The sequence below is a fragment of the Python bivittatus genome, unplaced genomic scaffold (assembly GCF_059951505.1).
Source record: "Python bivittatus isolate LINGU-HERP-01145 unplaced genomic scaffold, Pbiv_v1 ctg000980_np1212, whole genome shotgun sequence".
In the NCBI taxonomy this organism is placed as follows: domain Eukaryota; kingdom Metazoa; phylum Chordata; class Lepidosauria; order Squamata; family Pythonidae; genus Python; species Python bivittatus.
In genome coordinates, this window is record NW_028277125.1 from 29112467 (window position 1) to 29235497 (window position 123031).

The following is a 123031-nucleotide window of genomic DNA, read 5'->3' on the forward strand; positions in this document are numbered from 1 at the left end:
CTACTGTATTTTGGAGTAGGATGGGCAGCTAAGGTACTATTTACTCCTAGTTTCTGAACTGAAAATATCATTTATTTATGATATTGGATGAGGAAAAATAACAGTTATTGTATATTTCTGTAGATTTCTATAGTGGAAAATGGCTTAAGTAATCATTCTAGTAAATTGCCATTTTTATTTGACTGGTTTTAACTATTCTACTTTGTCAGCTTTCAGAATTTAGGAAAAAAACCCAAAATTCCTGAAACTATATGGGAGAGCAGATGCATTCTCCAAAGACAATGATCAATCCTTTCCGGAATTTTTTTTATAATGCAAGATCCCCAACGGCTATAATCTTGCTTCTCCTTGGAAATTCTTCAGAGCATACACAAGCATGAGGCATCTTGTTTTTTTCCATAGCATTGATATTTATAGTTTTATGAAGTTTGTATTCAAGGGGGCTTTGGACTTGTTGTTCTCAAAATGCCATTTTCCTATGCAGTAGGGCAAACTGATTTGTAACCAACAAGCTGTGACATGCTATCTCTGCAAGTTAATGCAGACCATGTTAAGTATTAGTTAAGTATTGAAGGCCCCTTTACAGTCATAGTGGCCTTCAAGTAGTTGGCCTGTAACTTTAAGGCTGTCATGGTAAAAGAAGTCACACACTGAGGATCTGGGCCACAATGAGCTAACTGAGGACAGAGCTTCAATGTGGGGTTGAAGAACTTTTGCGCTACAGGATTTGATGATGTCTGCTGTACATGGAATAGTTAAAAATCTTAGTTGTGTACAAAGTCTAATATAAGCTACATGATGCTAAACAGGTACTTGGTTCTCTGATGGTCTGCTTTTGGCCAACTGTAGCATAAAGCCAATTTAGAGTCTGTAAAATAATGTACATTTTTATTCCCACTCCCCAGGTTGATTTAACGTGGGTGTATCTATAGATTGGAGATAGCTATATAAAGAAAATGACAACAATCCAGCTGGGCCTATGCAATTTCTTGGCAATGCTTAAGGAGGTTTTTGGCTTATAGTTTATGTTGCAATACAGGGAATTCTTAATGATGCTATTACTCTGAAGAACTCATCCTTTTCACATCCTCTTTTTGTCTGTTTGCCAACAGATGTTGTACTTTTGGTTTTCAGTGGTGAGAAAAGAAATTATCCCACAAAGAATGCGTAATGATTTCATGGTGTATTTCTGGTGTACTATAGCCAATCTAGTCCTCTTTGCAAAGGAATTTTGAAAGGTGGCACTTAAGCTCACTTTTCTTTCATACTGGATAAAATCTTTGAAGAATCCTGGAGGTAATGTGAAGTACAAAACCACAGCTAAACGTGATTAAACTTCTCTCATTTGCCTTTCACTTCCCAAGACAGAATGTTTCTATCTATACTCACAGGTGAACCTCTAAATAGTATTTAATATTGTGAGGTGATTTTTGACCCACAACAGGAATATGATAAGATCAAGAAGACAGATCCCATGATATGGTACATAAAACTACAATCTTCAACCATATATATGAACTAAGGCACATATGTTCCACGTCTACCTAAACAAATAGTAGATGAATTTGTGAATAGCTGCAGCAGGGTTTAATGTTTTACCCTTCCTCTCAAGCTTTATTCCTAATCTACACTTTCAGATATGTGAATTGAGAAGTGGGGGGAGAAGGGAAAATATCTATATTTGAGCAAAAAAAGGAAACTGGGGAAGAATAGATATTACAAAGCAAAATTGTTTTCCACAATGCATGTTGAGGTAGTTCTGGGTCTCAAAGGCTTGAAGCTTAATGATCTGCATCTTTCTGTTGTTCGTTTTGCCTTGGTACCTTGGAGACCTAAATTCAGAGTGCTGTATCATTTAATGGAAGCAGGCCTGTAGCTCAAGTGACAATGATGAATGATGCTAGGAGTGAAATAAGAACCCAGGGGAAGAACACAAATAGATTATTCTGAACTGTGCAGATAAACTTTTTTTCTCATTGAGAACTGAATTGCCTAAGAGTTGTTTGTTGGGGGCTACATGGTGGCAGGGGCTGAAGCATGCATGGGGACACAGAGCCAAAAATGGATGGGGCTACACCTTATTATGGAAATGTCTCCAACTTGCATAGAATAAAGCAAAATTTTAATCTAAAATTGTAGAGAACATCCTGGATAGTCAGAAGGAACAAAAGGAGCAGCTCTACCAATTTACCTGGGGGTAAATGGTGTTTGTGACTGGCCATCTTCTCCATGGAATGCATTATGTGAAAGTGTACATGCCCTGTTCTAAAAATCTGTAGCCCCCAAAGGTTGAGAACTCCTAACTTAAAGAAATAGTGATGCTGGAGAAGGTGGAAAAGCAAATATAGAACTATTTACTGATATCAGCGGAGAATGCTTAGAAACTAGGATTTAGACAGTCAAAGCCTCCCTATCCAACCCAGTGTTAATTTCTAACATTGTTAAGCACAAGGCAAATATATGGGACCTCAGACCTGTCTGCTCCCCCATGTATTCAAATATTCAATTTTCAAATAATCAATTTAAAATAGCATATTCTATTATCAGAGAGTGCAGTATGTAACAACAGTGCAAAGGTGACTGATTAAAAGTCCTAATAAGCATATTGGAAGATTAAAATGAAAACCTCTCCAAAATGGATTGTTTCTCTGTATTTTAAAGGGGAGGTGGGGAACAGCTTACCAACTTGCACAAGCATAAGCTGTAAAATAATAATTCTAAAAGTAGCTAATAGCTCTTTCACCTGGTTTCCAGAGTAAAGTTTGTTTTAATAACTAGCAACAGAAAATGCTTAAACTGAAGTATTATTTTTATTTGACATTTAAAATCTGAAAGGTCTGAAACTGGATGTTACATTTGTGGGGATAATAAGATCAGTGGTGTACCAGCCTAATTAATAAGAAAAAAGCAATTAAAATTCAAAACTCAGTGGGAGGTAATAGGTGAGGATGACAAGCAAGGAATGAGGAATATCAAATGCTTGGAGAACTTTTCAGTCCAATTTTACACTTATCTAATCAGAAATAAATCTTATTGTTCAATTGTTCAATCCACGAGAAAGAAATTAAGGATTCCAATCCTAATGTATTATACTTGATTCCATTTACCAACTACCCAGTTTTTTCCTCATAATACTTCGGTGACAAAAGTACTACACATTCTGGATATATGTCTTATTAAGACATATCATATATCTCCTATTAACTAAAGGTTTACTTGGCTGGATTTTAATATCACAAAGATGTAATATTGTACTCACAACTGACATATTTCTAAAGTTATAGAAGCATAGATTATAACAACATACCAAATTAGTTTAGCATTTGCATTCTGAATGTATTGATAGCCTGCCTGTATCTTCTGGTTGATATGAGCAAGAATATATTGACTATAACACGGTCTCTGGATTAGAGAGCCAAGCTTGCATAGAATACATGAGCATACCTGGGGGTAATACTAGACAGCGGTTGTGTTTGTAGCATATTAGTCAAAATGTAATAAGACTGTTATTAAATGTATTGTTCTTAATGCTAGCAAGGAATAATGCATGTGGCACATATAAGATTAGGCATTAAGTTCTCTTCTTCAGAAATTCCTATCTATTCTTGTCCATTTCTTTTCTCTAGTGGAAAGAAATATGAAGCAGCTGCAGCTGAAAAAGACAATGTCTAAATTTTTTGAGGGGGTGTGCATCTGATGGTGGCTTTGCAGTACTGGAAAGCAATTCCAAACGCATGAGATGGGACATGTGATTTTTACCAATTCCTCTCCTTAACCACAGCCCTTCATGCTAAGAAAAACCCCTCATACTGGCTGTTTTGGAGATCCAGGGGAAGAGAAAGCAACAAAAGCCATAGCCCTTCACTATGGGACAAACTAAATAGAAACATTTGGTTTACATACTTAGCACATATCTGTTCTGCAAGAAGTTAGAGAGTCACAGCCATCCAATAAATAGTCATCTGGATCTTTACACCATAGATCTAGTAGCCCCACTTAACAACTAAGTTGTCCCATTGCACTTAATAGAACAGAGAATTTAAGTTTTTCTAAATTGAACCAAGTGTTCCTAAATCATACTCTTACCAAAACTTTAGAAGAGATGACTACGGGGGGGGGGGGGGTTGGGAGGAGGGCATTACCTAGAGTGGTACATATTCTATACACAACTGTTTTGAAATGTGGCTTTTAAACTGAGTTATAAGGGGACAAAATAAAATGAAAATGGTTGGTTTTAAATTTGGTAGTTTAGCAACGGGATTACCTTTTTAAACTTTCCACTTCATTATTAGTCCTATGCTGTTTGCTTCAGTCTTTTTAAAATTCCACTGCATTGTTATCCCAACTGCCCCTTTTCCTATAATCAGGCTGGAAATAGCGGAAGGAAGGCAAATTTGTTGATTAATTAATGGGAATCAATTTCTCCAACAGGAGCTGCTTAGAATTGAAAAGAAGAGGAACTGTGGGAGTAAGATAACCTGGGGAGAGAAAGATTACTTTTCTTTAGAGCTAGAAAAACAGTGGCAAATGAATTGGAAGAACTGGGCATTTGGTATGAATTTAGGTATAAAAACACAACTGAGAAGAACAGGTGGCAACCCTGGGAGCACATTAGTGCGCTTGGTTTGAAAAATAAGTACAATTTTACTAGATAAATCAAACAGAAGGACTCCTTAATCCAGTAAAAACATATTTTCAGTAAGATCCTAAGATAATATGTGTTCCAGTTAGCTTTGACCAATATTTACAACACTAGCCAAATTCAATCTGGAAAATATTCAGTCAAAGTTATGGCCACTAGAGTTGGACTACAGATAGTCCTCACTTAGCGACCACAATTGGGACTGGCAACTCCTTCGCTAAGTGCCACAGTCACTAAGGAGAAAATCACATGACCACAGCAGGGTTACAACATCACTTCCCATTCAGTGGTTAAGCAAATCACTGTGGTCATTAAGCAAGAGATCATATGACTGCAACTTGTGATTTTACTTCAGTGTTCTGCATTATTTCTGCTTGGCAGGAGCCGGTTGTGAAGTATGCAAATGGAAATCATGTGACTGTGGGAGATGCCATGGTCGTAAATGCCCACCAGTTGCGAAACACCTGAATGGCGATCATGTGATCATGGGATGCTGAGATGGTCATAAATGTGAGGATTGGTTGCAAAGCTATTTTGTTTATACTGTCATAACTTCAAATGGTCACTAAATGAGGCAGTCGGTATGTGAGGACTACCTGTACAAAAACCTGGAGAGCAGCAAAGTGTTAGAGGTTTCTGTATCTCTCCTGTCACCTAGTGGTTGTCTGGGTTTTTGGAGCCTGGATATGGTAGCCATAGTCAGCTTTCATGCATTGTTATGTATATATTGTAAGTTATTTTGTGAATGTGCCTCCACCTAATATAGCTGTGTTTCTCATGACTATTGCTGAGAATTCTACAAGTTTAAGCCCATATATCTGGAGGCCACTCAGGTTGGAAAGGCTGATGTGAATAAATTTGAGTTGGTCTTGAGTTGGACAGTTGATGCCATGAGAAGATATGAATCTGCTGGATCGGAGGTTTTCTTGATTCCTGACATGATCTCAAAATAGTTTTCAAGGGAGATAATTTGTTTAAATACTAGTTGAAAAGGGAATCCCTCACTACCACCACGCTGAAAGGAACCTAATAAGGTTTTTGATACAGTAGTTTATTTACCTCATTTTAAATTATTGCGGTAGGTAGAATTGCTTGGTTAAGGAAAGAATGAGGCTCAATGACATAGCACATGTTTGCCATGTGGAAGATCCTAAGTTCAACCACAATTGTATCTAGATGGAGATAAGAAGTACCACCATCTGAAAATCAGGAGACCCTCTGCTAGTCAGAACATTAAATAAGGGGAAGACAAACTACAATGTTTTTTCACAGCCCTTGGCTATTATTTAAAAAGAAAAAAGAAAGATGGAAACCTGCAGTTAGTTGTGAGAAAGTAGAGTTCTTTTATGATACAGTACAGTGTAGTAGATTTCCCCAGCAGAAATCTTTTTGAACTGCACTTGATTTTATTGCCTGCCATGACCCTAATATTAGGGTCACATGCTTGTAAAAAAGAGTCATATATTACCACAGGGTATTTTTTATTTATACATATTTAAATCATTTCCTTTAAATATTAGCCATAGATGAAACTAGAGAAACGGTTAGATTTAGTTTCCGTAATTATTTTCTCACTGTATAGTTTTTCAACAATTTTGATTGGCACTGTGACAGTACATCTCACAGATTGCAAAAAGGAACAAAAGAGCTGTGAAACTGAACCTGTGAAAAGGAAGGAATTTATTAGATCTAACAGATCTGGATTATAGAAATACAACTGATCATAAGATGACAGTGAAGAGATAGTAAACAATCTAGTGGTTGTCTTTGCACTCTGGATCTTGTTCTTTAAATTTAAGGCATATATAACCTTTTTAAAAAAATGATGAAAACTTATTTTTCACTCAGAAGTTATGTAATAAGGATTCACAAATCTATAGTGCTAATTAAAATAACGGAAGAAATAGTTGGGTTTGATGTTGCTTTGTACAAGTAGTCCTCATTTAGTGACTGCAATTGGTTCTGATGACTTGGTTGTTAAGTAAAATAGTCACTAAGTGATCATATGACAGAGAGAGATGCTGCACAGATCACTGGTTGCTGCTGTCTCATTCAGATAAAGTTCTCTCCTACACTGTCCTATGTCTGACCTGTTTTCCCCCCCCTTTTTTTTTGCCACCTTACAGGGCAGACAGATTGCTTAAACAAACTATCTCTTCCTGAGCTGCTTTTCTTCCCAGAGCAGCACTTCCTTAAAGAGTACTAACCACAAGTTAACAAGCTGGGCTCTGTTAATCATAATTAGATGATTAGAACCTTTTGGCCTACACCTGGCTGCTGCATGAAACTGACCAGACCTTAATCAGTTTCACACTGAAGACTTTTGTTGTGGTAAATGCATGCATTGGTTGGAAAATGATTTTTTTATTACTGTTTATTACCATCTTATTTGCAAACGGTCACTATCTGAAGCAGTTGCTAAATGAGGACTACATTTACTGACTTTGAATGGAGAACTGGCTTTTAAGATCCAGAAATCTTCCAACCTTCTTCTTCATCCCTGTGCATAAAGTTGCAGATAAATGTAACTGTAAACACTTGAATACCAATAATCATCATGGTTTACATTGCTGCCCATTAACCATCTTTACTTGAGGCTTACAAAATTAAATAAACATACTGTTATATTAAATGCAAAATAATAATTAAAACCCTTAAAATCTAATACCACTTGACATTGCCTCGTTTGGCTCCAGCCAAGTTCCCTGCCCCATCAGACTTCAAATTTTATTTAAAGATCCCTTCAATTAAAAAACAAGATGAATGCTAGTATAATTAAAGTATAGCCTCAAACCTCATATTTATTTATAATTATATTTATACACTTCTCATAGGCCCAGTTAGCTTAGAAAGTAAAAATAGTAGGTGACTATAACTCAGTACCTGGTTTGAAAGTCTGTCATTTTGCCCCCCACCCTCTCCCCAAGCCATGCCAAGAATTAGTCATAGAAAGCATCCTAGTTAGGACTCAGCTTGGAAAATTAACAAGTAGATGAACCTGTCAGTGGAGGTCTTGGTAAAGGAAGGTACCTGAGTGACGCTGAGGTTTTGCAGAACCTGACCCCAGAAAGTTAAGCTTGTTCAACTTCTGCTGTATCTGACTAGGGAGTAGAGTAATACTTAAAATCTACTTAAGAAAAGGGTTTAGGGCTAGAATGATGTATTTTTGGGGGGTAACAGACCTTAGTATTATTCTGAACTTGTGTGAATGCCTGTCCTTCATACCTCATACCCTTGCCACATGACTGCTCTATTTGGACTGCTGGTTGAATTGACTCTGAATACTCCTACTGCCTGGTCCATTGCAATTCCAACACAAAGACTAAATCCTAAAATAAAATTATATACCAGCTGAAATAACAGTTTACACAAAATACCACATCCTTCTTAAAGGCCTAGGAAGGTGGGGTTTGTGGGGTGATATGAGCATTTCAGTGACAAAATCACCAGAAACATTGACTTGCTGCAGTATACAAAGATCATGTTTTCCATGTAGTTGCAATCTTGCATGGTTTTAAGAATTGAATGGAGGAGTTTTAGAACATAAAGGTTTGTACTTTCTTTGTAGTATCAGATACCAACTACAGTGCAATGAGATCGGGTAGGTTTTATTATACATTAGTAATATCACTGTTGTAGTAGAGTACTGAATGCCAGCATCTGCATATACACAGATCTAGAGCTACTTACACAGGCCTTCCTATCAGGGACTCAAAGAATAAAAGATACATAATAAAGTAGTAAGCCTGTAATATCCCAGAATTCCTTTGAAGATTTCAGAAAGATGTAATACAGGCCGTACAAATAATGCCGTTGAAACTATCAATTTTAATTTACTTTCATATAATTTTACCAGTTCTGCTTAAAACATTTTTAATATCAGCTACATCCCCATCAATCCTGGTGACATCCCAGAGATAAACATTGCAATGTTCAGATTCTTAAATGCTGCATGTGGTTTTTCTTTCTGTGTCTGTCATTTCTGTTATCCATTAATAGCGTAGATAGCAAGGGAGAGAGACTATTGTGGGATATGGACAGAAAAAAGGGGGGGGGACATAATAATGTAAGCACTTTTTTTCTGAACTATGAAAATTAAACTAATTTCAGACTTTCTTTCTGTGTCCCAGAAAATGACATCATTTATTTAACTAATGTTCAGTTTTCAAGGCTTGGAGTTAGCATGTCTGATTATAAAACTGTAGAGTAATGCAGTCACACTGAGATGCAAAATATGATGACCGAAGAAACTTCAGTTATGAGCAAATCTATCTGTTTTGTTATTTCAAGTTTTCTTTTTCCAGATATTTTTCAGATATAGCGGTTGATGCTAAAATACGCCACAAGCTGGATAAAACATTATAAATACCTAAACTATCGTGTTACTGCCCAGTCACTTTTGGTTTATTTACTTGGAACAACTAAAAATTGGTTTCAGCTGCACCTTTTCAGGGCTGGATGGTTGAGTAGGCTATAGGAAACAATCTATTAAGTCAGAGTTCAAAAGCAAACATGCTGCCCTGATAACTAGCGAGGAACAGAGGAAGTCCAACTGTCCTTATTCATCTGGATCTCTGAGTGGCTGCTGCTAAACTGAACATGAAATCATTCTACATCCCTGAAATGTATGAGAATCATTCTGCTGGACTGTGTCTCTGTTAACTATAGGATGTAGTTAGCTAAGAGCTAAGCTTTACCTATCCCCTATTTCCTGTAAATAAATCTCTTTTCTGTTAAAACTGTAAAACCTTTTTCACTAATGATTGAGCAGGTCTGATTCCACTTCTCATGAATGCTCCGATGCACACCCAGAGTGCTTCAACCTCCAACTGCAACCAGCCAAATTAAGCACAGCCCAGTAGCCGTGTATAATGTTGTGTTATATAGATTAACCTCTTGACTTCCTTCCCTGAGAATCCAATTTTTTAGAAAGGGCAAATCCATAGATGGTGAATTACCAATAAAATGGCTTCCAGCTGAAATTAAACAATTTATACATAAAGTAATAGAATAAGAGGAATCATTGGTGGTTTCATAACACTAGCTCAGCCTTCCCTGGCTGCTCCTCTTCAGAAGTTATAGTCTACAGTTCCAGGCATTCTCAGCTAGTGTAGCCATTGGTATTATAGAAAAAGCTACTAACATATAGTCAAAAAGCCATCACACTTGAAGCTCAAACTTAGAGAGTAAATGTTTATTTAACCCAGTAAATCAGTATTGATTTTCACTCAACAAAGGCTTTAAGTCTGAATCTTTACTGAGAAAAAATTAAGAATTGAAGGGCACTGTGAAGCTAGGCATAATATTATTTCAGAGAGGGAAGATTCACTTTTATTATTCAACTAAGCAGTTTACTATGTTGCTAGATTTTCCAATGACAAAATGTATCCACACTGAAAATGAGGATAATAGTAATTTTTGATTGCACTGTTTGCTCCCTTTTAATACCAGCTTGAAAGTTACCCAGAGATCTTCACAGTCTTCCTGTCAATCAAGCAAGAAGTTGATTGTTGTGACCACAGGTTGAAACAACATTATATAACAGTTGGAATCAAATCTGCAAGGAGGTAGTTCAGTTGTTCAGTGTCTGATTTTTAAGTTTTTTTATCATCAGAATTTTTGCTCTAATTCAGGGGTCCCCAAAATCTCCAGCTCAATGACCCCTTTATGAAGTTTCAGACTATTCTTCAACTCGCAAACATTGATTATATGAAAATAATAACTACTACATTAACTAGTACTACTAATAATAACAGGGGGAAAATAGTGAAAACTGAAGGAATCAAGATGCCCAATGGAAATAACATCAAGAGTCTGTATGAAGAAGATCACTACAAATACCTGGGCATCCTTCAGGCTGATAACATCAAGCACACTGAAGTCAAGAAGAGGGTTAGTAGTGAATACATCAGAAGAGTGAAGATTTTGAAGTCCAAACTCAATGATGGAAATACCATCAAGGCAATTAACACTTCGGCAATTCCAATCATTAGATATACATCCGGAATAGTAGACAGGACTCAAGCTGAACTAAAAGCCCTGGATAGGAAGACCAGAAAAATAATGACAATGAATCATGCCCTTCATCCACACAGTGATGTTGACAGACTCTACTTACCAAGGAGCATAGGTGGGTGTGGAATGTTACAAGTACACCAGACAGTTGAAGGAGAAAAAAGGGCATTGGAAGAATGTCTGAAGGACAGTGAAGAAGATGCACTGAAGCTAGTACACCATGAAGGCTTATTGAATACCAAAGAAACCAAATTGGCCTATAAGAAAGACCAAATGAAGAATAGAAAAGAGACATGGCAAGGCAAAGTATTACATGGTCAGTACACACACACACACACACACACACACAAACTAGCAGGCAAAGCAGATAGCAACAAGACCTGGCAATAGCTAAAAGCAGGAAAGTTGAAGAAAGAGACAGAGGGGCTAATTCTGGCTGCACAAGGCCAAGCTTTAAAAACAAATGCATACAAAGCCAGAATCAAGAAGTCAGGAACAGACAGCAAATGCTGCCTCTGCAAAGAAGCTGAAGAAACAGTGAACAGTGAATAGTTAGCTCCTGCAAGAAGATTGCAGACTGTCTACAAACAATGGCATGACAAAATAGCAACAATGGTGCATTGGAATATCTCCAAGAAATATAATTTGCCTGCCAGCAAGAACTGGTAGGACCACAAAACAGACAAAGTAATAGAAAATGAAGACGCTAAAGTGCTCTGGGACTTTAGAATTCAAACAGACAAGCACCTGCAACACAACGCCCCAGACTTAACAATTGTTGATAAGAAAGACAAAAAAGTCTGGATAGTGGACATTGCAATACCTGAAGACAGCTGAATAGAAGAGAAAGAACTGGAGAAAATCACAAAATATAAAGACCTGCAAATAGAAAGAGAATGCCTACAGCAAAAGAAAGTAAAGATAGTACCAATAATTATAGGCGCTTTAGGTGCAATCCCAAAACATCTGGAGCACCAGTGGAAGACCATGGGCATTGCCAAAATCACCATCAGTCAATTCCAAAAGGCAGCTTTACTTGGAACAGCTTACATCCTGCGACGATACCTTTAACACCATCAAACAACCACATCTGCCTATCCCAGGTCCTTGGGAAGGACTCAATAGGTGGATAAAAATGCCAATTCCAGTCTAAATATCTGGCTGACTGGGCGACCAACCATAATAATAATAATAAATCATAGGCACAATCCAACCACAAGCAAATCTATCTGGGTGTCCTTGAATTTAAAGGAAGAGCCTTATCCTTAAACTGGGGGGGGAAATGCTATGAAAGTTTTTTTTTTTAAAGGATTAAAAAAGTACAATCCAGCAGAAATCCTGCCTATCCTAGCTAGCTGATTCAGAGATAAATTAACTGGCCTCATCCCAAAATGAGGATAAATTTCTCCCACTAAAATAAAGGAGACTCAAAACAGCTTAATTTGTGATGTAAAGCTCTTTCTAAGTGCCTGTTTATCCTGAGTTGCAGGGAATAAGGACCCATCACTAGATTTTTCATCACTACTTAAAACTTCAATGATTTACACATTTACTTGTATAAGTCCCACTAAATTCAGTGTAATCTACTGTACTTTGATAGAGACATATTTAACTTCTATTAAGCTCTTTGCTGAAGAAATGGATCAAAGTGCTTGATTGTGGCTGGATCATAGAATCATGGAATCAAGGGTTGGAAAGGACTTTGGAGATCACGTAGTTCAGCCTCCTGCCCAGGCAGGAATCCATGCAATCTGATCCAGTAAATATGTCCTTCTGCTGAATGACATGGAATATACCTCTAAGTGTGCAGCTTTTCTATTTTCAGATTGTGAAGCAAACAAAATTATTTTGTGTTTGATCCAGGCCATTAGTCTCCTTGAAATGCATGTGACTTAAGCTAGTCACATCTAACATGACTAACGAAAATATAGATGTGTTGTGCTGAAGAATAACGGCATAAAATAAATATACCTAATATCAATTAATATTACCACTTCATGCATCTTGCAAAAGAAGAAGACACTAGGAGAAAGTGGACCTATATCCATTAGGCAAAATTTTGGCAAAATGTACTTTAGAAAAAAGTAGCCTTTTCAAGGCTTTTTTCAAGAATAAATACATATATAAAAGTCACTATTTGGACCATAGCGTCAATATTCCAGACATGAAAGAAAGAAGAATCACAGAAGCAAATTAGAATATGAAGGGAGCAAATACAAATATATATGTTAAAGTACGTATGTATCAATGTATGTTTAAAAATCTCAGCAGGTGGTGGCACCTGGCTGACTTTGTAGGAACTCATAAACTAAGCAGGTCAGACCTTGTTAATACTTGGATGGCATTTCTCCAGGGAATAGCAGGTCTATAGGCTATACTGGGAAACTACCTTTTTCTGAGCTGTTTCATCAGTGGTAAATCACTTCCATATTGTTGCCTGAAAACTATCCGGATATGTCTATGTAGTCATTAGGATCCAGCTCAACTTGAGTGCAATTTTAACTTTTATGCTTAATTACTAAAAGAGTATATGAAATATGGAAGACTATTGGAGGAATACACACACACACATATACTGTACATAGACACACACACACACACACAAACATATATGGAAGAGACTGCATTTTCTGATTAGAAACTAAATTACTTAGGTTATCATATATATTGTCATTTCCTGTAATTGTACAGAGTGCTACCTGCATAGTAATGTACTGCTGAAGTAAAGGAATTCTTCCATTTTTTATTTATTTGTTTGTTTGTTTGTTTTTAATCCTTCCATCCTTGGTAATAGATCCAGGGTAATACATAACAGACTGGAGAGTAATGTAACCTAGAGAGTTTCAAGCTATCATTCCAAATCTTCATTCCCTTTTAATTAAATCAGTTTATGCAGAGTCAGCCATGCAGAATTAAGGTCTCTGGAGAAGTCTGTCAGCAGATGGTGCTCTAATCGAGAATGTGTTGATTTTAAAAATGGGAGTGAGATCAAGAAGATAACCAAGAAGAACTCTACTTTGGGGTGAGCAGAAACAAACTGTGAATTGATGTTTTCAAGGACACAACTTGTGATAAATTTTGCACAAACAAGAACTAAAGCAAGAAAATGTTCTTGGGGAATAAGTGACTGCTAAATTATTATAAAATGTTTGTACTCCATGTCTGACTGGTGAGACATTTCAGAGATTTCTGTGAATATTCAGGACTCAGTTACCTTAGCAATAGGTCACTGGAGATATACATATAGCAGCTAGGTGATAAAAGGTTTATTAATACAGAGAGAGAGAGAATTATTTCATTATTTATTTAATTTATTCACTGGCGGCTCAGTGCAGCTAACAGCATTTAAAACACCAACTTACCAAAATGTCATAAAATAAATCATAAATTGTGAAGTTGTGGAATTAGAAGAGACCATAAGGATTTTAAAACATTTATTTAAAATATTAAAAATACAATATTGTTACAATAGCTTTTCTGAAGACAGAGAAAGTAGGAGTCAAATATAACTTCTGAGGGAGTATAACTTCAAAAGGCAGGTTCTTCAGATCTTGATGTCTAGATAGTTCATTAATTAGAAAGACAGTTTTTCAACCAGACTTTACATTTTAGTGTTTTAGAAGTTAACATCAACATTTTAAATTGAGTTCAGGAAACCAGTGCATATATTTCAATAGGCAGCATATGATCCAGGTATTGTGCACCAGGAAATTTCAAGAATAGTCCCATATAAAGTACATTGCACTGTCAGATGTAATACAGCCTATATTCTTGATCCTCATTGGTGGAACCCATAGTGCTGCAGGTTTCCCTATAGAGAGTTAGTTTGGCTCAGTCCTTTATTTTCAGGCCCAGTTATACCACATGGTATTCCTGATATGCAAATAGGGAAGGAAGGAAGGAAGGAAGGAAGGAAGGAAGGAAGGAAGGAAGGAAGGAAGGAAGGAAGGAAGGAAGGAAGGAAGGAGCATGATCTCTGTCAATCCTCATTTTGGGATATCTTCACTCTTATTGGAATTCCTCCCTGGAAGATTATGGCTACTAATGCAGGGCACACACGCATATTAATAATTCTGTTTACAAATAGTCAACAATTGCAGAGATGGATGGAACCTTGTGGTGAAACCTAAAAGAAGATATTCCTAGGACCAAATTATTTGTTTAAAACTTTAGCATAATGACAGTCAAGATGCATGAGTTGTCACAACCCCCTATGGATTTTTTAAAAGCTAAACATGAGCTGTCAGGTGAAGGTGGGATTTAATCTTTTCCCAATATTTTTTTCCCATTCCAACACCCACACTGTGAGCATTTCACACTAACAATTTATGAGGTCACTCAGTTGCATCTGTAGCAAGCAACCTTTTCATGGGTAATTTCTACAGTATCACGAAGAAGTGATAAACTATTTTCTTCCTCAGTGCTCTTTCTTCAGTCAAATGTGCAGGCTTATTTCAGCCCCTGGACCAAAACCAAGGCCACTGCCTCTTAAAACTGAAAGCTATACATACTTACTTGGGAATAAATCCCATTGAAGACAATACAGAACTACATTATTAATTTTTAGTATTTTGAACTCACTGTGAGGGAATTCTTAAAGTTGGTGAAAGAAAAGAGAAATTTTCAAAACATTGCAGACAAGAAACAGATGCACATTTCATATTTACCTCTTAAGCAAGGTGCCTGTCCATCCACTGGAGAATCTGTGAGAAATAAGCTTTATGGCTACACACACACACACATACATACATACATACATACATTAAAGTAAAACCAAGAAAAGCTGGCCTTATTTTTCCCAAAGGCAACATTGTACAAATGCATATATGTTTAAATGGGGGGGGGGGAGGGGGAGGAAAAGAAAAACTATCATTTTTTAAAAAAACAACTCACTTTACATCTTTTTCAAATTACATTGTTATGTCTTTCACTTGGTTTCCATTGTTTCCATTGTTCACTTGTTTCCATTCCATAAATGGATATCTTGAACCTACAGACTTTACAGTGGTAAGTTGCACATCAGTAACATGTTGAGCTATTTGCCAGAAATGAAATAGTAATAAAGAAATGCTTTTCCATTCAGAGAGAATAATTTCACATCTAAGTTTGGGAAAAACAGTTGAGTCCCATTAAATAGCTGGTGGATTTTATTCAAAGAGTGTTTGGTAGAGTTTGCAATTCTCAAAGGTGAATTTAAAGCAAATTATCTTGGAATATCACCATTAACAAACTGAAAAATATCTCACAAATGTGCACTTTTTTGTCCCATTATGTTAAGCAATATTCTGCTTCATTCAGGATTTGAGGAGCTGTTTGAACCTCCTGACACTTTTGTATCTTAGCAGCAATGTCCTTGATTCACCATACAATACTTCCTTAGGGAACAGTTGCAGAATTTCACAGTCATGGAAATGGTGATTTTCTTGATGAATGAGTTTTTATCTAAGGGTATTTGTCAACATGTTTCACATCTTTCTATTAGTTGCTGCTTATAAAATATATGATATGTACATGTGCTGAAAACTACCACAAATGAGCTTCTTTGTAACAAAACATAAGATTTTTGCTTCAGGATAAAAGATTAATTAAGACTACAAACCTATCCACACAAACCATGGTGCCAACATAAATCTGTCTGAAATACAAGGGCTGCCCCATATTTGCAGCCAGGTACTATTGGTGCAAAAAGGGGGGCTTGATTAAAACTTAGCTGGCAACTTTCATGGTTAGCAGAACTTTTCTTGGATCTTTGGATTCTCTTCTCCTTCTCTGGGCATCTGCTCTGGGTAGACTGATGCCATGCTGTGTCACCTTCCCCCCTGCATAGCAACCTTTATGCTGACACCTCTTCAGTGATCTTGAATCACCCTAGAATCTATGTTTCCGTAGCAGCCTGAAACTGCCTAATCCCATTTTTGCTTGCTAGCCATTTCTCCCTTCTTCTCCTGCTCTGTCCAAGAACAACCCTCTTCTGGTCAGCTCCTTAGCATATTTCAGCTTCCTCTCCCCTCTGGTGAGAAATTATTGTGAGGGGGGGAACTGATCTGTTTTCTCCCTCCTCTTTCCCATCCCCAGGTTATTAGTTGCAAGTACAGTTTGTTTGTCTGGCAGATCACATGACAGGATGGCAGATGGTGTCTACCTGCTCTATTCTGTCACAGTATATATATCAGATTTGCATGATTTGTTTCCTTTTTTACTGGATTTTCATTCCAAGGGGCTAAAAACAAAGCAAAAAGCAACCATGTACCCTGCATTGCCTAGTCATACATCTAAGTTAGCTGCTCCAGATTGCCATTGTGCTGCAAACATTTCAATAGCTATTCCATGGGTACAAAATGATACTTTAGCCATCAGACAAATTACGCCTGACATGAATAACCATGTGAATTTAGCCCAGGGATAATAGTCCCATAAATGCTTTGGAGCTCAGAGATTGTGTCTCTGAGCACTTTTTATTTTTGTACCGTGTAGCATTTGGAAGAAAATGGAGGTAGGAGGGGAAGAATCAGCAACTATTGTAGTGCGAAAGAAAGCTGCCAACTGTTTTATTGTGCACATTAAGAGTATAGTGTTTATACATACTTTTGTCCTATTAGCAAAGAAGAGTTTCTTATATATGCCATGCGGAGAGTTTGGTGCAACACTTCACTCGGTGTATATATGCTTAGAGTCTTTTCTTGTCTCCTGACCTAAAGGTTTTTTTTAAAAAGAAACTTCCATTGAAAAGGTCCTGTTCAAGAACTCCTGCTGAGTGATCCCCCTACAGCGCTGAAGATAAAGTTACTAAAATAAAACTGTGTTCAACCCATAAGATTCAAATACTAAACTTGGGAGTCTGGTTTTACAGAAAACAGTATGATTAAAAATAAATTCACTAAATAAAATGAATGGCAAATTATCATAGTGGCAATAATAGGCCACTTTGTGGAGATATTACCTTTCAAACGACTCATATTGGTCATTCCAGAGCATACTTTTTCTAGGATTTTACAGCTCTACACTACTAGCAAGGTTCGGTTCATATTTATTGCAATGATTGTGCAAGTGACATAGTTCAGTGTATGAATTGTTAGGCTATCGAACAAGCACTGAGTATGGTGTGCAAGAAGTGTGCACTAGATTGCAGCAATAACTTTCCCATAGCTTCAAGATAATCAGCAAACGCAAACATGACAGTTGCCTGGCACATAGCATTCTTTTTGGTGTTAGAACATGGTAATTGGAGCAAAGTGGAGCCAGCGAGTGATGGCATAAGAGAATAGAGGACTCAGATATAAACCATCTTAAAGGGTGATGTCATGTTGATGACCTCAGGAGGGTGAGCTTTGTGCAAAGTGGTTTTGTTCTGACGTAAGAAAAATCAATAGCTTGCTTCCCGCTTACAGCTCTGAAAAGGCCTGAGCCTTTCCAAAGTTGGCACCCTCCAGATATATTGAACTACAATTTGGTCTTTATCCAGGTCAGCTGTGCTGGCTGGGAATGATGGAAATTGTAGTCCAATACATCTAGAGGGTACTGGTTGGGTACCAGTGGAATGAACAGTAAAAAAAAAAAAATTATGCAGCATCCTGAAGGACAACAGATGGTTTTTTTTTTCTCCCCCCATTGAATGTTTCTGGTCTGATTTTAGTTATAATTCTTATTCTTCATTTTTATTATTATTTGTTGTGATAGTTATAGATTTGGCAAAAAAAAAAAAAAAAACACCCCACAGTAAATTATTAATTTGAAAATAAAAAAGGATTAATATGGATTTAAAACAGCAGCCTTTCAGCAGTCAGTGTAAGATTGCTCAGCTTTAATTAGAATTCTGTTGTTTGCTGTCAAATCAAGCTACACAGCAGGATGGACTCATTCTGTGAAGAAGTAGAAGCTCTAGTATTATTAAGATAAAAAAATGAATCTTTCCCTGAATGCACACCCCATTGTCCTATGGAGCATAAAATCTCTATCCTCTTAATTCTCCTTTTTTCTGAAGAACTTTTTGACATCTGAACATTTTAGGTTACTCTCATAGAAGGAAAGGTTATGTTTTTATAAAGCTACTTAGCAGGATTCAACTCTCTCTCTCAGTGCAGCAAGTATCCAATAATAGGTTTTTCTGTTTAGAAAGTAGATGTGTAAATCCAGTTAGAGCTTTTGTTTTTGTTTTTAAGAGTAACATTCTAGTCATGTATGTGTTGAGAAATCTTGCAGGCAACTCACAAGTTCATCCACTTAATACTTACATATAAATCTTTTCTCAAGCGTACTGGGGATGCTGGGAAGATGAGGAGAGATTTAGGCAGTTAGTCATCAGCAGTGATAGGAGAGTTATAAGGAGAAGCATATCAGTCATACACTGAATGTCTCAGAGCAGAAACACAACTTCTGCCCCAGGGCCGAAGGTGGATCTTGGGTATGATTGACAGGGTTAAAGTTGCTGCTGAACTGTAATTTTTAATGCGACACAAAGGGTGAATGATTAAATTCATGGGGAGTCATCACATTTAACTGAATTTAATTTAATGTCATTTAGATTGAATTAAATAAATCAATTTTAATTTTTGTCTTTTGCAAAGCAATATAATACAAGAAGAAATCTCAGTCTGTGAATGCAAAATGATACAAATAAACTGTTCTAGGATTTGTCTGAGACCAACATCCATAACAACACTACCTGTAACTATAATTTACATTCAGCTTCAAAAAGTAAGAAATCCATAGGATGAAAATGATCAGGTATCCTATTTTTTTTTCCTAAGTCTGAATTGTTATTTGTAGGTCTTTGAAGAAAGTCTGAATTATATATTACAGTATCCTGCTGTTGCAAAAATATTAGGTAGAACATGGTCCTGCCTTCCTTAGGCAACAAAATAATTAGTGGAATAAATCTTTACTGTCATCAGTGCCACTGAAACAATACTTCAAGTCATAAACTATTTTCCAAAATTTGCCCTCTCTGCGATGAAAGATGGCATGACCTGAAATTTAAGTTATGAAAACACTATTTAAGAAGTTTCTTTTAGATATTATGCTCATATGTGAAAAGGAGAGTGGGTTTGTGTGTGCGTGTGTGTGCGCGCACGTGCATGCCTTCATCTCAGTGTTGACTCCTGGTGAATGCCTAGACAAGTCCCTGCGGTTTCCTTGGCAAGATTCTGAAGTGATTGACCATTGCCTATTTCCTAGGGGTGAGGCAGCATGGCTGGCCCAAGGTCATCTAACTGGCTTTGTGCCTAAGATGGGACTAGAACTCACATTCTCCCTATTTCCAGCTACAAGGAATAACTTTGACTAAAACTTAAGGAAGCTCCATTGAATTTCATTGAATTTCATTTTTCTTTTTTCTTTTGCCTTTGAGTCAGTGTTGGCTCCTAGTGACTGCCTGGACTAGTCCCTGTAATGTTCTTGGCAAGATTTTCAGAAGTACTATTGCCTTCTTCCTAGGCACTTCTATTTTTAAATTCAAGCCTGGCAGCCAAGCACCTGGACCCTAATTTCCATAACTGTTTCCATACTGAAACATACCAATAGAAGAGAATATACTGCATGTATCTCAGGGTTAAACTGTGGAGTCCTTGGGGTTCTCTGAGCTTGGTTTCAAATATTGAAACATTTTTATCTCCAGCGAGACTTCCTCAGCCCAGCGGTTCACAACTGGGGATTGCCTTACAGTATTTATAGTCTGGGTGCACACAGTCCCTCCTTCTGAATCACTGCACTGAGAAAGCCTCATTGGGACACAAGGTGAAATGTCTGCCAAAAACATGATCTCTACTTCAGTGTTGATGTCCCTAACCCAGAGAACCCCAACTATAAAGCCAACTACCTCAATAAATCCTTAAAGACAATAATTTTCATTCTGGCATAAATAATGATCAATACAGAATTCAAATTGGAATAATAATCAACAGGGATAAATAAAAATTTGACACCTTAGAGTCTGTCTTCTAAAGTGGACTATTAAACAGGGTGAACTTATATTGGGTCTGCTAATTTTTAGAATTTACCTAGAAGAGGGGCATTTTAACTTATAGCACTCTGCCTTTGAATTTTTTCCTCTAGGAATTTTTACTGGAAAATTTGAAGGGGAAATTTTATTTTGGGAATAAAAACAGCTACTGGGGAGTAGCAACTGTTAAGGATTACTTTTCATCCATCACGTTCCAATGCACCTCAGTCTCCTTTGCACACTGCAGTGCTCACCATAGCAAATGCTCGTGTACACCCCTGTTATGTAATGAGCAAGTTGATTGTAAGCCCTTATCTCCCTGCTGTGCTAAACAAAGAGCAGGTGCAACTATCCTCTCTAAATGTACACATACCTATCTTCACCAACTGTCCTTTTTTTTTTCTTCAGCTTAAAGCTAAGCTGATTTTGTTCATGTATAAATTACAGAAGGAAGATCACAGAGCACTACTTCAGTTAAGATTTTAAATAAGGTAAATGCTCTGACTAAGCTTTCCAGCAGTTACCAATTTTGCTCTGAGGTTTTCCTGAATCAGCAGATTTTGTGTATTTATTCATTTGTGATTCAGTAAATGAGTATAGTTGGATTTGAAATATAAAGAAAATTCAGGAAGAAAGTTACTCATTTGGGCCTGGCACTGGTTCAATCTGTCTTTGACATCAAAATCTTAGCGCATACAAATATGTTGAGTGCTGCTATCAAGGAAAGATAATTATTTTGAAATAACATTCCAACTAATCAAATGAACAGCATAGATGATTACAGAATACAATACAGAGAAGAGGTTTGGTAAAATGGCTTTTTCTTCTGTCTTAAACTTCTCTTGCAAAGCATAATAAGGACCACTAAGAGAAAAGTTGTCCTTCCGTTTAACAATATAATCATATTTCAATATAACTCATCTTTCTTTCTTCTGTATTGAATTTATGACTGTATGACACATTAGGTCATTATCAGAGATCAATGTAAACAAGCAAAATCATGGGATCAGTTTGTTGTTACAGCTATTACTGCTGCTGTTTCTGTTACTTTTATTATATTTGCATGTTGATCCCATCTGTCTTCTTAGGAGCAAAGGGTAGTGTACCTGATTCTCTTCTTTTATCTTCCTAACAGTCTCTTAGCAGATTGATCTAAGTGCGTGTGACTGGCCCACAGTCACCTTGTATGCTTCATAGTTGACTGGAGATTTGAGTCTGGATCTCTCAGGTCTTCATCAGACATTCTGAAGGAATGGGGGGAAAAGAGGTGGCATCTAAAACTCCTGCAATATATCTTATCCTTAGCTTTCCCTCATTGCTGTTACCATTATCTCTTTGATAACATGGATAAGGGGTGGGTGAATATAATTTCACAGTAATACTGAATTTATGCTAGGTTGTGTTTACTGAACTGTCGATTCTGACATTTTTTTAAAGTTTTGTTTTTCAGATATAGAATTGCATTCAGCATGTTTGGTATTTGTTGTCAGCCATTTTGAGCATGTGGCACAAAGGCATAAAACTAAAAACCAAAACAAACAAAAAACCATACCCTTAACTAAATGAATGAAATGAATCAGGTAAAAAATCTAGTAGTTTCCCAAACTGTTTCTAGAAAAAAAATGCATTGTTAAGAGCTGAGGTTGGTCAACATGATTCCAGTTCTCTTCCAACTGTGTCATTCTTAGCTGTTCTTTCAGAAATCTAAAAGTCATCAGTGTCAGGCCCAATGAAGCATCTCTTAAAAGATACTTGATCTCATAATGTGTTGCAGTGGGAACTAGGATGAATTTATAAGGTAGATCTTTGTTCTCTTCCCTTGCTCAGCTTGTGTCTTAGTTATGTACATATGAGCTATGATCTAACTGGAAGCAATGTTTCATTTTTTTTTTAAATAAAAAGCAAGATGCCCCACTTTTAACACTTTGGTTCACCGTGGTGCCCTTCCCAGCCTAGGGTCTTCCATATGTGTTGTATGATTTCAGAATCCCCCTGCCTGCATGGTCATTGCTAAGAATTCTAGGAATTCATCCACACATCTGGAGGATGCCAAAGTTGGGGAAGGCTGTCCTAAGGAAGGTGTAATATTGAAACGTCTCAGTAGTCACAAAAGAGTGTGTATGATTTTTTATTATGGCATCATTCAAAGCCATATTAGTGCATCGCTCCATAAAATAATCACTCGAGGGGAAGAATTTCATGACACCAATTACTAAGGCAAAAGCATATAGCTGTATAAAAGTTTTACTCATGTTAACAACTGATATAGTTTTATACATACTTCATACTAAATAATTTGGTCCTATTCAACTTATGATCAACCCAGAGACCAGGTTTTTTTTCTTTTTTCTTTTCTTTTTTCTTTTCATCCTAGTGTTTTTCCCACATGTACAGGGTCAGGTTTTTTTTGTTTTTGTTTTTTCCCGGATCAACTGACTGATCCACTGGTTACGACAGGAATTGGCCAACCAGCTTGTCCCCTGAGCCTGACAGGGGGGCCTGAGAGAGAGTGACTGGCCCAAAGTCACCCAGCCAGCTTTCATGCCTAAGGCGGGATAGAACTCACAGTCTCCTGGTTTCTAGCCTGGAGCCTTAACCACTAGACAAAACTGGCTCTCTTAACCCAAAGACCAGACTGAGTCTATCAAACAGAATGTACCTATTATCCACATAATTTAGTGCGGAAAGTCTGCTTTTTATGTACACGATCCTATTCCAGAACTTGGCAATACATCAACCTTAAAGGGAAAAAGCTGTGTTAAACATACATTCTCCCGCACTTGTTTCTACCAGGTCTACTTTATAAGGTCTACCTTATAAATATTTTCAAAGGAATAAATCTCTCATGAGTGGAGGTTGATATTCTTGCATTTTCTTTAATTATGTAGTAGCACTGCATCTCTTTGAAAAAATATCTCTCCAATCTTCTGTAACATGACTAGTTTCCTACACTTCAGTTAGATTTCAAGGGATGACATCAAATAGGAGTAAAGATCCATGGAACTCATAAAGGAATAATGCTTCCATGAGGCATTTTCACCACTAAGATCAGTGCAGCCCTTGAGAAAGAGCTGGAGAAACTTCCTCTACCTATGAATTTGATGGCAATGTTGAAAAGCTGTGGACATATTTTAAAACGTGGGAAACAATCTAGAAATGGGTAAACTATTGCCCTCGGGGCAGTAGGCAATATGGTGTTCATGGGATGTAGGAGGCAATTCATCTAGATCAACATCACACACATGCATACGTACACAAAAGGAAGAACTTGTGACGCCGCTTTCATCCTTTGCCCCCTTTCCACCCCCCTCCCCCAGGATGGACACTGCTGGTGTTGCATATATGCCAAAACAGCTCTTGTCATGTAGAGAAATGCTGAAGCTGCGATTCCCCACTGATTAAAACTGGGGCATCACAATATTTCACAAAAGCACTTTGAATTTCATTTAGACTTTTAATGAAGTAAAATGTGTACCACTTTAACAGGCAGCACCTGATTTTAATCTCAAACCCCCCATTTAGAAGATCAGATGTTTGTTAATACAGTTCAATGAAGCATTCATTAAAATTTGAACTTGTAACCTGAGTTTGATAAAAGAAAGAATATGGAAAGTTATTTATAATTTTCCCAAAATTTACAGCTCAGTTCTGTGGCTACCAAGGAAAGACAATATATTATAACATAGAGTACTGGATTCTTTACTCCAGAGGTGCACAACCTTTTGAGACCAAAAGGCTGTATTTAGGTTCTGAGTGTTGTGCAGTTCATTGACGCAGAAGTAAGCAAGGCAAGGCCAAGGCCAAAATTAATTAAATTTCTTTCAGTTCAAAATTCCAATTCAGCAGCATCACCCATATTTCAGGGAGGGGCACATATGGTCCTGGACCTGCAGGTGGTGAATCCCTTCACTGTTCCACACACAATATTCCATTTAGCAGCCTAATGAGGAATATCCCCATGGGAATGCAAAGAATCATTAAAATGCCTATCCAGATTACATTTCCTAGTTATAGCTGTGGAGCAGATGTGAAGAGACAAAAAAGGGTAGCATTTAATTCTAAAATTATGGGTATTAATTAAATGGATTCAGTTGGCTAAATTGCATGAGTCAACTGGAGCTGTTACTCTATAATAACCTTATCAGTGTCCCTGCTCTCAACACAATGTCTGGCCAATTATGAAAGATGGAGGGAGATTCCATATCTTGAGCTATGATGCTGATCCATCTAGGCCAGTCATGTATTGCAACTATCAGCAGCTTTGCAAGATTGTAACAGAGACATTTCCAGTGTTGTTCTTAGAGTAAGTAGAAAGGATTCTGGAGAATCACATTATTTTTATTCATTTGCTTTATTTAATCATTTTTAGCTGCTTTTCAATACCATAATGTCCCCACTATTATGATTTATAGTATTAAAATAAAACAAATGTATTAATAAAATTATAATATATATAATCAATTTAAATGAAGTCAATTGCAATAAGACACGTTCAAAATGTCCATCAGCAGTGAATGCCATGACCTTTTTCAAGTAAAACCCATGGAGAACGAAAAAGCTTTTAACAAATATTTTTTAAAACAACCTGAGATGGAACCTTCACAGAAAAAATCAACTTTCTTTACTGATTGTTAAAGTTATTGATCTAGGTGGCAGGTCAATGAATAATACCCCTGAGGTGTATCTTAAAACTTGAATAGGTGAATGCAGGTGGTTCTTCAGGCATCCTGGACCCAAATATATGTGGTAAAAGCAAACACCTTGAATTACAATAAATATAGCTTCTTTGGGATTGATATGATTTGGTCTGATCATAAGCCCTAATTAAGAAGTCAGGTGGACATGTATTCTATACTACAGGTAGTCCTCATTTAGTGACTGCCTCATTTAGAGATCATTCACAATTATGACAGTGATGAAAAAGTAACTTTGCAACCAGTCCTTGCACTTACAACTTCACAGGTCTATACAGCAAAGGAAAGCTGAGGTAAAATCGTAAGCACAGTCGAGGTTTCACTTAGCAACTGCTTCCCTTAATAATCAACTTGCCAGTCCCAATTGTGGTAGCTAAACAAGAACTACCTGTAGCTGGAGTTGTCCTGAGGCCAGTTTATATCAAATTAAGCCGTCTGCTATGCTTAGCAATGTAAAACTGGGATACATTTTTTCTAGCTGGTGTCAAAACTGATTTACCAAGTAAGATTGATAATAGGCTGCAAGATATTGCCACAGTTTCTCCACTTCAGACAGTAACAAGTGCAGAACAACACCCAACCTATGAATTTGATTCTTAAAGGAGAATACCGCAAACTAGTACAATATGAGCTGAATCCCACTATCACACCTTCTCCTACATGAGTCCCTCCAGAGGTGTTGGAGATCCAATTAAAAACTTCCAACATATCATGTTGTTTGGATTTTAATATCTTAAAATTATCTTCTCCAATTCTTGTGTCCTTTAGATGAACTGGATTTCAAGTCATGGGAGCTTATATCTCTTTGGGAAAGTTGTTTAATAGAGATCCCCAGATTTCAATAACCAAAGTGTTTTCTTTCTGTCTAAATTAAGGTTCAGCTTTTATCCTTATCCATCCCAAAACTATTTAATCATTATTTAAGTTGTTGGGATTGCTGGGGGATTGGGAGAGGGAAATATGTGCCCTCCTTTTACTGGTGATGCTGCAACCCAAATCACCCTGGTATATTCACTTATATGATAAACAGCAAGATTAACAAGGTGGCACATGATGGAACCTTATAGAAACCTATAGGCCATACATCGCAGAGTACAGCACATCCACCCAGTATTACATTTTGAAACTGAAACTGTGAGATAAGATTGGAAGTACCATTATGCTGTTAATCTCATAATAATAATTCCCAGCCAGCCAATCCAGGTTAATGGAATCAAACAAAGGCCACTGAAACATCCAGGACATCATTTTACAATCCATTCTTAAATACAAAATTCTCCATGCTTAAACAAGATTTCACTAAACAAGCCTAACATAACCCTCCTTTAGAGAGCCAGTTTGGTGTAGTGGTTAAGGCACCAGGCTAGAAAGTGAGACTGTGAGTTCTAGTCCTGCCTTAGGCACAAAGCCAGCTGGGTGATCTTGGATCAGTCACTCTCTCTCAGCCCTAGGAAGGCGGCAATGGCAAACCACTTCCAAAAACTTTGCCAGGAAAACTGCAGGAACTTGACCATGAAGTCACCAGGAGTCAACAGTGATCTGAAGGCATCAAAAACAAACAAACAAACAAAAACAACCCCCCCCCCTTTAAAAAAAAAAAGATGGGCAGGGTGCCACTGTAATTTAGAGCAGGTGGAAGAGAATAAATAAAAAAGTAAGTGGATGAATGAATGACTGAATGAAGTCTTTATTCCTATTTAAAGCAACATTTCCCAAATAAATACCTACAGTTGTAATTCTGTACTTACCAGTAGGGGCTAAGTGCTTTAGTTCCATGGGCAGCCTTCTGTTAATAAAGGATTGCTTGATCCAACCAAATAGGGGTTGGGGTGGGTTGCAAGGCAAGTCAAGTCCCATGGAGGTAGGGCTACCCAAACTGAGCTGCAAAAGTCTGAACAATCACTCAGTTGCAGTAAAGAGCAACTTTCTATATCTCATTACTGCCATAGTTGCCCATCAAGCCCCAAAAAGTTGATTAATTACATATTACAATAATATTTAGCTTGCCCAATCCAAAAATTTGCAGAGTGCATGAACAATACAAAAATTTCTTCTGTTTCTTCTTCCCCTTCTGAAAAATAAAATCATCAGCAGAGATGAGAAATCTGTTGGATCTCCCATTCCTAGTTAGTTTTCCAGCAGATACCAAGTTAGTTGAAATTTGCCATTACTGTATAGCTTGCCCTCTTGAATTGATTGATAAATAATACTGTTCCCATCCTCTGCTGGGATAGGATGGCCTGTACCTACAGTGGCAAATGACTTTGTTTCTTACTCCTTTTTAATCTTACTTTAATCTTATTTTCAACAGGCTTTCCATATTTAGGGACATGAATTTCTTCACAGGAATTTATTTACAAAGCAACTCTGCCTCCCTTTCTGTTGGGTCTATTTATTGTACATATTTCCAAAGAAATTTAAATTTAAACACATTTATTTGAAAATGTTCACAATTGCTACTATGATTTAGTGATGGCTTCCTGCTGACCGATCCAGCAGTGATTGCATCATCAATACACAGAATGAAGCAATTTTTGCTAACCCCCGCCCTTTCCTGTACCTATAGTTTCTCCAATTCAAAGTCCAAGATTCTCTCTACTGTCTGGAACAAACTGGAGTGGAGGGAGGCTTGCAGGATGCTGCAGAGGAAGAGGGGATCAGTAAAAAATGCAGTTTCATTCTGCTGACAGATCTCTGTTGGATCAAATGTCTGTCCTAGAAGATAATTTCTGCCTTCTTTACATCTCGTTTTTGTCTAGTTATATTTTGTCAATGGAAAGAAATAAAGGCAGTTGGAGTGGAAAAATACTTCTATCGGCACCTGATAGAAGTCTAGATAAACCAAGTCACAGTGGCCAAAGAGAGAACAACAGCCATATTCCACTTGTTGTTTCCAGCAACTTGAAAGTAATATACAACGATGACTGGTGGCTATTGATAGTGTTATCATCCATGGATTTATCTAAAGCCATTAAAGTTGTTCCATTTAGTGGCTATCATCAAATCCTATGCAGAGTACCTCCTTTTGCCTCTCTTGAATCTCCTGCTAGTTACTGAATTATCCCAGATTCTATTATTAGACAAGAAGGAAAACTTCTTCCTATCCATATTCACCACAATATGCATGGTTTTATATCTCACTCATCCTTTTATATGCCTTTCACTAAAAAAAATAGTTCTAAATATTGCAATTTCTCTTCAAGTAACAGCTCCAATTTTCTGATCATCTTGATTGCCCTTTTCCTGCTCTACATGTTTTCTAAATTGTCACAACTGTACATAAGAGTGCAAGTGTGGTGTGGTTTGTACAAGGGCAAAATACTTTTATTTTTCAATCCCTTTTCATCATGAATCAGTAGAAAAAGAACTAAACTTTTTTGCAGCTGCCACTCAATAATAGAATTCTCTTTGAGCTACTACAGAATCTTTCCCTTCAATTTGTATGTGAAGTTGGCTTCTTGTTTCTCCCCATCCATCACTTTGTACTGCATGTGCTATTTTAATGTCCATTGGCCTCATTTGAAATATATTTTTCATGGCTTTCACAATTTTTTCTTTTTTCCAGTCTGAATAATTTAGTGCTGTCTGCAGACCTGGCCACCCCAACTAATATAATTTATAAACAAATTTAAAAGCACCAACCCCCTTGCAGAAATTCCAAGCATAGCTTCTCAAAATAAAAAAATTCTGATTTTAAGGGCAGATCAAGTCTACAAACAAATCGTCAAGGCTATCCTCAACCCTGGGAATTAGAGCAAAGTAAAGCTACAAGACAGTTCTGTATTGGAAACATCCTTCCAATTCATTCTCATAGAATTGTTAAATTCATTCAGATCTGTATTTTGCATTTGTTTTTTAGATTCTTTCATTTTATGTACCTCCTAAATATTTAATGATTCTTCACAGTAGACCCAGGAAATACTGCAGAAGTACTTTATTTGATCTGATTAAAATGGGTTAAAATTAGCCTCTAGTATATTTTATGCTATGATCAATTATTTTTCTATGATTTATACACTAGGCTTTCAAGCTTAAACAGGTCTTCTGTACAATTTGCACCTCATAGAAATCAGAGGATACTTCTAGCTAAAGAAGCAATGATTGCTAATTTTCTGTGGGGTTTCTAGGAGTCTTAAAGGGCAGCCAAATAAAATCAATATTTCAGCAAGCCAAGCTGTAAGTGACAAAAACATGAATTTTGGCACAACCTTAATGAATAAAAATACTCTTAACAGTGGTCGTTTTCCACATCTCCCTCTTTATTTTTCTAGCTTTATTTCAAAAGAAATCATCTAAAGCAGAAGCCCTGATAATCTGAACCAACTTTTCTATTCCTGAGCTAGCTGAAAGTAGACTGAACGGTTATGGCTGAGTGGTTGTCATTTTTGCTACCAAAAACAATTCCTGCAGTGGGTATACTTGCACACACTATAGCATGACAATGATGTCAATCTGAAGAAAAATTATATTTATACATGAGGTTTAAAGAAGTTCTTGCTTCCATGAAGTCTTTTGCTCAGCCATCCTTTACTCATCCATCTGCAGGAAAGTATCAAGTGGATACCCTACAACCAGCTGGCTCTATCCTCAGCCCAGCGGTATTCATCTTCCTTATAAGTAACCGAGGAGGTAGAGTGGAAGAGATATTTATCAAATTTAGAAATGACACCAATCTTATAACTAGCACCTCAAAGCAGAGATTCTCAAATTTTGTGATACTATCACCTCCTAAAATGATAAAATGAAACTGGGCAACAGCAATCACCCCCAAATAAAAATATTTCATTGGCAAGTAATATGGGCAAGTAATGAATTAATTAATTTTAATAATTAAATCTCTCTCTCCCTCTCTACATTGAAAAAAAAACATTGGAAATAACCACACATACCAAAACAAAACCCAATAAATTTTAACTCATATTTTTAATGAGAAAGATGAGCTGGCTCCCATTTGCATAATTCTGAAATCTGGGTTTCATTTTGAAGACTGCTGCTTTTATTCACCAAAGTCGGAGGGAAAAAGACAAGGTGTTTCTTTGTCTTAAATCAGCTTCTCTTAAACTGCTGTTAAATTTCTGCCCCTTGCAGGCTTTAGTTGCTTTTGGCACTCACTCTTCACTCTTTCTCTCCCTCAGCATAGGCACACTGAGATAACGATAACAGCTTATTCTCCTTCCCTGCCATTTGCTTGCAGTTTTCTTCTTCCCCTGAGTTGTAATTCTCTCTCAAGAGTGAGGGACAGCTTTACATAGAAACTGTGAGGTTTTCAAGCATGGTAACTTCATATTTGAAAGGCAAGCAGGGTGTTTGCCTTTAAAAAAGCAAAATAAGAGCCAAGCTTTATACAGGGCTCTGGCACCATCTCTTTGCTTGGCATTCAGCATATTTTTGTATCAACCTGGTAAATCTGCTTAGAAAGGACGTATAAGGAAGGCACTCTGGGGACCCTAATTTTCTGTGATCCAACGGTAGTTGAGATCCACAATTTGATAAACCCCATGTTAAAGGACAAATTGAAATTACCTTAAAGGTAATATTGAATATTGGACCAAATACAACACAATGTTCAGCTGTGACAAGTATAAGGTCTTGAATCTTGATAAGAAGTATCCTATGCATTGGTACAGAGTTGGACAGGTTTGATTTGTAAGAAGAATCTAGGAGTACTAGTAGACCACCACTGAATTTTCTTATAGTAAATACTGTTAAGTACTTACATAGTCTATGTTGAACATTGTGGACTCTCCCTCACTGGAGATTTTTAAACAGAGGTCAGATGGCCTTTTACTGGCTATAGTCATGGAAGTTCCTGTATTAAGACCAGGAATGGGACTAAATGACTTACATTGTCCCCTTCAATTCATATACTCTATGATTCTATTCTTTTTAATATTATGTTGATATGATATCAAATCAAATCAAATCTGTTTGGGTTCATTGCAATAGCTTTCTTGTTGATTTTATAGCAAAAAATTATACATTATTCTTTAAAAATGAAAAAAAAATTATACCTTTAAACTGTCCAGTTACTGGAGCGCTTTGGGTGAAAACATGGAAAGATCACAGTAAAATAATAGGCTTGTGCAAAGTAAAGCAAATTGCCTTGCTTTATGTTGCCCCAACAACTTTCTTGAGCATTCTCAATAGCTGAAAGAGGCTTTTGCACACCACAGTGCAATAACTGTGCAGAGGCCTTTTCTGGTTACTTGACAAGCTGGAAAAGACTATTGAAGTGATATGAATTACTCAATGAGATGAATTTAATCACTGCTATACTTCAACAAGGTGAACCGTATTGTCTTTGTGGTGCCTCTGTCTCACTGAGGTGAATTGCAATCACCTCATACATGTCAATAAAACCAGTAATTTAGATTGGAAGATAAAGCTAACGTAAACACATAATAAAACCAACAATAAACCTGGCAACAGAGAAAGGACAGTGTGGGGAAGAAAGCAATAAAAACAGTTTCAGAAATGCTGAGAAAAATAAAAAGGTCTCAGCTAACACCAAAAAGACCAGAAAATTCTTCATAGCTGAAATAAGCTGCACTGTTGAAAAGGCTTTCTTCTTGGTAGCCAAGAAATGTCCAGATATGTAATAAGAGAGGAGATCCAATCCACTTAGACCTTTAAAGATTATACCAGATGTTGGTATTGGGCCTGGAAGTGGATTGGAACTTGTGTGGATGGCAAAGCACTAAAATAATTTGATTCTTTTAGCAATCCCTATTAACAATTAGCTGCTATGTTTTGGACTAGCTGATGTTTGAAGGCTGTTCCCACAGACAGACCTCTTCTTCATCCCCCCAAAAATAGGGGAAAAAAATGGGTCATTAGGAAACTCTATTTAAGAAGCATTTAAGAGCCTACTAATTACAAAGCATCAAAACACAATCAAAAGACAAGGCCTTTAAACAGGAAACTAAATTAACATTGGAAATTATCCTTGCTGGTTTGGGATTTATTGAAAGTACTGTAAGCTCTGCCCATAATGAAGGGCATTACTGGATAATAAAGCACTAAATGAACTGTTGTATCAAAACTCAGAATAATTGCCCTTCCAGCCAATCTTGGATAAACAATCTGTCAGCAGTGTAAAAGAATACAGTGTAGAAGTGATCTTGGTTTATAATATAATTACTGTATAAAATCTACATTGAACAAAGTGAAACATGGCTTTGTCTCTACCTAATGTATGAAATGGGTTTGATATTAACTTTTTAAATTAGTTCTGACAAAATAGGCATTGAGGAAGTCAAATTGAGCCATAGCATTTATCATTATGGATAGTAGTGACAATAATACTAGCCTCCTTGCCAGATTGAAAAATAAGCCAGCAATTGTTCGGCCATCTAAAGTTCTTGCCCTCTCTCTTTGGATTATTGGTTATTGATGTTTCCATATATACTTCTTTCAATTCAGTGAGGAAGTCAGGTTAAATCTAAACTTATGGAATCTCATTAGCCAGAGAGTTCTGGTTCAATTATTTAAGTGGGTGCAAGCACATCAAAATCTATTTACTTTTTAGAACATTTGTATTGCTAGATTTTGGGAGAGGAGAAGAATCAGACACAGGAGAAACAAAATATTGAAGTATGGATAATGCAACAAAGAATTCTGAACTTGTATTACCATATTACTTTGTTATATCTTGTTTTCTCAAGCATGCTAATGACCAAGAATTATGTAAACAACATTCACACTCTCAGTCAAAATCAACAAATCAGAGCCGCAGACTAGAAAAGCAGACTGTATATTATATAATCTGATCCTATACAGGTTTACTTAGAAACAACTGATTTCAGTGAAACATATTGCCAGGTATATGTGCATAAAAACTAGAACTCAGCTATTCAGACAACACTTTTTTTCTCCACTGCAGACAATGGACCTTACAAGTCCTAAAGCTGGCATGAGACAAAAATGTATGGCCTTATGTCAGGAATAAGGGTAAATCTCAATTATAGCATCAACATCAAGGACAAGCACAGATGTAACATTTTTGATCTCTAATCAACCTCTGGGATTATGTGAACCTGAAACCAAGAACACAAATCAGCATTTCACTATGGAATGCAACCCTGGTTTGGAGGTCTTATGTAAATCATAAAATTCCAGTTGAAAAGTAATAGCAAATCACAGCTAATGAAGCCAGGAAGCTATAAAACTAAGAAGGTCAAGCAAGGAGAGAAAAGAAAACAGGGCTGTAAGTTAATTCCCAGTCCTCCAAACAGATGTTACTAGCATGATACCACCTGTTTTAGTCCTCATAGTCCAGTGTAGAATAAGGAGGCAGGCCTTATATAGCAGGGATAGACAACTATTTTCACCTTGGAGATATACTTTTCCCCATTATTTTTAATCTTCAGCATAGAGCATGGTATTGTAAAATGGATGACACCAGAGTTTGTAGCCCTGAAATTTAGGGGTATATGTGTCTGTCTGTCTATCTAACTCAATAAATAAGTCTTTTAAGCCTCCTAGTAACTTAATGTTTTACAGATGAAAAATTGGCCCTTTTTTTACAGATTAAATTACAAAAAAAAAAGCACCTCCGAAAATCATCACTTTGCCACTACATGTGCAATCTAGAAGGCTTTGGGGGCTGCAAAATGGGCCTAGGGGCCATATATAGGGACCAATGACACTGAAGTCCTAGGATGCATTTCTTCTTTAATTGGGAGGCCAATAAAATGTGATCAAGAGCCATCTATACAACCACTTCATTTCCCTGCGTGAGAGGTCAGACCATATGTTTGTAAGAAAGAGTGGATGCCCAGAACCACTTAGGACTGATACAGTCTGTTGTAACTGTTGAGTTGCTTACTATGATTTGGTTCACCCAACATGTTAAGCCGTGGTTTGTTAAACACTGTTTACTGAATAATCCACATTTGCTGAGTTTGAACATCATAATCTCTAAACCATGGTTTGAAAACCACAAAGCTGGGTTTGACAACCTACTGCATCAAGAGCAAACAAATCACAATGTGACATATGATGATCTGTGAAGCCAGCCTTTGTGCCACTCCTTTGTATATTCATAACACATCAAAGACATGTGTGGATCCTAATAAAAGCAAATAAACTACACAAGCCTGAAGGCATTCCATTCTAATTTTAAGGAATTGCCCTGAACATAATTATCAAGTATTAATACAAGATAATACAAAACAGAATTATGAAGTAGGAGCTAAATATTATAATTCATTAGACTGTCTTCCTGGCAGAAAAGCAAAGATCAAGTTTTCACATTTCAAGCAGTTCCACTCCAGATAAAAATAACCCAGAGTGTGAGCTGGTCCAGCAAAATAGATCATCTGTTCCTCACCTGCTTTAAGTATCACTCTTTTCAGGCATATTTAAGTAATGACACTCTGAAGGAAATGATGATATAGAATGCTGGACAAAAACCAAGAGATATCAAAAGTATTAGCTTGCTGTGGAAATAGATCAGAGGAGTGGCAGGTGATTGATTGGGAAGAAGAGGTTTATTTTTTAAACAAGGGAAGCAAAGGAGTTGCAACCTTTTAACCTGAATGTTTAGGAAACCAAGCAATTTTCTCAACTCAACAGGTAAAAATGAATCAATGGCTTTGCTGGATGAGAACAAAGGTTTTTCCGTAGTCCTGTTTTATTAGTGGTTATAATCAGATTCCTCTCAGAAACTACAAGGGGTTTTTGAAAGAAGCATTTCTTCACAGGGCATCTAGATGAAGTCTGGAACTCTCAGCCACAAAATATAATGATGGCTACCACCTGAGGACTTAAGAAAGTTTTAAAAGATTTGTGGATTTTATTGATACTGTTAGTCATGAAGGTTGATATAAATTATCAGAGGAACATGCTTCTTAATATCAACATGGACAAAGTAATCAGAAGGGTCCTGTTGCCCTCATGTTCTGCTTGGAGGTTTCCCATAGGCTATGGCTCCAATCTTTTAAAGCAAGGGGCACATTTGGAATCTTGACAGGAAGATATGAGTGCTCTTAGAAAATATTAGTTTGCAAAACCAGTGATGCTCTCTACAGCCTTGGTTTACCTGTGGCTTTTTCTTCTCTAGCAGGCTGTAGCCACCTCTCCCTGTATAAGAAAAGCGGTGGCATTTGTGTGGAAATCTGGTTGATGCTTGTGACTGGCATTTTACTTTGTAGAATATCAATATCCCATTTAATTATTTTAAAATTAACATTCATTTTTAAGAAAGATATTTAAAATAATAAAACATGGTACATTGGGAAGGGTTTTGAGAAATAATGGTATCTGTAGATAGTTGGGATCCTAACCTGTATAATTCTGGAAGAGATCAATTTTATTGGTATGATTAAGCTCAATTCTTATTTTCTTATGGACAGGTGTTGCTGCCCAACCACACTGGGGGACTACCTCTAAACGTAGAGCTATCAAAACCAATAGCTAGAGATATAGCTATTTTGCAGTTAGTGACATATAGAGTCTAAATGTAATCGTGGATATTGAGTCACATTTAATAATTCATGCTGGAGCTGGAAAACAGGTTTTCAAGAGCTAATAATCACTCTATATCAATATGTAACAACTTGGCTATTGGCAAGGAAAGCCCTTTCTCAAGGTATTGAGTTTATTGATGTAGGAAGCAGGATCCTGGAACACAGGGACCTTGGCAGGAATTCATCTTTATCTAGGCTAGACACATCTAGTACTGCAGCTGTGTTTAATGTCCCAGAATTCCCAGCCAGTATGGGAAAAGTTTGGGGGAGGCTGTGCTACATTGCCACTAAGTCCTTCATAGTTTAAAAGATGGCACCCCATCCTTTAAACTATAACTGCCTGATTATCAACATTGTGCTTTATGCAAGAAGTAAAATACTTGGTTTGCTTCTCTCCCCCAAACTGTAAATCTGCAATGCCTGGGGAAGAGAGACAGTAACTGCTATGCATTGTTTCTGTGAGGCTTATTGATTCTGAGTTTTTCTGAGAAATAACTCAGAATAAAAAAGAAAACAGTGGACACTGTCCATAATACATTTCTGTTTCCTGTGGACTTGTCAGCCTACATATGAGCAATCTATAACACTGTTGGATGGAATCATGTGAAGCAGGCTAAAAATGTGGAAAGTGTATCAGCAGTATTACAGATGGTGATAACAGGTTTCATGACAGCAGGAGGTAAAGAAATACTGTGTGAACTAAAGAAAAGACAGAAATGAGACGAGAGCATGATCCACTGAAACTGTGAGCTGCCAAGAAACCAGTGTTATGGGGTGACTATACAAAGTAAATAAATAGAATTAAGTGCAAGTTTAATAATCCTATTAATATCAGTGGGACTTTAACCGTGCTTATGCTTGGAGCTTATATAATGTAGACTAAAACATACCTCTTGCATGTGAAAAGTTCATCAACTGGTACGTGTGACATTCGAACACTTACAATTTTATGTATATAAACCTAGAACACAAAATTGATTCCTGGGACCAATCTCTATGAGCATTTTATCTGGTCACTCACAAAGATTATGGATTCGTTTTGCAAGCTATTCTCCTAATGCTATTTCTCCAACATTCTGTTTTGTCCCTTTGGTGTGATTGCATCTTCCAATTTAAGTAACCTATGTTTAAATCTAGTGATATTATAGCTCTTATTGGTGGGAATAATGGTAAAGCCTGGTTGTGTGAGTGTGAGAACCAGAATCAGCTGCCCCCCTGCTTTCTTATTGTGAGGTCAAGGAAGCCACGCATCTTTTCAATGCCAATAAAGAGCAGGTTGCTACAGAAAGGGGAACACAATAAAAACAGAAGGGAGAAAAGCTTCACTCATTTAGCACTACTGGAACCAGCAAAGGTTAACGTCTTAAAAAAATAAGTGAACAAGTTACATGCTGTTCCCCAAACTTTCCTAAGAGAAAGAGACATGTAGGAAGGAATTTGGCTTTTTAAAGTCTATTTTCAAAATGGATATATAAACAGCTGTAATTACATAATTATTTATGGATTTCATTCCTTAACAAATTTGCATGTTCACATTCAATTGGCATACTTAAAACAAACACAGCAACAGTTGGAGCCACATACTGACTGACTATCGCTGGTAAATCTGTTGACTTTTCTCTTACTTCTTCCACACTTACAAATCTATGCACTGGTGTGTCATGTGCTTAATTTTAAATACGGCAACTCCTGCATTGTATTGATTAGCTTAGATGCATTAAGCTCATCCGTGTCTCCGTGTCTCATATACAAAAGGCTCCACAGAAGATTCATTTTATGGTCCCGACTTCCACAGGCCTGGCTTTTAAGTCCATGCGCTTTATTAAAGGTTGTATCCATGCATGGATATCTTTTGATGTTGGAGGTAGAACAAGTGCATTGTGTTGACGAGAAGGAAATGTTATTCTATGATCTAGCTCACAGTTATTACCGGAAACGCTGCTTTATAAAACATATAGCAGGTCTTCCTTGCTAAATGTAGAAAACCTATGTTCATCCATGAACGTATTGCAGAGTGTCTTTACAATCTTACATTACATATACATATACACATACATATACATATACATATACATACAATACATTACATATATTGCAGATGTGTCTTTACAATCTTACATCTGTTCTATAAGTTGTTGGTTTCAGTCACAGTGAACTGATGATGGATTTGAGTCTAAAACTGCTTTTCTTAATAGTTCTGTCACGATCTGAATTTTCAGGCTTTCAGAAACATCCACTGCTGTTGAGAAACTAGTAATTAAGTGGCAAGAATGGGAATACAGCTGCAGTATGGCTTTTGGAAGAAAACAAGTTTCAAAATATTGGCAGTTCTCCACAGGGCATTAAAAAACCTACACTTTCAAATGAGAACATATTAAATATATCCTGTTTTGGAAGATGCAATCATGTCTTGACCCCATCAAAAGCTATAGAAAAAAAATCCTATTGATTTCATGGAGTCAAGGGGCATCTACAGCAAGATGCTTTTGTCAAAATGATGAAATGTATTTTGTGATGTCACGACGCAAGCTCAGCCCCTTACACTTACATGTGGCATCTCTATGCAAGTAGAAAAGGGATGGAATTTGCATCAAGACTGGCCTTTTTGTCATTTGTTCTCCCCACAGACACCCATGAAGGGTTCCTCACAGTAATGATACCTCTTTTTGTACTATGGTTAGGCAGCATCCACATTGCTGCAAAAGAAATAGAATATACTATATTTAGTAGATTTATGAAGGAAGAATTATACATTCAGACAATGGTATTACTCTATAATAACTGAACATTTTTTTCTTTCTTTATGCTAATGTGAATGGCAATCATTTGACCTTTTACTTGATCTTTGGGTCATCCTGTTCGTTCTCTCTCTCTCTCTCTCTCTCTCTCTCTCTCTCTCTCATGCCTTTGAGTCAGTGTTGACCCCTGGCCACTGCCTGGACAAGTCCCTGCAGTTTTCTTGCCATGTTTTTGAAAGTGGTTTGCCATTGCCTCCTTCTTAGGGCTGAGAGAGAGACTGGCCCAAAGTCCCCCAGCTGGCTTCTTGCCTAAGGCAGGACTAGAGCTCACACTCTCCTGGTTTCTAGCCTGATGCTTCAACCACTTCACCAAACTGGCTCTCTCCTTTATAAAACACAAAATTTTGCCTACTGTAAATGAAAGCTTACTTAGCTTGGCCCTGTGCATATCTATTTGGAAATAAAAGCTGTTAGATCACAGAGGCTTTTTCCCCCCCAATCTAAGCATAGGTTCAACTTCCAATCCTACCTAGACACACTTACTAGGACAGAAAATCCAATGTCTATGTTTACAACCCTTTTGGAAGGAATCCCCCAAAGGACCACTGTAAAACCAATTGAATGCAGTGAAATCAAATACACTTAGGCTTGCTGTGGGTAAGAAGAGCAAGGGCAGCTCTAGAAAACCATATTTGGAGAGACTGAAACTTTGCCAAGAAGCTATGGAAAAAGGCCATGTTTTGTGGGGAATGCTTGAGACTTTTCCAGAGAAAGACCCAAAACGGAAAGTTGTGGCCTTGCACCCGCATCTGTTTTTGTTGATTACATTTATGTCCAGTTTTCTCCCAAGAAGGTGATGGGGGTAACCCAAGAGTTCTTTTTCCCTTTCATTTCCTCCGCACAATAACAATCTGGCGATTGGTGCTATGGGGCCCAATAAGCTTTACCGAACGGGTTTTGAACTTTGCTGTCCCAGATCTCCAAGTCAGACAACTAGACTCGCCTTGGGTTCGTTTCTCTTGCCCTCATCAGCAGTGGCGGCAGTGCCATCACCTCCCCCCCCCCTCCACCGCCGGCTTCCCCCCCCCCCCCCCCATGGCGCCAGCAATGAAAGACTCTCGAAAGGTTCCTCCTCCTCCTCCTCCAGGTTGGGGCGGGCGGTACTGAGAGGAGGAGGGAGGAGGAGGAGGAAAAGGGAAGGCGGCGAAGGGCAGGGCTGGAGAGAGGAGGTGTACTAAAGCTGTGCGAAGGTGGGATGCCAAGAGACTTCGCGGCGCCCCGGCTCGCCGCTCTTTCCTTTCCCTTCCCTTCTTCCTTCCTTCCTCCTTCCCTCACCCGTCGCAGAAGATGATGATGGCCGCGGGTTCGAGCCTCACGGTGCCTCCGAGGTAAGGTCTGGGGCTTTGCCTGCTTTTCTCCCCGGTCCCGTCCCTCGTTTTTCTTCGCGGGGATTCTTCTTTACCCCGACCGCGGGACTGGGCGTTCCGAAGGCGCCCGTGGACGGGGCGCCGGGCTCCGAGGCAGCTGACAGCTCCTGCCGGCAAGCGGCTTGGAAGCAGCATTTGTTTAAAAAGCCACCGTACCTGAAGGACTCGAGAGCTTTGCGCGCCCCGTCCTTTCATTAAAAGAGGCGGTTTGCCCCGAGGCGGCTGAATATTAGTAGAGAAGAAGGCTACTTCTTACGGGACGGTCGCAGGAGTTGTGAGTGCCTCGTCTATATAGCTGTAGTAAGCTTAAGTTCGATGGGGGGGGGGGGTGGAGGATCGACCATCTTCTTGATTTAAAACTACCGCTTACCGAACTCCACATTTTTTCCTTCGTTCCTCATCCCAGTAAATTGAGGTCGGCGCTTACAGGAGGTTAAACCGTAGAATCAGATTCTCTCCCTCCCTCCCGAGAAACCAGCGCCAAACGCGTCTTCCCACGCGACACCCGATGAACTGGCTCCCTTCATAAGCTCTGTCCATTAATAACCGACCGCGTTGGCTAGAAGGAAAGGGAGGAAAAAAAGAAACGAAGGAAGGAAGCTGGGCTTTTCACGGGACTGGAGGAAACGTGACTCTTGACTGTAGGGCACGTGGGAATTGAGAAGTGTGGGTCAGCTGAGGAAAGCAAAGCTACAGGAGGGTGGCTACATGTAGCGGACGGTGTAGGCAGGTAGCAGCACCAAACGTTAAAAATGGCAGTTTGAAAAAAGATACTTGCTTTCCCAAAGACCCATCAGATTATTCTAGTAATGGCTTTGTGGCAAAAAATCTTCCAGCAAAGTTGTATCGGGGAATGGGGTCGTCTTTCCCCTGGATCGTATAATTTCAGAATATTCTAATGAGAGCGAATGCTGTGCCATAGAAGAGAGAATGCCGAGACTCAGTAAATATGCATCAACTGTAAATTTAAGCAGGCAGGAGGGAGAATCTGTTTCTTTTCTCTCTCTTTTACATGGCTTATCAGGTTTTCTTGTGGCTTGCAAGTCTAACATAAAATACATGCCAGTTGAAAATTCAATACTTGGAATTTCCAGCATGTAGTCTCTTTATCATGATCAGTGTTTTCATCATGTATATGTGTGTGAGAGAGATACATTGCCTTTGTTTTAATATAAATCATCACATTTGTTTAAATTCAGTTGCATTAAGTTTGTAGTAACAGAAGCCACTGCAGAAGTATGTTTTCCCCAGTGCCCAAAGATCATTTGGAGTTCCATATGGCACATGAAAAACGAAGGAAGTGGATTAAATGCTTAAAGTCAACATTACAGAAAATATTATAAAAAAAGAAATCGTGACTCGTGATGCTCTTTGTGTTTCATGTATTCATTACCATATGCTTTTTTTGCATGCTACAGGCATGTATATTTTATGGCCGCCCTACATCCGTTGCTCTCTGACCTAAATAACATAGATTGCTCCAAGAAGCAATAAGTTTATGATCTATCCCTTTAGCTAATGAGCTTTCACTTTACTCCCTTGAGCTGAGGCAGTTCATCAAGTAAATATTAAAAAATCATTATAGAGGGTTAATGGTATCTTAGTGGAGTGGTTAAAAATAAACAACCAGACATCTTCAAGACAGTTCAGTCATTCTTAATGGATGGCATCTGTCTCATTCATACATCTCATAAGCCAGTGAACAGAGTGCAAGTGTAGCCATCTTTAACCACCTATGTGCCACAGAAAACGCTGCATGTTTGAACAATAGAGGGTGCAGAATTGAGTCTTTTTCTCTTACTGGAAGAAACTAATTAGGGAAAACACTGAATGTGTTTATTATAGACTTTTCAATGTGATTTACTTTTCGATTTTGATTAAAAAAAAAAAAAGCCCAACAGAGAAATTAACATGTATTCCAGACTGTAGTAATGCATACTCATTCAGATTTCTTTTTAATACTTAAATACAATTCATTAAAGAAGATTAAAATTAGCTTTATTGTAAGTGGTCATAAAGAGAAAGAATTGATAAATCACGAAATGCCTGGGAGAACCATAGAGAGGCTGTGTTTCCTGATTTGAGAGATGCTATTAATTTCCTTTTTGGTTGTATGATAAATTCTTATTCCAGTCTGAAGTACTGGGCAGAGGCAGACAAACTGGTGCCCTCCAGATGTTTGGAACTTCAACTACCATCAATCCCAGCCACTATGGAGCTTTGCCATCTGCATTTGCCTATTCTATTCCTATATGTACTTATTTTAATGCATAAATCTATCTTGTTACTCATAGTTTTAGCATGTGCACTGTGCATAAAAACAAAATGAGATGTAACATTTTAGTACTTTCTTAATAATGATGCTTAAGATTGTTTTCTTAAACATGCCAATTAATGATCAAGTCCCCATAAATATCACCTTTCTTAATACACTAAGTAATTGCAAACATGAAAAGATGCTGAGAACATTTTCTGATTCTCCCTCCACTCCAACTTCCCTGTGTTAACAGGGGACAGATGAAGACAACATAACTGTTCTTATTTGAATGTAACTACAGTAATTCATTGTATAGAAACTTTAATTGTTTGTGGTTTCCAATAGCATACAGTAGTATAACCATGTTGAACAAAGTTCTGTTTCTCTTAATTCTTCTTCCATCCACACAGGAAGGTTAGGGATGGAACTGGCAAAGCTGAGTCCTGTTCATGCTTAGAATTACTGGATGCCTGAACTGTGCTTTAGAAGATATGTTTATCAAGATCTTTAGGACTGCACTGCAAGATGTGCTTCCTGAAAATAAGAACATTTTACATGGCCATGTGTCTCAATTTCTATGAAGGAATTGGAGATTAGTGAGCTAGTGCATTTCAAGACACCAATAGCTTGACTAGTGGATTTTAATAAGCAATGACATAATAAAAATAATGTGGATCAGGCTTCTGATTTTTTTCAGTTTCAGAGGTATAGTTTCTGATTACAGTATTTTCATTTCCTAGGTTGATCCAAATTCAACTGAGCCACACTTACATTTATTTCTACCATAAAAGAAGGGCTGCCTACTCCTCCTCTTCCTCCTCTCTTGGCAAATATGTCATTACAACATAAGCCATAAAAAAGGAAATGATGCATTTTGTTTAAAGACATTTGTGAAAATCTGTGCCCTTCTAGTTACTCAGTATAACGTAAGAGTCTGACCCATATATTAGTAAGAATTGTTATATAAGTCAATAAATACTTACTGCTTCTCTGAATAATGCTACAACTGGGCTGTTTTTAAACTGCTACACAGATGTTTTAATAGTGGTGCAAGTAGAAATGTGTGCCTATTTAGTGTAATCCATAATGAAGTGCTGTGGCTACTGATTTCAGGTGTACTTTTAAGGAGGTAAATAGACTCATCTACATGTACGTTAAGAGGTAGAATTTACTGCAGAGATGAGCAAATATGATAAGCTGTCAAATTTCAATAGTATAATTGATTATAACCTTCACACCAGGCACAGCAACGTACCTTCTTTTCAGACACTTAACTCCTTATTCAAGACCTGGCTTACTTGGCAGAAGGCTCTCAGATGTAACTGAACTATTTTTGCAGACAAGAATAAAGCCATATTCACACAGAAGATTAAACAGAAGTCAAAGTCTGTGCTCCAGGATTTAAGCTTTTCTTCCCCTCTTTTCAGTTCAATGGATACTTGGGTTTCTCTTGATGGCCTTGGAAGGCAACTGATTTCTGTTGTCATAACAGTCCTCTTTAGCCTGGGAATGGGTGATTCCTGTCTTGCCAGCTTATTCCAGTTGCTGAAAATTGGCAACTACTATGGACCCTGAAACTAATCATGTAAAATCCTAAAGTAAATTTAACACAATTAAACTCCCCCAAAGATTGCCCAGTCCAGCAATCAATGCATCCCCTAGTGAAAAAAGTAGAAAGTTGTTAGAATCTGTAAAAATCTTTGCATTAGAACAGTGTCACAGTTGCACTGGTACAGTGAAATTAGTGGAATCTTTCATATATGTAGTAACTCAGGATAACATACTGTAGATGCAGTAGTACATTTTCTCTGATATTGCTGAACTGTGCGCAGATATTGTTAGAATTTGATGTGGGCAGAGACAAGATTGGGAAATATAAAATAATACAATTACAATCATGTTCATTCTTAGCGTAAGTAAAATGTAAAGACCAAATATTAAATGTCATGATCAGTTAAAACACTGGATGTTAACTTCTTTGCACAAAGGAAATCCATTAACAGGGCCAATGGGTTTTTTATTCACAGTACACAGATGTTGTTCTTAAGTGCCTCTTGAGGGACACTTAACAGATTTATAACTACCCAGCATGATACCAAGAGCTAGCATTTCCCTATTAGGTTAACTGTAATTGAAAAGCAAATATTCAATTGTTAAAGAATTATTACTAAAATGTCATTTAATCATGACCTCATGTTGCTAGTTTGGGTAAATGGTTCTTTCTTTGCAAAATACCTAATACATATAATTATGTTGTACTGCTAATCCCTTTGCCACAACATGAACTATGAGAAGAAGCCCTTCTGGATTAATTATTGGTCAAGGATAGACCTATGGAAATTCATAACCTGAACCTGAGTGCAATATAAGACTTAAGAAATTAGTCTCCAGGCAGCTACTCAGAATGCTCATTGAATTGGAGTTTGGAAGAATTGCTGTATGGGGGGAAGAATTATAAAATATAACAGAACTTTGAGCATCCCTTTCTTACTATTTTTCATAATTGACATGACTCCAGAATCCCTGAGCATGTCCACTGAGGCTAAGAAATCAATAGCTTTAATAGAAAAGGCATTGGGTAGGAACATCCGTACACATCTGGAGATATTAGAGGCTTGGAGAATCTTGCCCATTTCACTGAGCTTGGCCTCAGCATTATACCCTACTCCAAGAGTTCTACAACCTATGAACCCAGTAAGGGACTTTGGTCTCAGGTCTGATCTGAGCATGTTGCTGACTTGGAGCTGTCCTTGGTGGTTCAATAGTAGCTATACTAAAGCAGGGTTTCTCAACCTTAGCAACTTTAAGATATGTGGACTTCAACTCCCAGAATTCCCCAGCCAGCAATGGCTGGGGAATTCTGGGAGGTGAAGCCCACGCATCTTAAAGTTGCTGAGGTTGAGAAACCCTATACTAGAGCACTCTTTAATATACTAATATTATAATAAAGTGAACTGAGTGGCTTGGAATTCTGAGAGTTCTAGCCCCAGCATTTGTGTGGGTTCTAGAATATGACAAGCTGGATAACATATTTTTGCTTAATTTCTTTTGCCCATATATATTTGTCTTATAAATAGTGTCTTCCCTTTAGAACTGGAAAAGCAACACAAAAGCAACTGAAGGCAACTCTGATTTTTCTTTCTTCTTGAGTCTCTTATGATCTCTAGAGACTCAGAACAAACTGATAATTAGATTTAGACGAGTTTTACTGAAAAGTTAGTTGAGATTTCCTTCCAAAGTCCCACTTTGGTTTCCTTCTGGTCATTCCTGTAGGTATGATTCCCATTTCTCTCAAACGGGGGGTAAAACTCTTCCACTGAATTCAATCTCTATAAACTTCTCCTACATGTATTGTTTTCCTCCTCCTCTTAGTTTCCCTGTTTTTCAAAGATTCACACATTTTCCCAAACTCACAGAACCACAGTGCCTTTCTATTTGACTAAATCTGCTCCTGGAATGACTACATTCAGTCAATTATCAATCAGTAAGACTTTAGCAATTATTGACTGAGCAATACTTGATATGGCAGAATCCCTGCTAATGAGTTATAACTTCTTCCAGAATCAACTATTATTGTGCCAACATAATAATGAAGACAGAGTTTATATTTTCAGTAATAGCCAGATGATGAGGGAAAACACTTTAAATCACCAATGAAGAAATGACATATATCAGCTTCTTCACTAGGTACAAGTATAAGCCTGATTTTTGGCACAACTACAATTAATATTCCTTTCTAATCCCCCTTTTGCCTTCTGTACCAAATGATAATGGCTGGTGGGGTGATGGGGTTGATTCCCCCCCCCAGCATCTTGAAGGTTTTAGGGCTAAAAATTACAGGGGGGGGTTAGGATATTTTTAAGGTATGTTTCTATTTTAATTATTTATGGATTTTAGCCATTGTTGGAGGGATTGGTGTTTTTTCCTTTTTGTTATTGTGAGCCGCCCAGAGTCACCCATTGGGGGAGATGGGTGGCATACGAGTTTAACAATAAATAAATAAAATAAATAAATAAATAATGGAAGTAGTTTAATTGCCCTTATTCAGTTCTTTACATGTGTTCATCATTCTTGTGTGTGTGTATGTGTGTATTTAATAAATGCATGAATTTATTAAATGTGACTTACTGGCATTTGATTTACTGGTTAAATTTGCCAAGATGATTGGTTGCCAAGATCATTCACATGTGTATATCACGATGTAACCTTCCTGCTGTGGCACCCATGCTGTGGAATCTTCTTCCCCCTGAGGTGATTTTGGCCTCATCACTGTTGAGCTTTCAGAGGTCCATCAAGACCTGGATATGCCAGCAGGCCTGGGGATCCCAAGGGATGGGTGAGCTAATGAGGTGGCTTCATTATTCTTAACATCCCTTTGTCTGCTATTTTTTTTAATTTGGTTTTTATATCTTTTAATGTATTCAATGATTGATTTTTAACCTTGTTGTACACCACCTAGAGTCGCTTGAATCAAGAAATAGGTGGCTAATAAATTGAGTAAATAAATAAATAAACCTGCATTTGAATTGTTAGGCTGGAGGTAGTGTGAAAGCATAATATAGTTCAATAATTTTGGATTTTTTTAAAAATGCATTTTTCAACTCAGTGATAGACATCAGTTTCAGAAAGTATATATTTTATTGCATTTTTCATTTCTCCAAAGTTTCTGAAATTTTTAAGGAGATAGATATTGAGAAGTAGACAAAGTTATACTAATCTATATAAAATAAACTCTCTCCATTTTCTTTTCTTAATCATCTTAGTTTATAAGTTATCTTTTCAGTAAATGCTAGTGTCCAAAATGAAACCCTTTTGATATACCAGTGTAGAGCTATAACTTGTATTGTTGCTATTAATAAAAAAGGAAAGTTTTGTTTCTTATATTTTTCTTCTTTATAGTAAAACTATTTACAATTCTGAGCTGTGTTGTTAATCTGATACATTATTTTGTTATCAATCCTATTTCTTTTTTAAAAAGGGTAAAGGATTCAAAAGTTTTGATTCATTATAAATATTTTCCATTTGCACCCATTGTTTCACAGGTTTTTGCTGTGTCAAAGACATCATGCACATTTCTGCTGCTTAATAATTTTCAAAGAAGGTATTCCCCACCAATATTGGTGTGAAGGTAAATAGGAATTGTGCAAATTTTGTTTATTCATGATACTTAATTGACTTTTACATATAGTTCTTATTAACAGTGCTTGGCTACAATGCAATCAATAACTAAATAATGCCTATTAGACTTTGTGGACACCTATTTAACATAATTCATCAAGTTCATGCTTCAACCATTGATGCAGAAGAAGAGGAGGTTGATGAGTTTTAGGCCAAGTTCAGTTTGAAATTGACAGAACATGCAAGCAAGATATGCTGCTTGTCATTGGAGACTAGAATGCCAAACTTGGAAATAATGAGGAAAATGGAGCTGGCCTAGGAAACAGAAATGTGTAATGATTTATCAGCTTCTATCTACCATATTATTTCTTTATTGTTAACCCAATCTTCAAATAAACTAAATGACATCTATATAAATGGACATCCCCAAATGTAATACACAGAAATCAAATTGACTATGTTATGGGAACAGGGAATTTAAAGAGCTCAGTTATAACAGCAAAGATGTAACCAGGACAATGGAACAGATCATGAACTGCTCATGTGTAAGTTCCAAGTCAAGCAGAAGAAAGCCATTTCCATGATATGTTCCTCAGATCTTACCTACCATTTTCAAGGAAAACATCAGGAATCACTTTGAGGTCCTGAATCTCAGTGATAGGGAACCAGAGGAACTGTTGTTAAGGATGAACACAAAAAGAGAATCCAAAAGACAAGGAAACAGAAGAAAGCAATCTGGATGTTAGAACAGATGGTGGAAATTTCCAGGAAGAGAAGAGAAGCCAAAGCCAAGAAAGACAAAGAACTCAGGTAAGAACTTAAAGAATTTCAGAGAGTTGGTTAGAAGCGACCAGAAGTAGTAGTATAAAGACATCTGCAAAGACATCAGAGCTGGAAATAAGACATGAAAAAACAAGGAAAGTTATCCAAAAGTTCTCAGAACTTAGAAGGAATTTCTTATCTTCAGTTGGTATGGTAAAACACACCAGCATACATAGTAACCAATTCAATGAAGATCAAACAAAGATGGATGAAGGATACTGAAATTATGTGCAGTATGGATGTCAACATAAAAGATATTCCATACAGTATTTACAAGAGATGCTTGTAGTAGAAGATAAAGTTAGATCAGCATTCTGGTCACTGCCAAATTAGAAGGCTACAGGAATTGAGGGAATATCTTTAGAAATATGGCAAGCAACCTAAGAAGAATCAGTAAAAATTCTATCTAAATTATGCCAGCAAATCTGGGGAACTACACAGGGACCCACAGATTGGAAGAGGTCAGTCTACATTCCAATACCCAAAAAAGGAGACTTAGTAGAATATAGTGAAAACTAATTTCACATGCTAGCAAATCATGCTTGGGATCATCCAATGCACATTAGAACCCTACTTGGAGATACCAGATCTTCAAAATGGTTTTAGAAAAGATTGAGAAACAAGAAACATTATTGCTGATGCATGCTGATAACTGAGAAAGCCAAAGATTACCAAACATAAATTAGCATGTGCTTCATTAATTATAGAAAGGCCTTTGATTATGTCAACCATGTCAAGCTGTGGAATGTTCTTAGGAAAATGAGAATCCCAGAACATCTCATTGTCCTCAGGCCAAATCTTTACACAGGACAGGAAACCACAGTCTGGATGAAACATGGCAAAACAGACTGGCTCAGATTGGCAAAAGAGCGAAACAAGGCTGCATACTCTCTAATTATTTGTTCAACTCATATGCTGAATATATAGTCACAGTGGCTGGATTAGAAGAAGATGAGCATAGTTTTAAAATTTGAGGAAAAAATATAAATAACCTGCACCATGCTGATGACATTAAGCTCATAGCTGAAAATGTATTTTCATTCTAGTAATGAATGTCTAGAAGCACAGTGAAGAACTGGGTCTAAAATGAAATATAAAGAAGACCAAATGCATGGCAGTAGGTACAGCAATGAGCCTTAGAACTGACAATGAAGATGTTGTGTGGTGGATAGACTGAAGCACAGTTCCCCATGCTTCACTTGAAGCATAATCCTTTAAAAGGTTTAACATTTAGTTATATTTTACCCTCTGCTTTTTTCTTTTATTTACCTCTTTTGAGTCTATAAGCCTTGCATTAATATTATAAATCTCCCCATTGTAAGATTTTGTAAGTCATTTTTTTTCCTTAAGATTTTCTGCAAGAGCTCTACTTCTTCTTGATGAGTGAACAAACTGATACAAAGATGTACACTTTCTCACTTTCAAACCTCATACAAAAATTTATTCTCTCTTTCTTTTTTGATTTTTTCACAATTTAAAAGAATAGCAAAAGCTCTTGATTTGTTTGCCTCTAGAGCAAAGGTTACCAAAAAAATTTTTCAACTTTTAAGGCTGCTATTTATTTATTTGCTGGATTAATAAGGCCACCCAATCTAAACATGTGACAACAGAAAACCATCAATAAACCAAAAAAGAACCATGTAATGTTAAAACATACACAATGTATTCCATCCAACTAATAAGTTTCTTGAAATACAATTACAGAGGGATTCATAGAAATGAAGTATTCTCTATCTTTTCTCTGTAACTTCTCAACTTCAGACATTTAAAGATGTTATTCTAAACATGTCCACCATCATAATAAATTATGACAATCTTAACATATTTTGCCTGTGGAGCTCTAACATGTAACATTTGTTCCATTGCTAAGCTTTTGAGTGTAACTGCCTAGGCCTGTCCACTCCTTATCTCTCTACCTCCCTCATTACCCAAAATGTGTATTATTCAATCCCTTTCATTATTCCCATTGTTATGAGAACCTAGGCACTGAAAAGACTCTTATAGATTATGTGGAGCTAACGTCTAAATCAAAATTGTTTTGTATTCCACACAGTGGATTAAATTATACACAGGGAATAAATTCAATATCTCACACAATTTTATCTTCACAGGGTGACTGTTCTGGTACATTATTTTTTAAAAAATAATTTTTAAGTAAATAAAAGTGCCTGATGACAGGGGCTGAGAGAGAGTGACTGGCTGGGTGACTTCAGGCTTGGGTGACAAGCCAGTCAGTCAATTCCTGTTGCAACCAATGGATCAACATTCGGTTGATTCGGGGGCGGGGGGGGGGAGCAGATCCTGCACTTGCAGAAAAAATGCTAGTAAGAAAAAAAAAGTGCCTGCTAACAGAAGATTGGAAGTGCTTTGAACAGACTAGCTTTGTATGTTTTCTTAGTTAAATGTCCTTTTTAACAACATCTTCTCAAAAGTGAGGTTGATTATAATTTAGGACATATTATAGGAAAAGTTCTTGCTGATGTAGAAGGCAGTTCATGTAGTTGCACTGAAGTAGGATTGGTTTTCTGCTTTGGCTTATTTCCATATTTGCTTAGAAAAGACCCTCATTCTCTTTGCTTCTGTTCTTGCAACACATTTGCATTTTTATTCATGATTTTTTTATTTTAGAAATAGTAAAAGTAATTAAAATGTTGCTGCTTCCTTGGGTGTTGCTGTCTTTGTTGTATATCCATCTAGAACTACTACTTATCTTTGCTGGGAGGCTCACTTCTATTTTACTGCATCTTCCTGCAAAAGTGTTGGCTTCTAGTGCTAAAAAGGCTGGTTTTTTGCTCTGTAATTCGAGCGAGTTATCTGAATCTGTTCTGCAAAAGGTTTATAACTTTTAAAAGACATGATACCCTGATCCAGTAACCCAATCAGAGGAGAATCAGAGATTTGAGAAGGCTGCAAAGTTCAACATGTGTGTGTGTGTGTGTGTAAGAGAGAGGGGGAAAAACAAATCCTTTTTCATGAAAACACAAAGTTACTAACCAAGGCTTAATCTGGACTGGTTTGCTAAGGTTCAGATCCTACCATTTTTAGGATTTCAGTATTATCATTGCACCTGTGAGCTATTATAGTTTGTCCAAACACAACTGCAATTCAAGAGGAAGCTATTTAGGTCAAAGACCGAAGCTCCTTTGGAAAAGGGATGGGAGGGTGAGAAACAATAGCTCAGTAGTAAACCATATGCTCTGCATGCAGGAAGGTCCAGGTTCATCCCCTGCTATATCCTGTCAGACAGCAGGGGATGAGAAGCGTCACTGTCTGACAAGTTGAAGAGTCACTGCTGCTCAGAGTAGATAATAATGGACAAGTTGAGAGAGACATAGAGCAGCTTTGGCTGGCATATGGGCGATAATGGATTCAACAAAATTATTGTTCTGTAGCTGTAGAATCTGACAATAGTATTCTGCCCATGCAATTGAGCTACAGCTCTCATCAGTTTTATCCCTTAGCTGTTTTATTCAACCTTATTATAAAGGATAAAGAAGTGAGATATGCCAGAGTCTAGTTTTCATGGATTACTTGCATACTGCATCAATAATAAAACTGTATGCATTAATTTGCTTCTGGAGGAGAATATAAAAACCCAAATGTGAAAACAACAGCTGTGGCCTTCAACTAAACCAATAATGATAATGCAGCAGTGTTTATTCTCAGGGATTGTCTGTTTCTTTCAGTTCTTCCCTCTTTGAAGCCCAAGATTAAAAAATCTTAGCTAATTAACCCTAACTCTTTATAGTCCAGGCAGGAAGGATAACATTTTATAATACTAGGAGTTCATATGTATTGTGCTGCTGCTATCTGCACCCCCAACCTGGATGTCAATTTCTATGCATAAAATTTAACAATAATTTGGAACAAAACTGCAGGTAGTCCAAGGAATAATATCTCATTTGCTAGGAGCGCTTGGATCATCAAAGTGCAAATTAAGGCAGGTATTCTATTGCTGTCTGTCCTATCTCAGTTGCATTTTGAAATGACTTCTGAGCATTTTAAATTAACTATAGTACAGGGAGATTACAGAAAAAAGAAATATATTATTTGCTTCTATACTATGAAATATGTTAGCCAAATACACCTGAAACTTATGTTTTTTTCCAGATGGGGGTTGGAGGAACTAGGTCAACAGAAGTAATAGCATATATATTGCTTGTAAGCAAAAATTAACAAAATCACTGGATCAAAATGGCATCCACCCAAAAGTTCATCAATACTCAAAGGTAATATTGCAGATCATATGGTGAAAGATGTATGCAGACTGTTTAACATTCAGACTTACAAACTGGGAAAGTAAGCTACATAATGGCCATTTTTATAAAGGACTAAAATGTGGATCCAGGTCCATTAGTGGGAAATTGATGGAAAGCAGTACTAAAGGAAAGAATTTATTAAGCTTATAGAAGAGCCAGTCTTCTTGGAGAAGAATCAGCATGGTACCTGTGAAGGAAATTTTGGTTCTTGGTGTTCTTGGATAGCTTCAACATGCTTACATCAAAAACAATTTGTTAGTGAACATCTGACCTAATTACCAAATCTTAATTACAAAAAGTATTTCTTCAGTAGTGAAATCAGCCTTCCCTTGATATTACCACAGAGAGCTGAATTATGAGTTACCATAATCTGTGTTAACATGTCCATTTCCAATGTTTTCTGAGGATGATGAGAACTGTAATCCAACATCTGCCTTTGGGGAGGCATCTAAACATATCTGATGGTGAACAAATCTTATTTATGGGGATAAATGGGCATCAATTTTTAAATCATATTTGTTAATTTTTCTGTGGTGCTGTTTAGCTTTCCTACAAGAGAAATCTGGGTACTGAGCATAACTAGGAGCAGAGGGCTTTTCATAAGCCACAAAAGTACTCTGTGGTAGGCCGACAGATATACAGTGTATAAGCAGGGAATAGATGCCATGATAATCCAGGTTCTTCCTTACCGTATTCCTGAGCATCACATTATTGCTTATAAAGTGAAATCTCTTATATTCCAAAGGAATGGAATTAGATATTAGTACCCTCTTTTCTGTTTTTATACCTTTCCAATATGAACTGAAGTATAACAACAGAAGAGATTTGATACAATGAAGTCTTATAATGCTAATCTGAAGCAGGCACTCTCTCTTCATTTTTCTTGGCAGATCCAACGTTGTTTTTGGAGATTCCAATATTCCAAAGAGAAATATTGACTTTATCTTGTCTCTTATAGTCTCCCCTATCATTGGTGTCAACAAATATTAACTTTGAGTTCACACTGGATAAAGTCAAAGTTCCATAGTCTGTGCAGATTTATTCACATATGCAAGTCATTACTTGAGAGAAGCCTCCAGGTTCAAATATATGCTGTGGCATGAAAGAATAAACAAAATCTATTTCAAGGATTATTTTGAAAATATAGTGTGGGAACCATAAAATGAAACTGCATATTGGGTGAAGCTGAAGGAAGCAAGGGTAAAACCAAAACCCAGAGTTGGGTGGTATGCTCTTTCTGGCTTCTGCTTTTTTTGGGGGTCTCCCAACTTTCCTTTTTACATTTTTACATTCCCCCAAGCAGTAGTTATAGGAATAGAGAAGAAAGCTCTTCTTGCCCTAGGCATTTGCACAAAGCCACATGAAATGAGTTTGATGGCTCCTTATAGTCCAAAGGCCACTGGTTCTTGACCACAGATAGAAAATGTTTCCTTCAGTTCTACCCTTTACTTCTCAACTGATTTTAGAGTTCAGGTGAGGCTTCATATGATAGAATGCTCCTGTTTAAATCCTACAAGAAGAAAATAAGATTTTATAAGAAATAAGTTGTCTCTGTGCAGGGATATATATATAGTAGGGAACTATGTATATACTATATATATGTGTATGTATGTATGTGTACACACATACACACACACACACGTACATACATACAGTATGTATGTATGTATGTGTGTGTGTATATATATATATATATATATATTAAAAGAACTTTCTATAATGTGAATCCAAGTTGCAACATGGGATAGCTAAGGCACAAAAGTCATACTGGACGCAAAAAATAGCCCAAAGTGCTACCAGATACTGTCTCTGATGGATAGCAGTTAAAAGTCTTGACCACTTTTTTTTTTTTTTGCTTCAACTCCCTTGAAATAAATGGTTTTGTATTAATAGAGAAAGTAAAAGATCAAGTGGTAGAACTTATGTTTCTTAAGAAAGAAGACATACTTTAATGTGCAGATATGATTGTTGTGCTTAGTAAGTCACTTGGCCATAACAACATTTCAGTTTGGTTTTTTTTTTTTATCTGCGCTCAGTCTTTACTGACTCTGCAGTGACTGCTTGGACGAGTCTTTGCAGTTTTCAAGGCAAGGTGTTTCGGAAGTGGTTTGCCAGTGCCTCCTTCCTAGAGCAGAGCCCAGCTGGGGGGCACAGGAGGCGGAGTTTCCATTGCTTCGCGCCCTTTTCGGGCGAGCGCAGTTTTGCGCTTACCGGCAACTGCTCCTGACTCCTTTTGCAAGGCGCCACCAGCATTTTTCCTCCCACCGGAGTGAGAGTCTCCATTTATCTACTCACGTGAGTTTTCGAACTGTTGGGTTGACAGGAACTGGGGAGGAAACAGGAGCTCACCCTGTTAATGCAGAGGCTGGACTCAAACCGCTGAAGCGTCGACCATTTCTGGCCAGCAACTTTCAGCGTCATTAAGCCGCTGCGCCACCGTGTCCCCTTTCAGTTTGGTAAACCTCACTTTATCATTGCAAAATAGGTCATCTGGCTGAATTCTCACATTTAATGGAATAAGGTTTTTAAAAGACTGGAAAGCAAGGAAAAAAGAAATCTGTGTAGAGTTACAGATTATGGCTCTTCTTTTCCATTCAATATTCTCCATTTGATACGCATTCCAAGATGACCTCTTGCTTAACACTGGAATTCCTGCAACTGTTCAGATGTGGTAAATATGAAATGCCTGTGCAAAATAACATAACACGCATTGAGTAAGGCAATGGAATGCTGTATTTTTAAAATACAAAGCTGGTGTTTATTTAAAACTTGGCTGATTTAGTGACAACGTATAATACTAGAATCAGATTCTTCTTTAGTAATTACATCCTTTATAGTCATAATCCTGAGGCATAGATTATTGTACAAGACCCCTAATGTGTGATCTATATAGCTTGTGGAATTAGGCCACAGATAGCATTTACATTTTGCCTGGGTTTTCATCCATAACAAATCCCAAAGACATTTGCTAGAGGTATTTATAGCTGTCACTTTGACTAACCATCTGTGCCTTTACTGGAGAATACACATGGTTAGACTGAACAAATAATTCCAAACAATTCTAACTTTAAAATCACAAATGCAACTGTTGGGGTATATATGTCATTCAAACTTATTTTATTTATGTATATGTTTGTTGTCAAGTCAGTGCTATATATTTGAAAGAATAATGCATGTAAAATGAGAAGACCTGGATGAAAAATTCAGTAATTTTGCTATTCTAAATATTTGTAAAGTTAAGTCCTATTGTTTCTATGAACCTGTTTAGGGTTTCATTGTTAGCCATACAATTATTAAGTAATCTGGAATGATAAGCATCATTTAGCTAACTTAAATACACGGTTTTATGGTTTTATTAATGAACTATCCTAGAAAAAATTAATTTGGTTTTCTAAACTGGTTTCTCCTGTTCACCTTTCCTAAACACTGTGTATTTCTGAGAACAGAGACAGGGCCTTACTTTCAAGTATGCTTTAGATCAAAGGTGGACGGCCTGTGTACCTACTGTGCGTTGTCCTCAGCCCACTTTAGAAGCCTGCAGAATCCCCTGCAAGAGTGCTGTAATTCAGAGACAAACTGGCAAAACACAGTGCTACAATTTATTATTTGAAAAAAATGGAAAAAATAAAATAGGTTAAATATAAGTTAAGCCTTTGATAAGTTTTAACATGCCTGTTTATTTTTTAATACCCTCCCACTTCCAAAAATTAAAAAAAAAAACAGACCTAAATATTCCAGTTCTGCATTTCACAGTCCTCAAAGGGTAAACAACTGAAAACAAAAAATAGCTCTATAGACATAAACGATGCCTGCTTATACTTTAGACCAGTCAACCTTGGCAACTTTAAGATATGTGGACTATAACTCCCAGAATTATCCAGCCAGCCATGCCAGGGAATTCTGGGAGTTGAAGTCCACATACCTTAAAGTTGCTAAGGTCGAGAAACACAGCTTTAGACAGAGCTGTATCTCATGGATATTTTCTTGTACTGTATTTAGCCCTAATCTAAAATACTAGCTTTATAAATACCTTTATTTCCATTTACAATCTACTCTACCTAAGTAAATGCTTTGTGTTGTGCTCATTCAAAAGTTCTTGAACTTTATTATGTACAACCTATTGCAGTTTAAAAATAATTTGCTTATGAGACAATATAGAAAGACACTTAACATAGCCAGCCAGCCATTTTCAATTTCAGGATGTTCCAGCCGGCTCTTATTTCAAAGCTAATATGGGAATTCTATCCTTTCTCCATCTGAGTATCAACTATTCTAAATTTAATTTTTACTGAAGAAGTTTTTTACAAGATTAACAACAATACAAATTTAACAAAAAGTGAAAGTAAAGTAGAAGAAAAATGATAAGTAAATAGAAAAGAAAGAAAAAAGATCAAGAAAGAAAGAAAAAGAAAAATGATATAAAGAAGTGGCTTCTGATCTTCTTTACAGTTGTTATAAATGCATTTATATTTTATCCTCTCTCTCTAAGGTTATATCATAGCTCCCTTCTTTATGTATTCTACCATATCTAATAATGAAACACATACATCACAAGTTCATATTTTTTCTGTTTTCAGCAAAATTCCATAAGGTATTTCCAGTCACTGAGAGATGTAGATATTGTCTTTTCCTTAATCAAACAAGTCAATTTTGCCATCTCTGCAAATTCTGTCATCTTCACAACCATTCCTCCATTGTGGGTATTTTAGAGCGGTGTTGTCCAAACTTGGCCACTTTAAGATGAGTGGACTTCAACTCCCAGAATTCCCCAGCCAGCATGGCTGGCTGGGGAATTCTGGGAGTTGAAGTCCACTCATCTTAAAGTGGCCAAGTTTGGACAACACTGTTTTAGAGTCTTTCCATCTTTGTGTGTATAATAATGCAGGTAACCTGGAACCAAGCCATGAAGGGCTTTATAAGTTAAAACCAGTACTTTAAATTGTACCAGAAGCCAATTGAAAATCACTCTACAGCCTGCAAAGCAGGTATGCTGTCTGCCCATCATCAAACAGCCATGAGGACCTGAGCCACTGGTTTTGCACCAACTGAAGCTTCCAAGTGGCCTTCAAAGGAAACCTCATGTAAAGTGTGTCGCGGTGGTCTAATCTGGTGGTGATGAGGGCATGAGCCACTGTAATCAGGTCTTCATGTCCCAAGTATGTGCACCAGCTGACAGTGGGCAAAGATTCCCCTGGCCACAGCCTCTACCTGCTGATCTAGCATATGCTGCAAGTCCAGGACATGCAGCACATGTATATACCCAGATTATAACTGTTGGATGCTGGTCTTATGAAAATTCAGTTAACACCACCTCTTCTAATTAGAAGGCAGCATTTAAGACTTCTACCTATCTCATGGAGGAAAATCTCATCCCTTCAGATTTATGCTCTGCTTTGTAGAAAAAATGGTGGTTTTTCATTAGCTCCATCCTGGAAGCCTCCTCTGAACCTTGAGAGTTAAACAAATTCATCAGGCACTGAATGTTTAGAATGGAGACATTAGAGTAAACAAGGTAGCTTTTTAGCCTCAGTTGATTTGTTAGAGGCCCACTTGCACATCCCAGGCAGAATCTCCCATCAGATTGGTATATAGGAGTGATCAGATTCAGTTCAAAGCACTTCTTCTTAGACTTATATTAGCATCCGGAATATTCACTAAAGTGATGATGGCTCTTACAGGCCATCTGAGAACACAAGGTTTCCATGTTCCTGGCTACCTGACAAATTACTTATCAGAGTGCCCTCTTTGGGAAAAATAGTGAATAGTCTCAACCTAATACCTCACTGTCATGACTTTATCAAACAGCATGCTAACACCATCCAAGCAGATTTTGCACATGAGCATCAACACTGATAGAAGTTACTGTCCTAGAATGTACATCAAGCTTCAAAAAAACGTGGAAGCCTTGCTAGCTTCCAGAAGGCTGATCTTTATGAAATTGGCATGACTACATGATATGATGATTGCAGCACTGGATTCTGTCCAGTGGGCCCACTTCCACTCCAGATCACTACGCTGACTGCTTCTTCTGCTTCCATATCAGATTTCCAGTCAAATTCTCTTGTTTGTAATAATGCCAAGAAAGAGAATCCAATATTTGCATTGTTGACTAGTCCCAACCAACTTGGCATGAGGAATGTCACTTAAAAAGCCAGTCAGGGATCTGACTACCATAGATGCCAGCCAAACATGGTTTCATCATGAAGCAGCGCTGCTATTCAGCCAGCTAAGACTTATATTGCTGGCCTTGAAAGAACTATCAAATCAAGTGTGACCAGTTGGTGTAAACTGACAATGTTACAACAAAGTCCACTTAAATCATCAGGGCAGATCCAGATAAAACAACCATCAGAGAGAGATTGCTGCCTGGATATTGGACAGGAACAACTAAAAAGGAAATACTAGTGAACTTTTATAGCTCCATCTCTAATGACTTGAGAATGATAGTTGGACTTATCACCCTGATAATTGGAAGATGGACTTGACAGTTGCATCATTCTAAGAGTGAGAGTTCATTAAGAGAGAGTTCAAGCAGCCAGCCCAAGGATTAAGATATGAGCAATTTCATTGAGTTACACTGTCATGTTCTGTTCTTCTGATCCCATGTTTTGTTTTGGGGTTTTGCCTATTACAAGTGTTGTTACAGCAAAATATGCAGGAAAGTTAAGTTTCTATACAGACAATCATGTAACTTAAGGGAAGGTATTCATGAGACAGTAAGAGGGCTAAAACCCTGCCTTCTGACTAGAAGAAAGAGTTAAGCCCCCCCCCTTTTTTTGGTGATCAGAATGACAATTCTTGGCAAATACATTCATACAGCCATAAGAGTTAACCCTTGTGTCAAAGCTGAATTTATGTAAAGGACTTTGCCTCATGACTTCCCATTACACTAATTCAGTTGAGCAGCAGCATTTAAGACTAGTATGAGTTAATGAATTGTCTAATGAAATTCTCAGATAATTTCTTTGAGCCCCATTCTTCAACCAATTAACTGTTCCATGTCTGTGCTGATAGAAATGGCCTGCTTTGCTTCCTAAATTCAATCATTCCCATTGTATTCTTTGCCTTGAATGGCTATAATTTACCTCTTTTCTTGGGTATGAAACAGATGACTTAGTATAAGATTTAGTGTGCAATTTTTTGCCTGCTGGCATAGTGAATGAATATAACCACTATATAATTTGGAACCCTGGAATTGCTTGTTTGATGGAGAAGAGAATATTTTAGTGTGTTGCTGAAGGTGGACAGATGCTATATCCAACTTAATTCTGTATTCTGGTTTTCTAAAAGGCAACCAGGCTGCTATTTCAGAACATGGTTCTAATGCTGAAAAAATATAACTAATAGCTAATCCCATAACTAATAGTATGATGCTCTGAGCCAGAAAAAACTGCAGGAACTAGAATGGGAAGAGATAAAAAGGATCATGAAACCAGGCTGATTTATTTGTGCCAATGTCACTGAATTTCTTTCTTCATTTTCTCTTCAGCAACTTTGAATGTCCCCTGATGTATGAAGTCTCACACCACAGTGGCACAGATAACAGTGTCGGAAGTTCAGTCACAGCATGTAAGAAGGTAATCCCTTTTTGAAGTTGTTTTAGTCAGCAACTCAGATATGCTGTTTACCTATTATTTCAATAGTATTTGAAGTGCACACTAAGCAAACAAATAAATGAGGAAAAATATTAATATCTGGATGTATTCAGTTGATCAACCATACGCTGAAAAATGGTTACATATTCTAAAAACAAATTTGTTCAGTTTTTATGGACAAACCTGATTTTATGATACTTCTTAGCCTATAGAAACAGTGGCTTATAACAATGAGCCACTCAGACACAGCAGTGCTTGGGACAATGGGTACAAATTTCGCACTACTGGAATTTCTGGAATGAAATAAGGAAGGACAGAAAGAGCTGGATCCAAATATAGTATTAAGAAGTGAGTTTTGAATGATATCTGGTCCTGGAACCACTGAACCAGAACTGTCCAAAATGAAACTCCAGAACCCCAATGAACCCCAGAAAGATTTAAGTGTGGTCCACAGGGCTCATCCATCCAGGAGTCACTGCCAAACTTTAAAAGAAAAAAAAAGTGTTATTATTTTAATTAAATTTAAATTAACTTATAGGACATTGGATTGGATCTTCCTATTTTCTGGAACGTAGCTTCTCAGTCCTGAAAAACAATGTGTACTGCTCTCTGTGCCCTAGGAACTTTTGGCTGAATCCCTTTGTCATTTCTTAACAGCTAATAGCTAAGTGAGTTTACAATGAATTTAATTATGATTCATGCAGTTCCCTTTAAGGATCAGGACTCTATTACCATCTTCTATCAGAATTTAGAATATTTGCTTACCCACACTTTGAGAGCCCGTGAGCTGCTTTCTGAAATGATGAGGCTTTCCTCTTTGCCTACTAGGTCAAAACAGGTGCTCAAACTTTTCCCTGTGTTTCAGTAGCCCAAACACTTTCATTCATTCTTTTTCGTCAGTGAAAGCAATGCATGCATTTTAATGAAATAGGTCTTGAGTTTATTATGCCTGGATTTAACATCTGTATTAAAGTACATTGTCTATCTATGTGGTATATCATCCTGGAGAAAGTCTATCAGTGTGGTCACTAAGAATCAACACTAACTAGTTGGCACAGAATCAAACATTTAAAAGCAGTGGAACAACCTGCCTCCAGAAGTTGTGGAAGCTCCATCACTAGAAGTTTTCAAGAAAAGATTGGAGAGCCATTTGTCCAGAATGGTATGAGGATTCCTACACTGGGCAGTGGGTTGGACTGGAAGACCTCCAAGGTTCCTTCCAATATTGTTATTCTATGATTTGATGATTCTGTGATTCTAATTGTAATGCATTAGGCACAGCAATCCAATGGCAGTGGCAGAGGGGAGAGCTACACTTACTTACACAATGCACAGTTGAAGCCAACAGATATGATGGCCACTGATTTCAGCTGTTTTAAAAGGGGACTGGAAAAATTTAAGGGAGTTTGGGTTATCAGTAGCTGCTAGGTTTAATGGTTGTACTGTATTCAGAATCACAGGCTGCATACATTCAGTACCAGCTAGGAGCAACAGTGGAGAAGGGCAGTCACCCTCTTGTCCATGTTTGTGAGATTCCTGTATTTATGTGGTTGGTCACTGGGAAATAAACTATGTCAGGTACAGGACTGGCATAATCAATTATAGAGCATTTCTCCTCTGCTATGCTCCTGTTTTGCATTTCTACCATTGTTCTAATGGCACAGGCACCATCACTATCTCATGGAGGATACTACTAAGAGCAGTCTTAGTAGCCTTCCTCCTTTATCCACTGACCTCCCTCTTTGGAAGGGAGAAATATTAGGAGTAGAAAATCTGAGGTTTTTCATATTATTTGGCCATTAATCAAATTGCATAGACTGATGGGCATTGGTCCAGGACACCAGATGGTCTGTTCTAACTATATTCTACGGAAAATCCTCCTGTTGGCTGTATTATTGTTCTGTTGCTTTCAGTTCAGGTAATTAACCGACTTTGTTATATTATTTTTATAAGAAAAATCCCTCAAGCTTTTAAGTAAATGAATGTTTATACTTCAAAGTAATACTACAAATCAGAAGCTGTCTTTGTTTGGTTCAGCAGTTCAATCATCTCTTTTCCAAGTGGACCAGTCTTATCCTTGTGATCCATCTCTAATACAAATCAGCTGTGCCATCCTAATATAATTTCATAGAGAAGAGATTTTAACCTTCCTGTCTCCTACCATTGGTATCTTCAGGGGGAAAAGAGGCAAAAATAGCAATAGATGAATCATGATGTATCACCAAACACCTAACACAACTTAGGTACTTGTGGCAGATGTCATGCAGGTATATGACTGTGACATTTGTATGATGATGTCACAATGAATATGCCATCATGTTTATATCATTGTGGCTTAGTAATTAAACTGTAGCAAGAATCTTTTATGATATTGATCAGCATCATATTGATCCCTCTGCACATCCAGTATATATATGACTTATTAAAAAAACCCTGATTATTAATGACTTCTAAATCTAAGAGGGTCTGCTCAATGTCAGTATTTATTTCAGAATTTAAGCTCTGTTGATTCTGTTGCTTCAAATGATGTGCTAACAATTTGCCAGCTCTTTCACTTGACTTCCAATATTTTTATTTTAATCTACTCAGTGAGAATTCAATCTTATCAGAGTAAGAATCAACCAACTGTAACTTGGCTAAAATAAATGCATCATAAGCCTGCTCCATAGGATTTTTTGTGTATTCCAGCAAGCATTCTTTAACCAAATTTTCCAGCTGTTCATGCAAAATATTTTTTTCTTCCTTCCTTCTATAACATAGGCATAAACAATAACATAATTTTACATACAGGTCTTTTAAGTATCCCATACAATCTGTATAGAGAGTGACTCACAATTACCTTCAAAAAATTGTAAAGTTAGTTGTCTAACATAACTTGAGAAGCCATCGTCTTATAACAGGGAGGTATTAAAATACCAGCTTCATAGCATAACTTGACATTTTTGAATTGAAGCTTTTAGGAATGATCAGATATGACAACAGGATGAATAGAAGAGCCTAAAACATATTCCAGTACTGTAGTGAAGGGGAAATGAAGAAATAATCTAATCTGGAACACATTCTATGAGTATAAGAAATATATATACAGTTCCTGGTGTGAGAATGAAGTTTATGCTAAACATCAATCAAATTAACCTCTTGTAAATAAGCCTGAAGCAGTTTCCAATTCTGATGATAGATGCAGTTTTGGGGTGGAATATTCCAATCCAAATATAAATGCATCACAGCACTGAAATTGCCTGCAAGGATTAAATGACAATGTGCTACCTTTACATACTGACTGATTTGGCAGTCAGTTTTAGAAGTGACTGGAAAATCTTTTCAAGGAGGAATCCAACTTGTGTTTTCTTGGTCCCAGGTCCCCGACCTACTTATGTCTAAACAGGCAAGTATTACATACATATAATTTTCCTAAACATCAATATTCAACTGAGAGCTAACAAGCATTGACTGCCCAAGTTCAGACTTCTTACAGTTTTGATTTATCAAGGGGTATGGGTATATTTTGCCCAGATTCTCTCATATGCTAACTAGAAAAGCTAATCAACTTGACATGCAACTTTGCCCATAATTGTTAACTATTTTATCAGAAACAAGGTCCCTGGCTTGATAATGTTTTGAGTGGATAAGGCAGGGATCCTGATTTGAATAAAATAGTAAGAAATCCATGGATAAAGAAAGCTTAGTTTGTTTTGCTGATTCTGCTTGTAGGAGAAACCAGTTAAAAGCAGTTGAAAGGTGTACAGTAGTACATTTGCTTGTTAAAGCTTAAACCAGGATTCTGAAGAAATTTGGCTTATTCTGCATTTACGTAGGTTTCAAAAGTGGAACTTTCAATGGAACTATACCCCTGAAAAATTGATGCATTATCTTATAAAGGAACCGTATACATTATATCTTGCAATGAGAGGCATAGCTAAGATTCTTGTTTATACAGTATGTTACATATACTCCCCATTTCACTGTGGAAAACTTTTATACATCTAGGGAGCAGATAAGAAAATGTGGCCCAGAGTGATCATTGGTTTCAGAACATTGCAAATGCCTCCAAATTCCTATCCATTGATACCCAATTTTGAGGTCACGGGAAATCACAGAACTGATACCCAATTTTGTGGACTCATCAGAATGTAGTACTGCTAAAGAGAAAGACACATGGGGAGAGTAATTTCTGTGCATTGTTTTCATTTGAATTTCTCCCATTGCTGGGCAGTAATGCGAGTATACGGTACATGATTTGAACATGTGGGGAGTATAAAGAGAAAATGTGAATGAGAAAGAAGGGTGGGGGAGACAGAAGGAAGACTGTGTCTGTATACTTAATAGAGGAGGAAGTTGGTCTTGGCCACACTGTCATAGTTATGTAGACCTGGCCTAATTTCTCACCATACTTGGCTGTCAGGTCAAAAGATGGCCTAAATTTTTAACTGCAGATTTTTTTACTGTCTGTGCAGTCTGTAAGGCATATTCTGTTCCACCAAAGTATGATTCACTTCCATACTGATAATAAACTCAAATAATTCAAGATTGTTATTATAAGATGAGTTAATATGGAAAACATCATTGAGACCTGTTCATAAGCCATCAGAGTCCATCTCCTGATCCCCCACATTATGTTAATGTAATTGATTTTTGAAATGTAGGTTTGTTGTTTGCAGCGGGCTGGCCCAAGCAGAGAATAATTTAAGCATTCCCTTTAATTTGCTTTATTTTTGTTCAGTTATTCCTGACATGAACAGAAACTCATAGCACATAAGAAAATGCATGGAACAAGCCCCCAAAGTCTCATCTTGTTTTGTATGTTCTCTGCCATCTCTTTCTGATGAGCTGTAATTAAGCACTGCAATTAAGATGATCAGGCAAGAATAAGCAGTTATCTCATGTGTGAAGAGAATCTCTATAGGGATGCATCCGATTATACATTAACTATATTAGTCATTTAACTATCTTAAAGAATGATGTGATTGTTCTGAATTTATAGTCTCTGCACTGTTAGACAGTGTTTCAATTCTCTGATTTAGAACCGGCAGTACAGACCTTAATAGGGACAGATTAGTCTATATGGAATTTTCTTTTTAAACATTGTCAATTAGAATTAAGCCATTCATTTTTATTTTATTTAATTTTTATCTGAAAAAAATCATGAAGTTTCAGTCTTGTATCTGGGGGAGATGACTTATATCTACATGTAGGTTTGCTGAGAGGATGAAGAAAATGGGATTTTAATTACAGCATTTTTTTAGTTCAAGGCATCCCTGCAGTGTTTTGGTGATCAAGGGCCACATCACAGAGTAGTCAGGGCCAAAACAATGAAGAGGATGGGCCCAGTAAAATTATAAACATGATTTGACTTCAATTTACATGTAAACTAAATTAAAACACAACCAAATAAATATAGTTAATAATATTGCTAGAGATGTGAGAATCAAATTCAATTGATTCAGATACCCCAATTGGTTCAGTCTGAATTGGATTCAATATGAACCATTAAAATGCACATGCATGTACACAGAAAGGATCCAAGTTGATATAAATCAATTCAGTCAGGTTGGAATCGAGCTAATTCTCAATTCCAGTCTGAACTGATTCTGAGCACTGAATACATGAACAAGTCTAATGACTGTCCTGCATATTTTCTTTCTCTTCTGTCATGTTAAAAATCATAATGTGGGGGCAAGAAAACTGAAAGCCAGGGCTCCTTAGAAGATCTGAACCAAAACAGCTCAAGCTTTTGATGGTTTAATTCAAATGTTGCAGTGCTTGAAGTTGTTTGATTGGGGAAGGATTAAATTATGTAGTCTCAAAAATATTTTATCTGTTTTTCTGTATTCCAAAGGAATTGCTCTACCATACATGGCTTGTTTTGAAAAATCCTTTATTATCTGAGACCTTTCAGAACAGGATGGGACCATGTCGTCATGTAATCAAGAACAAAACTGTGGTACATATCCAAGATATAGTCCTTCTGTATACTGTATACTGTAAACAAGCTGGCAGTTCAAATTAATTCATTAAAGATTTGCCCAGAGAACATACACAGCATCCTGCAAGGATGTTTTAGTGGAGTGGAAGCGTAGGAAGAGCAGTGTTTCCTGCTGTTACATCTGTTCCGTTCTTTTGTTATACCCCACCTTTCTTCAAAAGCTCAAGGCTTGGGATCTCTCTTCAATTTATCCCTATAACAAGCAAACATACTGCCCCAAAGTCACCCAATAAGTTTCTATGGCTAAGGGTAGACTTGAACCTCAGACTCCCCATCCTAGTCCAACACCCTAACCACTACACCAAGCTAACATACAGGTAGTCCTCGACTTATGACCATTCGTTTAGCAACAGTTTGAAGTTATGATGGTGCTGAAAAAAGTGACTTACAACCAGTCTTCACACTTATGACCATTGCAGCATCCCCATGGTCACATGATCAAAATTTGGGTGCTTGGCAACCAGCATGTATTTACAACAGTTGCAACACCTTGGGATCACATAATTGCCATTTGTGACCTTCCCAGCCAGCTTCCGACAAGCAAAATCAATAGGGAACTGCATGATTCATTTAATGACCACCACAAAGAATGTCATAAAATCAGGTGTGGTCATAGGATGCCTTGCTTAACAACCTCAGCGCTTAATGACACATTTTCCGGTCCCTATTGTGGTCGTAAGTCAAGGACTACCTTTTAAACCTTATCTCCCCTCTCCCCAACAGACTTGTGAATATTTTGCTGTTTGACATTCTAGTGAGGGCTGCAAGAATTTAAGATCCTTCCAATTCAAAGCTTCTCAAAAGCTTCGGCAGTGCCATACCTCTTTGGGGAATAATTTTAGATCATGCCCTTTTATTTGAGAAACCAAAATTACATCAGGTGGGCTAGGAGATTTTAAGAATGTTAAGAAAAAGTGGGTTGACCCACTTCTAATTTTTTTTCTTAGTACTTTTTTTAAAGCTTTATAATCCTAGGCGGCATGAACGTGATTGCTTTACCACTCCATTCTTACAGCATAAACTTGAACATGTAAGATATTTTGTCCTAATTATTAGTATATTATGATGAACCATATTTTTAAAATTACTGTTATATTATGAAGATGATGCATCTTTAAAAAATGTCACACAAAGTGAAGGGAAATCTACCAAGGCTGTAATTTTGTACCTGCAGATTTAGAATAAATCCAGATGAACTTATTTTGTGTCTCTCTGTTCATTCTGCATGCACTTTTGTTTTTCTTTTTCTTTTTTAATTATGTATCATAATTTATCCGATAAAAGCATATTTTAATAATACGAGAAGTTACCTAAGGCTGCTTTGGAAATAAATGCTATTATTCTCACCAGAAGCCATTACAGTACAATGAAGCCTAAGTTTTTAACTCTCCTACTACACAATCAGCTAGCTAATAACAACATTTCATTTCCATGTATGAATAACTAACTGCTTTTGTTTCCCACATTTCTTCTATGTGGGTGTTTGTTTTAAACAAGCTTCATTTACCTGAATGAAGACATATAAACCAAGCCGATTCCTACACCCCTAAAATTCAACTGATAGTGCTGTTCAGTGCATTGCAGACTGATCGTGCTATTATCATTATCTGCTATTCCCTTAACTGACATGCATCAGTCTTCCATAGGTTGTTTCCGTCCAAATGTATTTGTGTTCAGCTCTCAAACTTTCCATCTGGCACTGCAGAAGAAACTGCCTATAGGTCACCAACATGGGGAATACTGTTTTACACCATAATGATACATGCTGAGAACCCAATTACTCTTTTTGTTAGAATAAAGAAAAAATGGAAGAACAAGTTATGTTTATATGGTCTATTTTAACTTATTAAGTTGAACAAGCATCTTCAGAAGCCTTCAGTTAATAGCAATTCTTTAGAAACCAAGAAACCACATTGGGAGCACTCCAACAAGCTAGATTCTTAAAACACAGTTTAATATAATAGCTAGTTCTAAAGCAGTTTAAGTATCTCAGTTTGAACAAAACAGGAAGCTCTCAGTTATTTTAAAACTTACTGATGTACAGTATATGTTTCCATTGGGACAATGGGGAATGAAACTATTACTTGTGCAGCCAAAAAGCTCAATTATATCTCCAGTTATTGAAAAAAGATATTATTGTCTGAATTCTCACAAGCTCTTTTTAGAAGGAGAAATTGTTTTTAGGTAAAGAGACAGGCTCTTAGGTAAGGCTCCACATTGGACAAAATTAGAAAATATATTTCTGCAAATACTTTGCTTTCACATGAGCTACACATATCCGCTTCTATTGGTACTTTGCTTTCATGCATACATGTGTCTCTAAATTTAGCTGTACATTTAATCTCCTCCTGAAAAACTAAGTCATTTCAGATTTTGCATTGCCACTGACTACTAGATTTCCCTAGTTAATAAACTGGTATTTTCAGAAGGCCTTTCTAATCAATTTATCACATTTTATTCTATGTCTGACTGAAAATATGAACAGCCCCCCAATACTCTATATATTATAGATTCTCTGAGTCTGCAAGATGATGCTATTTATGTCCCAGCAGGAGAAATATTAGAAGTATTCTGGAGTCATCAGGAGTTTTACAGAAACACAGAGGAGAACCCCCAAAAGCAGCCAATACATTTTGCTTACTTGGCATAGACTTCAGACTGACATTTGGGAGGAAAAAAAACAAAAATGAAATGGGGAGTGGAATGCAGGGGAAATAACACGGCTACCTGGTATCCAATGAGGAATAATCCACAGCACAACTTTTTGTTGCAGATCCAGTTTTTCATTTATATATAGTGCATAGAAGTCATCCTACATCTTTTTGGCAAGCAGTATAATGGCATATTTACTAATTCAATGAGTTCTGAATAAACTAGGGCCTACTATAGGATAGATTTGTCAATATCTCTCTCCTGCCATCTGGTAGTCCACCCAGAGTCACTTTGTGTGAGATGGGCGGCTATATAAATTACATACATACATACATACATACATACATACATATATACATACATACATACTAGTCATCCAGATTTCTGCAGGTCAGATCTGGCAGCTCTATATCATGACTTACAGATTTTATACCTGCTGCTGGTTTTTTCTGAAAGGCCCTATTCCTGCAAACCCACTGGCCATAACTGTCAGTGAAAAGCTGGAACAACATACACTCTGGCTTTTCCACAAAAGAATTAGAGTTTTCAAGATCTCTTTACTGCTATCTAGTAATACTGCTATCTAGTTTGCAGCCCAGATATAATAGCTCTAATAGTATTGTACTATGAATATAATACTACTACATATTATCTGGGATTTATGTAAGGGCTGTAAATGTGATTTAAAAAGTTCTGGCCCATTAACTAGCATAGCCCCTAAAGGGAAAGAATTGGCATCTTGTGGTTTAGTCTATATGCCTTACATGAATCGTTCATTTTTCATCAGTTTGTAGTTATTGTTATAGAACAATCAGTTGTAGTTCATTTTTCATCAGAATTTTTCTTCAACTTTCTAGTAGCTTTAATGTATTACTATGATGCATAGTTTCAGTCATGTCAATTTGCATCCTATTGAAATGGGGGGCTGCAGGGAACATCCCTGCTCAGCATTTAGAATCATAAAGAATAAACACATTTTATTACAAAACTATTTGCAAACATGTGTAGTGTGACTATTTATAATTTTGAACTAGCATTAGCATTTGAAAAATAAGGCCTCTCAATGAAAGGAGGTGAAACCATTCTTATGTAAAATTGCTATGTAAATAGTAATATCTCTTTAGTAGAAAGGCAAGTAATATGTTAGGCTGCATTTTTAAAAGATTATTAGGTGGCATTCCAATAATTGGAAAAGGTTTTGCTTTAAGGCATTGTTCACCAACCACCAGCCCTTCAGATGCATGGAGACAACCATGTTAAGAATGTCAAGGCAGCGAGAGAGTTTGGAGTTTAAGAACAGAAGAATGTTCTTCATTGGCTATCATTAAAGATGAGCTGGGGTATCCTCCAAGATGGTGATATAGAAGTTGGGAAGAACATTTTATTTCTAATCCAGGCCAGATAATTGACAATGCCTTCATTAAGCCATACATTAATTTTTAGGCCTGTTAGTTTCACAGTTTATACTTAGATTACGTTAAATCTAGGGCTTTCCATTGCATTTAAACTAGAATGAGTGATTCATCCTTAGCTCCAGATTACAGTATGAAATGAGAATGATGGTGATATCCCATTCTTCATAATAGAATAAACCATAAATAAACTTTAATTGTGAGCCGCCAGAGTCACCCTCTGGGGGAGATGGGTGGCATATAAATTTCATAAATAATAATAATAATAATAAATTATAGTTTCCCTTGCATGGATGTAAACTGTAGATAAAGTAACCAGTTATCAATGTGAGAGACGAGGGGTAGGTGAGATGGGAATATACAGTTATGATGCTTGTTCTTAGTTTAATAAACCATGGCCCTTGGTTTAATAAATCATAATCAGTACATGCACCCAACTACATTATATGTTCAGAATATGTCTCTCTTAATATTCCCCTCGGGGACGCGGTGGCGCAGCAGCTTAATGACACTGAAAGTTGCCGGCCAGAAATGGTCGACACTTCAGTGGTTCGAGCCCAGCTCCGCACAGCAGAGTGAGCTCCTGCTTCCTCCCCAACTCCTGTCAACCTAGCAGCTCGAAAACTTATGTGAATAGAGAAATGGGTACTCTCACCCCGGTGGGAGGAAAAATGCTGGTGGCGCTTGCACGGGAGACGGGATCAGTTGCCAGTAATGCAGAAGTTGCACATGCCCGAAAAAGGTGCGAACCAATGGAAACCCCGCCTCCTGCGCTTTCCAGCTGGGCTCTGCTCTAGGAAGGAGGCAATGGCAAACCACTTCCGAAGCACCTTGCCTTGAAACTGCAGGAATTTGTCCAGGCAGTTGCCGCAGAATCGGTAACAATTGAGTGTGGATTATATATATATATATATTCATATTCATATTCATATTCCCAGGGTAGATATTATGAAACTCTCATCTATCTGAAGAGCTCTTCACAGGCATGAACTACCTCTGCCTGCATTTTAATGTCCTTTAAGAGTCTACACTTTGCTTTGCTATAATGTAGTTGGTTCAGTTTTGACTTTGTGAATGCTATGTCCCCAGCTGTGGTAGTTTGTAAACCATGTTTTGTGGTTTAGCATGTTATACAAGTCAATAAATTATGGTTTATTCAATGAACAAAATTAAATAAACTATGGTTTGCAAGTTATAGAAATCAAGTTTTAGATTCTCCTGGCTGACAAGTTAAAGGTGACCTTGTTATATTTATGCTATCAGTTGGCCTTACTGCCTTTACAACAAGTAATATACCTAAGATTCTTAGATTCTCCATATTTCAACTTACTGAGTCTGGATTGAGTTATAACACTAAATCGGAGGTAGGCAACATTCAGGATCCTGGGGATTGCAGTCCTGACCTGGAGGACTGCAAGAAGCTTTTTGGTGATGTTGTGATATTATCAGAAGTGGTATGGCAGATTTTTTTTTGGCCTCATTTTAGGTTGGGGGAGTGGGATGGGAATGGAGGATGGGAATGGAGTGGGAGGCTTGTAAAAAAAAATCCCATCTTTAAGACCACCTCCAAACCCCAGAAAACAGGGTAAAATGCCACTGTTGAAATGTAGCCATTTTGCAGCCAAAATTTAGTAGTATCTCAGGGTGCGGGGGTGCCATGTGCATCCCACCCATTGACCTCCCCTGTACTAAATCATAATTTGTTTTAACTGATTTTTTAAATTTACTGCTGTTGATTTGCTGTAACACCTTTAAATTGCAGGGTAAAAATAAAATTACTTTGAAAACCTCCTGTAGATAACCAATGCAATAATGCTGTATTCAGACTCATGATTTCATTTTAAGAAGGACTATGAAATGTTTCTGTTTCAACAGGTCCTTTGCAGTAACAGCCTGCTAGAATCCACAGACTATTGGCTCCAGAATCAGAGGACACCATGTCAAATTGGTATCATGGAGGACAAGTTAGAAAAGAACTGTACCTCAGTAAGTCCTTTGAGAGATCAAAACCTTCGTAGAGGAGGATGCATGCAGTCATGGCTGTGAAAGAGCATTTGTTGCAATAAAACTGCATATAAATCAGTTAGGGAAAAGCAATGTCTAGTGGCAAAATCCGATCTATTACTGAGCTGAAATGAACTGAAAGTAAGTTATTCTATCACATATTTATGATTTTTGTTGTTGGAATTGGCTCTCATGAGAATAGATCTGGCAGTTTTCCACTTGTTTTTCCCAGTTAGGAGTGGGAGAAAAGGAGATTCAAGGGGGAAAAAACCCTATGTGTGCCAAAGAAGATAGGACAAACAATTGCCATCTTTTAATTTAATATTTTAATTTATGTTCATAAATGGGGGGGGGGGATTTTTGTTTAGGAGATTGCTATTACATTTTTCTAAATTCTGTTCTTAAAATAACTCTGAATCAATATCAGTAATAATGATAATTATTTTAGAGCAGTCATCCCCAGTCTGAAAACTTACACATGTATGGGATTACAGTTCCCATAATCTCTAGCCATTCTGGTCATGATTTAGGCCTTTTTTCTTTTCTTTTTTAATGTAGCTTTGTATCTTTTGGATATATCCTCTCCCTCCTTCTGAAACCTAAGTTACTATTAGTAAAGAGATATTTTGGTGCTAATCTGTTTAGTGCTCAATTTTGAAACACCTTAATTATATTCCACCAAGGAAAAAGAAAGGGTAGCTTCAGGAGGTTAGCGTTATAGCAATAAGAAAGCCGTGGCTGTTTCTTGAGGATAGTCTCTCAGAGTTTCTGTCTGAGTTAATGGTAACTCCGTGGTTTTACAAACACAAGGCTAATGCCTTGTTTTAAATTATTAGATTCATATAATCCTAATGATAGGTAATAATAAGGAATACTTCCAAGATGAATGTTCTCTCCGCTTCAGCTTTGCACATGTCCATTGCTGCTATTTGATCACAGTACCAGCCCATCTGCTTTATGCCTGTTAATTATTTGCTGTCTAAAAGGGGGAGGCAGGATAACTAACTTATATAAAGGTTCCCTATCTGATTTTCCCACCCTGGTGCTATAGTACATAGCATAAATTATGGAATGGGTATATAATTTCCTTATTTTATTTATTCATTCCACTTTTCTTCTGGGAGGTCAAGATAGCACACTAGGGTTTCCTTCTTTATTTTGTTATCATCACAACAATCCTGTGAGCTAGGTTGGGATGAAAGACGGTGACTGGTCTAAACTCATCCTGTGAGCTTCATGGTCGACTGGCTTATTTATTTTATTTATTGTACATCATTAAAGATAAATCCCAAGTTTATTTATGCAAGAAATATACATAAATTAATTGTTCTTTCACATCATGTTTTTGCCCCAGTCACTTTGCAGCTGAAGGTCTATCTATTTGCAATCGTTCTCTACCGTAGACACTTTAGAATAGGTGGAACCAATGCAGGGGGCCCATTTACCATTGCTCACTTTTGACTATGGCTCCTTGAGTAAGAATGAATTATTACTCAATTTTATTAGAATTATGAAGGCAAAGAGAGTTGACCTCCATGGCCCATATGCATGGTGTCATTTTGCTTGTTAAAGGACATGCCTCTGCACCAGGTGAAATAGCAACTTTGGAAGGAGCTATTAACATATTATTGATAGTACCTTACATAGAGCATTCTGAATGAGTTCATGGTACCTACATGGTAGAACTGTTTCTGGAAACTGTGTAAAAATTCTACGTGATATATAAACCTATCCTCAGAAAATATTTTGACACTTTAAAAAAAATTCCTAGAGTAATACAAATATGAAACCTATGGAAGTATCACTAAAAATGAAATGAAATGAAATGAAATGACTTTATTGTAGTGGTTGGCTAGCCTTGAGTATTACTATAATAACTAGGTATTTAGCAAGGCTATATATAAGTAGTGGTGTCCAGCAGACCAGTTGGTTGCTGGGTTCTGCAGCGTGGATCTGTAGGTGTCATCTTTACAATCACTCTGTGATCTTCTTAGAAATGGAATCCCAGGGAGAGTTTAATACAGTCTTGCCTGTGCAGTGTCATGATCTGGTGCTATCTTGGGTCAGGATCTCAGTGTGACCAGAATGATTTCAGGTATAAACAAGAAGTGCCCTGCTAACTCTTAACATATGGTACCAAAGGGAACAGATGGCAAGCATGACATAAATATTTATTGGCATATTTCTGTTAAGCATTCATCAGAAGTGACAATTAATTACATCAGAACTAAAAAGCAGTCAGCTTTCATTACAAGAAAACATTCACAATTATTGCTAAAGCTATGAAATATGCAGAAAAAGTTCTGGGTGACAGCGCCAGGTATTGATATGGACAACAGCCACTAATGTACCTATAAATCTACCAGGACATTTTTTTGATAGTATATTCTTGAAATAAGTTATTTTCTTTCCTGGGACCTTGGCAAAATATGCTAAAGACTTGTGGTGCTATGGATACAGGCATTTAGTGGCAAAATCCTGAGGATCTACCGGCACCACTGTTTTGCATGATGGTGCAGGGAACCAAAAGGGAAGGGAAGGATGAAAACTAAATTTAATTGTTTTGATTTACATTTAATTTAGATTTAAATTATTTTAAGTTAATGAAATTAATATTACAACTCCCTATTTATTCAATAATTCCCCTTTTCTGTGATATTTTAATTTTGTGCCAGTTTTGTGCCAGTATATTCTAGGGATTGTATCCAGTGATTTTGGAAGCTATTATGGGGCAACCAGTCCATTATGGCATGTTCTGCAAGCCATGATTCAAATAATTCTGGTATAGTATTATCTGTGGATACAGCCATTGAGTTGTTCAACAACAGAAGACTCATTTCTATTGACTCCCTTGTAACACTTGTTCCCAGAAGAGAAAGACTGAGGCCTGTAAGGAGCAGCACTGCTTAACAGAATCACCTTCACTTCTCTTGAAGGAGCAATACAATTTGTGGCAGCATTTTGACTTGAAAAAGGCATCCACCTTGATGCTTACAATCAACTCATTGAAGCATGCCGCTCCACCGTGCCCAGCTGCTTTGCTTCAGCAGAAGTCCTTTAACCCAGCTTGCCTATGTTGAGCCTTTGGAACACCAACTGAGTGGAAGGCCCAGTCACTTGAAAGGCACATCCATGGATACTTCAACTGAAGAGAAACATCCCTTTGAGACTTCAGATAGCTCTGCAAGGCTTCAAACGGATGTTTCTCTTCATAGGATGTGTGTTTTAGAATGGTCAGCAAGTGGTGGGCAGCTCAGAGAGCAAGGCCATTTCAGAATCATTCCAATGATATGAAGGATAGTATTCTTTATTTATGGAAAGAGCAGAACAAGCTACTCAAAATGAGTGGCTTATTTCATGCAGTATTTTTACAAACATCTGTCTTTTACCTCATTTTAGATAAATGTTTTTTTCCCCGTTGCTATTTTGCCTCCTGGAATCTAAATGTGAATTAATTATGGAAAACACCTGAAGTATAGTTGTTAATTGCCTTCAAATATGGAGGATTTTGCTTTTTTTAAAAAAAAAAAAAGTTTAATTTACGGTGTACTTTTTCTTTACTTCAAGGGTAAGTAATCTTTATAGCTCTGGGGACTATAAGTACTTCTGGATGGTGGATCAGAGGCCACATATATGTATGTGAGTGTATATATTTTAAAAATCCCCTCTCACCACCATGGGTAGTATGTGTTTTCCTCAATCTCAGGTCCTCTACTAGAGGCCTGGGAGTTTGAGGGTTCTGCGCAGTATCTTAGCCATTCCGAGTACTGCATTCTTCTGGACAGATAACTCTGATGTTGTTCCTGGGATCTGTTGGAGCCACTCTCCCACTTTGGCCTTTACTTTCCACATCCTCTCTACTTCCTCCTTCAGGCCCTGGTACTTGTCCAGCTTCTCATATTCCTTCCTGATGTTGCTGTAACTTGACCCAACTACATCTATTATCACCACTGTCTTCTGGTCCTTGTTTACTACCACCATGTCTGGTTGATTGGCCAGTACCTGCCTGTCCATCTGGATCTGGAAGTCCCACAGGATCTTAATCCTGTTATTCTCCACGATCTTCTGTGGAATCTCCCATCTGGATTTGGGGGGGTCTAGCCCATACAGTGTGCAAATGTTCTTATACACAATGCCAGCTACTTGGTTGTGCCATTCAGTGTATGCTGTTCCTGCCTGCATCTTACATCCTGCCACTGTGTTGAACTGTCTCTGAGGCCTCTCTGTTCTTCTTCATTATGTAGCCAAGCATCTCCATGATTACAGCCGCTGTAGCATATACCAGTTCATTGGTTTGAGTTATGGTGATAGTAGGGATTGTCATGAGGGCTCTATTGGTATCTTCTAGCATACTATCTAATGTACTTCTCCACTGAGCCTTGGTAATTGGTCTCGAGGATTGATTGTAGCTAGTTTATCCATTATCTTTTGCCTCATATCAGCTGCTATGCTCTATAATGGAGGGGATAGTACTGATGTTCCAGCTTCAGGTGTTGGCTACACATCCAGTTGTTCTTCCAGGTCTTCTTGAGTCCAGGATGTAATGTGTAGCTGGTCTATTTCAAGTTGTAAGAGCAGCTTCCTGTTCACTATGTTGAAGCATTGGGTAACTAGCTGTTTCTCAATTAGTATGGAGAAACTGTTTCTCATCCATAGTTCCCTCATACATTTCATATATCCCTTCTCAATAGGTCTACTGTTGTAGTAGCATTCCATCAATTCCAGGTTCTCTTGTCTCATCCATGTATGGTTTGTTCCAGTAGCCCATTTATTGTCAGATTGTCTTGGTTCCAGAACATCTGGCATGGACCTTGTTAAGCTGGACCACGTCTGAGCCGGCATGACTCTCTTAGTTCATGTCACATTCATATCTGAGGTAGGCAGGTGAAGAGTAGGGGATCTTTGCCAAGGACCCCTACTGGTAAAGGTAGGTACCAGCCAGGATTCAAACCCCTGTCTCCCACATCAAAGGGTAGCACTCTAACCACTATGCTATCCAGCTGCTATGTATATATATCCCCCCCCCCACTCGATATAGCCACAATTCCTGATAAACAAATTCCAAAGCTTTGGTATATAATTCAACATTGCATTAACATCTTTAACATTTAAAATTTTTCCCATAAATCTACTAATATATATTAATGCACTATTTTCCACTAATTGGAAAAATGGTATTATTTCAGATGTCAAGGAATGGTTGTCAGAAATGTGTGATCTATCTGTTCTGGAAGAGGCAATATTTTATACCAATCAAAGGATGCAGCAATATGTGTTATTATGGCAGAGATTCTGTGATATCTTACAATAATATCTTGCATTTTTCATATTATAGTAGTGAATTCATTGGTAAACCACTGACTATAAGTATAAAATATAAAATAGATATTTTTTGTTTTCTTCTTAGTTTGTACTTTTAGTTTGTACTTTTCATTTGTTTTAAAGGTTTGTTTAAGATTAAATATTGTTTTGTTACAAAAATAACAATAATTTAAAAATCTATGCACCTACAGTATATATGCACATACACATACTTCTGAGCGCTCATATGCAAAACTAAAGAATTTGTGATCTCAGAAGGGGAAACTACAGACCTCTTATCACTTCCCCACAGCTTATCTTCCTTCTGTAGGACTACCATATCAAGTCTGCAAAAGTGTAAACAGCCACTTGATGGCACTAAGAATTAGTTTTCAGTATCTCTTTGCTAGATCTCTTCGGTATCTAGAGGTCATCCAGATTTTTGCAGCTCTACTTCCTGATGTTGGAGTCACCTCTGAATTTTTCGAAAAGGCTTGTTCCTGCAAACCCAGTGATTATAACAATGTACTGAATGTAAAACTGGAGGCTCAGATACTCTAGCCCTGTGTTTGCTGGATCTTGTAGGAAGAAGGTGAACCTTTTCTACTGATAGCTGTGCATAAGAGTGCAGTCAAAGTGGAGTTGTCAGTGTTTTAAATGGTACCTACCGCTTTGAATATTTTAAATGGAAATGTTGCAAAGATTATTTGGTGAAACAGCTTATCTGTTAAAAGTAAATATTCAGGTAAAATATTATTCAGTAAGCCTTGTACCTCCAATATGCCCCCAGACACCGATTTGGTCTATCTGATCTGACTCCCTTCCCTTCCCTTCCCTACCAAATCTGTGCTGCACAAATTCAGATCACTATTAGATGGCACCAAAGAGATTCTTTTTTCGGTCATAGCATGGTCGTGTGGATTTTTGCAGCACAGATTTGGTAGGCCAACTTTTAAATAAAAAGAAATTAACTAGAAAGCTGGCATGCTGTCAAGCAAGACACCAGCTTTAGCATAGTTATTTACAGAAATGCTTTGGGGCCCCTCAGAGGTCCCATTAATATAAGAGAGAGCACCTAGAGTGCCTCATGTTAAATGAATACTTTGTGATTGGCAATGCCACTGAGTAGCCATTCTGTGAATAGGAAATTCTCCCATGGCAGCTTTCTTTTAAGTGCACACACTAGATGTTCTTTAAATTCCTAATTGCCTCTAGCCTAAAAAGATTGCTTTGCTCTAAGCATATGTATTTCATTTTGCATACTGCATTTCCACATTCATTCTGCAGTTTCATAATTATGGAAGTCAACATTTCACACACAATTATATTCAATGAGTATGGTAGCCTTACTGGGCATGCTTCTTAAGAAGATTTTATATTTTGAATTCCAAAGCCACACTAGTGTAACATAATAGTATCACCATATTTTCATGACAATTTTCATGTCAACAGGCATTATTTTTCTGGTAGGACCAATATCATGCTTACAGTAGATGTTCTATTAGGTAGATGACTTAAATTATGGCTGAAGACATATACGATACCTGAAATCTAGTCACCTTCATGTTTTACTATAGCAGGTGTTGTTAAGGAGGGCCTGGGAAAGTTGTTCTGACATCTGAATTCCATGGTACATCGGAAGTAATATCAAGGCTGCCTATATGGGATGCATTTGTACTGTACTATTTATTTGTTTGTTTGTTTATTTATTTATTTAAATTTATTGGCTGCCCGGCTCCAGTGGACTCTGGGTAGCATACAAAATTAGGGAAAACAGAAAAATGGCTAAAAACATTGAATCACGCAGACAGCCCCAACTAAAATATTGTTAGGCGTGCAGATATATTTACAATACATTAAAATAATTCAAAACAAAGTACTAAAAATATCTAATTATCATATCTGAGTGTTGTTTTTCAGTGACCGTAATGAAATCTATCTACTGGAGTACACCCAAAGACACTTCACAGTATTTGTTGTCTCATTCTCAGCAAAGAATGTTCAGACTGGAAAATGAATCATATGTGGTGTTAGGTGTGTTTAGCCTTGTTAAAGTGTACAACTGAGTGGAGATCTGAGTAAACAAATACTTTAAATATGTTAAAAACCTTCCTAACCATAAGAGTACTTTGACAGTGGAACCAATTACCCCAGTAGGTGTGAGGGCCTTTCACTGGATATGATTAAGCAGAGACTGGACAGCCATCTCTCACTGATGCTTTTGCTTTAAATTCCTGCGTGGAGGAAGGATTGTAATGGCTTTACATGACAACTTTCAACTCATATTGCTCTATTGAAGAAAAGACACTACTACACAGGATCATGTGAGTTCTAAGAAAACAGTGAGGACATAGCAAAGACTTTTGAGTTCATATGAGCAGTTTTCTCCATATTGTAATACTGTTATTAATTGAGAATTTGGTAACATCTGTTACTTGGTTGGGGACCACCAGGAAATGCTTGGTTTGCAGGCTAGAGAGGGAATTCTCTCTTTCCCTTTTTCTCTTCCTCCCTCTGCCCTGGAAGAAGATGATGACAAACCACTTCTGGATGTTGCCCAAACAACAACATAGATGCGTCCATGTGGTCATTAGGAGATCACTTTATGATCACATCAGTTTATGTGAAGATAGTAATTCAGAGCCTTCCTACATAAGCTAAAGCAAGGAAGGACAAGGATATGAAACACCTTTACATTCACCAACATTTGAAGTATGCTTATTAGTAATTAAAGTGTTCATGATAATGATCAGACCTAAGAATGGAGGGCCGTCAATGATCTGGTAGCACAAATTATCAAAGCAGTTTTGCAATGTTATTTTTTTAAGAGTTTCACTGAAAGTAGTAATAGGAGTAATAGGATATAAGAAATAAGGGAGTAACAGGACATAAGGGAATAATAGGACACAGTAGGACATAGTAATAGGACATAAGGGAATAATAGGACATAAGAAATACACAGGCTGATTGAAGGCTCTACCACTGTTTTGTATTAGGAACAGACAATCTTCTTGCATCTAATGAAGTTGACCATTGTTTCTGAAATTTCATACCATAGTAAACCTTTTTCATTTCTTAAGTATGATTTCTCTCTCCCTCCCTCCTTTTTTAAGCTACCACTTACTAAGTGAATGATTTTCCAAAAAAATTATATGCTATTTTTTAAATCTTGCCAACTAAGTTTCACCCAAGTTAAGTTTGTGACAGGTGTCTACCTTGCCTGAATTCCAAATGCTAATGTACAATGCCCCTGGTGATTCAGCTGTTCTCTGCTAAGGAATCTCAGTGTAATCTGCCTCAAGATTTGGGCATTATATTTCATAAAAGCCCTATGGAATATGGGAATGGTGATATAACTCTTCCCCAACATATAGCTAAGAAGACTGGCTGATGATATTCTTACCATGTTATGCAGGTTAGTAAGTGAATAGGAACAGGGGATTTCCAAATGCAGTCCCAATTTATTCAGCTCTTATTTTCAAAAACATTAGTAGAAACTATAAATCATTCTGCTGCTGATTGTGATTTTCTGTTTTTTAAATTGATTATGGACAGTTATGATATGTTTGTGTATTGGTTTTTAACTGGTTTTTATTGGATTGTTTTTACCTGTTGTGAGCACACAGAGTTGCTTAGATGAGATGGGCAGCCAGAAAAATTGAATGGGCAAGAATAATGAGCATTATTATTAATAATAATAACAATAATGCTCATTACCCTTGCCTATTGGCCAGGCTGACTTACAATAGTTAAAGCAAATGATATCTGGATGGCCATATCTTCTCCATTCCCTGCTGTCCTACTGAAAACTGCACATAGATGTCCACTTGGCTAAATGTTATTCCACACACACACACACACACACACAGACACAAATCTGTACAGGTTGAACACTAGATATTAGAGAGAAATGCTTCAGCCTAGACTTCTCTCTAACATCTCAGTTTTTTATGTGGAAAAATCTTTATTGGTGGAAGGAGTATTCCACCATGAGCAATTTGTCATCCAAAAGAAATTAGCTGCTTTTATACAATGTGGGCTTAATTTAAAACTATGCATTATGCTATTGAATAGAGAAATGGATTTAGGATACAGAAATAGGTGATGAAATGGCATTGATTGCTTGTAGTCATCCCTCATCCAAGGCCCTTCAAATGAACTGGACTTCAGTCTTCAGCATCTCCAGCTAGCAGGCTGATGTCTGAGACCACTGGGGAACTGATGGAGGCTTACCTAGTGCTTCACTAGTGCTGCTCAGGAAAGCATAGGCACCAATTTGCAATGAGAGGATTGTTACTGCTCTCTTACAGTTGGAATATTACAGCTATGTCTCACAGAGTAGCTGAAGAACCACAGGAAAATATTCTGATTTAGCAGGTTCTTCAGTCTAACATTTTTGACGTAGTGACATTTTATACTTTTTTAAATGTAGACTTTTAGAAAGGGGTGAAGGAAAAACAAAACTATGTCAAACAAAACAGTCTTCAAAAAACCAATTATTTTCACCATAGTCCAGTAGAAAAAGTAATTTGTCCACCCATGTCAGCATACTACGTGAGATGTTCACATATGGTATTCATACCAGGCAATAACATTTTATATCCTGTTTTGCACATAGGAATAATTTATGTAAAACCTAAGAAATTATTCCTATAAATAAATTCAGGTCTATCATTTGCAAAACAGCTTTCTCTAGCCTGATGCTGTCAGGAATTTCCAGAATTCCGAGCTGGCATGAAACTAGTCCTCAGTAGTGGAGCATCTGCTGATGTGTGTGGGAGGTCTCTGCTGTGGTTTCTCACATGTCCAGGTAAGACAGCAAAAACTCCTGCCTAAAAAACCTGAAGAACCATTGACAGTACTGAGTTAATGGGAGCATTTGCCAAAGGCACTTTTTAAGGCAATTTCTTATGTTCCATTTTTCATATCTGGAAAAAAAATCTATCTCTCCCCCTCCTCCACAGACTTTTGATCCATACTGAACCATAGGTAGATATTAATATACAATAAATAAACAAAGTACAGTAGTGAATGCCAAATTTCTGCTAAAATGTATATTAAAGTCAAGAGGCTGATAAAAAGTATGTATTAATGTTCAGCTAAACCTCTCTCTCACAGAATCATACAGTGGCATTTAAGGTTTCAAGAGCATATATTTAAGTTGTCAAATTAATTGAATTGATGACTCTAATGCAAGTGAACAAGTTGACTAGTGTGATGATTCACAAGTCACATATGATGGTCACAGAAATCTGTGATGCTCAGAAAATGATGCTATTTTTACCTAATTTTAATACCCTTATATGTATTAAAAATAGGCAGGAAGTGGCAAAATAAGAATTATCGTCACATCAAAGTCTAATTCAGCTAACAAGGGCAAACAGTTCTACAGGTAGATGCTATAAGGATGGGTTTATATGCTGATATGGTATTTCAGTACATTTTTTAGTTTTTTTCTCCTTTAGGTTTATGAAGATTCTCAGTCATCCAGGTGGAATTGTCTGGAGGTTGAGTCATGGCAACATGGAGCCCATAATGTTAGTGAGAAACACAGCCACCCTGGAAGACATTTATGGGGTCTCCCCTAACCAACTTTCTAGACTGAAGAAGGTGCTTGGACAAACAGTGAAACATATCAAACCAAAAGAAAAGAAGTCCAGTTGCCATGACTCAACCTCCAGACATTTTCGCCTTTAGTTTAATGGCACAATCCATACTTTTGTTCCTCAATGTTCTATGATACTGAATTGCAGGTGTGAGAGTATGACAGTTTGCATCATAAGTGGGATGGACTATATGATTTCAGAGTGCAAAGAGAGTATTATTTTTTTTAAAAAAAAGTTCTCTTAGACAGGAATAAAACTGTAGCAACAACCTTCAAAAGAAATTTAGTACTTCAAAGAGAAAGATTCTCAACCAGCCCTCACTTTATTGTCCTAGTTTACAAGATACAAGGGTTTGTGTTGATCTGATCTAACAGAAAGTAATGTTCTTCCATTTACAGTCCAATCTGTTCCATCCCTCAGGTATCTTCTTCTGATGCATCTGGTGGGCTTGACTTTATTCTGTAGAGTTCAGTTCCTGAACAGTCCCTGATATTATTCAGAAGTACTCTTAAAAATTCTGTGTGCCTAAGAAAAGGAGAGCAGTACATAAAAAGACAAAATATATTTTAAAATATTGAAAGAAACAGTGTATCGACAAAACATCGAAAATAAAGACAGCGTAATGGAGAACAAAGAAAGAGCCAGATTGGTGTAGTGGTTAAGGCATCAGACTACAAACCAGGAGACTGTGAGTTCTAGTCCTGCCTTAGGCACAAAGCCAACTGGTGACCTTGGACCAGTCACTCTTTCTCAGCCCTAGGAAGGAGAAAATGGTGAAAAACCTTGCCAAGAAAACTGCAGGGGCTTGTCCAGGCAGTGACCAGGATTCAAGACTGACTCAAAGGCACTCCCCCCACCCAAAAAAATGAAGAACAAAAAAGAAAGACACACTGGAATAAGTGGTTTAAGGAGAAATGTTTTACGATTGTATGTAAATATATTTGTGATCTTAAGGACAGAGGTAAAATTTTAAATATTAATATTCAATACTTCAGTTCAAAACAACCTAGTATGAATTATTGTAGGAAGAGAACCATGTTGCTTTATTATAGCCAAAGATCAGGAGTTTGGTAGCACCTTTTCAACTAATATTTGTGTGTGTGTGTGTGTGTGCGCGCGCGTGCGCGCTGCAGCTCAGTTTATCAAATGGATAGAGTGGCGAGACATATGTATGATATAAATTGGGATGAAGTGGGAGACAGCAAGAAAAGGCAGGGCGGTTAAGCAGATACAGGTTACATGTGAGACAGATTGTAAGTACCTTATCAATTAACAATTGTAATGTGTTAAAAAACATTGTGTTTATTAAGATCTGAGATAGGCTGAATCCTTTTGACGTGAGTTCAGCAGTCACTTGCTCAAATGAACTAGTAGTTTCTTTGTTCCAGAACTGCTACTTTGAGATCTGTAATAGAGTGTCCAGGGAGGTTAAAACGCTCTGCTATTACTTTGTCCTTGTTTGGCGTCCTGATGTTGAACTTGTGTCCATTCATTCTTTTGCACAAAGTCTGGCCTCTTTGTCCTATGTAAAATGCAGAGAGCCATTGCTGGCAAACAATGGCATTTGTCACATTGGAAGAAGAACATGTGAAGGTGCTTCTAATCTTAAGAAATTGTTGAGCCTGTGATGGTGGTGTTGGTGTAAATGTGGGGCAAGGTAGACATCTGGGTTTGTTACAGGGTCTAGTTCCCATATCAGCATCACTTCCTATTTTTGTTGCTTGTGAGAATCTGCTTCAGATTGGATGCTCGTCTGCATGCAATATGGGCCTGCCACCCAGTGCTGAGAAAGCGTGGTGTCATTATCCAGTATGGCATGTAACTTATTAATTGTTTTTGAGTGGTCTAAGCTGTAAATATGAGCTGTAAATGACAGTAAAAATGGTTAGTCTGAGAAGGTACTACCAGATCCCTTTTGACTATTAGATTAGAATAACTAAAAACTAGAAACCAAATATGAAAATTTCTTCAGTATTCTTTTGCTATTCTCCTATTTGTCAGCCATGCTATAATTTTAGATACTGTTAGTACCAAGAAATTTAATTTTCAGAGGGTTTACTATCAAATATCTGGCAGCTACCAAGAAAAATGAAATTAATTTCTTACATTGTTTTATATGTATTGGGGAAAATGGAAAATAGAATCTATGGAGGACACATTACATAATGATTGGGAATATCTTTAAGAAAAAAATCCAGTTTCTAAGACATTTACAGCAATTGTTCACTCCTTTTTCAGACTTTTAAATAACTAGTGACAACTCTGTGTACGCATTCAAGCACATACTAAGCAGAGTAGTATTAGAACATTTTATGTGATGAAACTAAATCCAAATGAGCCTGTAAAAATATTCCATAATTTTATTTAACCATTTTGTGATATTTAGTTGCTGCTTGAGTGGCTGAAACAAAAGAAAAGCTTTGGAACTGGGGGATCTAAACAGAGTCTCATATATATTACAAAGAGGAAAAAATGTTTCGATTATTTTTTTGCAAATACCAAGTAAAGGCCCTCTTCCATCCAAATGTGTGCGTGCGTGTATTGTACAATGTTACAATGACTCACTACTTTAAGCATTTAATTGTCACAGCTGGAAATACCATGAAATTATGCATAGTTAACAGCAGGATGGTGTTTTAAGTCACCAGAAATTGAAGAGGTAAATCTTTACAGTTTTAAATAATTAAACCAGTCAATACAGTCATACACAAATGCTTTAGAACAATGTTTTATTTTTTTAAAAAAAATGAAACTATTTTGGGGATAGGAAGTATAGTTCTATAACTAGTTTATATTGGCAGATAGCTCTCAGATAAAATATCTGACAGAATAAGGTTCATCCTTTAGTCAAATACTACTGTATGACAGGAAGCATGTATAGCTTTTGGAAATTATTATTGGAACTCTTCATTTTTCAGTGTTATGCCATGTAGTTAAGCTATGAACAGTCTAATATAGTGCTATATTTATTTATATTTTTTCATAATTTAGATTTTAAAGGCTGCACAATTCAACAGCAACTCTTATATAATATTATTACATTCGCTTTAGTCCAGTTCATAATAGCAAACAGGTCAGAGTGATGACACAGGGCATTCAGATATAATGTGAAACTCTAGTTTAACTATAGTAAAGAACAAAGTATGTCTTGCAGAGATCCCACACACCAACTTTTCTACAGGTGGATATTTAAAGCTTCTATTTGTGATTTGGAACATCTAATTTAATCCCAATATGGAACCACATTGAATGGTCCTTCTATAGTTAATAAGCTAGTATTAAACTATCATTCAACAAATCAGTTTCCAATGATCTGGCAGATTTTCATGAACAGAAGCTTCTAAAGTCCCCCTTCTAGGAGCTTTACAAAACTTCTAGGGTCTAACTAGAGCCCCCTTGCTTTCTACTTTGAGATGTAGGAATAGCTGCACTCAGGGGCCAAAGTTGAAAGATCTTATGCAACAATTGATATGAGATGATAGGCAGAAAATCTAATTAATAATTGGTTAATTCAATGATCATTTCCCATTTACTTTCTCATTCTTATGTACCATTTCTCAGCCAGGTGGATCAGACAATGGTTAGGGTTCATGGTGAAGATAGAGCACACCAGATGGATGACCAGGGTCAGAAAGCCTTGTGATTCTATCCTCCTTTTATCTTCCAACATGGCCTGTCCAATTTCATCGATTTTGCTTCTGAGTAAATTCTCCCTTCTCCAGTGGAATTTACTATTAGCAGTGCACTCTATTGAGTGCATATTCCCTTTTCCAATGGAATGTATTGTTATTTCCAGACACCAACTCACCTAGACCCCTTCCTGTTTCTCACCATCTTAGATGATTGACCTTCTGTTGCCATAAATTGGCACCTGCCTTCCCATGGTCACAAACACTACCTCAGATCATTTATAACAAAGCCAGAGTTCCAATAAGCATGGCTAAATTTAGGTGCATATGTCTAAAGTCATTGTTTTCAGTCTGAGTAACAGCTTTCTTTAATAGTCAAACAAGATAATTTCATTTAGGTATGAGAATGTAGACTAGATAAAATATTCATGCATTTATTTAGTATAAGAGGAAGCTACTTCTATGGGTCTATTATTGCAAGATCATATCCAAAAACACCATTATTCAGGAAGAATCCAGGGCATATGTATTGCAAACAGATCTCCATGGAGGAGGTCAAAAAAAGCAAGATGATGGTTGTGGCAGCATGCGCAAAGCTCCACCTCTTTTGTATGCGTGTCAATGTCACATGCTCTAAAGAGTAAGGAAGATCACCTTGACAGAGATATGCAAGAACTGTTTCCTAGGCAAAGGGGGCTGAAACATTTTTAAAGTCCAGAACAAAGAGATAACATTCAGAAGCCTCCCTGATTCACTGGAATATAAGAAGGGGGAGAAGATATAGCACAATCAGACTTGCAAGATTCTGTTATTATAGCCAGTTTCAATAAAAGTAGTTTTAGTCTTCCTGCAGAGTTGATTTCCTGATCTGGTCTACCTAATGGGGTTGACACATGCCCATCAAATGGGGCAGGGTTTTGATAGTGCTGCCACAACTGCTGCCTTGCCTTTTTAGACTCTCCCACCCTGGAATGCTGCTGGAAACAAGACTGAACTGGAAACCACAGCCATTGTTTGGTGGCTGATGCAAATAAGTGCTTAGATAACACAGCTCCTGGACCCAAGGCCCATGTCCATGCTCCAAGACTCAAGGGCCAATGCCAGGATTTTTATCGAAGTCTGGCACTACAATCTCATGACTCTGTTTCCATAGAGTCAGAGGCTGTGGGAGCCCAACACTGACCTGCTCATCACGTGAATCAAGAGCCTGGGAACTGTATAGATAAGCTAGTGCTTAACCTAAACAATCCTGAGGGTTTTTCCTCTCCTCCCACTTCTAAGTAAAAGTGAAAAACAAGCCAGCTAAACATTATTTTGACTTAGAGTGAACTTTCTTAACATGTGCAAGAGAAATCAAAATATGTCACCTAAACTCAAAATAACAATGGTCCTTTGCACTGCCACTACACACTCCCAGCCTATGGAGCCGATCCAGAAAGGATACCATGGTCAGTGGTATCAAAGGCCACTGAGAGGTCAAGAAGAGCAAGGCCAGATGTACTGTCCAGCTCCTGCCAGAGATCATCCAAAAGTATGACCAATGATGTCTTTGTCTCATGCCTAGCCCTGAATCCCAACTGAAAGGGGTCCACATAATCTGCTTCATCCAGGGCCCACTGAAGTTGCTGCTGCTGCTTCCCTAAAAAAGGGAGGTTGGACACTGGATAAAAGTTGTCTAGTATGGTGGGACCCAGTGATGGTTTCTTGAGGAGGGGGCAAAGTAGTGCCTCCTGAAGGGGTGGCAGAACAGCTCCCTCCCTCAAGGAAGAATTAACCACTGCTAGGATCTAACCATATGACACCCCCTTAGCAGCCTTAACTAGCCAAGAGGGGAAGGGATCTAAGGAGCAGGGGGCTTTGCTCATAGTTATAAGGACCCTGTCTACTTCCTCAGGATCAACAGGATCAAACCGTTCCCAGATAACTGGGCAATACTATTCCCCAGTCATCTCCCTTGGACCTGTATCAAAGCTGGCATCCAACTTGGAATGAATTTGAATGATTTTGTCCAACAAATGGTCCCCAAATTCCTTTGTCCAGCCTTATACAGTAGGTGCACCTCCATCCTCCTTCCCCAGGAGAGCTCGTGTCACCTTAAACAAGGCCACCAAATGGCTATCCGCAGATGCAATAACAGTGGAGAAGTATTGTCGCTTTACTGCTCTTACTGCCCCAAAGTAGGCCTTAATAGCAGTTCTCACTTGTGTTTGATTGAGTTTGTCCCTCATCGACTTTCAGTGCCACTCTAGATGTCTCTTCTCCTGTTTTATCTCCCTTAGCTCCTCTGTGAACCACAGACAGCGATGAAAGAGGAGAGGTCACATGAGTGTGATCCGATTCAAAGCCACAGCCACCCTCTCATTCCAAGCAAAAGCCAAGGCTTCAGTCAGACTGTGCAGCAGACCCCCAGGAATAACCCCCAGCTTTCTCTGGAACCCATCTGGGTCCATCAGTTGCTAGGGTAAAACCAATTTAATAGGTCCCTCCTCCCTGCAGCAAGGGGGCAGTGCCAGAGAATCTCACGGTTACCAGGACATGATCTGACCATGACAGGCGACACTGAAAGCTTGCTGAAATGACAGTCATATCTATCTGTTCTGTTGTAATTTGTATTAATCTGAAGATATAAGTAAACACATGATTTTAGCAAAATAGCACACAAAACAGTTCATATTCAATCTATAACGCATGGCTTACATAATAGCATTATAGTCATACTGTATTATGCAAGAGACATTATTTTGCTCTAGTGTGACTTCTTTATTTGTACATTGTGGCGTCCCAATCATAATTACAGATTTCTATATATTCAGCATCTTTGCCAAATTTTAAAAATATTTTTACATATTAGCATCATTTAATGAAATAGTTTACATTTTAAAATGAGCCTTTTAATTGCATTGCATTGTTTTGTTTTGTTTGAAATTTGAAAATGCTTATAGAGAAAAAGCATGGTTAAATATAATGAATTAAAACATCCTCCTTCCCCTCTTTCTCCTCCTCTTTCTTTTGCTTCCATAAAACTGGTGCACATTTTTTTTTCTTTTTTTTTTTTGAGGGTGCATGCTGTGTGAGAATTTTGTTCTAGTAATCTAGCCTACATTGCAGCAGAAACTCCATGGCTTAACCACTGGGACACTGAGACTGATATTACGAGGACTGGTTGTAACTACCACTTGTTCAGCCCTGTTGTAAGTTTGAATTGTCACTGAACGAGTGGCCATTAAGCGAGGACCACCTGTACTGATACCTGATCTGGGCTGCAAAACATCAGGCAACCACTAGGTGGCAGCAGGTCAGCCTTTCCTCATGTAGGACTATAGCATCTAAGCTGCAAAATCTGGATTGGGACCACTTTGGAACGCAGCGAAGAGTTATATCTGAAGCTGCCATCTCATGGTTCCCTTGATTTTTGCAGGCTCAGTCTGGTAACCCTACTTTTATGTCCCATATCATTTATCTTATAAAAATGATCACTTATCACTTAATTTTCAAAGATGCATAGGTTTAATATTCCCTAGATGAACTTGGCCTCACAGGCTCAGAATAAACCATACACACGGGAGCACAATCCCCTAAAGTCAAAGCCATTAGCTATCATTTGTTAATTTTTAAAATACAATATAAGGATGTACTTTCATCTCCTCTTTCCCTTCACATATGAAATTCTGTTCAATTTTTACACTTCTTTGCATAACTCTTTATTATCTTTCACTCTGAACTGCACCTTTCAAGTGTGCCATTGTGATGCCGCTTAATTGGAAAGGTTGATTTCCTTTCCTTTTGGATGTCACAAGCCTGCTGTCTTCAAAAGATCTTGACACAGGAAATCAGAATTCAGCAGCAAGTTTAACCCTGCTCTCTAGGCCATCTGGCTTGTGTCTCTTCCTAAAGGATGCATGTGTCCTATATGAAGGAAAATACTATAAAGCCACTTTTGTAACAGACTTCCTAATGTCTCTTTCTGTAACTCAAGGTTACAGATCCATCTGCCAGGACCCAATGATATAAATAGAAAGAACCAAAATAGAAAGAATCAGTAAGAAGCGCAGCCCCAAATTTTAATCACCTTCCCCTCCCAGCCTAGACCTTGTATATCATTGCTTAAAAGGAGCCTACCTCTATTTCCTAGATGTAACTTTGGTTCAGGTTTGTTGGCTTGTTTGTTTTTTGTACAGTAGATAGATTTGCTGACATTAGAGCAGGTACTGTTTATTCCTGGAGATCCAGGTCTTCCTGTTAATGGAGATACACCTATGACAGGGGTGGGCAAACTTTTTGGAGCAAAGAACTGCAAGCAGGGAGCAGGACAGTGAGCAAGCAAGTTTTCAACATGCAACTAATGTGAAGAAGTCCCATGAAAGGGACAGTGGTTCTATCTCCCCTTTCCCCATTTAAAAGAAAATACAGGAAAGGAAAAATTCCTCTTAGAGTAATTGATAAGTTTTCTAAAAGTAGAAGAGGGGGCTGGTCTGGTTATAATATTTTTGGTTCTTTCGAGTACAATTACAAAGATACTGTGCAAACTCAAGGGGAAAGGGACATTTGCTGTCAAACCAATGGACAGAGTAGGGGAAGGCACAGAAACTGGGTGACTGAAGAAGCCAAGAAGAGGAAACACAGAATCCTTTTTTAAAATACAGCAGGACAATGGAATGACAAGTGGCAGCATGACTTTCCACCACTTTGAGACGGGAAATGCATAACAGCCTCAGTTTGTAAAATAGGCTTTATGCAATTTAAAAACCCTAAACTCCAAAACCCAAGAAAACCCTGCCATTTTGCATTATTACCCAGAGAACAGTGTTTCCCATGTCCTCATCCAGAATTATGCTTTTGCCCATCCTTGCTCTAGTATAGGAGTAGGTCACTTTTTGCGGCAAGGGTACATTGGGAATTGTCAGGATACATGGGCTTCCACGGGGCAGCACTAAACACACACTAACCAAAAGGTGAATTAGTTGCAAAAGATTGTTTCCGCCATTCCAGTGGAAATGTTATGGGGCCCAAAGATATACCTGCAAATACATATGATGCTAGGAGACTAATGCCTTGATTTGTAGCATGCCAGCTTCTTTTCTTAAAACAAAACATATGATTGATTGATTGATTGATTGATTGAATTATATTTATCCTCTGAGACCAAGTAACAGTAACAATGCAAGTTCTAAAATTATAGTGAGCAAAAGGATAACAGAAAAGATAGGAAAGTAAAATAAGGTAAAATGAAGTAAGTTATACAACACAGTGATAAAAAACCAAAATCCCCTGTAGCAGGTGCTGCTACAGAGAAAGCACGCTTCCAGGGTCCCAATAGATGACATTGTTTAATTCGAAGGAACTTGGAGCACGCCAACACTGCAGGATTCAGTCAGCCAGGCAGATGTTATGGCAATCAGGTGGTCCTTCAAGTAACCAGGCCCTATGCCATGTAGGGCTTTATAGGTAATAACCAGTATCATGAGTTGTACCTAGAAGCAAACTGGCAACCAGTGCAGCTTACAAAACAGAGGTGTTACATGGGAATATCAAGGCATGCCCATTACTGCTCATGCCACCACATTCTGGACCAGTTGAAGCTTCTGGGTGGCCTTCTAGGACAGCCCAATGTAGAGTACATTGCAGTAGTCAAGCTGCAAGGTAACTAGGCGTGAGTGACTGTCTGCAGTTCACGTTGGAAGCTGCTGGCTGTTTGTGAGGCTTTCTCCTTCCTCCTGCAAAGTCTTCCTCCTGCAAAGCAGCACAGCGTGAATGGGACGTGATATGTACAAGCAAGCGAAGGAGGACGATGGTTGGTGTGTGCAAGCAAGCAAAGGGGGAAGGAGGGCACTGGTGCATGTGAGTGAGTGAAGGGAGGAGGGTGCTGGTGGATGCATGAAGGGAGGAGGGTGCTGGTGGATGCAAGTGAGCGAAGGGGAGAGGAGGGCCAAGAAGCCCCTAAGCTGCAGCATGGCAAGCAGCCCAAGATCCATGTGGTTCTGGGGCTGCTTGCTGCCCCGCAAGGCAGGGTTCAGGGCAGCCAAAAGGACAGAGATCGGGGGGAGTTGGAGGCAGTCCCTTACCTTACTGAGGCTTGAAGCTGGGAGAGACCAAGCCCAGAATGGCTTGGATTGGGGTGAGTCCTCAGCTCATGACTAGTGGAATTTGCTTAACAATGGCACCAGGGAGTCCTAGTATTGCTGTCCCTAAGCAATGTGGTCATTTGAGTCTCATTTTATGACCACATCACTTAGTGATGGAAATTCTGGTCCAATTGTGGTCATAAGTCAAGGATTACCTGTAGATGTTGAAAAGGAGGGGAGAGAGATTAGAATCCTGTGGCACCCCACAAACACTGTACCAATGCAATTCCTCATTGACATATTCTTTCCAATAGTAGAGAATATATATTAACAAGATTGAACTTTTAGGTTCTTGGTGTTGTCTGAGCTTGGTTGTTTTCTTTCTGGCCAGCAAAGTCCACTCTCCCAGGCACTGATGCTGTTATCTACCCTAGTAATGAAACATCTGCCAGAAAACAACCAAACTATGTGTTCTTTATTAAGCTAGACTGCAGGGTCATCATTCTTAGGAGGTAGAATGGAGCCTGAGCCCATGTCTCTCCTCACCAGTTCCAGTGCAACATGAAAAGGCTTTTCCCTGAATTTACTGAGAAGTGGAGAGGAGAGATTTGAATGTTCTGCTGGAAATCTGCCAGGAAAGTTGTTTGAGGGCAATCTGACAAGCAGAAGATTGGTATCAATCATCAATGACTGACATAGCCAAGATCTGTCAAAGGGCGCTATGGTGGCAGACTGGTTCTTTGCTTTTCCCAATAATTTTGACAAAACATAAATGCAATTTATTTTATATGACAGGTCTCCTCAGCATTTTGATGCCCCTTAGAAGAACTGGAGCTGGTTGATAGACTGGGGGAGCAGATGACTACTTTGCTGAAGATACCATTTTTTTGCATTATCTTATCTTACGATATCAAAAATAAGGCATAGAGTTTCATTTTGGAAATGAAAAGCTGAAGCTGAATTTGAGAAAAGTTGGCCTTTTGCCCTTACCTTTATGAAACCTGGAGCTCTTATTTTGCTTCTCCCCAAAGAAATATAATATAGAACAATATTTTCATTCCCAGTCTTTAGCTGACTCCAGTGTTTGCAAAAGATGTTCATCCAAATGCTAAGAGTACTCAAGGGAGCCAGGATTTTGAGCTGCTCACGACCCATTATAATACTGTGGGGAAAATTTTCTTTCAAATTATTCCTCCTGAAAGTATAAAATCACATTGTACTCTCCCTCTATAATGCATCTAAATTAATTTACTTCCCGTCTGCCCAGCAAAACTGAAATCTGAATATGATTTGACAAACAGGCCGTGTAAACTGGGCTGGTACAGTGGAAAGCAATGTGGCGGCAGACCATTACAAGTACAATACATATAACTTGCAGTTTGACTTTGCAATAGATTGACTAGTAAGAAGGCATTGTGGTAGGTGAGTGGGTTAGATTCAGGTTCATGCCAAATGAACAGAAAAGTGATGGTGGGAATAGTGGAAGAACTATCCCCTTAATTTTCTTCTATGGGTCCCACCCACCCAAAAAAGTCACTTTCCTTCAGTCAAAAATAGTTCCTTGTCTAGAAGAAACATGCTTTCAGTGTAGAAAACTGTATGAGAAAAGAACCACAGGATTGGTAGTGAAGTATGATGTTGAATAGAAAAGGGTAGACCAATGTCTTATATAAATACACCCTTCATTCAAAGAGGCATTCTTCACCTACTGTAACCATGGAACCAGTCCTATCCTACCCAGATGAAAAAAACATGTTCTCTCTATATCCTCCAAAACACAAGGTGAAAAAAATCCATATGAACAGGACAATTAATTTCCAGGTTTACCTCCATATAACCTACCCTGGCTGGGGAATTCTGGGAGTTGAAGTCCACACATCTTAAAGTTGCCAAGGTTGAGAAACATTGGTCTACAGACACGGATGTTTTCTTCTTTCTTGTTAAATGGCAGTACTCCCTGAAGACAGAAATGCAAATTCTGCACTTGCAAATAGAGTTTGTCCACAACATAGCAGTGGTAAAGAACTTGGGTAGAAGACTTTTATTTCTCAATAGTTATAAGAGACCATTCTGGAGAAAAATGACTCATATTTTTTCAATATATACATACCTTGTCTTAAATATTTCATTTGTGATTCTAGATGAAGAAAAAAATAGTTTAGTCCAAACAATTTAATTTGGTCTTTTTGTTGTAATTTGTCATATTAATGATATAGTTAATAATAAAGGGAGAGTTAACCAATGTGATAACTATTGAGCTTTTTCTTGGGCAGCGGGCCTTTCATAACCAACCAAAATTAAATGTATGTGTAATCAGTACCTGTGTATCTGTAACAGGTATTACTCTTTACAGAAAGATTCATAGCAGATTGAAAAATTAGAACCACAAATATAGACACATATTAGGATTTTATGTAGGGTTATTCAGTGGTACCTCGGTTCACGAATTTAATTCGTTCCATGATTCGGGTAATGAACCAAATCAAATTTCCCCATAAGGTTCAATGTAAATAAGGTTAATTCGTTCTGACCCCTATGAACGTGGTCGCCAACCAAATCAAATTTTCCCGTAAGGTTCAATGTAAATACAGTTAATCCGTTCTGAACCATATGTATTTTTTTTTAATCACAAAAATATGAAACAAAGTACAGTACAGTATGAAGAGAGAGAACACTAACCTTGCTTGAGGTGACACCAAAAAGCTTCACAGCAAGTGTCTGCGACCACGATCTCGCCTAGAGGAAGCCACGACCACGTATCAGAGCAGGGAAGATGGCCACGGGTCGTGTTCGTCACCCGATGCGGAGTTTGCGAACGGAAGCAAAATTTTGCGAACGCTGCTGTTCGCAAACCGAATTGTTCGTGAACAGAAGCGTTCTTGAACCGAGGTATTACTGTAATTCAATGGCAATTGAATGAGTAAGCTCTTCCTTGTAGCAGTGCTTCCTTGGGCAATTTTACAAATACATATTTTCCAGGTAGAACAGTAACAGAGTACAGAATTTTTAAAAGCTCATGAAAGAGAATGTTCTTATGAACAAGGTATTTATTCCCAAGCTTAAAATATTTTGTAAATAGAGCTGCTTTATAGAGTGTCTTTATGGCAAATGTTTTCTATAATGTAGGCAGACATAAATTCACATGGTTGAAGTGACAATCACCATCCAAGTGACATATTTTAAGATTCATTTATTTAAATCTGTTTGTGTCTGGAACTATGCAAAAACAACATTTTAAAGTAAAATAATGTATTATACTATCCTTTCTTGACTCTCCGTTTCTGGGTTCAATTGTCAATACGTTATGCATTTTGTTGCCATAGCTCCTGAATTTTTTTTTTATGAGCAATCAATGCATATTACATAGGTATAAGTTAGAACTAGATTAATATAAAACCCATAATCTGAATTGTGCTATTGTACATCCCTGATACTTGTTCTACAGTTATTTCTCCCTTGATGTAAATTTTTATTAAAGGTTTTAAAGAGAACATAAAAACTAACACAAAGAATAAAGAGAACAAAGAAAAAGAAAAAAGAAAAAAACAAAAGTGCAGAAAGAAAGAAGAGAAAGAGAATGTCCAATTTCCTTTGCAGCAAATATAAATATGATTACAAAAATTATCTCTTACTTTATGATTACAAAAAAAAAAGCTAACTTTTTTGTATTATCCAATTTTTTTCTAATAATCAAAACCACAAGTCATAAGTGCATTTTTTTTTCTGTTTCATGCAAAAAGTTTCCAGTAAGGGGTTTCCAGTAAGCCATAAATGTAGACGTCATCTTTTCTCTGATCAAGGATATTAATTTAGCCATCTCTACGAGTTCCGTCATCTTCACCAACCATTCCTTCATTGTGGGTAGTGTACAGTCTTTTCTCCCTAGTGACTCTGATACATTCTTAAAGCAAGTTTCTTTCTGTCTTTTATTCCAGTCCCAGATCAACAAAAAGCAAGCTGTGATTTGTCTAACAGAATCTTCTGTGTTTTATGATTATCTGTTGAGAATATTGTCATATTGTCATAGGACACCATTGGATGAAATGGCCTTCAGATTCTTTCCAGTCCTACACTGCTAAATCTGGCTTCATTACTAATATTTGATCAGTTTGTATTCTATGATTAACACAACAATTTTTGGCATGTAGATCTGATTGCAAAATTACTTTTTTCTTTAATTTCATTTGATGAAATGGACTTGAAACATTTATTTTCCTCCTTGTCCCCATAATGTTTTCCTTGCTTCAGCCTCAGCCCATGAGTTTGATAGGCATGAGTCCTTAGCTCTACCACTGAAATAGTAGTGTTTTTCCCTGTACTGCAACACCATCCAAGGGGAAATTCAAAGGAAAAGAAAGTGAGGTCGCTGGCACAGATTGAGAATATAAGCATCTTGTCCATATCTCCAGGACCTATAACCTGAAACCGATCCCATACAACTGGATAAGATGATATACTGGATACCTGAGTATATACAATATCACAAGTGCTCAGTTGATATGAAAAAGAGAGATTTTCAGATTAGTTAATGATTAGGACTGTACAACAATTGGGATTGCTAAGAATAAGTCAGATGGTACATCTCTGTATCCCATTCCAAGTCTCAGAGCTTATAGTGAGACTTACAGAAGAATCAAATCAAGTCAGATAAATTGAAAACCATATTAAGGCAATAACAACATATTGCCTGGAAATAGCACAGGCCATGGAGATTAGCTCTTTAGTCCAAATGTCAGTAATTTCTTACCCTCTGAATCATTCTTTGAATGGATACAGGTTCAGCTTTTAGACCTTGGGCCCGATATTAGAGAAAGTTTTGTTGGTGTTAAGATCCTGTTTTCTTTCTCCTTTTAACTTCAGAAAAAATAATTTAAAGCTACAGTTCTCAGCCTGCCTCACTTTTGGCTGTATTATCTGGGATTGCTGAAAGTTGTCATTCCTCCACAAGCGGGGTGCAACTTGTACCAACCCTTAATCTAGGTCATTGTGAAGCTTAAAAGATTAAAACCAGGAACGTCTGTTATGCATAGAAAAGAATAGGGAACCAGTTCTTGGTCTTGCTTAGCAAAGCTAGTATGCCTCTCTGCTAGCTAACTCCCACTGACTTCCTACTGTGCATCCAATAGTCATCTACATTTTGCATTCATTTAAATTTCAAACAGAGCTCCTTTAAAAATTTGTTTCATGTTGTTTTGGGTATGCGTGTGTATAATAGTACTGCTCCTTGATAATGCTATAAATGCAGAGAATCATTTATAAATGTCTTGTAATTTTTTCATTGCATCAAAATAGCCAGATAAGGCAACATTTCAGAAGTTCTCTGCTAGAGTTTGTGTTGTAGATCATCCAAAGAAGAAACCTAGATTTAAATTAGACAGTAGCAATGGACTGAGGGTTTCTATCATTCATAAAGAGACAACCCCCTTGCTTAATCTTCAAAATAGCTTGCTTCTTTGGAAGGGAAGGTTTCTACTATGAAATTCTCAATAAAGCATTCCCATACCCCCCAGATATATAAACATACAGATACTTGTCTTCCTTGGGTATGAATGGTTTCTTGGGTGCCAGGAAAAGGTCATCATTTAGCTTTGTGTACTGCTCAAAATCAAGCAGCTCTGTTGGAAGCATTGAGAAGTATGTAGTATAAAAAACTCTCCCTGGATCATTGGAGAATCCCAGCTAGTCAGATTAGGGTAGACAAAGAATAAATCAATTTCTTATGTTCCAGATTAATTTAACACCGTCCTTCTTTCTGGCATGCTTCTTCCAAGTAATGAGCTGCTTACTTTTTGACAATCCTTCTTTTCATGGAAGAAGCTATCATCTTGCAAAAGGACTTTAGAAAAATGAGTTTATTTTTGTCTCCAAATAGGTTTATAGATTTTTTTTTCTGGAATCTGTTAGAGTCTATAGTCCTTTTTCTTCTTTTTTCATTTGCTCTTTCATGCTCTGATTACAGGTATGCTTTGTGAATCTGGATGCAGGCAAAGCTGATTACAACAGTGAATTCATGAAACAGGCAAGTGTACTGCTAATACACATGTGGTAGAACTCACGCAGCAATAGATCCAACAGTGTTCCCATTCAACCGTGCAGCTCACGGGGTGACTTCAGCCAGTCCCTTTTCCATAACCCAACTTATCTCACAAAATGTCCGTAGTGGAGAGAACATTTAGGGAACATTCCCAGGTGTGCTACTTTGAGCCCCTTGGATGAAAGGTAGAATATGAATCTAATTAATTGTGGAACACATTTTGACTGTTTGCTTCTTACATCTGGATAATAGAAATTTCAGTAGTCAGATATGTAGTCTCCACATAGAAACACAAGTTTATACAAATCTCCCATCTGCAGAGGCATGGCACAGCTACACAGTAACTGGCATTCGGTGATACACAAATGAATACAATTACCAGCAAAGAAAAAAACAATTTCAATCCCCTTGTCCAGACTAGGCACTATTCTTGCAACTGTGGGCTACACTACCATTGCTACTATTATTACTGGATTTCCTTCTATACTTTTTTATATTATTATTATTATTATTATTATTATTATTATAATTATTATTATTATTATTATTACTACTACTACTACTACTACTACTACTACTACTAGTACTACTATTATTTTTCTGAAGTTCCTAAATTCATTTTCAGACATTGGAGCAGAGAATTGCCAGTAATCTCTATTTTGAAGATATTGCTCTGCTGCTTTGCCAGTTCTGGTTGGCCTGACTATTTAAAAAATGTCCTTTGTTAGATCAGCAGCCATCTTATTCCAGTCCCAATCATTGCACAGTTAAGATAGCTTTGAAAGGGTTGTTGGATTTAGAGTGGGAAAGAGTGCAGACTTCAACTCAAAAAATAATTTCTCAGTCGGGGTACTCTGCATTTATCCAGCACGTGCACAAACAGGCTCACAGCAGCACCATTCTCACATTTAGAAAAGAGGCTTTATCCAAACTGTTCTTGTAGAGATAATGCCTAATGGATAATTGCCCAGAATTTCCATGGCAAACATCAAGGAAAAAATTCTACCAATACGTCCTTCACTGAACAGTTTTTTAAGCAGAGTTTTTCCTAATAATTTTAGAATAGTTTTGAGCAGCTTAACCCTTTTGTCTGATTCTTGAGAAGATGTTAAATACATGCATACGTACTTTTAAATACCTGAAAAATGTATTTCCCCCTTCTAATGTTTTAATTTAATTAAATATTCTAGTTCTTTTGTCACTTTTTGTCTTTCTTCCCCAAATCTAAACATTTTAATTACTAAACATCCTATGCCCCCCTCTACATGCTTGTGCCAATGTTTTCCTTACGTTGGTAAAGTCTAGCTGACTGAAATGAATCAGATTTTTTTTCTACACTTAATTAATATTTAGTATGTTGGATTTAAGCAAATTCTCAAAGTCATGGAAGAAGTTAGATCTTGACCTCCAGTGTAAATTTAGAGCAGCAAGGGTTTCTGGTTCCCAATTGTATGATAATGGGCAATGCAAAATTATTCTATGATTACATTCCAATTAAACTGCTGATTTTTAAAAAAAATAAGATTGATCTAATCTGAATTATTGTGTGGAAAGGCTTTGAGCACCATTCAGGCCTGATGCTCAAAACAAATTTAAAATTCTTTCAAGTCCTTTTGTGTAATCTCTGATGGATTTGGCATTTTATTAAACTCTTTCTACAAGCCTGAAGTCTGCTGAGCCCAAAACAATCAGAAGCCTTTTTTATGCTTAAAATAGAATGAAGGAAGCAAATTAAGCTCCCCCTGCCCAAAAAAATCAAATGGATTTCATGATGTTGGCAGACACAAGAACACTGATGGTTGGGCTAGTTAGGATAGTTCTTTTCTCTGTCCGTACATGTTCATGAAAACGTGAAGGGGGGATTTCTGAAATTTGTGCATGATTTTAATCCAATAATTCTCAATCTTTTCCTATCAGCAGAAATCAGTCATGTAGCATTTACAGGCACCATGATATATGGGTCTCCCAAATATGGCATCTCTATGATAAATGAAATAAAAAAATAATTTTAAAATGGATGGCTGAAATTGTGTGATCTCATGACATCTCCATCTTAAAGTTCACCTACGTTTACTATCAATGAGAAATTTACTCTCAAATCATTTTTGAGGACACATCAGCAACCATTCTTATTTTATATTTGATAGCAAGGCTGTTTTAACAAATATGATACAGTCTGCCTCAAGATCATGATTTTTGTATTTCAGAAATTGGTCAAAATCTCCCCAAATCTTCCAAAGATTATTACCTCAATGAATGTACAACCACCAAAAGACAATGAAATTATTTTGCTGAGTGGATTAACTCCAGGAAATCTTCAGGCTGATTTTGAAGTGCCCCAGGTATGAACTTCAAATTAACTTTTAGAAATGTCTTCATGCTCTGGTGGATATTTCAGAACTAAATGCAGAAAACTTAGAGAGGTGTACACTAGCCAACTAGTAGTCAGAGATGCTCATGTATGTGTAGGTATGCAAATAAAATAAGGCTGCAATAGTCCTATACCCATGTACATGAGAGTATGTCTCATGTAACACAAGGGAACTTAGTATTGAACAGACAAATATAGGATTACAGGGTATCTATATGAGTAGGGGTGGGTAGTTAGCCTATATGTGTGATCAATGGCTGATCAGTTTAATCAAACCAATGCCTTGGGATTTAAATTGTATGCAATTCCCTTGAATTGAAGACACAAAATCAACTTGCATATGACTGCACTACAATATTGTGTTCCTAATACCCTTAAATACTTACAGAGGGCACCATGAGGACACTATGCATGTTTTTTGTTGATGTAAGCATGGTTAAACATAATGGGATTTGGTCTGAATGAACTTTATTCTAAACCTGGTTGCTGCTGAAGCCGATGTAGGTATGTAGGTAGGTAGGTAGGTAGATACACACAGACACACACATATGCTTTAAGAATTCTTATCTAGGCAATTTCTAATAAAACAGATTTTTGATCGCATTAAAAGTTTTAATTTCATGAATGGAAGGAGCTTACATTCATGGAATGAGGTTTGTTCTCACATAAAAGATCCTTTCATGAGCAGGAGGGGTCCCATTGTGAGTGCAAGTCTCTTTTCATGAAATAAAAATATTAGATTCAATCTTCTGGCTCTAATTGTCCTCTGTAAGGACAAACACCAGGTAGTGCCACTTACCCACAGAAAATAGGTGGGCAGCCAATTTGTAGCCATGGTTGGCAATGTCCCCAGACCATGTCACTGTTTGCATTTCTTTAAGTGTTCAAATTAATCCACTATAGACATTTTTCAGGGTATTTATAATCATAGGCTCTCATCCAGCCATTGATACCCATGTAAATACTATCAAAAGAGAGATTTAATTGGATGAAAATTAAATGGCTCTCTTATTTATCACTCCCATGGATCACTGCCTTGTTGTGGCGAAGGGGCTTGCGTAACTCAGTGAAGCCATGAGCTATAACCGTGCAGGGCCACCCAAGACGGGCAGGTCATGACAGAGTTCTGACAAAATGTGCTCCACTGGAGAAGGAAATGGCAACCCACTCCAGTATCCTTGCCAAGAAAACCCCATGGACAATGTTAAAAGGCTAAAAGATATGATGCCGGAAGATGAGCCCCTCAGGTCGGAAGGTGTCCAATATGCTACTGGGGAAGAGCGGAGGGCAATTCCAAGTAGCTCCAGAAAGAGTGAAGCGGCTGGGCCAAAGCCGAAAGGACATTCAGCTGTGGATGTATCTGGAAGCGAAAAGAAGGTCCGATGCTGTAAAGAACAATATTGTATAGGTACCTGGAATGTAAGATCTATGAACCAAGGCAAGCTGGATGTGGTCAAACATGAGATGACAAGATTGAACATCGACATCTTGGGAATCAGCGAACTGAAATGGACGGGAATGGGTGAATTTAATTCGGGTGACCATTATATCTACTACTGTGGGCAAGAAACCCTTAGAAGAAATGGAGTTGCACTCATAGTCAATAAGAGAGTGGGAAAGGCAGTAATGGGGTACAACCTCAAAAATGACAGAATGATCTCAGTGCGTATCCAAGGCAAACCATTCAATATCACAGTCATCCAAGTCTATGCCCCAACCACTGATGCCGAAGAAGCTGAAGTTGACCGCTTCTATGAAGACCTACAACACCTTCTAGAACTAGCACCAAAAAAGATGTCCTTTTCATCATAGGGGATTGGAATGCTAAAGTAGGAAGTCAAGGAGTAATCGGAATAACAGGCAAGTTTGGCCTTGGGGTACAAAATGAAGCAGGGCAAAGGCTAATAGAGTTCTGCCAAGAGAACAAGCTGGTCATAGCAAACACCCTTTTCCAACAACACAAGAGACGACTCTACACATGGACATCACCAGATGGTCAATACCGAAACCAGATTGATTATATACTTTGCAGCCAAAGATGGAGAAGCTCTATACAGACAGCAAAAACAAGACCAGGAGCTGACTGTGGCTCAGATCATGAGCTTCTTACTGCAAAATTTAGGCTTAAATTGAAGAATGTAGGGAAAACCACTAGACCACTCAGGTATGACTTAGTTCATATTCCTTGTGAGTACACATGAAGGTGATGAATAGATTTAGAGGGTTAGATTTGGTAGACAGAGTGCCTGAAGAACTATGGACGGAGGTCTGTAACATTGTACAGGAGGCAGCAACTAAAACCATCCCAAAGAAAAAGAAATGCAAGAAAGCAAAATGGCTGTCTGATGAGGCTTTACAAATAGCTGTGGAGATCAAATCGCCAACATTCGCTGGATCATGGAGAAAGCACAAGAGTTCCAGAAAAATATCTACTTCTGCTTCATTGACTATGAAAAAGCCTTTGATTGTGTGGATCACAACAAACTGTGGCAAATTCTTAAAGAGATGGAAGTACCAGACCACCTTACCTGTTTCCTGAGAAATCTGTATGCGGGCCAAGAAGCAACAGTTAGAACCGGTCATGGAACAACCGATTGGTTCAAAATAGGGAAAGGTGTACGACAAAGCTGTATACTGTCACCCTGCTTATTTAACCTATATGCAGAGTACATCATGAGAAATGCCAGGCTGGAAGAATCACAAGCCGGAATTAAGATTGCAGGGAGAATCATCAACAACCTCAGATATGCAGACGATACCACCCTAATGGCAGAAAGTGAAGAAGAACTAAAGAGCCTCTTGATGAGGGTGAAAGAGGAGAGTGTGAAAGCTGGCTTGAAACTCAACATTAAAAAAACTAAGATCATGGGATCTGGACCCATCAATTCCTGGCAAATAGAAGGGGTAGAAATGGAAGCAGTAAGAGACTTCATTTATTTGGGCTCCAAGATCACCGCAGACAGAGACTGCAGCCATGAAATTAAAAGACGCTTGCTCCTTGGGAGGAAAGCTATGGCAAGCCTAGATAGCATATTAAAAAGCAGAGACGTCACCTTGCCGACAAAGATCCGCATAGTCAAAGCTATGGTTTTTCCAGTAGTAATGTATGGCTGTGAGAGCTGGACCATAAAGAAGGCTGAGCGCCGAAGAATTGATGCCTTTGAACTGTGGTGCTGGAGAAGACTCTTGAGAGTCCCCTGGACTGCTAGGAGGTCAAACCAGTCAGTCTTAAAGGAAATCAACCCTGATTGCTCATTGGAAGGATCGATGATGAAGCTCAAGCTCAGATACTTTGGTCACCTAATGCGAAGAGAGATCTCTTTGGAGAAGACCCTGATGCTGGGAAAGATTGAAGGCAAAAGGAGAAGAGGATGGCAGAGGATGAGATGGTTAGATAGCATCACTGAAGCAATGAGCATGAAACTGAGCAAACTCAGGGAGGCAGTGAAGGACAGGAAGGCCTGGCGCAATATGGTTCATGGGGTCACGGAGAGTCGGACACAACTTAACGACTAAACAACAAATTTATCACTGGGACTGTATCAGGGCTAACTCTGCCTGGCAGAGTATACAGGCAGTCTCTGGGTTAAGAACATCTGACTTAAGGACAATTCGTACTTACGAACGGGCTGCCTATTACTAAAAATGGCAGACAGTGTTCCCCTTCCCCAAGCTGATGAACTGCTGAAGCCATGCAATGTTTTCATGAACCACTGAAGCCACGCATTTTTAACATACAGTCTCTTTTCAAATGTACTTTGAATCAGACTCCTATTCCAGGCAGCGTTATTTGATTCTAAGATGCTGTCCTCTTTCAAATTTCATAATATCATTTGACCTTGAAACATAAAGTGAATATGGGAGTAGGTAGAGAAACAGAATTTGACATAAGGTTTAACAAACTCATGCAAGCATATGTAATGTGAATATATTGGCTATTTATGTGGTGCATATGTTCAGTAGAACATACTCCTGTTTATGATTGTAGCCTTCAAGCACAGTAGTTATAGCATCTTATAAATTTTATGAATGTGATATTTTTACCTTAGAAATACCTTGAGAATGTGAAAAAATGAATAAAATATTCGTTACTTTGATTGATTGATTGATTGATTTGTTCATTCATTCATTCATTCATTCATTCATTCATTCATTCAATTTGTATGTCCACCCATCTCAAACAAGTGACTCTGGGTGGCAAGCAATCATAAAATCAGTTAAAATCAAATTACAAGCACAATACAAAAGAAAATTAAATATTTATCTCTTATTTGCATAACTCTTGTGTGTTGTCTCCTTCCTCCCCTCGTCCCCCTAGTGTTCTTGGCTGGCAGATGTCTGTCTTGTTCAATGTGCAAGGGGAAACAGAAGGAAGAACACAAGCTGCATCATCTTTGAAATAAACAAGTTTCTGATTGGCCTGGAGCTCGTTCAGGAGAAGCAGCTGCATATAGAGGCTGGCAGCTTGAAGCCAGATGATGATACTAACTGCTCTGTATCTTCAATAGAAGAAGATTTTCTCACAGCATCAGAACACTTTGAAGATGAGGATGAGGATGATGAATATAAACAAGGTAACATCTAGGGGCCTGAGTATAAATTCATAAGTTTGTGTTACCCAGCAGCAGGTGATTGACTGATCATGTGCCATCAAGTTGGTATCCATTTTTAGTGGCCATATAGATAAACCTTCTCCACCATTATCTATCCCCAGCCTAGCCTTTCAGATCTTCCAACAGTGCAGCTATGACTGCTATAGTTGAGTGTCCTCCTTGCTCCTGGTCATCCTCTTCTCCTTCCTATCACCTTTCCCAAAATTAGAGATCTTTCAAGAAAACTAGGTCTTCACATAAAGTGCCCAGGGTATGACATTTTGAGTCCGGTAATTTGTGCCTTGGGTGAGAACTCTGGATTGATTTGTTCTATGTCTCATTTCCTTGTTTTCTTGGCTAACCATATTCTCAAGAATCTTCTCCAGCACCAAAGTTCAAAAGTGTCAATACTCTTTCTGTCCTCCAACATTTACTTCTTTAGAATGTCACAGAGAAAACCATTGCCTGCACAATTCTAATCTTTGTAGGTATAGACATGTCACTGCATCTGAATATCTTTTCCAAGGCCTTCACTGCTATCTATCATCCGGTCTGTGGCATATTTCTTGACTGTTGTTTTCTGTTGATACAAGATCCTAAAAAGCAGAAGCTATTCACCACTTCAGTATCTTCATTTTCAATTCTAAAACTGGTTGTTGTCATTCATATGGTCTTCATTATGTTTAATCTTAGTTCCATTTTTTCATTGTGCTCCTTGAGTTTCATTATTAAAGCTTGCAGATCATTTGTATTTTCAGCTATCAGAGTTGTCCCATCAGCATAGTGCATGTTACTGATATTTCTTCCTCCAATTTTAAAACAATGCTCATTCTCCTCCAAACCAGCTTCCATCAATATATATTCAGCATATAGAGTGAATAAATGAGGAGAGAATATACATCCTTGTCACATTCCTTTACTGACCTGGAGCCAGTCTGTTTTGCCAAGCTCTGTCTGTACTGTGGTCCTATGTATAGGTTTGGCATGAGGACAGTGAGATGTTCTAGGATTCCCATTTTCCTGAGAACATTACTTAGCTTGACATGGTCACACAATCAAAGGCCTTTTTACAATCAATGAAGCATGTATTGACTTCTTTTTGTTATTCTTCAGCTTTCTCAGTTGTGTGCATTAGGAATAATGTCCCATGTTTCTTGGCCTTTTCTAAAACCAGTTTGAACATCTGACATTCCCTTTGCATGTTGGGGTCTAATCTGCATTGGATGATCCTAGACATTATCTTATTAGCATGTGAAATTAAGGGTACTGCGCAATAGTTTACACATTCTATTAAGTCTCTTTTCTTTGGTATTGGAATGTAGACTGACCTCCTATAATCTGTGGCCCTCTTTGTGGTGCTCCAGATTAGCTATGTGTGGTGCTGTGTGGTGCTATCCTAGCTGAGGGGGCCATCATCTGCAGTATATTGGCTATCACTTTATATTGTGTATCCATGTGGTTTTCTTGGGAAAATACAGGAGTGGTTTACCACTGCCTTTTCCCACGCAGTATGGACAGTTGCCTTTACTGTTGGCACTAAAGTGATTACCTACCTCCAGCATCTTCCTATATCACTGCTGCCTGATATCAATGCCTGCAATCTAGAGGTCTGGATATAAATTCTTAACAGTCTGTTGTGCCCAAGAATAGATTATGTTCAGTGTTCATTCATGCATATCTTTTAAATGCAACATAAAAGGAGATTTTTAAAAACCCGCATGTTATTAAGTACCATTCAAAATATCATCCATGAGAGAGATATTTGATAATTTTACAAGGTGATTTTCTCTCCTTTTCATCATACTTGGAAATGCCCACTGTTCAGGAGACTGACTGTTTTCACAAGTTAATGTATTGTTTCCCTTTTCCAGGTGAAGAAAATCTGAGTGCCATAGAACTTGCAGGTGAATTCAAAAAGTACAGAGAGGAAGATTGTGAAGACTTGCATTGCAAAAAGGCCCAATTGCCCTTTTTTCTGAAAAGTAGCTGCATTAGTCATGAAAGCACGGCTTCTGGAACTTCAGGGTCATCTGAAGAAGAATATAATAGTGAAGCTGAAGACAATGTTATACAAACTGTAGATGAAACCATTAAGCAGCTTAATTGGAAAGTTGGAAAGTATACTACAGCTGGGAAATTTAAGCCACTCTCTAGTGCTGATGATCAGAAAGACTTTTTCAAAAGTGATAACAACTCTGACAGATCAGAAAATGTATCTTTGACCATAACAACTAAGGAGGAAATGATTTTATTGGATGATATAACTGCAGGACAAAAAAGTCATTTGGACATGTTAGACTGTAGAGTTGAAAGAACACCTCACCCTCTCATTCAAAATGATCAAGCTCCTACAGGTCAGTTTGCAACAAATTTGGCAGAGTCTGTCCTGCAAGATGCATTCATTAGATTGTCTCAGTCAACGTTTACCAAAGAAACTGCCCTCAGCATCTCTGTCAGCAACTCCTTAACTTCAACAGTACATGCAACACAGAATGAGATGGCATGCCGGTCATGGAATGTACTTCCAAAAATTGTTATTGTTCAGAGTCCAGATGGTTCTGATAATGTGTCTGAGTGGCCTGGGTCTAACTTCCCAAACTTGCATCCTTGGTCTGAAGTTGAACATTCTTCTGATGCTGCAGATTGGTTCCAAGACAATAGTCCCAGTGAAAGTACTCAGAGTACTTTGGAAGTAGCCTTGGCCTGTGCAGCTACTGTCATTGGTACCATTTCAAGTCCACATGCTGCAGAAAAGTTCAACGAACAGGAATCCATGACCTCTACAGTGACTGTGGGTGATCATGAAGAACTGGAGGAAAAAAATTCCCAAAGTGCCAATAGTAATTGTATCTCTGTGGATTACTCATTTCCACCTGCCCTTTCAGATATGGCTCAGGTGGCAAATGTAGTTGCTGCTCATGGACTTGGTGAAAAGAAAGATGAGTATCCTGTAACTTCAGGTGGACTCTTATCTGCAGCTGAGACATCAGCAGCTGTTACGCTCCATTGTAGCATAGCCATTGGGAGCACCATGGAGAATCTGAACAATAGCATTGCACAAGCCTTGCTCAAAGAGGCATCTCTAGTATTAACCAGACCTGATGCATACAGAACTATAGGAGAATTTATGGAGTCTGTAAATGGAAAAATTGTTCAGGCTGCAATGAAGCCCTCAGCCCCCCTTCTGGATGAGGTCATTGTTGATGAACTTGCTCAGAATTTGTCCAATATTATTCTCAGGCATTCTGTGGAAGAAGTTAAAAAGAAGCAGCTATGCTCAGAAATGAACATAGATGCATGCTCAGAAAGCACACAAGATGTTTTTACTGCAACTGCAAATCAGCTGCTATTTAATGTATTATACTTCACTTGCAAGAAAATGAATGACATTGCACAACTTAATGAATGTTCAAATATTTGCATTGTAGATAATCTTAGCAAACAGGTAATGGAACCAAAAGATGCAACAAAGGATGTATTGCATCAGTCCTCAAGCTGCTACAATAATAAGCTTAGTAGTACCTTCCATGACAAGGATGATGTGTTCATGACAAATTTGATGAACAACGTCAAAGGGGAAATTGGGCCAAACGCCTTGGAATCTGCCACACTCTGTGTAGATTCACTATCTACAGTCAATGCTCAGAGTTCACCCTGCAGAAAAACATCTTCCAAGAAAAGGTATTTGAAAAGAATCACAAAAGAATGTTGCAGACCCACAAATCCTAATAGCAATCACATGAAGACAGAACTCTGTCCATTTAGTGGCAGAGAAAACTTGACACCAGGCAGTGAATGCAGACACAGCTTTCAAGAATTTCAAACTCCCAATGTCTCCGTAATGACAGAAAATCATGAAAAGTACACATGTGATGCAGTATGGCACAATGAAAGCCAGCTTAGTGTGCCTTTCTTGGATAATCAAGGTTTTCTGCCTACCCGACCTCTGGTATACTTGAAGCATCCAGCAGATAAATACTGCCTAGCAGATTTTGCAGAAGAATTGGCAGAAACAGTGGTTTCCATGGCAACAGAAATTGCTGCCATTTGCCTTGATAATTCAAATGGCAAGCAGCCTTGGTTCTGCGCATGGAAAAGAGGAAGTGATTATTTGATGCCCCAGGCTTTGCCATGCCGATCTATCAAAAGGAAAAAGGAAACCCAGTCTAGTGGATCAACTGTGAGAAAACATAGGCCACCTAGACTTAGTGAGATCAAAAGAAAAACAGATGAACACCCTGAACTAAAAGAATGGCTTATGAATAGGGTAGTAGATGACTCCATTAACCTTGATGACACCCTTGATTTGAGCAATAACTTTGCAAATGAAGCAGCTGCTAAAATTATGAATTTAGCTGAATTCTCTGTGGCTGATAATGTGTGGCAGAGTCCAAACCATCCTCGAAATAGGCTTCATTGTGACAGATGGAATAGAGTCAATGCATCCAGCTGTGAAAGCATTCCTGAGGAGGACTTGGATTCTAAAGGGTCTGCAAATACTTTGGCTCTCATAAATACTTTAGGGCAGCCAATAAGCAGGACTAGTTCAGTCTCCAAGCAGTCCAGTTGTGAAAGCATTACAGAGGAGTTTTCAAGATTTATGGTCAACCAGATGGAAACTGAAGGCCGAGAGTTTGATTTATTACTTGACTACTATGCTGGGAAAAATGCAAATAGCATTATAACCTCTGCACTGCAACAAGTCACCAAAAGGAATGGCCACCTCAACGTAAGGCCAAGTTGCCCATCAAAACAGTCAAGCACAGAAAGCATAACAGAAGAGTTTTATAGATATATGTTAAGGGAAATTGAAAAAGAACAAAAAGAAAAAGTATATTCTGCTAAGAATGCAAACGAATGGAGCAGCAGCTTATTACTTCCCTCCCAACGATCATCTTTTTGTTTCAGGCAGTCTTCAGTCCCTGACAGCAGATCCTCAACATCTAGGCTAACAGTAAATATGCCCATTAAAGCAAATTCGTTAGATGGTTTTTCTCGTAGTAGCCACCGTGATTCCTTAAGTGTATATCCAGTCAGCACAGCATCCTCTTCAGGGCTCTGTAAATCAGATTCTTACCTGTACCAAAGATGTAGGACTGACCAGGTAACTGACATGCTCATTCATGAGACCTGGGCAAACTCCATCAAAGCTCTGATGTGCAAGAACAAAATAATTGTAGACAGTGGGGAGGTTGCAGAGCCTAACCAACATCCTTATGACTCTCCACCACATGTTCAGCAATATGCACACAGGCTTGCTGCAAATATTGTTGAAAGTGGGAAAACTTTAATTGCCATCCAGCAAGATTCCACAAAGAAAGATCACGTCACAGAAAGCAGCCATATCCCAGAAGGGATGCAAAACAACTCTAAACCATTTGGAGACAGAATAAATTTAGATGAGAAAGAACAGCAGGCCTCATTCCCTGGATTGTTCTCTATAAAACACACAAGCTCTTCTTCTTGCCTAAGGGAAGTGCCTTTAATCCAGATCGAAACAGATCAAAGACAAGACCTTGATGATGCCTCAGAGCCTTTAAATGAAGTTCACGTTACCTCTGGGAAAACAAGAGAAAATCTAATCAAAGGAAAACCCGTAGATGCAGATTCAGGACAACAGCTAATTTCCTCAAAAAGCCATGGGTAAGTTTCATTCCCCAAATGCAGAACATAAGGCTCTGTGGCAGACAAACTAGTAGTGCCCCACCAGGAAGGCAAGATGTAAAGAAATAAAGAAGCAGTCTTGCAAATCTTTCAACTTTGATTAAGCCCAGAGTGTGTTTGGGACATGCTCCAAAATGGCAGGTGGAGTCGTGACAAAAAAAAGAGGGTGGGTTCAAGAAAATTAACAATGGAAAATGAGGTATATTTACATAATTCAATACTCTTAATAGATTTTAAATAACTACTCATGATTTGCTCTTTCATAGCACTCTCTACTCTGATTTATCTTATACACATACATATATCATCACACATTCCTTCTTAGCCATAACAAAGTGACTCAGAAAACAGGAAAAGCAACTCACTTTCAATCATTGTACATTTACCACAATGGCAACACAGAATATTGCATGCAGAATGTTGGGGAATTGTAGGCAGCCTAGTTCAATCATCCACCAAACCGGCAATCATGATGGTATGGAAGGAGAAAATGTGGGGTGGGGGGGAGGCTACAAAAGTTAACCCTAGAAGTACGAAGCAAGAGGATGAAAACAGCTAATTGGATGAAGGGATAGAAGAAAGGGGATAATTAGCTTGAATGGCTTGGAGATCAGGCAAGGAGGAAGAAATAGATACGGGGGGAAAAAAGGATGAAAATAGGGGAGAAAATCCAAGAAACAGGATGAAGAAGTAAAAAAATAAAACAGTTTGGTTTCTTGGTAGCTACCTGATTTCTAGCTAGCCTGCTAAATATTGAGCATGGATACCAGAGCACATGTTGCTGCACACTCAGGAAGCAGGAAGGAAGAAATCGTGGTAATCCAGCCTTTTGACTCCTTTCAGTCCAATACTGGTGCCATCAAGATGAACGGCACAGTGACTTGCCTTGAGTCAGTCTTCTCCTCCTCCTTGCCCCTCCTTTTCCAAGCACAGCAGTAAGTGCACAGTGTCAGCCCTCCTCTCATATCTTTCCTGGCTGCTCATCACATAAACAGCAGCTGTTTCTTGCTTGCCAACCATAGGATCAAGCAGGAAGTGTCCTTTTTCTATGATCTTTTCCTCTTCCTTGCCTTACTGCTGCCAGTGCCTATCTTCATGCATAAAGAGCAGAAGGAAAATCTTGAGGAGTCAGGCAGGCAGGAGGGCCCTGGTGGAAAAAATGAAGAGGTGAGTTGGAAGGTCAGAGAAAGTATTGGATCAAAGACAGATTAGAGAGCATTGCTTTTTCCAGTAGCAATTCTGCTTCACAAACGTCATTATTGCTGCTACAAGGGATTTATATGGAATCTATCTGAATAGAAGAGGTGGGCAGATGTAATGTAGGATCCACTTATAGATTGGGTAATTTGTAGTAAATTATCAAAGATTTCTGATTCATAGTCATTTAGCAATAGCAGCAACAAAATGTTATTTTCCATTTAAATTAGACTACAGTGTAGAACTTTTTTGCAAACCATATGATGAGAAAAATATTTTGAGGATGGCTTCATTTTATTTTCATGCAGAATACTTTTTTAACAATGGAGATTGAAGTTTCCCAAACATATAGATAACCGAGCTAGAATTGATGGCTCAAATTACTTCAGTCATGGGTAAACATACAAGAAATTTATCATTCCACAAAAAAATCCTGGCCGCTTTATCAATCTTGCCTCATCATTGTCACTGGTCAGCTTACACAATAGGACTGGTAGCTGATCCTGAAGACATTTATATTTTTTCATGGAACAGGGATAGATTGTTAGAATTGCCAGGCCTGCACCTTTAACTTTAAGAAAATATTTTAAACATATTTTTAAATTAGGTAAAATATTTATATACAACTTTCCTATGCATTTTTTTGAAATGAATAACAGTAAAACCAAGAACAGCAAGCAAAACAACAACAAAAAAGAATTGCTAATAAAACAGGTACAATAAAAACTAGAAGTATCACCTATAAAATACAGATTGAACCTTAAAGAGCTGAACAGCTTTATTGATTAATGCCTTGGCAAATGAGGTCTTGCATGGTACCTAAAATTTATCTGAATAAACACCCAGGAAAGCAGCTGTAAAGAGAATGTTCATAAGTTGTGTCATTGCCATTGAATAGTCCCATTGTCTGATCACCACTCACCTCACATCAGATGGTGGGTAAGGAGGTTAAATGACTATGGAGGTGTTGCAGCTGTACCTAACAAGAAAGATCACATTGCTTAAAATTCTTAATTACATTCCTTCCCTAATCTGCTGTTCTTTCTCCCAGTTTCCCATCGCTGAAGCAAACTGGACTTTAATTTTGCTCGGCAGCAGATGGAAAAGGTGAATGATTTGACAGGGACCAGAAAGGAATGGAGTATGGGAGGGATAGCGGTACCAACTCCAGACCAACTCTCCTTCCGAGAGACAATTCAGAATACCACTTTAGCTCTTCTGATAAAATATATGGAAACATATGCATCTTCAAAAAGGGCAGTATAAATTGCCTTAGATTATGATGGTTCCATGACTAATACAAGGGTGTTAAGAGTTGGAATTCTTTCAACTGTAGGAATTACAGGATAGTCTTGTTTCATCAGGAGCATTTTTCCCTTTTTTTTTATCAATCAGTTTGACAATGTATAGTTGCCCTGAATCTGAAGCCTCTGTGGAAACTAAAGCAATGGAAGAGTTTCCAGTCCCTCTTAGCAGCAGTGAAGAGAGCACGTGCAGCAGCTGGTGCCAGCTGGCAAACAATCCTGATGATACAAGCAGCTATTTGCAACTCAGCGAGAGATCTATGAGGTAACCTTGTGCTCTTCAAGCTATAAACTGCATAAATGTTTGGCTTGTGGCTTTCTCAAAATGAATTCTGCAAAAAGAGGTCTCGCTTTCATACTGAGCTCCAGGAGACCTCATTACGGCTTTGGAAATCATACAAAAAAATTGTAACCCCATCCAAAACAATTGCTTTCTATTTCCATAAGAAAAACACTAAGGAACAAGCTAATTAGAGTCAATCAAGCTCATTTTTTTTCCATTCCATATTACTGACACATATATTGCACCTATTACTTGGGTGACTTGTATTTTCCTCTGCTGTATTAAGTTCTCATTCACCATTAGGGTAGACATCTGAGTAGAAAAGTCTGGAGGACAAATGACTATTGTAAGGCACCTTCTTTTGCTGTCAAGCCTAGTCTTACTACATCACTGAGTAAAGCAAAGTCTCAGGATGACATCTATAGATCTACATAGCTTTATTAGGCCTGGATGCTCAGTCTATAAAGAAAACATAACTTGGATTATCTATTCCTTTTACAAATATTACAAATATTTCATCCTACTCTTCATTCACTTTTTTTTTTTTTTGGTAGATACAGATACCAAAGCAAAGTAGATAAATTCTTGTTGAAAGACTTTTCATAAAAAATAATAATTACCACTGAGCTTTTACTTTAGATCATTTGTCCAACAAGACTGATGATTTGTATTAGGGGACTATTAATTGTTTTCAGTGTTCACATGATGTGGCTCACTACTGCTAAAGCAATCAAGTATTTGGAGCTGCAGATTGACATAAGATGTCAGGCTGCCAAGCCGTGATGCCTCTTATTTTATAAGAGGTTTCTGAATTTCTGGAAGGATATTCAAAGGCTTTCATAGGATTATAATGTGATCAGACCTAAAGTTTGATATAAACTTGTTAACTACTTGGTGATTGCAACATCAAATGATAATTGGAACATATATAAAACAACCATCACTGAGCCAATATCGTCAAATGTTCATGTCTCCTGTCATCTTCAAAGCAATATTTCTTAAATGATGCATCTCATATCTTTGCTGCCAATTTCAATTGGTGCATATACATGCATAAATCACCCTTTGTAAAGGATGTTTTGCTGTCATCATCTTAATTTCAAACCACATACTTCAGATTTGGTTCTTTCTTCAGTAATACATAACATCACTAGATGTATAGTCACCATATCAGTTTACTTGATTTATCCACTTATTTTTTGTTCTGCTAATAATGGTTTGCTGAGTAAACAAGAACTACATGCCCTCATTCTGACAAACAGAAAAGTAGCAGTTCTGCCTGTCACTTTGGTTTAACATTGTGTTCAAGTGCATGTTGGGGCAGACTAGCATTAATACTAAAATTTTTGCATTGTCAGCAATGGCAACAGCAGTACCTCTAGCAGTCTTGGCATTATGGATCTGGAAATTTATCAGGAAAACATGCCATCTTCTTATGCATTTAAGTAAGTAGCTGTTCAAGGGATCATCTGGCCTACAGAAACACCATTTCATTTCAACCAAAAATCATTCACAGTATGTAGAATGTGGCAAACTTTTCCAAAGCTTCATTGTTTATCTTGATGCTTTCCATTTGCTGTTTCGTGCAAGTGACAATATAACCCTATAGTTGCTTATTACAAGTTTGATAATTATTGTTTAATAAAAATAATATCCACCTCTTTCACATAAATATTACCATGTATTATGAAGTGCAAATTAACTTTGTGCCCTGTGTATTGAATACATTTGCACACATATCAGTTCATGTGTATTTTTCCTCCCAAACATTATCATAGTTTGATAGTTTATTATCAAAGGGTACAGTAATTACATGTTCTTATCTACCAACACATTTGCTTATTTTGAAGAGTGATGCCCAGACTTCTATTTGAATTATTGTCAAGACAGCATGCAAGTTGTAATAATACAATGAAAATGAAAGTCAGTTTGGTGTAGTGGTGAAGGCATGAGGCTAGAAACTGGGAGACCATGAGTTCTAGTCCCACCTTAGGCATGAAACCAGCTGGGTGACCTTGGGCCAGTCATTCTCTTTCCACCCTAGGAAGAAGGAAACAGTAAACCACTGCCAAAAATTTTGCCAAGAAAACTGCAGGGGCTAGTCGAGACTAACTAGGCTGATCACAGAAGTAGCCCTTGGTCTTCAGGCTTATGTTGGAGGTCAATGTATCCTTTCAATATTCAGTCCAAGGGCAAGTTGGGCCATAGCTCAATGTTAAGTTACTTGCTTTGCAATAAATAGTCCTTATTTCAATTCATCCATTACTGGTAGACTAAAGTATTTCAGACAGCTAGCTATCTAGCCACAAGTCCTGCATTATGCTGGTTGGCAAACAAGCAGGAGGCAGTTAGCACATTTCCACCAGTCTTTTTAGCTTAGACCTAAGTCAGATAGCAAATGATTACTGGAAATGAGGGGATGTAAATTAAACAGTAAAAGATACGCAGAGAAAGAATCTCATGCATGTAATTCTTACTGTAGCCAAGGTTTAAACAAAATCAAGAAGAGCATGTCCATTATAGTCCAATAGTTTAGAGCCAAAGACATCCATGATATCCAATCCAGGGGTCATAAGTTGAAGATCCATTCACAGGGCAAGAAGTCAGAAGAAACCAGAGGAATGCAGGTCCAATAATGGAGAGTTGTTTCTAACAAAAGAAGCAGCTTTGAAGCATGCTCTTATACAGCCAGAGTTCTGGGTTTTGCCTAATTGTTAATTAACTCTGCTAAAAGCTCCTTCCTGAAGAGTCATGCTCTCTGAACTGGCAGCCCTCTATGCTGGGTGAGTCAGGTGGCTGACTGCCTCTTGTCTTCTAAACTGTAGGCTGAAAGTCTGCTAGGTCCTCCTATTCAGTCTTATAATCAGAAGAATCCATAACCTCCTCTTTGGGTAATTTTGTGGATTAAGAGGTAAGTAATGCTTACCTATTTTGCAGATGACACTAAATTGAGTAAATAGCTGAGCCTATTCTGGAAAAACTTCAAAATAATTTTAATACATTAGAGAAAAATAGCTGAAAATAACAAAATGAAATTTAGCAGAGAGAACTGCAAGTTCCTCACTGAGGAAAATCAGATGCATAGGAATATGATGGGGGCTATCTGGCTTGGTAAAGATGCTGTGAAACTGATATTGGAGACGTACTTGACTGCAAACTGAATATAAATCAGCACGATGATCTTGCTGCAAACAAAAGACAACCACCACTTTAGATTACATCAGCAAAAGTATCATTTCCAAATCTTAGGAAGTAATAATTCTACTTTATACTGCTTCAGTCAAGTTTTCCATTCTGAGGGCAGCTACTTTCCCTCCTCTGCATTTCAACCTCTATTATTCATGTATTATTAATAATTATTAATATTAAATGTAATGCATTGCATTCCTCTCACACAGGATATCTCTTAGCAACAATTTAGGCTTGTTCAGAACAGACTCAATTAATTTAAGATGAAGAAAGAGAAGTTGTTAAGTTCAAAATGAAAAGATAATTAACACAATGCCCACATTTTTAATATATTTTCTTGTTTGGGTTTATTTGTATCACATTAGTTTAAAAGCATTAATGGTCTGAAAAGGTATGTGAAATATGCTTATATAGTCTACTATACCTGGAAAATTGTATCATTTATAAATGGATGGCCTATAGCAATGCTTATTAAACTCTCTGACTCAATTACCCTTTTCCTGGTTTTGGATAATGTCATTACCCCCACAAAAAACAAACTGTTGTTTTATGCAAGTGTCTTAGCAATGGCTATTCCAGAGTGGATCTTTGACTCACAAACAATTACAAATTGCTCCATTACCCCACAACATGCCCAAATTATCCCTAGTTTAAGAACCACTGGCCTATAATGACATGGCAAACTTTGGTATATTTATCTCAATCCAAGCCACATTTGTGTTTATTTTTAATAAACACCTTTTGTATTTATTTTTAATGAACACAATATTGAATATTGGATTCAATTAATCAATTTTAATTAAATGACTTTTCACTTCTGCCCAGTGCAGATGCCTTTGTAGAAGGTTTTGTGTAGAATAGCAGAAATTAACAATCTTAACAATCGAGTGTTGCCTTAACAATCAGTGTTGAAATCCATAATAAGCATTTCTTGGTTAAAGGCATGGAAAAGAGTTAATGACTGAGGTCCCAAAACTGTTGAGTAAGCATAGGAGCTTCTGCCTTGACCATTTGCCACCCCACTGCACTGACTCATGGATTTGAGGCTGCATTGAGTTTTGCTCTAGGTTTGCTGGGCATCTCTTTAAATATTTTGGCAGGAAAGGAAGTAAAATCTCTACCAAAGACTGATCTGAATCAGAATGCCTGTCTGGTAGAAGAAAACAACTAAACAGAGGCTAGGTGTGCCTCCTTTGGCAAGGAGTTACTGAGCCTGGGAGCAAAACACAAGAAAAGCATCTCTCATTCCTATCACTGCTCAACCAACAGGTTTCTGTTAGAATAGTTCATAATAAAACCATGGCTTTTCTTTCTCTATCTGAAGCAATCACAGATTCATGGAAGAATGTGTAGGTTCTGAGCCAAAGTTCTTTGTAAACATTATCTTCTTGTTTTTGTTTCTTAAGTGATTTAACAGAAGGAAGGCTTTTCTGTGAGAAATCACCAGAAAAGATACAAGGTAATCCATACATCATAAAACAAGGCAGGGGGGTTTACTTCATAAGCAACTGGCTCATGAAATAAAAATCATGTTTTCACTCTTCAGCATGCGCTTCTGGGTTGTCTGTTGAAACTACTAATGAGCAGAAGGATCTCTTGGTGATAAACTTGGACCTGGAACCAGAATGTCCTGATGCAGAACTGCGTGCTACGCTTCAGTGGATTGCCGCATCTGAACTTGGGATACCCATGATCTATTTTAAGAAATCTCAGGAACACCGAATTGAAAAGGTATTGATGGATGGATGGATGGATTCCATTGTTTTATATACCACCCTTTCTGTGGGACTCAACACAATGTACAAAGCAAGAAAATATATAAAATAGGCAACACCCCCCCTTCCAGTTAATAATCTACCTAAAAGAGCATCCTGTGTACCATTCAGTGGAACAGCCTGGTCTTTAACAATCTGAGAAAGGCAGGGAGGACTAAAGGCAGTCTGGGTCTGAGGAAGTAAGCTGTTCAAGCATGGGGGCAGCTACAAAGAGGGCATGTTGTGGATTCCTACTCCATAGGCTTCATATCACGTGGCAGCTCTCATTAATCCCTTCCAGAAGAATAAATGGGACAGGAGTCATAGCCCTATAGGTATCCAGGAGTTCAGGCATGAAGGGTTTTAAGCATGAGAACTAGCACTTTGAAGTGAACCCAAAAACTGTAAGGTATAATTTACAGTATTTGGGGAAGAACATCTTATTTTCAGATAAAAAATGTTACAATAACATTTTAAGGATTGTTGCCATCTTCTTATAGTTTTGTATTGCAAGAAGATTGGCTTTTGCCATTGAAATACTGTAAATTTGTCACATCTGTATCCCATAATTTCTCTAAGCTGCTCAAGGTAGTTTTTACACAAAATATCTCTTTTGTCTTCACAACCACTCTGATATAAGGTCAAGAGATTATGACTTCTTAATGCTGTACCTTGGGTTCCAGGAATAACTGGGGATTTAAAGCCAAACATCTTGTATCCAAACCTGCGCATTACACTTGAGTCATATGTTCTGAAATCTGTCTGATTAATGCACATACAAAACAGCAGTCCAAACATTGACAGTAGTACAATTTACATACTACTCAGTATTGCTTAGAAAATTATTTCCACCACCACCACCATAAAAATCTGTTCATTCACAACTGTAAGCCACAATGATGTATGTAAACTAGATTTACAGCGTGGGTCAGGTAGGTAAATGTAAAGTGATAGTTTACATAGTGAGGAGTACAAGTTTTAGATATATCCTGCTCCCTCTTGCCTAGTGCCCTTCAGTAGCCTTGGACCAACTCACTCCAGAGCCAGCAGCATGATCTGTGGCAAGGCATTGCAGAAGCTGTGGTCCAAAGTTCATGGTGCAAATAAGTTGCTTGTACAATATACACCAATATCTCATAAAAAAATAGGAGCATACCATTGCTGTAATAGCATAGATGCAGAAATGCTAGGATCTGCTGAATCTTAAAAAAATAATCAAATTGCCCTTCAGTACAGCTGACATATTGTTAAGCATTCTCAGGGGGAAAATATTTGGAAATCTTAATACATCATTTAAGTGCAGATTCAGTAACAACTGCCCAATTTTTGTCTGTCATAGAAACAGCTGTCAGCTTTGTAAACAGTTGAATCAATTACTAAAACACATGCGAGAAAGATTAAACACATCTTGCCTCCAAGATAGCTTTTGGAAATTCACTTGCTAGTTTAACATCTTTAAAATATGTGTTTAAGGTTAGAATGCCGTACACTGATAGCAAATAGTCCAGGAAAGCAATGGAGAAAGAGAACAGTAATTAGATGTTGATTGCAAAACTCAAGAGGATGAAAGAAAATCATTTTTAAGCCCAAAGAAAAGTAGTGTGATATGATGATGTAGTGTAGCATAGCACAGTGCAATGTGGCTAGATTTTTCCCAACTGTCTGAAGTGTAAAGGAAACAAAGTAACCAAAGCACAATTGATGCATAGTAGAATAAAACATACTTTTCTAGATTTTGTGCTGCTCTATGATTGAAATAAAGATTCAGTATTGGGTGTTTTAGATTTAATTTCCACTGACAAAGACATTTGAGCAGTTTTAGAGACCTACAACCCAGTTCATTGGTATAATTTCACCAAAGTCAGCTGTAGGAAAAATAGTACATCCCATTTATTTTTACTGTTTGCATTTAAGTAGTATCTTCATTTCTAGCAAGTATCTGCTTCTCGAGATTCCTTACAAATGCATGTGGATTGTTTGATTTGTCATTGGTCATCACTAGCTGAGTGATCAGTAGCTAAATGTGAATCAGTGCAGTGGACATGAGTGGTGGCCATCAGTCTTCAGTCAATGACCCTCTGCTTCGGCCAGCTCAAACATGCATGACATTTGGTGCAGCTGTTTTGAATAATTAAACTGTGAATGAATGTGCATTAGTGTAGATCTCCTGGCTTAAAATGAAAAAGAAGAAACATCTTGGGAACAAACCTTCTCTAAAAATTATTATTTTTTTCTTCCAGTTTTTAGATGTTGTGCAGTTTGTCCACCAGAAGTGCTGGAAAGTGGGTGATATCTTTCATGCTGTGGTACAGTTTTGCAAGCTCCATGAAGAAAGCAGAGAGCCAACTCTGAGCCTCTTTGATTGGCTTCTTGAACTAGGATAGAAACCTTCTTAAAGACCTTATTTACATTTTTAATCCATTTAAGTGGCAGTGATCTGTGAGTGGACCTGTTTTATTCAAGATCTCAACACATCAATTGAGCTGAAAATTATAAACTCTGCTGCTACTTCGTGACCCTGTTCCAAAGCTGTGCAAAGAAGGGAAGTGAGGAGGGAGGGGAGGGCAGGAAGAGAGAAGCGAAGACCCAGAGTAAAATGTTATTACATGGGGGACTTTATAGTTTTGAATGTATTACTCTTGAAAAGAATAGGATATGCATTTAAATGACTACGTTTTTACAAGATATGAATGAAAAGACATTTTTCATAATCTGCCAGCTATGTGTATTAACTAACAACTGGAATCACAATAACAAAAATCATTTTTAAAAAACCTCGTATTTATAGTTCAACTGCCCTAGTGATCTGTAGATTGCTTGACAAATGAGTATGTATCAGTTGTCTATCAATGAATTCTATGTAATTATGCTTTCAATCTATTCCCGAGGAGCAGAATAAGATCTTGAAGGACAGAAAGAAACAATATTCACATGCTGAGACTGCACTGAAAAGACTGAAAGCCATTCAACAAGTGTGTCTGTTCTGCTGAACGAATTAAAGCCAAACAGCTTTTTCAATGGGTTCTTAAAACTCATGTTGTTATAGTTACTTCCTATAGTTACTCGAAGATCAGCATTTCAATGAATATAATGCTGGACTGTCCTTTAGTAGAATCGAGTCTCACAGGGAGTTTTACAGGCCATGGCCCACATGGCCATGGCCAGATATTAGCACTTCCCAGTCTCTTTCCCCATTTTTAACAATGAGTCATGTACTTTATAAAACTATTTCCAATCTCTGAATAAATAATAGAAGCATGTACTCCAAGTGAGTTTGCAGTGGGTTCAATCAGATGTTAAATACACTGTCATTTAGCTCCAAAAGTAAATTAAAATAAGTTCAGTTAGGCCAACCTGGAAAGTAATACGTTATGCCTTAATAGAAAGAGTATATTGATGAAATATGTTTCATACTACTAACAACAGTTTATTTCTAACATCTTTAAACTTAATGTATCATTTTACTGTAAATATCTGAAGTATAGTACATGAAATTTTTCTTACAAAAAAAACGTGCTTGTCAAAAGCAAGTACCTTGCTACTCAGAAAAATAGTTCTCATCCTACTCATTCTTTGTAACAGCTAAAGAATCTGATTTTAATATATAATCAAGAAAGTGAATTATGTTGCAGTAAAAAAAAAATATTTAGCTCATAACCTGGTAAATAGCTCCATTACAAATTGCCAATATCCATTGCTAATAGTCTTCATTGTGGAGCTACTATGCTGTTGAAAACTTCTTTCACAAAAAGGGGTGTTTCTCACTACAAGACTATATGATTCTAGAATGTATCCAAAAGAACATTATTTTGCACTATTTTTGAAGTAATTTTAAATAAAATATAGAGAGCCATAATTACCACTACTTCCCAGTCATGCCTGCCCTTTCTTATATATTCAGCAAAGACATTGCCAGCATTTTTATCTAATTTAAGTGGCTTTATGGACAATAATTACTCCTTTACAGTACATGTAGAGAAGAATTCCATTGTTAATAGAAGAACTTTGGCCTAGCACCTTG

At 37.7% G+C, this 123031-nt stretch overlaps 1 protein-coding gene across 1 annotated transcript; it reads left to right on the top strand.

The window, feature by feature from the left end:
- The first annotated feature begins 59874 nt into the window (after positions 1 to 59874).
- On the top strand, positions 59875 to 121406 carry SPHKAP (SPHK1 interactor, AKAP domain containing). Its single transcript, XM_088132211.1, has 11 exons — positions 59875 to 59955; positions 71896 to 72006; positions 98582 to 98641; positions 100864 to 100998; positions 105346 to 105601; positions 107491 to 111262; positions 113876 to 114049; positions 115426 to 115512; positions 118663 to 118715; positions 118803 to 118987; positions 121251 to 121406. The coding sequence occupies exons 1-11, from the start codon at positions 59887 to 59889 to the stop codon at positions 121392 to 121394; spliced, it is 5046 nt and encodes a 1681-aa protein (XP_087988337.1). The 5' UTR covers positions 59875 to 59886; the 3' UTR covers positions 121395 to 121406.
- Positions 121407 to 123031: the final 1625 nt, after the last annotated feature.

Bases quoted from the DNA above. Each gene is read 5' to 3' on its own strand.
- SPHKAP (XM_088132211.1), top strand. From the start codon at position 59,887: ATGTATGAAGTCTCACACCACAGTGGCACAGATAACAGTGTCGGAAGT. The intron at 98,642-100,863 runs GCAAGTGTACTG...TTTGTATTTCAG, and splicing joins ACAGTGAATTCATGAAACAG to AAATTGGTCAAAATCTCCCC. The intron at 105,602-107,490 runs GTAACATCTAGG...TCCCTTTTCCAG, and splicing joins GGATGATGAATATAAACAAG to GTGAAGAAAATCTGAGTGCC.